Source organism: Jaculus jaculus, chromosome X (assembly GCF_020740685.1).
Source record: "Jaculus jaculus isolate mJacJac1 chromosome X, mJacJac1.mat.Y.cur, whole genome shotgun sequence".
NCBI lineage: Eukaryota > Metazoa > Chordata > Mammalia > Rodentia > Dipodidae > Jaculus > Jaculus jaculus.
In genome coordinates this window covers 143,775,970-143,920,148 of record NC_059125.1, presented here as the reverse complement: position 1 = coordinate 143,920,148, position 144,179 = coordinate 143,775,970, and positions in this window count along the sequence as shown.

Genomic DNA, 144,179 nt, shown 5'->3' with positions numbered 1-144,179 from the left:
TCCAGTACCATAGAAACCTTCCTCTTGGATAACAAACTAAAATATATAACCATTAATAAGAGTAGGGTGGGAGGTTGCCTGGGCAAAGGGTCCTTCAGGGGCTAGAGAAAGCTTTTTCCTGAAACCACTGGCTGGTAAATCCCAGTGCTAGAACTGTTTCTCTTTTTCTACCTTCATAACATACATTATTTATTTATATTTCTGACCCTGTTGCTCCCTGTTGGTAGTGCTAGTATTGCCTTCATGTTAGCATGTTTTGATTAGTAGGCTATGTATATTTTTAAATTTACTTTAAAGTCTTTATTTGGTCACTTTCCTTCATTATTGATATTTTCCATTGCTGTAGGAAAGAAAATCAGCATACAATGTCTGCCCTTTTTGACCAGCAAATAAACAAGCCCCCAAATGCTCACTTGAAATTCAATTTAATTTCAAACTAGCTCTTTGGATGAACAAAGATTTTCTAATAAAATTTCAAAGGGTGATTCCTTCCCCTAATGTTGCCTTAAGCCTCTTACTGAACATGCTGAAGTGGTTTTAAGAAACACATTATAAATATTCTACTCAATACAGTACTTAAGAACACCATCCAGTCATAATTACATTTAGGTTACCCACTCAAGACTCTAAATGAAGCATGTGATCATGGATGGGCTAGTCTGTGAATTTTATAAAAATTCCATTTAACAGGCACCTTTGGGCTGGAGAAATGGCTTAGTGGTTAAGCACTTGCCCGTGAAGCCTAAGGACCCCAGTTTGAGGCTTGATTCCCATTAGCCAAATGCACAAGGGGGCGCACGTGTCTGGAGTTCATTTGCAGTGGCTGGAAGCCCTGGCACGCCCATTCTTGCTCTCTCTCTATCTGCCTCTTCCTCTCTTTGTCACTGCCAAACAAATAAACAAATAAATCATGAACAAAAAATTGAAAAAAATTATCTAAAAGGCACCTTTGTGGGCATTTAATTTATTCTTCATATATTTACTGAGTCCTTGCAATAGGTCATGTACTGTTCTAGGTTCTAAGTATATTATTGGTGGTACAAGTATTAGGAAGGTTTCAGTGTGATGGTATGTGGTTAATGACCAAATGAATGGTAATGATAAGTGGTTCTTCAACTAACCCATGGGTTACTTTGAAAATAAGAGATAGACTGAGCAGTACAAGACAGAAAAATCCCCTGAAAATAGCCAGGAGACTGGGAAAATGAAGATACACCAACAAAGAAATGAAACAACAAACAGAGAGCAACATTATAAAATCAAGGATTTGTAGGTGTGAGTCTATGTGTGCTGTGCATGCATGTATGTATATATGCTTGTATATGTAATGGTGCATATGCACATGTATGTGCTTATATGCAGAGGTCAGACAATTACTTTAGATGCCACCCCCAGAACTATTGTTCATGTCTTTTTGAGACAGGGTCTTCTACTGGTCTGGAACTTGCCAAGTAGTACAAATTTGTTGGCTAGTGAAGCCCAGAAATGTCACTGTGTCAGCCTCTGCGAGGATGGAATTACAAGCATGCATTATTAGGTCCCTACTTTTAACATTGATTCTAGAGAGAAAACTTAGCTCCTCATTTTACTGAGTGAGCTATCTCTCCAATCCCCATGAATATTTAGAAGTAATTTTCAGATATATAGAGAGCTTTGAAAGGTCTGGGAAGGGGTAAAGGGTAGCACTGGATTAGGAGAATGGAGGCCATCATTGTCTATGGCAGGCACCATGACAGAGCAATAGTATATTTAGAGGTGGATTTTGGAGGCTTGAAGAGAGGAAAGAGGGTGATGAGAGGCAATAAGCAATATATAGTCACCATTTTAGATAAGTAACACTGTCAAGAGTGACACAGAGATGGGCTAATTGCTTTAAGCTATGTGAAATATGAAGGGACTTTTGATTATTATTTCAAGATAATGATACACATATTGATGGAAGGCTGTAATTGAGGATGGTAGAGAGGCAAGACGAATTTTAGAACAGAATTCTCTCTGTAGGTAGAAAGTAATTAGTTAATCCATTGTGCCAAGGGAAGTAAAAAACTGAGGGTTGGCATAGTTCAGTAAATTTGATAGCAGGAAACAGGAATTTCTCATGATTTCACCTCTTGTTTTTTTTTGCATTTTTAAAACTCAGGACATGTTTATATTGTGCTAATTTCAACACAGGCACAAAATCAGCAATGAAACTTACAAACATATCCAAACAGACATATGTATATGTATGTAAAATATATTTACTAATCTTTTTCAATTATGCAAAATAATTCAGAAATGTCACATCTTACACAATTCTTCCATGATATTATGATCAATAAATATAATATTAATGACATCCATTAACCTTGCTGAGATTTCACAAGTTGTACATGTACTTGTGTGTGTGTATGTATGCATTTCCTTTTGGGAAATTTTGTGACATGTGTAAATTTAATGCTATATTTTCTTGACAATGCAAAACTCTCAGATTATCCTTTTATAGCCATAAATGCAACCACTTCTTCCTTGCTATCTTGTTCCAATACCCTTCAAAATCCTTGAAACCAATCTCTCCTTTTATGATTCTACATTTTCAAGGATACTATATATTTCTAATCTTGTATTATGTAACATCAAGTAATTGTATATTTGGACTCAGTGTTATTTTGAGAAGATTGCTGCAGGTTGTAGTCCATTAGTTCACTCCTTTCTCTTGCTAAGTACAAGTCCATGGTTCTTCTGTACCATTTGCTCTACTCCACACATATGTTAAAAATATTAGATTGTTTCTAGTTCCTGGTTCTTAAAAATAAACTATAGCTCTTTCTCGTGCATGAGCATAAGTTTTCCCTTCTGTAATATTCCATTCTTAGGATTTTAGCTGCTAGTTTGTGTTATAGGTGCATTATTATTTTTAAAATAAACTGAAAAGGAATTTTCCAGAGTGGTTATATCAATTCCCTCCAGAAATTTGCAAATAATCTAGTTTTTCTACATCTTAATTACTATTTAATGTCACAATTCTTTTTGTTTTTATTTTAACCATTCTGATAGGTATATATTAGTATCTGATTGTGGTTTTAATTTGAATTTTCCTAAATGCCCTGCAATGTATCATGTGCAAATCCTCCTTGATGAAATAGTCTTCCATTATTTTGCCTATTTTTACTTGAGTTGTTGGCTTTTCTACTCTTCACTTTGGGCAGTTCTTATATTCTAAACACTAGTCTTCCTTCACAATGCTGGTCTTCATTTTTAGGCTTCTTTACATCATACTGATAGTCATAGAGCAAGTTTTAAATTTTAATGAAGTTCAGTGTATCAATCTTGAGTAATTCATTAATCTTTCTATAAGTACCATCCTACGTAATCTACTCTAGTACCCTCTCAGATACTTATGTGTACTGCCTTCAACCACCCCTATCTCATTTGACATACTATCCATTGGTTAGAATCTTGAATTATAGTCTATAAAAGCCTCTTCCAGCCAACCTCCTCTGATCATTCTGTGTGATTCCTCTTATGATTTTCTTTACCAGTCAGAATGAAATGCTAAGGCTTTACCATATACAGCGACTTCAAGTATCATTTCTTCATTTAAAAAAAATAGTAATAATGGCCTGGGGAAATTATTAAGTGGTTAATGTGCTTGCTTGCAAAGACTGATAACCTGAGTTTGATTCCCCACTACCAACGTAAAGCCAGATGCACAAGGTGCCACATTTGTCTTGAGTTCGTTTGCAGTGGTTAGAGGCACTGATGTGCTCGTTCTCCCTCTCTCTCTCTCTCTCTCTCTCTCTCTCTCTCTCTCTCTCTCTCTCTCAATCTCTCTTTCTTTATGTCTCTTTGTTTACAAACAAACAAATGAATAAATAATTTTTAAAAATAGTAATCAATCATATTTACCTAGTAGGAGCTGAAAGAAAAGATGATGGCATAGTGAATATATCAGGTATTATTCTTACAAAGAAGTTATATGAATCATGATTTATTGCTGCCTCAATGAAAGGTTTACAGTAACATGACATGGGAAAGAAATACAGAAGGTAGAACAAGGGATGTAAGAAGGATCGAATCCTGATGGAATTAGATGATTTATTTTTCTTTATGAGATAGAGACAGAAATTATTAAGAAAGTTATCTAAGAGAATATTAAACTTCAATACAATCCCAAGTAGAGGTCAGAATCCCAGAGGTTTGAACTCTCCTGCTCTAAGCAAGAAATATTGGGAATGATATTTCAAGTCTGTCAAAGATTGTAGTGGCTGCACTGCCCCTGTAGAAACAGTTTATATTTAAGGAATGAATAGACACACACACACAAGCTCAGGAACATTCATCTTCTTACTTGTAGTGCAAGATGTATTAACAGATCTACTTGTCAGGGGTGAGTGAACAGTGCTGGCACTTTCAGGTATCAAAGATTATATGAAGAATAAGAGAGCTATTTGCAGAAGTCCTGACTTATGGAGGAACAGTCACTAGTACCACATACATTACAACACATCTATATGCTACCAATCCTAGATCTTTGGGTTTATTTATTTATTGATATGACAGATACTATCACAAAGCATTTTATTTTTCTACATGAATTGTTTCCATGCATTGCAAGTTGGGCTCCTATTGTGCCTTGTTTTAGACAGTAACAATTGCCAGGGTAGATCTTTATTGAGACTGACAGATCTATGTACTATAATTTAAAAAACGCTGATTTCTTCTATCAATAAATACAGCAACAGGCATAGTTACAGAATTTAGAACATGTTATGCAACACAATATCAAAATGTTCATTTTAAATTTCCCCTTTTAAAAATGTTCAAATAATTAAATATGGACAGGAGAGAGGCTCCACAACTGTCAACTGTCCACTCTGTTTTGCCCTTGGAAACAGCATGTTACTAACACTCTTGCTTTAACAATGCTAAAAGTAACCATCAGAATCCTTTTCAAGAGTAGTAAAGAAAAAAATATATTAGCTAGATTATGTTTAATCAATTTTTGAAAGGGAATAAAGAAGTAATTAGGAGTTGTCATGGATGAGACACAGGTCTTTTGTTGTGTCTTATTTCATAAAGACCAACAATATCTCTATATACTTAATTTTAGGGGTGTTGGTTTTATAAAGCCAGATTGGCATAATGCTGAAACAACTGTTATCTTTTGTCACATTAAAGAATGTATTAATTTGTTTACCAGAGTATAGCTATAAAATTCTAACCTCTTACTCATATTCCAAAACTATCAAATGCTTATTTGAATAAAGTTTTCTCTGGTTTAAAGGAGGTACAGTTCACTCAAATGCCACAACTAATATTTTTAAATTAACTAATTCAAAACTATCTAGTACTTCTTCAGTGCTGAGAAATCTTCTAAATTGCAAAGGCTTAACTATAAAGGAGTTGAGGTTTTTATCCTTAAAAAACTTAGAATATAGCCCTTAAGCTACAGTGTACTGTTTCACTCTAACACAGACTATATTTGTGAGGAAACCAGATCAGTGTCTGTTCCTCCATGCCCTCCAGTGTTGTATGTATACATTCATGGTGCTGGTATTAGTTACTTTACTCCTGTTGTGATCAGATAACAAGCAAGAAATAGCTTAGAGAAGGAAGAATTCATTTTTGTTTATACTTCCAGGGAGTATAGTCTCCATAGCAGGAATGATATGGTAGAAGGAGTGGGAAACTAGTTGGTAACACTGCATCCATAGTCAGGAAGAGGGATAACAGGAAGTGGGCCAGACCTACAAAATCACAAGCCCCACCCTCGTTGACCCACTTCCTCTACTAAAGGTTTGCCTGCTAAAAGTTTTACTATCTTTCAAGCAGCACAAACCAGCTAGTGATTAAAGATTCAAACACATGGACCTATGTGGGACAGTTCACAATAGAGCTTTTTACCATGGGATTTTGAGTTGTCTATTAGGAATACCCAGAGGCTATGAACAAATTGAGAGAAACTGTGGTACTAGCTAAAGAGAATCCTGTTTTGGTCAAGATTTTAAGGAGGTAAATCCCTATACTTGATCATCTGCACCACACCTCACATCTAGAATGCAACTAAGAAAGGCTAGACTTAGATGCACAAGGGAGCACACCCATCTGGAGTTCCTTTACAGTGGCTGGAAACCTTGGTGCGCCCATTCTCTCTCTCACTATTTGTCTCTTTTTCTCTGTCTTTCACTCTCAAATACATAAATAAAAATAAACAAAAAAAGAAAAAAAAAAGAAAGGCTAGAATTGTTCATGATTTAACCACCAGCCCCTAATACAGTATCTCAAATATGACAGACACCTAAGAATATCTATAGAATTAATAAATTAATAAATCAAAAATTTTAAATTTAAAAAATATTCATTTATTTATTTATTTGAGAGTGACGCAGATATGTATATAGAACGAATGGGCATGCCAGAGCCTTTGCCAACTGCAAACAAACTCCAGATGCATGCCCCATTTTATGCATCTGGCTTATGTGTGTACTGGGGAATTGAACCTGGGTCTGTAGGTTTCGCAGGCAAGTACCTTAATTACTAAGACATTTCTCCAGCCCCAACAAACCATTTTTTTTTTTTAATTTCTAGGTTCCAGATCTTCCCAGGGCAACATACTATGTCTTGCCTTCAACCACTGTGGTTTTTTATTTCACTGGGCTTGAGACAAATTCCAAGAAGGGAAGACACTTGTATTTTATGCCAGAACTTTGGCACCAATGAAGTTTGTAAAAGTGGATTTTATGTTGGCACATCTACTCACGACTATTATTCTAGCTGTTTCAAACCTTTGCAGCTGGCACCCAGCAGGAAAGAGCTTCCAGCCCTTGTGTTCTGTTTATGACTAAAGTCCTTGACCCCTTTTTCTTGATTCCACTGTTTCCTTCCTTGATTCTCTTTGCTCCTGGATTTTTTTCCTTCTTACATTAATATTACTCCTCATTATGGAACCCCACAATTGGTTCTGCCTGTTTGAAGCCTCCATAGCAGTGCTAAAAAGTATTCTGTAGTCTTCCCTGACTTGACTGTTTGCTCCCAGCAAGTGCATTTCTTTTAATGCTATCAAGAGTCAGTATCCACTTCAAGGTTGGCTGTCATGGCTAGTACTCACCTATACATATATATATATATATTTAATTTGGCCCCCTGAGGAGAAATAGATATAATAGACATTCAGCAAGTTCATTTGAACTCATTCATAGTAATAGTAAAAATATGGTGAAGTCATTGACTGCCTTTTACCAAACCCCTCAGAGTCCATTTTTCTGCTCTGTCATTTCCTTGTATAAACATTCTTCTGCCCCTAAGTGCATAGTTCAATGGAATTAACTATTTTCTTACATGGCATACATCTGTAGTTATAATTTGTGACAAACGGAATTAAAACCTAGCCAAACATAAATAAAGCATATAGCCTATGTTAATTCATATTCCCTGACTAGAAGCAGTACTATGGGACTAAAACCTTGTGCATAGAACCCAGTACCATGTAGCTGACTGCTTATATAATTCTTTCTTCACTAAAATAAGGAGTGACAATCTCTTCAATTCATTTTGATACTGCTGTCTCTAAGTATAAAGTACATGTACCCATATGTGTTAATTTCTCTTTCTGCCTTTCCTAATGAGAATTATTATTGATATTCTTTCTGTGTTAAGACTATTATCTACTGGTCATCTTGTGGGTAATTACAGTTATCATTCAATCATAGGGTGTATGATTATAAGGAATATATTTAACTTAGTCAAGAACAGGTATCATTTCAAGAAGCTAAGCATGGTGGTGAAGGGTGTGAATGTCTAACTCTATGCTATGTCTCATAGGGGAGGCTTAGAGAGGAGTAATTGTTGTATGTGGGAAAACAGAATTATTCTTAACTCTGAAGGTAATGATAGGTGGGAACATTTTACAAGCTTATTATTTAAAGAAGCACTGTGCCTGCTAGACAGTAAAGGGGTAAGAAAAACTTTAAATAAATTGGCTTGGCTATCTGGCGTCTAATGATTCCCTTAATTATAAAATCGATGCCATTACTCTTCTTTTGAAAAAAAGCCTGCCTCTTCCTGTTCTCCAAACATGACCTCATGTTCTAATTGGGTGTTTTGTCATTCTTACTAAGCCAGTCACAGTGAACATATTCCAGTTGGGGAGAGAGAAAATGTCCTAAGCTAGTATATTCAGAAGAAACATTTTTCTCTGATTTTATTTCCTTAATTAATGTGGAGACCATATCTCTACCTTCATATAGAGGGAAGTCAAGATTCAGAAGCAAAGGTGAGAGATAACCGCAGAGATGGGTACATAGATGAGTAGATGAAAGCTAGTTAGGTACATATAAAGATACATAGATACATGTGTGACAGAAAAAGAGACATAGAGAAGTTTCTGTTTCTAATTACACAGTATTCTGGTTACTGCCTTATAGAAGTATAGCTGTTAATTTCTTCTTTATTTTTCTATCAATACTTCATAGACTGCAAACAAATCTCCATTTAGCTAGGCTACCTCACATTAGTTTCCTCTTAATTTTCAGCTATGACAAATTCAACACAATATATTATACCAATTTATAAATCATGATTATTTTGTGATGAAATGAAAATTAATCAGAAATAGGAAATAGAATATTTTAGTGCATAATATGAAGAACAAGGACTGGTTGGCTGTTTTTGATTCATTTGTGATTGTATGTGTATGTATGCGCACACACACAAAACTAGGTCACCAACCAGTAGGTTATGCTCCAAAAAGTTTAAAGCCATAGCACCTGAATCAGTGGCTCAGTGGGGGCACTTTAAGAGTGTAGAAAATCAGCCTACATGGCTTCAGTGTAATAGGCACCACGGGTATGTAGGAGGAGAAGCAAACAAGGATAAAGGCTGAGTCATTGAAGAACTGTCTCTATACTTGCAATAAAATACTCTCTATAAAGTGACACTGTGTGGAATAACTCATGTGCAAGAATTTGGTGAAACCTATAAACCAAGAAATCAGAAAGAAATTCCTTTCCATAGCTGCAGCATTGTAAGTTGCAGAATAGTTCAAATTACCCAGGAAGTTGGCTTAGTGTTAAATTTACATATTATGTAAAATTGGAGAAAGCATCACAGGAAGTTATAAGAATCATAGAAGTGAGGATTGCACAATCATATCAGAATAATAGTGGGGTTACTGCTAATGTTGCTGTATGGGCAAACTTTAAAAAATAGCAGTGGGCCAGGCAAAGTCTAGATATACATGGAGAGAACAATCTTACTTGAACACAGAGATCATTACCATTCTCCATCCAATTACTAGGTCTCAAATTATCATATTCATAATAGAGACCCAAACAATAGATGACTTATAGGTGTGCATGAGGGATAAGGACCAACTAGTGGTTCAGAACATAGTGCAGTACTTACTTTCTAACTGAGTGATCCCAGTTCTGTGCTACTCAACACAGTAGCCTCTAATTATATCTCACTGTTGACTTCTTTAAATAACACTAATATAACTAAGGATCTGTATTTTGAGTTTTCATTTTTTAAATTATTTTTATTTATTTATTCGAAAGTGACAGAGAGATAAAGAGGCAGATAGAGACAGAGAGAATGGGCGCGCCAGGGCTTCCAGCCTCTGCAAACGAACTCCAGACGTGTGCACCCCCTTGTGCATCTGGCTAACATAGGTCCTGGGGAATCAAGCTTCAAAACTGGGTCCTTAGGCTTCACAAGCAAGCGCTTAACCGCTAAACCATCTCTCCAGCCCAAGTTTTCATTTTTTAAATTCATTTAAATTCAAGTTTCAATAACCACATGATAACAGAATGTACTATGGTGTGGAATTCACAAAAGAACCCAGACAATGAGAATGTCTAGCAGCTCAGGAAACAAGATTGGTGGAATGGCCATGATAGAAAACTTGGAAAACACAGAAAGTAAAAGTTGTCTGTGGGTCAACACTCACTCCTTTCATTTTTCACACTTCTTTTCCCTGATTTCTCTTCTATATTCAGTGAATTTCCTTGGAATTCTCTCTCTAGTCTGACTTGTGTTTGAGGGATTCATAGGAAGGACTTTGCCTATAGGTAAACTAAGGTATTAAAAAGACAACAGTGAGGTAAGAGGATCACTATGAGTTCGAGGCCACCCTGAGACTACATAGTGAATTCCAGGTCAGCCCAGGCAAGAGTGAAACCCTACATCAATAAAAGGGGGTCAAGATGGTGACCATCTAACCACGCCATACCTCCACGGAAAGGAAGGGCAAGGCATTAAGGGTTCACTGGGTATTTTAGGGGAGAGGAATCTCTAATAGATCTCCAGCATGAGTGTGCAGAGGGGAAAAATGGGAATCGGCTAATTCTCTTACTCTTGGGTAGCCCACCAGCCCCCCAACCCCCAAGCAGTGGCCCTAGCCATAGTCCCAGCCTCAGGATACTCCCGGGCTTACTGTTGGAAAGGGGGCTCAGGCCAGCATAGTTCCACTTGCCTTACAGGGCAATTGCCCTGCTGCCCCCACCCACGATTGAACTCGGACAGGCTCCGCCCATTGGCTAGAGCCAGCTCAGGCTCCATCCTTCCATCTGCCTGTGTAAGCAGAAAAGGCCTTTGACAAAAGACACCATCACTTCATGACCAAAACATTGGAGACAATTGGCATTTTCAGTTCCTATCTTAACAAAATAAAGGCTATATACTAGCTCCTAAAGCCCAAATAATACTTAATGGAGAGAGACTGGAGAAATTCCCACTGAGATCAGGAACAAGACAGGGGTGTCCACCCTTACCAGTGCTCTTCAATATAGTACTGGAAGTCCCAGCTCAAGCAATAAGACAGGAGAGGGAAATAAAAGGGATACAATTTGGAAAGGAAGAAGTTAAGTTAGCTCTATTCACAGATGACATGATTCTATATGTAATATACCCGAAAGACTCTATCCCAAAACTCTTGAAGGTGATTAATTCCTTCAAAAAATTATCAGGGGGGCTGGAGAGATGGCTTGGCAGTTAAGTGCTTGCCTGTGAAGCCTAAGGACCCTGGTTCAAGGCTCGATTCCCCAGTACCCCCATTATCCAGATGCACAAGTGGGTGCGCATATCTGGAGTTCATTTGCAATGGCTGCAAGCCCTGGCACACCCATTTTCAATCTCTCTCTCTCTCACTCTCTGCCTCTTTCTCTGTCACTCTCACATAAATAAATAAAAATAAACAAAAAAAATTAGCAGGATACAAAATGAATGCACAAAAATCAGTAGACTTTATATGCAAATGCCAAAGATACAGAGAAAGAAATAAGGAACATGGTCCCATTTTCAATAACAAAAATAACAACAAAAAACAACAACCTTGGAATAATGTTAACCAAGGAAATGAAATATATATACAATGAAAACATAAAAACACTCAAAAAAGAAATTGAAGAGGACTTAAGAAAATGGAAAGACCTCCCATGTTCCTGGATAGGCAGAATTAACATTGTGAAAATGGCAATCCTACCAAAGGCAATATACATATTTAATGCAATTCCAACTAAAATCACAACATTGTTCTTCACAGAAATAGAAAAAGTGGTGTCAAAATTCATATGGAAAGGCAGAAGGCCTCGGATATCCAAGCATGTCCTCAGCAAAAGATATACCTCTGGAGGCATAACCATACACAATCTAAAGCTATATTACAAAGCCATAGTAATAAAAAGCATGGTGCTGGCATAAAAACAGGAATATAGACCAATGGAATAGACTTGAGGGCCTGGAGTTTGGTCAAGCAACTATAGCTGCTTTATATTTGATAAAAGCCCTAATAATATAAGCTGGAAAAAAGACAGCATCTTCAACAAATGGTGCTGGACAAACTGGATAACCACATGCAGGAAACTAAAACTTGATCCACACACGTCACCATGTACAACATTCAAGTCCAAATGGATCAAAGACCTCAACATAAGACCAAAAACTTAGTTACTACTGGAAGAAATATAGAAGGAACTTTCCATGATATACAAATAGAAACAGACTACCTGAATAAAACCCCAGTATCACAGAATCTTAAACAGTCATTCAACCAATGGGATCACATGAAACTGAAGAGTTTCTTCACAGACAAATGTACAATAAGCAAAGCCAAGAGATTACCAACAGAATGGCAGAAAATATTTGCTAAATATCCAACTGACAGAGGCGTAATCTCTAGAATCTACAAAGAACTCAAAAACCTAAACACTAACAAGTCAAAAAACCCACTCACAAAATGAGGCAAATAGCCGGACAGGCAGTTCACAGAGGAAGAAATACAAATGGCAAACACAGAGTTACGAAAATGTTCATCATCCCTAATCATCAGAGAAATGAAAATTAAAACAAATATGAGACTCCACCTTACCTCAGTAAGGATAGCAAACATCAGAAAATCAAATAAAAATAAATGTTGGTGAGGATGTGGAGAAATAAGAACCTTCATCCACTGTTGGTGGGAATGTAAGATGGTATAACCACTTTGGAAAGTAATATGGAGACTCCTGAAAAAGCTGACTATAGAGTTACCAACAGACCCAGTTATTCCCTTACTAGGCATATACCCTAAAACATTGAAACCTCAGTCCAGAGATATTTGCTCAACCATGTTTATGGTACCTCATTTCATAATAGCTAAGAGTTGAAATCAACCCAGATGTCCATCACTAGACAAATGGATAACTAAGATTTGTTATATCTACATGATGGAATTCTACACAGCAGTAAGAAAAAAACACAATGAAATTTGAAGAAAATTAGTTGAACCTGGAACAGATCATCCTCAGTGAACTTATCCAATCACAGAAAGATAATCACTGCAGAGTCTCACTCATCTACAGCACCTAACCTCAATCTACCCAAGACGCCAACATACCCAGCATCTCAAGGACCAGACAATAGTGTAGGTGGGGAGGGAGAGGAGGGCAAGGGAGGCAGTGGGGGACTCAAATTGGACCCAGATGGCAATGGTACTATAAAATTCTACATCCTAAAAAGAAGAACAAATGATTGAACCTTCACCAGGCCCTTAGAGGGAACACTTGAGTCACAAGGCACTGGAAAGGGTATGATGAAGACTGACCCTAATCTTCTACTGCTTCTCTCTCTCTCCTTCTCTCTAACTCTTTTATCTTACTTATCTTTTTCTTCCTTCTCTTAGTGGGCACAGACTTGTAACTCCAAGTAACAGCAGGTATCTATCATCCATAATGAACTTTTGATCAGAAAGACCTACCAGGTTTCCTAAAAGAATGACAGATTTCTGTCAGAGTACTTGTTGACCCACCAAAGGTTAATTGTAAGACCCTACTGCTGAAGACACTGTATGCAGTTGACACGTAACATGGAGTGATAGGCTGGAGGCTGGAAGAGAGTCAGTCTCCAGACAATCAGTGTGTCTAGTGCCAGAAGGTACTACATGGACAACTCGAGGAAAATGACCAATATCTGTCCAAGCAACTCATGGCCTAACCTACTTAGCAGCAAATAACCTGTTGTGATGCTCATACAAGTGAAATAGTGGTATACAGCCATGGTGAGAAACCAACTGCTCTTGATTTGGCTAACTGATCCACTCAATGGAACAGAAGCCATAGCTGGAGCTGGGAAACAAGTCAGAACCATATCCACAAATAAGACTGCTCTCCATTATCAAGCTACTACCAATTGTGGGCTACCTATTAAATTCTCTCTAAAAAAATAATGGTTATCCCATTTATGTGGTGTTAATTTTACTCTCTGCTTCTCTTTTTCAGATAGATGCAGATCCTAATGAAAGAACCACCCCTTCATACCTCAAAAGGGTCCCAGCTAAAACTAAGTATAATTGGTGAAACAAGCATGGATGCTGACTTCTTGGTGAACCTGGTACCAGCACAAGGGTGAAGGATATCTACACAGAGAACACTCAACTCCTACCAAGCCAGATATCCAGAGACACAGAGGCTCCCAAGACCTCATCACTGAAGCAGACCAAAAATGAACCCAACATGGCTCAGAGAAATTTGATGAAGAGGGGTGGAAAGAATATTAGAGCCACACGTTAGGTCATGATACACAGAGACATTTCCTCCTACCCATAGCTGAGGGCTAACCCCACAATGCACCACCCATATACCTCAACAAGGAGGGGTGGGGGGAGGGGGTAGGACATGGAGGAGGCTAACAATGATACCAACTTGACTGTATTCACTGAGTACAAAACTAATTAATAAAAACAAGACAAAAGACAACAGTGCATGGGTGAAGGTTCTTACACGTGATATTTGCAGAGGGAATTAAAATAGGTCTTTCACTCTAAGGTATATAAAAACTGTCAAAATCATTGAAACAGTCAGAAAAGCTTCTCTTTGTGTTATATCCATAATAAAGAAACAAAACTAGTAAGTTTGAATTGTATATTTGAAGACACATAAATGGATCTAAAATGTTTTCCCAGCAGAGACTTTCACTGGTGTCAGTTCACATACTAGTGGACTTGCTTACTTAGTCTAGGGAAATGTTTATATGTTCCCTACAATAATCTTGTTAGTGTCCTCCCATGAGTCATAGACAAAGAAGACTTTTAAAAATGTCTCTTTTTGCTTTATAGTGCATGAAAGACATGCTTTGCGATATTGCATGCATTACTTTTCCAGCATAAAAAGTATAAAATTCAAGTAAGTAAATAGTAGAAAAACTTACTATTAACTCTGCCACTAACTATAAAGGTTGTTATACATAATGTTTCAGAAGTTTTTGTTCCCCATTATTTACTAAGGTCCTGTCTACCTAAATGCAATCATATATTAAAATAAAATCACATATCTTGTAAACCTTTCCCACTCTATTGTGAAATAAAGTTCCCAGAAAGAAGCCACTTCTACATTGAACATTCATGGCTGATTAGAACTACAGTGATTATGGAAAGTTGTAAGATACAGGAAAAGTGCTAATTTTATTTTTAAAGTTTCATTTAATTTTTTCAGACACACACACACACACTCATACACACACACACACACACACACACACACACACACACACACACAGAGAGAGAGAGAGAGAGAGAGAGAGAGAGAAGTAGAGAGGGAAAGTAAGAGTATAGGCACCAGGTCCACTTGCTGTGGCAAACAAACTCAAAATGCATGTGCCACTTTGTGTTTCTGGCTTTATGTGGTTACTGGGAAATCAAATTTTGGCTGGGCAGGCTTTGCAAGCAAGACTGCCTAACAATTTAGTGATCTATCGAGCTCTCCAGATATAATTATCTCAGGGTATCTAGCCCTCAAGTGGCCATAAATTGTCCACCTCTGTCTGACCTAACATCCTGTGATCCTTTGGAATGTTAAAATAGATTCCCAGCATCCACTAACCAACAAGCTAATAATGTTCTCAGGTAACAACCGAGGTCAATAGCAAAGATTTCCCCATTTGGCTGTAACTGATGTTTCCACCAATGTATCTTAGAAGTGTTTTCATTCATGACTTTCTGTTCTGTTACTATGAAAACTTCACAAGCCCCTATCATGTTGAAAGAGGAAATTTAGTGTAACTAATCTGTGTTCTCAGGCCAGGGTTACTCATATTTGACTTCAGAATAAACAGCTTTGATCCCATTTGAGAAGAGAGCTGTGTTTTTCTTTACATTACCACCATGTAAATCAGTATATATTTGAAGATATTTTGTTCACTTTGTATGTGAGTCAAAATCGGCTTCGCCAGTCCCTGTTATTGTACACTTTCTTGTCCCCACAATTATAAAACATATTCTGTTAACTGTTATAATTTTCATATGTATATAATGCTTTATTAAGACCCTATATTGATTGGAAATGTTTTGAACTAAATTATGATAGTCTCGGTCTTTTCAAAAAAATATTATTTATTTATTTATTTACTTGAGAGAGAGAAAGAGGTAGAGAAGGAGAGAAAGAATAGGCACACCAGGGCATCCATTACAAAGCAACTCCAGATGCATGCACCCCTGTGCATCTGGTTTACATGGGTCCTGGAGAATTGAACTGGGATCCTTTGGCTTTACAGGAAAATGCCTTAACTGTTAAGCTATCTCTCAGCCCACTCTCTGTCTTTTTCATTAATAATAATAGCTTAAATTAATAAGAATCTTATGTGTGCTAAAGGTTATTTTAATTGCCTTTCACAAATATACTCAATTCTAATAAGAAAAAATACAACTCCAGTTTATAGACTGCAAAACTCAGTTACAGGCGAGTTAATTCACTTGCCAAGGTCATCTAGATTGTAAGGCAAAACCACGATTTATCTTCAGATCTTCCAACTCTTGTCTTTGTCCTCCAGCAGAATCTTGAATATGTTCCTTCTCTATGACTATTGTTGTGGGGACTCACATTAGCAAATATTTTAAGTATGACTTCTCGTATAAAGGACTGCTTCTCAGGATTTTGTTGTTCTGGACACATTGGAAAATATACCACCACTTCAGTATCACAGATTTTACTATTAACAAAAATTTGCCTTTGGTTTAGAGTAATCCCAATTTCAGGTAGAAAAGGGTAAATGTCCTGCATCAGTAGCAAGGACGATTTCATCCGTTTAGTTTCTACACTGAAATCAGCATGGTAGACATTATTTTCCTTGCATTCAGGTAGTACTGTTTGTATTGGGATTTCACATGTCACAATGATTTTTTTTTCTCATTGAATTGCATGAAAAGAGGGATGATAGTCTGTATCTTAGTTTTTCTATTATCTATCACCAAGTTTAGTGTGCTGAAATCCAAATATGATAAATATATTTGATCCTAGGACCTTATGTGGCTATAATCTACCATCACCAACCCTATAGCTTCAAGTAACTTAATGTTTCTTATGTGATCACTGATTGATAAGAGAAAGATATTGCCACATTATGTGTGTATATTTAAAGGCGATCTCATACAAAAGTTTTTTTGAGGAGCTTAGATGATTCTTTTCATATCATATCTTATGTTCTTGCTTATAATTAAAAATCAACAACGTAGGGCTGTAGAGATGGCTTAGGGGTTACGCGCTTGCCTGTGAAGCCTACGGACCTGGGTTCAAGGCTCGATTCCCCAGGACCCAAGTTAGCCAGATGCACAAGTGGGTGCACACTTCTGAAGTTCATTTGCAGTGGCTAGAGGCCCTGGCATGCACATTCTCTCTCTCTCACACTCTCTCTCTCTGTATCTGTATCTTCCTCTGTCTGTCATCTCAAATAAATAAATAAAAATAAAACAAAAAATTTTAAAAATCAACAATCTGAAATTTATGCATGGCTCCATTGAGTCAAGACATTATATTAGTACTATCACTGTAAATGCTTACAGACATTTTAGCATTTAAATATTACAAGAAGAATTCAAAAAACCATATGGCCATAGAGACATGAATAAGCATGTCCCCTATCCAGACCTCTTCCTATGAAGTTTTTCTCATTTTAATTAGCAATAGATTTAAATACCAAAGTGTGTAGAGCACCAGTTGAAGCTGCATTTTCATTTGGAAATACAGGCATGTAAGTTGAGAAATCTCAGGTGTGACAATGCAATCAGGATTTCAGAAAAGCATAGCCAAGTGCAATTTATACCAGCACTCAGACAGAATTGATTGTGATATTATTTATATCATTTTCTCTGCATTCATTTCTCCAGGCATGCATATAAAAATGTAACTTTCTAATTAATGGACTACAGACATAACAGATTGTATAAAATTGGTCAGACATTTAAGATTTTAGAAACTTTGAAGAAAATAAAAATGTACCACATAGTGATGCACCTTAAATAAAAAATACCCATATGAATAGAATTTATGTCCTTTGTGTTTCTCTAGGGAGGAATCAGACTAGCATGAAATATTGTTGTATGCCAGTATGGTGGGAAGTCACCCATGGCAGCAGCAGCCTTTATCGGAACTAAGTTACATCTGAAAACTGCATTGTGTTTGACAAGAATCCTCTTCTCTTTCTGATTGTATATATCTCATTTCTTTAAATATTGCCAAAGTGTCATAGAACAGGATCATGACCAATACCTGAGAAGGGGCTTCAAAGGCAAATGCCAGTCTTACAAGGGATTATAGTGATTCTCTTAACACAAATGGTAAATCCTCATAAATTCACATGCTCAAACATGATCTCTTTTGGTCAAAAAGTCCTCATTGTTGCATAGATAAATGGAGTATTAAAGAACCAGCTATAAGAATTTAATACTAAATATGCTAATATATAAAAACTAAACTATGTTAAAATAGAACTAATAAATTAAGAAAAGTTATAGGCCGCTCCTTTATGTGAGACAACATTGGGTCCCAAGAAGAAAAAGCTTCTTTCCTTCTTCCTTCCTCCTTTCATTCTTTTACTTTCTTTTCTCATTGAATAACTTAGTAAAACACAATTCACTAACAATAAAACTTATTTATTTAAAATGTTCAACTTAAGAAAATATGTATCTCACAATTAACAAAAAGCACATGGATATATTAAATAGAATAAAATACATAAAGTGGCAGGTAAATTCAGAGCCTGAGGACAAGGTAGATGAATTAAAACATTTAAAAATGACAAAAAAGAAAAATAATATGAAAGTATGAACAGAATATAACATTTATTGGATACCATTGAAAGATAAAATCCAGGAATTCAGGGTATAGAAGAGGGAGAATAAATTCACGATAAAGGCAGAGAACTCATATTCAACAAAATCATACTAGACGACTATTTAATCCAAGGAAAGAGATAGCTATATAGATACAGGAGGCATTTATGATTCCAAAAAGACAAGACCAAGAGAAGTCTACCCCATACTTTGGTTCATCAGATCCAATCAAGTTGTCAACCAAAATGCACAATCATGTAGATTAAATGGACTTAATAGAGATCAACAGAATATTCCATCAAAACTCTGTATATTACATATTCTTTTCAGCATCTCATATAATTTTCTCTAAAGCAACATTTTTTTGAGGTAGGGTCTTACTCTAGCCCAAGCCGACCTCCCAATCACTGTGCATTCCCAGGCTGTCCTCGAACTAACAGTGATCCTCCTACTTCTGCCTCCCAAGAACAGGGATTGAAGGCATGTGCCACAATGCCAGGCTAAATCAATTTGAAAGGAATACTGACTATCTTGTTTTGGTTGCACAGTGATTTTGTCAGGTTTTGACTTCAACATCAAAATCCCAGACTTAGAGAGGATTCAAAATTGCTAACTAAAAATGCTTACCCCAAAGAGAGATAATTGCATGCACACTTATAACTGGGTATTGGTATCTCAGAGAGTGCAACAAGGACTATAACAACAAGCTTTAGACAAATTTGAGCCTTTAAGAAAGAGTGAGGCCATTGGGAAATTCTGAAGTTAGCAGGAAGAAATGCTTCAGTGAGCTAGAAGGTTAGGTGAGAGTCAATAAACTGTGGGCTGTAACAGACAGTTTAGACATTATTAAAATATGACCAAGGGAAAAGGCAGTTATACAACAAAATTCATGAATATAGAAAACAAACCATTCATTACAACTGAGGTGGATTTACCCTAGAAATGCATAGATAATACACCCTTAAAACATTTATATTGTAATAACTTAAACATATTTTTTAAAGTATTGTCAAAGTGACTATTTAATCTTGTTTTACTAGTAAAAAATAAAAGTAGATGAATCTAATCCCAAAAGAAAGGAAAGGAAAATTTCACTACTTCTTTGGATTTGTCCAAACTCTCCTATGGTTCTTTTGTCTTTAAAAATGGCTAATTTTAATGTTTTGTGTTCCTGGATCCATTTGACAACTGTACTCTCACCACTGATAGTTCATGTGTGAAGTTCAGAGGATCTTAGAAAGAACACATGGAATGAATATTATATTTTCATACTTAAAAATTACCATGATTCTAATTTATCAACATAAACCTCTTTTCATAAGCACTTATCCACATTAAGGTGAATTTAAAAGCAAACAGAAAGCAGCACTGAGAAAATTTTCACTGAGATTTATAATTTTTTTTCTGAAAATGAAATATGTATTATTAAAACAGTATTATTTATAAGAATCATTATCATTAATGCAACATATTTTTGTATATTGAGAATGGAAAAATACAAGATTTCTAATAGGGACTGTAAATTTCCTGAAAATTCAAAGTCAAAATACATGATTAACAGAGGCTGTTTGTCATAGTACTAAAGGACATATGTTCCATCTGAATCACACAGTTTCAGAATGTTCCTAGGCCTTGAAACAAGAAGACATTATTTTTCTCTTTATCATTTATTTACTGAGAAACACATAGGTGCTTTTTTCAATATTAATTTATTGACATCACCCATGTTTATTTATTTAGATAACTTGACCTTTAAAATGGCAGATATAAATGAAGCAATGCTTCTTTTAGCAGGGGTGTGGCATCACTGTCGATAGCCTTACAAAGCAGAGTCCTTACAATGTGATGCACAATATTTATAAATATCAAAGAGGAAAAAGAATGAGCTTCTATAAGTTAAAATAAGTACTATTTCAGGATATTTTTTAAAACCAGAAATACCTTTCTATGCAATATCATGGCCCACTACTCTTAAAACCTAAAGGAATTTGGAGTCCATAGTTTCAAGAAGTAAACACACAAACAAATATTGTAAATATCTTAAATTATGTTTGTCATCCAGTAATTTTCTTTTCCAATATTGTTGCCTAGCAGAACTAGATTAAATAATTCATATATACATATATTTCTTGTTTTACATTAGTTTTTTTAATTTTTTTTTGTTTATTTGAGAGAGAGAGAGAGAGAGAGAGAGAGAGAGAGAGAGAGAGAGAGAAGGTGTGCCAAGCTCCAGATACGTGTGCCACGTTGTGCATTTGGCTGGGTCCTTTGGCTTTGCAGACAAGTACCTTAACTGCTATGCTATCTCTCTAGCCCATACATTAGTTCTAATTTAGATACCACTGAATGAAAGTGTATTAAGGTGAAAACCAGCAGTGAGAGAATATTTAGACTATTCTACATATAGAGTGAACATTAAGCCAAACAGAAGACCAAGGTGAATTTATAGAAACTAAACTTGCTTTTGGAAACATGAAGAAAACATTAAGTTAAATACACAGACCTTTCTTTCTTTTTTTACAAATGTCATAGAATATATGAAATATGTGATTTTCCATAACAGAACTGGACTATACTTTTGTCCACTTTTTCATCAGGTGTGTAAACTTGAGAAAGTTGGGTCACACATCTTAATTTCACTGTTTCTATCATAGGGATTGGAAAAACACTCCTAATGTCAAAACTGTGTGCTCAATAAAATAGTGACTATGAGGTATCTGGCATAAAGTAGGTTCTCAATGTTACTTGTCACTGTTGAAGTGGTTGATAGAGTTGATGGTTGTCATTTTTATTATTGCTGGAGGACTCGAGACCTGAGCAGTACCCTTAGAGGAAAGGATTGAGGAATACGTTTCAAGGTAAGTATTTCAAAAGACAATCAAAGGCTTGTTGATTACAACAGTACCTAAGGGCAAAGGAAAATAGGATTCTTTTGTCCAATTCATCTTGGCAGATGCAATGCCACCATGTTGTTTGACTGTTTTTGAGAACATAGGCATTTGATAACAGAGATTGTTCTATGAGTCAGCTTCCTGTCACTGTAGCAGAATATGTGAAATCAATAACTTTTCAATAGAAAATATGTTTGGACTCAGAGTTCTAGAAGTTCCAGTCAAATATCAAGTGATTTTGACAAAACAGCACAATACGGTGGGAATATATGGTAGTACAAAGTGTTTCTATCATGAGGGGATTGCCAAGGGCTGCATGATCCCCTTTGGGGAAGTGTTTAGTGATCTAAGGACTTTTCCAAACAATTCCCTTTAACTTCTGAGTAATCTCCCCAGCCCACTAAGGATTTCTCATAAGCTAAAGGGCCAGAAATCCTACAGGTAGTGTGACCTTTGATGACAAATTTTTAGCACCTGAGGCGTCCTTGGTGCTTAGTCAGCATCTACACCTTCCTCTGCTTCTAGGTCTTAATCTGTTCTATTTTAGTCATTGGGACAAGGAAAACAGTACTTTGACTTTTCCAAAGCATCCCAAAGTTTTCTAATAGGCTTTTGATCATCTTAAGTCTTACACAGTGGCTAAATTGCCAAATTCAAGATGGCCTTTCAATGGTTAGTCTATGCACCATGCAATCTATGTATGTATGCTATTTGAAGAAACGAATATTCACCTTTGCTGAATTTTTGCCACATATTTTCCTGGTTCCTAATTTTCTTCATGTGTTATATCCTACATATTATTGGAAGAGCTTGTATCAACTTGAAATATAGAGTCACAATGAAAGAGTGATTACTAAAATAAAGCATACAAATAAATATGGAATCCTTATTTTAAAATGATATATTAGCAACTTGAGGTAATTCCAATTTCCTATTTTGTCATCAGTGGACTTCCTAGTTATCACAGAGATAAGGTATACTGTCTGAGAATGTCTCTTCTGTGCTAGATTGTCTACCAGTGGGTACTGTCTAAGGTTTGGTCTTATCTATAGACTTTTCTCCACTTTTATGTTTCACTATTCATCATTTCAAATACCACCACAGTGTTCTGTATCTGTGTCTACATTATTTATTCTAACTAATATTACTACAACTCAATTTTTGATCTCCAAAAACTAATAAAGCTAAGGCAAGAAGGAAAAGTAAATAAAATAGTTTAAATTGTGTAACTTCTCCAGTTGCTTGAAAAGTCTCAATACATTCCCAGCTACAGAAAAAAGTAAGTTTTTTCCTCATCCTTTGCCATCACTGTTCATTCATCAAGTAAACTTTTTTTTTTATTTTCTCATTGCTACCTTGTTCTTTTCTTCCACTTGCATCCATTTTATTTAATAACTTCCACACTTTTTGCTTTTCTTTCTTCCACTCAGTCCTATAAATTGGGCTCAAATCATTTTCCCCAAAATTTTCACATTACTTCTCTTATTATAGTATTATCTAAATCCTTCATACTATATCTTCCTTTTACAGAATGAAACTGAATGTTCATTATTATGGCATGCAAGGCCCCTCATCATCTGACCCTTAAAATTTATTTTGGGCTTAGATCCTAGATATTTCCTATAGAAAAGTCCAGATCTAGCTAAACTTACACTTGTAATTTGCTGATATGAACATTACCATATGTCATCCTAGCAGATTCTTCCTCCTCCTCTCCTCTGGCCATACAGTTCCTTTGAGATCAGATACCATTTTGATCTCTACATTATAAATGTTTATCTTGATGCTATGGGCACAGTGACCTTGATATTTGTTACTTAATTTTATATGTATCCATATATCTCTTCTCTATTCCTATATCTTCAGGTCTTGAAGGGCAGATTCTATGTCTTATTATCCATGCAGTGTAGGATAAACAGCACCAAGTGTACTGGATATTTTTTTAATATTTTCCTAGGTATTTATAGTTTTATAAGTATAATTATTTATACAAATATTTCCCTTTCAATTATAATTTTATGGAATTGCTCACACATTAAGGAAATAAAAATGAAAAAGAAAACATTAAAGTAACATTGTTATATTGCAAATAAAAAAGTCACACCAATCCCTGACCTTTGTATCAAAATAGATCTTGCTGTTCTAATGTCTATAGCAGCATATGTTCCAGCCAGCAGTTGGAATCTATCAAGAAGACAGGAACTACCACAAACTGTTATTCCGTAAGTATGAAATGTCATCCCTGCCATTGCGCTAACTCCAGGGAAGGTCGAACTTCACAGTTAAAATGAGGCTCTATATGAGCAGCCATGGGCCAGAAAAGCTGAGGTTTGTGAAGGCTAGTACAATATGAACAATTATTTCCTTATGGTGAGATGTCTCCTGGAGGAAATAAGAATAGCAATGGCTGCTATTTCTTGCTCTCACACTGTGTACCAAGCACTATACTAAATACTTAACATAAATTATATCATTTATTTCTCACTACCAGCTTAGAATATATAGACACTATTATCTTACTTGTCTTGCAAAAGAGAAAATTAAACCATTATGAATAAGTTGGCCAAAGCCACACAGCTAAGAAATGACTGATTAGGGATTTGAATTGAAGCTTTCTAGCAAGCAAGTTTGTAGTATTCTTTTACCAAAGTATTTTTGTTGCATTTTGATTTCTGCTATCACTGCAACTCAATAATCTGGGTATAAATTTATTTTGATTATATGCTTGTATTATTTTAGGAGATGTTTTAACAAATATTTTATTTCAAAATACTGATGTTCATAAAAGTTTTGAAAATTTTGATAAATTTAACTTAGGCTCAAGTTCAAAACAATCATCACACAAACCAAACTTCACATGTTCAAACTTGTATGTATAGATGCAGATTAAAAAGTACACTACTGCTAAGAACAACCTTAACACATTCTGCGAACCTCAGAAGATGAGGTCTATGTTCTTATAGTAGTTTGTCAATGAGCACAACTTTTTTTTTGTGGGGGGTTGAGGTATTGTCTTCTTGCTCTATCTCAGGTTGACCTGGAATTCACTCTGCATTCTCAGGGTGGCCTCAAACTCATATCGATCCTCTTACTTCTGCCTCCTGAGTGCAGGGATTAAAGGTGTGTGCCACTATGTCTGGCAATGAGCACATCTTTTTTTCATCTTGTTACAACAGCAACATTATATATTATTTCCTCATGCTTGAATCCATTTATGTACATGTTATGAAATATCAGAGCACTAGTAGAGTTTTTTTTAGAGAGAGTGAGTAAGAGAGAATAGGTGTGCCAAGGCCTCAGCCGGTGCAAAAAAACTCCAGACACTTGTGCCACCTACTGGGCATGTGCAACCTTGTACTTGCCTCACCTTTGTGTGTCTGGCTTTCATGGGATCTGGAGAGAAATCAAACATGGGTCCTTAGGCTTTCCAGGCAAACACCTTAACCTCTAAGCTATTTCTCCAGCCTCTAGTGGAGATATTAAAAAAAAAAAAAACAATTTGTAAACTAGCATTTCTGCTTTGATTTTTCAAATTCCCCACAGGTTATTGGTATTTAAGCAGAGTTTCTTGAAATGTGTATCTTGCCATGAACATTCTTTCATATAATACTGTAAATATATGATTGTTGAGCTAATAGAGTTTTCCCCTAGAAATTGTTCTGGATTCTTTAAGTAGATATATGACATGTAATCAAGAACAAAACACATCTTGAGTGAATGTGGCCTAAAATGTACTTTTACTACTCAGCCAACACTCTCATGCTGCTATAGACTCCAGGATTTTATAGGTATGGAGTGCAGAATTTTGAATGAAGAAAGTGTACTGTGAACAAATGTGTTCAGTTGCTGAGTCAAGTCCATTATACATTGATCCCAGTCATGACAGTATGGTACTAAGTGGATAGGAACACAGCTCTATATCTTGACACAATATTCAATAGTTAGGAAAGTTGGGTTTTGTTGTCTGTGCTGAGGATGCCACACACTGTCAAAAAATACAATTTAGGGCTGGAGAGATGGCTTAGCGGTTAAGCGCTTGCCTGTGAAGCCTAAAGATCCTTGTTTGAGGCTCAATTCCCCAGGACCCACGTTAGCCAGATGCACAAGGGGTCGCACATGTCTGGAATTCCTTTGCAGTGGCTGGAAGCCCTGGCGCGCCCATTCTCTCTCTCTCTCTGCTTCTTTCTCTCTCTCTCTGTTGCTCTCAAATAAATAAATAAAATAAACAAAAATAAAAATAAAAATAAGGGCTGGAGAGATGGCTTAGCGGTTAAGCGCTTGCCTGTGAAGCCTAAGGACCCCGGTTCGAGGCTCGGTTCCCCAGGTCCCACGTTAGCCAGATGCACAAGGGGGCCCACGCGTCTGGAGTTCGTTTGCAGAGGCTGGAAGCCCTGGCGCGCCCATTCTCTCTCTCTCCCTCTACCTGTCTTTCTCTCTGTGTCTGTAGCTCTCAAATAAATAAATAAAAAATATTAAAAAAATAAAAATAAATACAATTTAGCTGGGCATGGTGGCACACACCATTAATCCCAGCACTTGGGAGGCAGAGGTAGGAGAATCACTGTGAGTTCAAGGTCACCCTGAGAATACATAGTGAATTCCAGGTCATCTTTGGCTAGAGAGAGACCCTACCTTGAAAAACAAAAATAATAACAATAGCAAAAATGAACAATTTAATTCTATTTTTAAAATTAAAATCTGATACAAGAAATGTCCATACAACAAATTTCATTTGTAGTTTCTCTTTTGTAAACTTCTAGCAAAACATATTATTGTGTTGTTTAAAATCTTGATAAAAGACACTCATGAGTATTTCTTGTTAGCAGTCACAGAGAAAATGAATCAAATCTTGAATATCCTTTATCTTAATTCATGTATATTATGTTTTCTCACTACCCTGTGGCTTTACCTATTTTCAATCTATTTAGACCACATCTCTTACTAACTTTCCATGGGATTTTTATCTTTAACATACTTAATTCTCTGTTTTCAACTTGTGTGTGTGGTGTGGTGTGTGATGCATTTTTGTGTGGTGTGTTAGCATATGCACATGTCTGTGCCCATGTGGTATTCCATCTGTTCAACTGCAGCAGGTTTTATTCACCTGCTGTGGCTTGAATAGAACATCAGATGTATAGCTCCATGGTTCTGCCCATTCTTATTTGAGCTGGAGTCACTTACTGATACTGGAGGTTGTTTTTTGTCCCCAAAGCTCTGGTAATTTTCTGGTCTCTGCTCATCTGTGGGACTGGATGTAGAGATAGAACTGGCCAGGCCCAACTGTTTATGTCAGCCCTTGGGATAAAACTAAATCTCTCATGGCCTTTGTAGGCCTCATACTTGAAAAGGAAGTGAAGGCTTAACTGCTGAGCCATATCTCTTAAAACTTTTTTTTTTTTTTGGTGGTACTTGGAATATGGCTTCAGGTACAGTACAGAAGCTCATTATAACTATAAACCTTTAAGTTTTTAATTGAAAAAATTTCATAAATGTGCATTGTGTATTTGGATCATAATTCCTTCCATTTACCGTAATTTGTCTGCTCACCCCATGAACCTATTCACTGAATCACTTCTACTTTGTGACTAATCTTTTTTTTCCCCCTATTTGTTATGTTTCTTTTATTTCCCTCCTCTGTCATCAATGTTGAAACATTGATGGGCCCAATATTGTATAGACTAGGTAAAACTAATGTTAGTTGCTGTGAAAGTCATGGAGTGAGGTCACTTCATATCCAGAAAATAACATTCAGAGGCACTCTTTTCCATCCTCTGGCTCCTCCTTTCTTTTGCTTCCTTTTCAGGAATGCTCTCTGAGTCACACAGGGCATGACAGAGGTATCTCACTTAGAACTGAGTACTCAACATCCACTTATTCTCAGTACTTTGATAAGCTTTGAGTCTCTCCTGATATTCACCATCATCTACAAAAAAAGCATCTATGATCAAATTGGAGAATATCACTAATCTATGGACATAAACATAGATATTTATAGGAAAATTTGATGGGCACAACATATCCATTTAGCCAAAGGACAATAGTAGCTTCCTCAGGAATTATGACCTTTCTTTCCAAAGGCTTTTGACTAGGATTTTTTTAAAAGTTTTTTTGTTCATTTTTTTTATATATTTTGTTCATTTTTTATTTATTTATTTGAGAGCGACAGACAGAGAGAAAGACAGATATAGGGAGAGAGAGAATGGGCGTGCCAGGGCTTCCAGCCACTGCAAATGAACTCCAGACGCGTGTGCCCCCTTGTGCATCTGGCTAACGTGGGTCCTGGGGAATTGATCCTCCAACCGGGGTCCTTAGGCCTGCGCTTAACCACTAAGCCATCTCTCAAGCCCTTGACTAGGTTTTTAGTCATGAATTCTCTCCCGTGGAATGGACTTCAAATCCGATTAGAGAGGAATTATTTACTTCTGTAAGTAACATGCCACTTTTGCAAACTATGGTCACATCTTGCCTGGTAGGCCAGTTATGTCACTTTTAGGTTCCACTGCTAGTTAAGACTGTTGATATCTGCTCTCCTTTGTGGTGGTTTGAGTATAATAGGTTCCCATATCCTCAAATATATTTGATTAAGCTCCTATTTGACTCCAGCTGGTAGAGCCTTTGGGAAGAAAAGCCTTGCTGGAGGGCTGTGTTGCTGGGGACAAACCTTGGGGTTAATTAATCTAGCTACTTGGTATTCAAATCCAGTTTACATGTCTCTCTCTCAATTATATTTTTCATTAGGTAACAAAGAAGTAGGCTTACCCTAAGACTTTAGTTTTGGTTTACCCTCCCCCACCCTCTCCTGGACATCAAGATTTTCCCCCAGTGACATACTCTTCCTCAGCAGGGCTTTGCCCACTGGAGAGTCAAGATTCAAGCTTAAGTCTTTGGGACCACACATATAAACCACCACAGGTGAAATCTTAGTTTAGATCTGCATTTACCTGATGGCTAAGGATGTTGGACATTTTTTAATTGTTATGTTAGTAATTTTATGTCTTTTGAAAATTCTTCAGCTACAAAACCTGTTTTTTTCATTGGCTTGTTTATTTTCTTGATTTAGGTTTTTTTTTTTTTTGAGATGTTTGAGTATTTTAGATATTAATCTTCTGTCACATGTACAGGTAGCAAATATTTGCCCTCATTCCATAGGTTGCCTCATGACTCAATGATGGTTTCCTTTGCTGTACAAAAGCTTTTCAATTATTTGAGGTCCTATTTATTGTTTTCTTGTGTTATTTATTCTCCTTACATTTCTTCTGGCTGTTTCTATGTTTCAGATCATTGATTCAGTTGCACTTATTTTTTGTTAAGGGAGAGAGATAAAGGTATGGTTTCAATCTTTTACAGGCAGAGATATCCAGTCTCCAAGCACCAATTGTGTTCTTTCTTCTCCAGTGTGTATCTTTGGCATCTTTGTCTAAAGTCAGGTGACTATAGTTACATGGACATATATGTGGATCCCATAGTCCTTTACTTGTTCTAGTACCATACTGTTTCTATTATTATGGCTCTGCAATATAACTTGAAATCAGATATAGTGTATGACTATTAGAATTCTTTTCTGCTAAGGATAGTTTTAACTATTCATGGACTTTTGCGTTTCCATATGAATGATAACATTATTTTTCTATTCTGTGAAGAATGGCATTAGAATTTTATTCAAGAATGCATTGAACCTGCATATTACTTTGGTAGGATGACAATTTTTTCATATTATTTCTTCCAGTCTAAGACAAAGTTAAGTATAAGAATAAATATAATTTAATAATTATTACCTTCTAATTTTCCCAGTTAATCACAACTGGATATATGCTTCCACACTGGTATTCCAGGTACTCCTTGACTACAAAAATATTTCAGTGGTGTCCCATTCATGATGATCCAAATCAGGAAATGATATACCTCTCTCAGTTTCCCTGTCTAGGAGCATCACATCCGTATTGATCAAGACTTACCCTATTCATCCTATCTGTTTGGACTCAAACACTAAATAAAATAGGGATAACAACAATAAAACTTCTCATGTCTCAAGTTGTACCATTCTCCCCCTACCCATCAAATCCTTTAATTCTCCATTGTTATTCCCCTACAATGTCTAATCTAACATCTGGTATAGTATAGTTTTCATTGATGACATTGTAATGTCCATCTTAGAAAAGGTAATTTTTTCCTTATTTTTCAATTTTTGTTAACAACTGCCATGATTGTAAACAATATCCCATGGTAATGCCCTCCCTCCCCCAACATTCCCCTTTGTAACCCTACTTTCCATCATATCCCCTCCCCCTCTTAATCAGTCTCTCTTTTATTTTGATGTCATCATCTTTTCCTCCTATTATGATGATCTTGTGTAGGTAGTGCCAGGCACTGTGAGGCCATGGATATCCAGGCCATGTTATGTCTGGAGGGGGAACGTTGTAAGGAGTCCTACCCTTCCTTTGGCTCTTACAATATTTCTGCCACCTCTTCCGCAATAGACCTTAAGCTTTGGAAGATGTGATTCTACTTAACATTTGGAACATACAAAGTACACTTATACCTATTTTAATGTATTTGTTTTCTATTTCTAACATTTGTGTTGTTTTTCAATAATTGATTATTTTCCTAATTGGAGATCATTTTTTCCTATGTATGTTCATGTATAATAATTTATGCTGTTTGATAGATATTATAAAGTTCATGTTCTTGGGTTCAGGATATTCGCATCCTCTTAAAATTCTTGAACTTTTTATTTATTTATTTTTTCAAAGTAGGGTTTCACCTTAGTTCAGGCTGTTCTGGAATTCACTGTGGAGTCTCAGGGTAGCCTCAAACTCGTGGCAATCCTCCTACCTCTGCCTCCCAAGTGCTGGGATCAAAGGTGTGTGCCACCAATGCCCGGCAAATTCTTGAACATTTTTTTCTGAAATGGGAACTATGATTCATAATTGAGATTTGTTATCCAGAAACCAGTTGTATGACAGAGCATTATTCCTTTTGTTATTTACATATCTTTTCTATTCACAATACTCAATTCATTCTATGTTATTCTTCAATAATTATAAGCATTGTCTACTTTATATTTTATTGCTATAGAGTTTTTTAATTATTTTCCTTAGTAAGTGATGTTAAGTTGCATTCCCATCTTCTCATCCCTTTGATGCTTCCTTATTTTAATTTCAATATCTCTGTGACCTGTGATAAGTTCCCATCCTTGAATCTTAATTTTGCTTTGTTTTAGGTTTTGCCTTTTATCTCATATGAATTTTATTAGCCATCCATCCATTTTTTTCTAGTGTTTCCCTATTTTACCTAGGCTGGCTCCAAATTATTGAGTTCAAGTGTTTCTCCTGCCTTTTCTTGTTGAGTTTTGGGACTATATGAATGAACCATTGTCCTGAATTTATCAATTTATAAGTTAATCTTTACAAAGAACCAATGCCAACTTTTTTCTTTTTTTAAACATTTTATTTATTTGTTTATAGAAATAAGCAGGCAGAGAGAGAGAGAGAGAATGGGCATGCCAGATCCCCCAACCTCTGCAAATGAACTCTAGATGTGTTTGCCCCCTTGCACATCTGGCTTACGTCTGTCCTGGGGAATGGAACCTAGGTCCTTTGGCTTTGCAGGCAAGCACCTTAACTGCTAAGCCACTTCTCCAGCCCCAATGTCAATTTTGTAAAATATTAATTGTGTCATAAGTTACTTCCTTTGAGGTCAATTTTCTTACCTTTTACTAAGCTCCTCAAGGTAGAAACTTACATTTTTAAAATTGAAACTTTTATGTGTTTCATAATATGTATATTTAGAACTCCATTTTCTCTCTAATCACTTTAGCTACATTGTATAAATTGTGATATATTGTATTTTAATTATCACTTTTGTTCAGATTTTTAAAAATAAGCTCCCTGGTGATTTCTTCTGTGACCAGTATAGGACGGGAAATCGCTCAACTCTGATTACATTACAACTCTAAGATAACTCTCAATGCACCTAATCTAGAACATTCCTGCTATTTAACTAAATAAAATTTGATGAACAAAATAAAGAAGAAGTATGTTGCGCTAGTAATTTTTGTTGCTGTGATAAATATATGAACACAAAAACTTTAAAGAAATGGAAGATTTATTTTGGCTCATGGTATCAGAGGTTTTATTCCAAGAATGGCTGGTTCAATTGGTTTGGACCAAAGAGAAAACAGATGATCATGGTAACAGGAGTTTGTGGCAGATGCTGCTCCCCTAATAGCAGCCAGAAGACAGGGAGAATAAGAGAGGGCCAGGTCCAAGATGTACCTTTCAAAAGCATTATCGCAACTAAGACTCAGTATCCACAGTCCATTGTGTTGCAATAGCTGACTCGGATTTTTAATCCAACAAGGAATTATGCCATGGGTTAGTCAGAGACCTCATTATCTTATCCTCCCTGGAAATTCTTCACAGTTTGCTTCACTAATCTCTTTTGCACATCAAAATCCAATCAAGGGGCTGGAGAGATGGCTTAGCAGTTAAGTGCTTGCCTGTGAAGCCTAAGGACCCCGGTTTGAGGCTCAATTCCCCAGGACCCACGTTAGCCAGATGCACAAGGGGGCACACACGTTTGGAGTTCATTTGCAGTGGTTAGAAGCCCTGGTGTGCCCACTCTGCTCTCTCTCCCCCCCCCCTCTGCCTCTTTCTCTGTTGCTCTCAAATAAATAAATAATTTAAAAAATCCAATCAAGTTGATAATTGATATTAATAATTACAATTGTTTAACTACCAAATTCTAAGTTATTTCTTAACTTTCGTATTATATATGATTGTTAATTTAATTCCACTATAATAAAATATATTTTGAGTGATCTCAATATTAGTATATTGAAATTTGTTCTGTTCCCAGAAATGTATATTGTAATCCCAGCACTGGGAAGGTAGAGGTAGGAGCATCACCATGAGTTTGAGACCTCTGCCTACAAAAAAGAAAAATAATATACATTTAATGTTTACTAAATATCAGTTAGATCACATTGGTAGTCCAAATCTCCTAGATAAATTATTGATTTTTATTTAGATGTTTGATAAGTTACTAACAAATAAGCAAATATTAACTGTTTTTATGGGCTTGTCTCTTTCTCTCTTAATCAGTTCTTTTATAAACTGTATGTTATAATCCCAGGTATAATAATTCCCTATCAACTCTCAATGGGGCTGTACTCATAGAAACATGCTTCTCCTAAGAGTAAGGATTAATCACTCTAAGTTTGCTTCTTTTCCTCATGGATATATTTATATTTTATGCTCTGAGTTACAACATAAACAACTTATTGACTTCAAAAATGAATTTTCAGTCAGGCATGGTGGCATACGCCTTTAACCTCAGTACTCATGAGGCAGAGATAGGAGTAGCACTATGAGTTCAAGGCTACCTTGAGACTACATAGTGAATTACAGGTCAAGTTTGTCTGGAGAGAGACCCTAGCTTGAAAAAAACAAATGAAAATAATAATAAAAAAATCTTAAGCAGGGCATGGTGGTGCACGCATTTAGTCCTAGAACTTGGGAGGCAAAAATAGGAGGATCACCGTGAGTTTGCTGTCACCCTGAGATAACATAGTGAATTCCAGGTCAGCATGGGCTACAGTGAAACTCTACCTAAAAATATCTTATTTTCTAGAATATGTATGTTCTGCATTTTTTTTTTAAAGAGACCACAGACAGCCTTTTTCTTATGTGTGTAGTAGATAAGGTTGTGTTGAGCCCACTACATCTCATTGTTTATGAACATACTAATGGCAGTTGTTTTCTTGGACTCATGTGCTCAGATTGCAGTCAAATAACCAACTGAACTAATTGGCCCCTGCAATGAGCTTGTAGCCTTCAACTCACTGGCCCCCAAGTGCATTCAAGTTCCATTTAAAATTATCGGCTGGCTTGAGAGATGATTTTGTGGTTACTGTGCATGCCTGAAAAGCCTAAGAACCCAGGTTTGATTCTCTAGGTCCCACATAAGTCAGATGCATATGCATCTGGAGTTCATTCACAGTAGCTGAAAGGCTCTGGTGTGCCCATTCTCACATACTCTCTCTCCGTTTCTAATAATTATCTGTAAATTTTCCTCAGCGTAACATATTTCTAAGACACTGTTTATAGAACATGATTTTATGTGTAGAGATAATGGGCTAGCGTTCTTAACATGAACAGATAAAAACAAAGCAAAGTTTCCATTGCGTGAATCCAGGCCTGTAAAGTGCAAGCCCAAATAAGCAAGTTGTACAGCAAGACACCTTTTCTCTACGTAACTGAATTTCAGTTTTGAGCCTATGATTAGGGATAGAACTTAGCAAATGTCCATGTATAGTGAATGGCACTTATATATTACATTAGGAATAGTTTCCTTTTCATTTCTTCTCTTAAAACTGAATGGTAAGCATACTTCACATTTTTGTCACATGGAAGAAAAATGGTTTTTAACAATGGTTTTTGATTTGTACTTAGCCTTAAGAAAAGTAGGATTTCTTTTCTGAAGATAATAATTTTCTTAGGTTCAGAATTGTCAAGGACATTGTCACTATTGTATTGTCATCGACTACTCAATAGTGAATTTGAAGACCCTAGAAGGTATCCTTTGCATCAAATCAAATCTCCTATAAAGATATTACTAGCATGGATGGAAATGGAGACTAATGTCATTAATTATTTCTTCATTAGCACTTTATACCAAATGTAAAAATTCTGCTTTATAGTAAGTCTATGCTAATAGCAGCATTTTATTGACCACTTGTCAGTAATTTAGTCTATTGTTCTGAGTTTACTCTTGAGATATAGTATCGCTATTGACAAGGAAAATGAATTACCAAGGACAGAAACATATATTATTAAAGCAGTTCACTTCCTCATCAATACTTCATGTCTAGCTTGGGATAATTAGTGGGGTCGTGGAAGGAATTAGTGTTGTATTTGGGAATGTGAATACCAAGAGAATACACATACATTGAATTGGAAAAAATGTACCCATTTAAGAGGGGGGGCTGCGTAATATGAATGGAATCCACATAGAAACAGAACAGTGAGATCATTCACATGGTTTTCCAATTATGCCCCTACAAATGCCCCATTTATTGCTCTTTGTCTATAAGTCTGGCCTAAGGTCATAGTGTTTCTAATGATATACCATTGGCTACATTAGAGTTTAGTTTCTCATTCATCCATGATTGTTCTGCATAAACTGAAGAAAAAGACTTATTCCCTCTATAAAGCCTGAGGAAAAATTTTATCAGAATGAGTTCATTCCATTCACATTACCAAAATACGTACAGGAAAAGTTTGGAATTAAGGACTAAACAAAATATGCTGTCTATAGATTGTCCCAAGTTTCCAGATATTCTTTTGGAATGTCAGCCTTCCAGTATTCTGTCCCTGGTAGATGACTGTATCAGATTATGCTTCTACACAATTCCATCTTTAGATTATAGAGATTTACTGTAAGGTAGTATAGGACAATTCAAGCTTTGGCTTTTGATGTGGATATGAGGCAATCTATTGTCTTTTATATCTTCAGTGACATATGGTTTCTGATTTCTAAAATTATTGTAGTTTTCATTAGTATTCATGTATTAAGCAAAATATTCCTATTTGACTAAAAGGAATTAGTGAGACTTCTTTTTAATTTAATTTGTTTATTTGTGAGATCAAGAGAGGGAAAGAGGTAGACACACACAAAGGGAGAGAGAGAGGGAGAATGGGTGCACCAGAGCCTCCAGCCATTGCAAACAAACTGCAGATGCTTGTGTTACCTTGTACATCTGGATTATGTGGGTCCTGGGGAATTGATCCTGGGTCCTTTGACTTTGAAGGCCAATGCCTTAACTGCTAAGCCATCTCTCAAGCCCTGAATTATTGAGACTTCTGATACAAGTGGAATGTGATTAAGGGAAACATCAGTGGATGCTGAGGCACCTGGAGACTATTAAAATAGGAAGCCATGACCATGTAGTACTAAATGAAGAAAGAGAAGCCTCCCACTTTTCAGATATCACTGCTATACAACAGTAGAAACTGGGTGACCAAACAGCAGGAGATGTCATATACAGGGACACAGCTAAGAGCAGAGAAGCAATTTAGAAACAAGAAAAAGTTAGAAAAGAAAGCAAACTCTATGCTAATCTCTCCTCAGCTTCCAAAATCCTGATGGAGCAGAAATAAATTTAATCTTCCCAGCACATATCAGCCACCAAACACTTAACTGCCTAAATTCCATAGGAGTGCCTAGATAGTTGGACAAAAGTACACCCAGAAAACAGTCATAAAGGGAGCAAGATTAATCTCATGAGTGCAAGATAAAAATGTGGAATGTGGATATGTAGAGGGCAGAGTGTAGAACAGAGATGTTACCATCACCTTTTGGCTGGTCAACTCCATTTAAAAGTGAACCAGTTTCCTCTCACCCATATATGTCTTCATCTAATGAGAATACTGCTTCAGCCAGAAAAAAAATCAGTTCAAAGACACTTGATTGTTAAACCTTATCTTCCATTGTCCCTTCCCTTAACACATAGTTCAGTATATTACTATTTCTTTAAAAAAAAAAAAAAGAAACTGAGGGGCTGGAGAAGTAGCTTAGTGGTTAAAGAGCTTTGCTGCAAAAACTAAGGACCCAGGTTTGATTCCCCAGAACCTACGTAAGGCAGATACACAAGGTTGTGCATGCATTTGGAGTTTGTTTGTAGTGGCTAGGGGCCCTAGTGCACCCATTTATATTATTCTCTCTCCATATGTGTGTGTGTGTGTGTGTGTGTGTGTGTGTGTGTGTGTGTGTGTACATACATACTCACTTATATACATATGTGTGTGTGCTTGCCTCTTTCTCTCAAATAAATAAGTAAAAATAAAATTAAAAAAAAGAAACAAATCTTTACCAGTGCTTGTGTAGTATTCTATATGGTCAATCCCAGCCTGATTCTTCAAATACATCCTGTTCCATTTCTCTTCCTTATCAGACTCATTATTTTCTTCTTATCTGTGCTGTTTTGAATGTAATATGCCCCACCCCATAGGCTCATGTTTAAGTACACTTCATCCCTAGGAAAGTGGTACTATTTTGGAATGTTGCAGAATTTTTATGAGGTGAAGTCTCACTGGAGAACGAGTGTCACTGGGGGCAGACCTTGAGGTATAGCCTGGCTCACTCCACTTGATACTTCTCTCACAATCTTTCCTCTCTTTCTCTCAAACTCTCTTCTCTATTGCTCTCTCTGATTCCTCCTTGAAAATATGATGATATGACATGGAGTTTTTCTCAGACCTTCCATGCCTTCCCTGTCATGATATACACTACCTTTGACACTTTAAGCCAGATTAAACCATTTTCATTCCATATGAAGTTTCTGGTTGGATGTTTTGTCTCAACATGGAAAAAGTAACTGATGCTGAACATTGCCTCTGAGAGTGGGTGGTTGCTACATTAAATTTGACCATGTGATTCCTAGGCTTTATGAGCTGGTTTTCAGGAAGACTGTGTAAAAGATTAGAACTTTGAGCTAGCCTTTAATTATAGTAAGGAGATGTGAAATTTAGACTTTGAAAAGTATTAGGACTATTAATGACTATGTGTACTTTGAAAGTTGTACTAAATGCATTTTGCATCATGAGAAAGCTGAGTATGGGGGCCAAAGGTATAATGTGGTGGTTTGAATGTAATGCACCCTCATAGATTCATGTATTTGAACATGTATTCTCCAGCAATTGTTGCTATTTGAGAAGGTGGTGGAATGTATAGGATTTAGACCCTTGTTAGGAAAAGTGTGTTACTGGACGCAAGGCTTAAAGTGTTGCAGCCTGGCTCTGGTTCCATTTCTCTCTCTCTCTCTCTCTCTCTCTCTCTCTGTGTGTGTGTGTGTGTGTGTGTGTGTGTATGTCTGTCTGTCTCTCTGTCTCTTTGTGTGTGTCTTTGTCTCTCTGTCTCCCTATCTCTGTCTGTCTCTGCTTTCTACATGCTGATGTGATAGTGTGACACAGGTTTCCTGCACAGGCCAGTCATGCTTTCCCTGCTGTGATGAGCTCTACCCTCTGGAACTTTAAGCCAAATTAAGTCCCTTTCCTTCCATAAGCTGATTCTAGTTAGCTATTTTGTTCCAACATGAAGTAACTGATACGTTATTTGATTATAAATCTTTGAAGTATTCCACCATTCTAAAATGTTCTTCCTACTTTCCCCTCCTGTATGTTCTTATTTGTATTTTATATCTTCTCTTTCTCAGGGAAGCTTTCCCAGATCAGATCAGCTACCAGTATTTATATATTTGATTCACATCATGAGTTTCTTCTTTATTATATATTCTCAGTTCATTAACTTATACTTAAAATATGTGAGCTGTGCTTCCATTTCCTCTATTAGATAAGTTTTTCCAAACCCTGGACTTTAGTTCTGCTCTCTATTAGGACCTAATCTACCACCTGCTAGTGTGCTCGTGCTAGGCTTCCTACAGACACTCATAAATATGTGATAAGACATATTATGTCCTTCAGTTGTTCAAATGTTGATGTGGCATAATATGCATATATATATATATATATATATATATATATATATATATATATATATATATACTTTAAAAATGTGTGTGGCTTTTTTTTTGCTAGGTAGAATATCATTCTATCTCAAGGTGACCTGGAACTCACTGTGTAGTCCCAGGCTGGACTTGAACTCGCAGTGATACTCCTACCTTAGTCTCCCACTTGCTAGTATTAAAGGCATACACCACCAAGCCAGGCTGTGTGTAGCTATTTGATCAATTGTGAATTCATTTTTCAGATATCCATGTAAAATAATACTTAGTATCATACTCATAGTATATATTAGCTCTTCATGTGTTTTACATATAAAGTTATTTTGTTTAAATTTTAGAATTGAATCTTCAGGCATGTCCTTGAAATGTCTGAGCTAAAAATCATTGGTAGCATTATTTATGCCTCAAAGAAATGTGTTTATGTCTAAGAAATGGAAAACAATAGTTTTCTGAAAATTGTATTTAAAAACCACCCACTTACTATTTTGCACTTTCTTCCTATAAAATTCACATTTTATTTAGTATGAAAAAGAATGTGGTTGCCAAGAAGAAGGTGTGAGAATGAATGTGAAGTAGTTAAGATTATTCAAAGTAAATGTTCTTTTAGGTAGAAAATTGTTATATCAGGTGAAATACTGTCTGATTCCTTTGAGACTATTCTAAACAGATTATTATATAACACATTTGTGATGTGGCCTAAGAAGCTTTGCATGGCAGAATATTTTATATTTGGTCTAGACGTGTTCATAAAAACATGAGTTCAGTGCTATTGCCTAATCTCTTATTAAGGCTTATTCTACACAGAAAAAATGGGAATATGGGCTGGAGAGTTTGGCTTAGTGGTCAAGCACTTGCCTGTGAAGCCTAAGGACCCCAGTTCAAGGCTCAATTTCCCAGTACCCACGTTAGCCAGATGCACAAGGGGGCGTGCACATCTAGAGTTCGTTTGCAGTGGCTGGAGGCCCTGACACGCCCATTCTCTCTCTGTTTCTCTATCTCCCCCCCTCTTTCCATATATATATATATATATATATATATATATATATATATATATATATGTCACTCTCAAATAAATAAATACAAATGAACCAAAAAAAATTAAAAAAGGGGAATAATATATGTGGAGAAAAAACTTAAATTTTCTTTTGAATTCATTTAGTCAGAAACAGTTATTTTTGACATTTCAAGAAGCCAAGATACACCTATTGGAAGGGGTATGAATGGTAAGTATTCACATGAGAGAATATGTATCAGATATGCAGCATGGTGCAAATTCATATTTTGTTAAAAATCACACAATAAATACTCATAAATGTTAGTCTTTGTCACTCTGCACAGAAACACAAAAGTTTAGTCACAGTTGGAGAGACATTTTATATTAAATGCTACTGCATTTTTCTTATTTGTGTTCTTCCACAACTAACGTAAAAGATAGAAGGTAAAAAGAGTGAAGGTTCCAATTTAGAAAGCTCAATGGGGTATATGTGAAACTACGGGAGAAAAAATAGGAAGGTGAGTGTTGAAAAGACAAACAGTAACATCATAAATAAACACTGGTAGGGAGAGAAAAGTTAGAACTAAGAAGTTTTAATACTTGTTTTTAAGAAATGGCAACTTATTTTCCAGTGGAACCTTATTCCAGGACTCTAATACATTAAAAAGCAAGATAAGACACTGTGGCTCTTTGTAGCAGGAAAAGTTTCCACCCTTTCCTTTACATGCAGCTCCATCCCATCGTGAAACATTTGTGACTTGAAAGCATATAGCTTTTCTGTCTTACTGGGACTGGATTACGTCATTTAGGTTTATTTTGGTTTGCCGAGAAAAGGTCTCACTCTAGCTCAGGCTGACCCGGAATTCACTATGCAGTCTCAGGATGGTTGTGAACTCAAAGTGATCCTCCAACCTCTGCCTCCTGACATCTGGGATTAAAGGCATGTAGTATAATATTATCTAATCCCATCCATTCTTCTGAAAATTTCATAAGTTCATTTTTCCTATAAAACTGAATAAAATTCCATTGTGAATATGTACCATACTTTTGTTATTCATATTTCATTATATCATTTGATGGGCATCTATGTTGATTCTATTTCCTTGCTATTTTGAATAGAAGAGCAAGGAAAATGGATGCACAACTCAGTTCCATAATTGCTATGCTAATAACCCTGTAGGAACAGAGCCCAGGGTTTTAAAAAACTTTTTAGTGACAATTTAAATAAATTTATACACTATATCTTGAACATAACCTACTCATATTCCCTTCTCTTGTCCTTACTCTACCAGCCCCTTCCACCAAATACCTCCTTATTTTCAATTAGGCCCCCAGTTATTTTAAGGCCATGAATGTAATGGACAATTAATGTCCAAAAGATTGAATTCCAAAGCACTCCTCCCCACCCTCTGGCTCTTATACTCTTTCTGCCACCTCCTGTACAATGTTCCCTGAACCTTGGAGAGGGTATTATAGATATCTCATTTAGTGGTACACACTCAACAGTAATTTATTCTTGGAACTTTGATGAGATTGCCATCTTCATAAAGAATCTTCTCTGAACAAAGAAGAGAACTCTGCTAATGTAGATCATGAACATAAATATTGAGGAGGCATTTTTATGGGCACATTTAGTCATTAATTCCCTTCCATGGAGTAGGTCTCAGATCCAGTGAAAGAGCATTCGCGTGCCCCATAACATTCATGCCAATATTGCACAAATGAGTGTATCTTGCCTGGTTGAGTCAGTTGTATAAGTCATGGGGTCACTCTTGGTTAGGAATGTTGATGAGTTTTCTCCCTCAGAAGCCTTGCAAAGCACTTCCAGTCTATGGCAGCTTAGCAAGCACAGGGGAAGGAGGCTTTCAATTCAGTTTCAGCTTCATTTCTCAGTGTCTTGAAACCAGACCATACAATACAGTTAACAATAGGATCTTGCCATTTAGTTCTTATAGGCAATTAAGAGCATTTCTAATAGGCGAATGTTATAGTCAACTCCACAGTGTTGGGATGAACACAGTTAATGAGAGGAGGGAACTTATTTGAATCTTACAGATCCAGGAGAAGTTTCATTGATAAGAGATGAAGCTGGTCCCCTTTCACATGTCCAAGCAGAGAGACACAACTACAAGGCCAGTACCATAAGCAAGAGCAAAACTGACAACCAATTAGCAAGGAACTCTGGCAGAGCTCAAGGATTCTGCATACTTTTAGGCTAGAAATCAGATCCACCCCCAAGCACACCTTTGGACTGGACCACAATATCTGTCCCCAGTGACTCTTCTTCTAACCAGGTGGCTGGAAATCAAAGTTACAAGCTCTAATAAAATTCATGAGTCCATTTGGGGTCATAAATTCAAACTACCACAGTAAGCATTGTTTTAGCAGCCTCCCTGACCAATAACCCACTGGGAGGTATCTCACTACTGGCACTGACAACCCAGTGTTTAACTATAATAAATTGGCTAGTAGAAATTACTAAAGTCTCTGAGGAACATTGAGATCTTAGTTTCCAACTATATATATTTTTTTCAAGAGAGAGGGCGAGAGAGAATGGGCATACCAGCGTCTTTCAGCCACTGTTAATGAACTCCAGATGCATGCACCCCCTTGTGAGCATGTTTGGCATTGCATGTTTGTGTCACTGTTGTGCCTGGATATTAGTGGGATCTGGAAGACTTGAAAAGGTGTTCTTAGGCTTGGCAGGCAAGTGCCTTAAATGTTAAGCCACCTAGCCCTCCATGTGTAATTTTTAAAGAAAAGCTACTTAATTTGCATCCAGGAAGTTCATGATTTGAAATTATATTATTTGATAATTGTTATTTTCATAAATGGAATTCTAAAATTCTTATCTGTAAGTGATATGTAAGCAATTTGGTTGTATTTCATGGAATATTTTATTTTGTTGTAATAAGCCTGAGCCTTTTTCTGAATTATCTTATTCAGAAAACAAATAGATCTTAAACTTTCTGCATAGATGTAACTACCAAGGTTTAACATTCAAGAAGAAAGAAATGGTATGTATTGTAGGTAGTTACATTTACATATCAGGGATAAAGCATCCAACCAAAAGCAGCTGATGTGAAGAATATTTTTTTATTTGTTTTACAGTCTTGAGTGGGAGGGTCATAATGGCAGGGGGAACTATGACATGAACAGAGGCTGGACATCACTTCTGCCACAGAATGTGGAAAAGAGCAGCCAAGCCCACACAATCCACAGTCCTTTATACATTTAGATATTTCAAGATTGACCATAATTGCCAGTCAAACTCTGCCATAATCATTGCCAGACATCTTCTTATGCCAAGGTTTTAAATCTGTTCACGTTCCTCCCAAAATTTAGGCCCAAAATCTAGTATCAACAAACTCACTCTTGGTACAAATTTTCTATTGTAGTTACCTTTACAAGTAGTCAAATTTCTTGCTGATGGCAGGCTATATTGAGCATTTTGAGTGAGTATCACCCTATAGTTGCAAGATAGAAATGAATATAAAAATAATCAGAGAAGAAACATTTTGTTCCTTTAACACTAAATATTCCAATCTCTTATGATTACCTGTGTATATTTTTCCTATATTGCAATAAAACTGAAACTTGATTCTTTAATTATTTGGAATGTGTGCTAAGAACTAGCTATTGTAATATGACCTATAGGATAATAGGTCAAGCTAGTTAATAATCTGTGTACTTTCTCTACATACCTTTTATATATTATCACTATAAGTTATGGACTTGAAAGATACTGTCAAAAATGTTGTAATGAAACAAATAGCCACTTATTTGAGACTTAGACATTAATGTTATTGGGTAATAATGTAGGTCTATTTGTTATTTTCATATAGTGTTTAACATTCTAGCTTATGTTAGATAATAGAGATGGCCACAGGTTTTGTTTCTTGGTAGTGACACAAGTTCTGTGAAACACTATTTAGCATACTTAACTGTGCTGTTATTTATCTAATTTATCATATCCACACTTTCAACTCTGCACCATTTGTCTCTATGTTGATATACACCATACCATTTTCATCCAATAGTTCCAAGTCCCATCTGAGATTCAAGACTGTCTCTATACTGGGAGTCCTGTAAAAATCAAAAAAGTTACATACTTACAATGTATAATCACACAGAGTAAACATTTTCATTGCTATAAGCCATAGCAAAGCAATAATGAACCAATGTAAACTCAACAACCATTAGGCAAACATCCATAGTTCAAGAAAGATATTCATAATGATTGACCAGTGACAAGTCGCTGGATTTTCTAATACCGCCCCTCCAGCTGGGCTGAGTAGCCAGGGAAACCTTCCATCCTAAGCCAACAGTAGTCCATGGTATTGCTTGCACAGTCCTGGTGTACTATACAGTTTCAGATTGCTGGGATGATATCCCAAACCAGACACCGAAAGTTCATAATGGCAGAAGAAGCTGGCTCTCTTTCACAGATCCAAGCACAGAAAAATACCATCATCAGCACCATAAGCAAGCATATTCCCAGAACCCAAGGCAGAGCTTCACTGGCCTATTTTTATTAGGGTCATCAGGTCCGGCCCATATGCTAGTTCTCGGCTGTGGATCCTGGAACCATGTGTACTTCAGGGCTCACTCATGTATTTGTCATGATTCCAAAACAAATACCAAGTGTGCAGGAAACAGCCATATTGTTAATTCAGGGATAAAATAAATTGTGATCTTGAAGAGCATGCTCCTTTCTGTATCTCTTTTCAAATAGAAAAGTTTGTATTTCTATCATTTAATCTTTTCTCAGGCATCCTTTTCATTGTCTCAATGTAAAGTAGATGGGCCATTTTCCTTACAAATGCTGGACAACAGCAGTTTCAGTAACCTAAAACTCATCTCGTGGCCTGTAAATTTTAATTTTTTTTTTAAAATTTCTCCAATTTTTAATCGTCTATCTCTCAGTTACTTATTTTCAGCCACACACATCAGTCCATTACACATTTAACTTTGATCAAACTCTCTGGACATGGGCAGCAGAATGAAACCTGCATTTTTGCTAGTAGCCTAGTTCTAACAAAGTTCTGTGGTCTTTCCTTTCCCTTAGAGAGTTCTTAATCATAGCTTCCAAATATCTATTCAGCATTTTCAAACTCTCAACAAAATATTTCATCAATTTTGGCTTACCACACTGTGAGGCTTCTACAGTCACAGTTCCAAGTCCATACACATTCTTCTATCACATAAGTTCCAAAAGACCAAAATACACATGGTCAGATTCATCCCATAGCAACATCCCCCTCACTAGTACTTTTTTCTTTCCTTCTTCTTCTTTTTTTTTTTTTTGCAATACCAACAGGAATTGTTTATTCATAAAACAACTCAAAAGATCCTTACTCAGCATAGTTCATTCCCAGATTCTTTTTTAAATTTATTTTCATTTTTATTTATTTATTTCAGTGTGACAGAGAGAGAAAGAGACACACACAGAGAATGGGCATGACAGGGCTTCCAGCCACTGCTAACAAACACCAGATGTGTGCGCCCCCTTGTGCATCTGGCTAACATAGGTCCTAGGGAATCAAGCCTCGAACCGGGGTCCTTATGCATCACAGGCAAGCGCTTAACTGCTAAGCCATCTCTTCAGCCCTCATTCCCAGATTCTTGCTCCTCTTTTTAATTTTTACTTTTTTTATTAATGACTTTTGTATTCAGTAAATAGTCAGTTTGGTACCATTATTAGGCTCATCCATGACCTACCCCTCCCCTTGGCCCCCCTTGTTGAGGTGTATGGGTCATGCATTGTGGAGTTAGCCCATAGTTATGGGTAGGATAAATGTCTCTGCATATCATGACCCAACATGTGGCTCTGACATTCTTTCCGCCCCCTCTTATGCAAAATTTCCCTGGGCCGTGTTGGGTTCATTTTTGGTCTGCTTCAGTGATGAAGGGTTGGGGGCCTCTGAGGCTCTGACTCCCTGATTTGGTAGGAGTTGATTTTTCTCTGTGTTGATCTCCTTCACCCTTGTGTTGGTATCTGGTTTATCAGGAAAACAGCACCCTTGCTTGTTTTGCCAAATTATCTTCGTTTCAGCCGGGGCCCTTGTGAGGTATGATGGGATGGCTCTCTCCTTAGGATTTACATCTCTCTGAAAAAGAGAAGCAGATTCTCCAATGGAGAGAAATTTAGCGCCAGGCAAATGAGATAACCCTTACTTTCTAATAGAGAATTTAATAGGTGTAGGCCCTCTTGTAGCCCATGATTGATGGTAGCTTGATATTAGAGAGTGGGCTTATGTTTGGATATGGTTCTGACTTGTTTCCCAGTTCCAGCTATGGGTCCTGTACCACTGAGGGGATCAGTTAGCCAAATCAAGAGCAGCTGGATCCCCACCATGGCTGTGTGCCACTATTGCACTGGTGTGGGCATCACAACAGGTTATTTGCTGCTAAGTAGGTTAGACCATGAGTTGCTTGGACAGATATTGGTCATTTCCCCCCAGTCGCCCATGTAGCACCTTCTGGCACCTGATGCGCTGACCATCTGGGGACTGACTGTCTTCCAGCTTCCAGCCATGCCATTCCTTTTTAAGTGTCAACCACAAGATGTCTTATATAGCCAGCAAGCATCTCGTGGACTAGACAATAGAATGGGTGTGGAGGGAGGGGAGGACAAGGGAGGGGGTGGGAAACACAAATCTAGACCCAAACTACAATGGTACCATAAAATTCTACATCCTAAAAGGCAGACCAAATGGCCGAACCTTCACCAGGCCCTTATAGGGAACACCTGAGTCACAAGACACTGGAGAGGGTATGATGAAGACTAACCTTAATAGTCTACAGCTTCCCTCCCTGTCTCTCTCTCTCCTCTCTATCCCTTTTATATTAGTTATCTTTTTCTTCCTTTTCGTAGTGGGTTGCTGACCTGTAACTCCCAGTACCAGCAGGTTGCTATCATCCATAATGAGCTTTTGATCAGAGAGACCTACAAGGTAACCTAAAAGAAAAACAGATTTCTGTCAGAGTACTTGATGACCCACCAAAGATAGTGGTAAGACCACCTTATGTGGTTGACATGTAAAAAATAATGGCAAGGCTGGAAGTAATTATTTCTATTATAGTCAACTCCATGCTATGGGATGAACCTGAAAACCAGACATAGTTTATGGGAGGAAGGGATTTATTTAGGCTATAGATCCAGGGGAAGTTCCATAATGGTGGAAGAGGCTGGCCCCCTTTACCAAATCCACACAGAAAGAGAAGTAACTGCCACTAGCAAAACCAAAAGCAATCACCAAATCAACAGTAGGGAACATCAGGCAAAGCTTTAGCATTCTGCATACCACAGGCTGGAATTCAGATCTGTCCCCAGAAACACTATATGTCTGGACAGACAGATGCATTCCCAGTGACACTGCCTCCAGCTAAGTGGTTAGAAATTCAAGTTACCAGCTTTAATAAACTCATGAGTCTATTGGGGAACATAAATTGAAAGTACCACAAGCAGAATAAATAACAAATGTAATGTTTGCAGAGAATCCAGTGTTCTATTAAACAAAATTGATATTTCGTCTGATGGAAAACGTAAACTTAGAATTTGGATATAACTTAGTCTCTCTTTTATTTTGAAGTAATAATTTTTCCTCCTATTATGATGGTCTTGTGTAGGTAGTGTCAGGTACTGTGAGGTCATGGATAGCCAGACCATTTAGTTTCTGGAGGAGCACATTGTGAGGAGTCCTACCCTTCCTTTGGCTCTTACATTCTTTGTACCACCTCTTTTGCAATGGACCCTGAGCCATGGAAGATGTGATTGAGATATTTCAGTGCTGAGCACTCCTCTGTCACTTTTTCTGTGCACCATGGTGCCTCCTAAGTCACTCCACGGTCACTGCCAACTGAAAAGAGAAGTTTCTCTAACCAAATGTGAATGTAGCATTAATATATGGGTATGAATATTAAGAGAAGGTCTTACTGGGCAGTTTGGTGAGCATAGTATACACATGTTAACTCATTTCCCCACAGTAAACTTAAACCTTTTTCAGTTTAAGTTCTATAACCTTTTTCATCAATTTTCATACCCTTTATATTTTAATTATTTATTTATTTTTAAATCAGGTTTATTTTATTTATTTTACCATTTTGAGTGTGAGAGAGAGGCAGATAGAGAGAGAGGATGGACAAACCAGGTTCTCTAGCCACTGCAAATGATCTCCAGATGCATGCACCCCCTTGTGCATCTAGCTTACATAGGTCCTGTGGAATTGAACCTGGGTCCTTAGGTTGCATAGGCCAACGTCTTAACTGCTAAGCCATCACTCCAGCCCTATTTTAATTTTTATTAATGAGAGAGGGAGAGAGAGAATGTGCAAACCAGGGCCTCTAGCCACTGCAAACAAACTCTGGACACATGTGAGACCATGTGCATCTGGCTTATACGAGTTGGTTCTGGGAAGTGAAACCTGAGTCCTTAGGCTAGCAGACAATCTCTATAGTCTTCATATCCTTTTTACAACATGCCTTAATGATTTTAGAACAATCTTTTACCTTATAAATTCTTATTTGATCTAAAAAACATGTCCTTTTCTTTTAACCTTCTTAACCGAAACCACACTTTATAATTGTAATTATAATCCCCCCCCTTTTTTTATTTGAGAGCGACAGACACAGAGAGAAAGACAGATAGAGGGAGAGAGAGAGAATGGGCGCGCCAGGGCTTCCAGCCTCTGCAAACGAACTCCAGACACGTGCGCCCCCTTGTGCATCTGGCTAACGTGGGACCTGAGCCTCGAACCGGGGTTCTTAGGCTTCACAGGCAAGCGCTTAACCGCTAAGCCATCTCTCCAGCCCTATAATCCCTTTTTACTGGATTGTCTCTTACTGTAAAAGCAGAATTAAAACTTGTTATACAAACATGTCTTTTGTTGTAGTAAGTATGACCAAGCATATTTCCAAAAATACAGAAGTAAATTATATTAAATACATTGAAAATATGTTTCCAGTAACTCAGTATCATCTTAAAATGCATATATGTACTTCAGAACGCTTAATGACTATAAATTTAGTTGTACATAAGGACAAACTACATGAAACATATGAACACATGACAGTATAGTGAGTGGCTGGCCATCCTCAGACATATGACAAATATATGTAATACATATAATACTATTACAGGGAAGGAGATGTTTTTTCTTTAAAATTTTTTGTTGCATTTTTAATTGATGAATACTTAAGTTAATTTGATAATTTTTAATTTATATGAGTATTATTAGCCAATGTTCCCATATCAGCAATATATAAAATATGTATGTACTCTTAGCCATAAAGACTGCCACAAAGACAAAATGTATTTTGTAGCTTTTGAATTTGTCATTTGTGAGTTCCAGAGTCACTGTAACCTTGATTATTTTCTCTAAAGCACTAAGTATATTAATGGCAGGGCTCAGGTACTAATGATTTAAATTTAAAGCTAACACATATTTTTCTTTGCCTCCTACATTAACATGTGAGAAGTTCTGTATATCCTCCAAGAAGGTGTGGAGTTGATGAGCAGGCCTTTTACCTTGTGTTGTAGTCAGGTTCGCATTGCTGGCAGAAATCACCTGACCAAGTGCAGCTTTGGGGAAAAAAAAAAAAAGGTTTATTTTGGCTTATAGACTCGAAGGAAGCTTCATGATGGCAGGAAAAAAGGATGGCATGAGCAGAGGGTGGACATCACTTCCTGGCCAACATCAGATGGACAAGAGCAACAGGAAAGTATGTCAAACACTGGCAAGGGGACAGTGGCTATAACACCCATAAACCTTCCCACAACAATACACTGCCTCCAAGAGGTGTTAATTCCTAATTCTCCATCAGCTGGGAACCTAGCATTCAGAACACTAAAGTTTATGGGGACAACTGAATCAAAGTACCACATCTTGTACCACAAAAAAAAACCACAATTTATGTCGCCATTGTTTATAATTGGTAGATGTTTGCCCTTCAGAGAATGAGAGATTTTATGTAAAGAGGCTTAGGCTTAGATAGGAGAGAGAGTGGGGCCTTGAGGGGATGTAAGAGAACTAGCTTGAGAAAGGTAAATAGGGAGGTTGAAGAAAAGGGGGGCGGTATGTGGGTTTGGTAGAGGAAGAAAATATTTCTAAGGGAGTAGATGGAGAGTTCAATAGGGTGAGGGTTTGTCAGTTGGGTTTGGATCTAAGTAAGGCTCTTGTGAATTTTGTGGCAGGGTTTGAGCTAAAAGGTCTTGGTATGTGGAAACCAAGGAACACAGAGAGGAGTGGGAGCAAAAGTAAAAGAAAGCCTGGCTGGAAGGAACCTCTGATCATCTGCCACTTCTTGGAAGACTGTGAGGTACCAAAATCTGGCTGGCGGTTTTGGTTGTCTAGAATGTATTGAGTGGAAAGATGGATGAGACAAGGAGTCTTAAGGTCTGACTTTTAGCTCAATTTTTGAGACTTATTAGAATACAGGGTAAAGGGTTGTTTTGTGGAATGGAGCAAGAAGTACCCATTTGGGAGATTTTCAGGTGTGTCAGCTTCTGAGACTGAAAGGGTTACCTGGAATTCCTGAGAGTTTTTCTCAGGCCTACCTAATGACTGTCAGGACAGACCCTCCTGGTGCCCTAAAAACACCAGTAAGAGATGGGATAAGACCTCCTGGTGGCCTTAGAGGCTGTTAGGAGATGCAAAAATACCCCAGTGGTCTTGGAAATGAAACCAAAACCACTGAGAAATTGATGGAAGAACCCCTATCTAACTCCTAGGGCTGTGGTAGTGAGCAGATCCAGAAATAGCAAGGATAGACCTTTTCATCCCAGAGATTAAGAGAAATGAGGGAAAGCAGAGAGAGGGAGAGGATAAAAGGGAAGAAACACACACACACACACACACACACACACACACAGAGAGAGAGAGAGAGAGAGAGAGAGAGAGAGAGAGAGAGAGAGAGGGAACAGGGTGGAGGCCAATCACTACCTGAGGGTTCAGAGGCCATCCTGGGGTGAGTTGCCACTGCCTACTGCTCCCTGGATCAACGGTCCTTGCTCCAGTGCCTGTCCCTGGTTTCAGCACCAAAATATAAGAAAATATTCTGAGGCAAGTTTGGAAGAAAGAAATTACTATATATCAGGTTGCAAATGCACTATGACTCTGGAAACAAGGTGATGTGTGACTCGTCAGTTTTATTAGCCTTGGGATGGGGGAATAGGGACATTCTGGCTGTAAAATGAGAAATGGGGAAATGAGGATGTGGGAGCTTCTAGCTGCCTTAACTGTAAGCTTTTTGAACCATTATTTTAGTTTCCCAGGGTGGCAAGTCAGCAAGTGGCTTCTTGTGGCCTAAGATAGAGAGGGCGGCTGACTATCTCAGGGTAGACTGTGGCTAGTTTGTGTGTAAATCTGAAATGTCTAGGCAAATCCCCTGGCATCCGTCCAGGGTCTGTTTGCTAACTGCTTCACTGGTTTATGTTTTCGTCATGTATTTCCCAAATTTATTTTTATTTTTTTCATTGCTGACAACTTCCATAATTGTAAACAATATACCATGGTAATTCCCTCCCTCCCCCCACTTTCTCCTTTGAAACTCCACTCTCCATCATATCCCTTCCCCCTCTCAGTCAGTCTCTCTTTTATTTTGATGTCATGATCTTTTCCTCCTCTTATGATGGTCTTGTGTAGGTAGTGTCAGGAACTATGTGGTCATGGATATCAAGGCCATTTTATGTCTGGAGGGGCATGTTGTAAGGAGTCCTACCCTTCCTTTGGCTCTTACATTCTTACTGCCACTTCTGCAATGGACTCTGATCCTTGGAAGGTGTGATAGGGATATTTCAGTGCTGAGCACTCCTCTGTCACTTCTTCTCAGCACCATGCTGCCTTCTAAGTCACCCCAAGGTCACTGCCATCTGAAAAGAGAAGGTTCTCTAACCAAAAGTGAGAGTAGCATTAATATATGGGTATAAACATTAAGAGCCATGCTTATGGGACAGTTTGGTGAGCATAGTATGTACATTTAGCCACACAGCAGCAGATGTTACACCCCTAGGTCTCATGGCTACTCATGTTGTAGGTTTTCAGGATCAGGGATGTATTCCCTCCCATGGAGAAAGCCTCCAGTCAAATTGGAAAGCAGTTGTTTTTTCCCCCATAACAGAAGTGCCACTATTGCAACCATTGGGTCATTTGGCGTGGCTGGCCAAATATAAGGCCTGCACTGCCCACTGTTGGATATCTTCACTGGTGATTTCTCTCTCTCCCATTGAACTACATGCAGCATGGCTTTCCCAATCTTTATGTCAGCTGGACTACATGGAGGAGGTTTTCAGCTCAGCTCCAGCAGAATTTTTCAGTGACCCTGCAGCCCAAGTATGTCTTCAGTAATAGGGTCTTACCATTTATTCCTGGTGGGAAGCCAAGGGCCTCGACAATGGCCTGTAATGTTTTGGGGGCATATGGGACCTCCCTGGCCAGCAACTCACTGGAAGATATTTCATCCCTGGCACTGAAACATTTCTAGTAACACTCTTAGGCTTGCTTTTTACTGATATTTCTCAGAAGTAATAGCAAATGTTGCACAGTGATTATGAAAATAGACTGAGAAAAAAAAGTTCTTATAATTTAATTTACAAAGACAACCTTCCACCCAAAGGATACTATATCAAGGAAGGTACTACTGAAGAAACAGAATAAATAGAATAAGTAACTGTACATACATTTCTGAGGAGTTTTGCAACATATGCCACAAGTCAGACAGACTAAAACAACTGAATCCATTAGTTACCACTTCTGGAAGCAAGAAGTCCAATATAAGTTGTCATCAGGACCTGAAAACTTGGAAAAATTTAGAGAAGAATATTTCCTTGGTTGTTGTGGTTTCTGGTAGTCACTGAAAATCAGTATTCCATGGCTTGTGGCAGAAAAACTGGTTTTAGCTTTTGTTTTTTATGTGATTGTTTACTGTGTTTCTTCTGTGTCTTCAAATCTACTTTTCCAGGCTGAGGAGATAGCTCAATGGCTAAAGGTGCTTGCAAGTTTGATCCCAGAAAAACTCAGATGCAAAGTGAATTCCTATGTACCTACAACAATAGTAGGCAGAGCTAAAAGTTAAGGCTCATGAAATAAGCAAGGTTGAGAGCCTGACAAGTCTCAGCAAGCTCCTGGAACCTACAAGGTCATAAGACCTTTACTAAAGTTTATAGAAGAAACAAACCACTGCTGAGGGAGAGACTGTTATACCAGTCAAGCTGGCTACAGTGTTGTGTAGGGAGACACAGTGATAACAGCTTCCATGAGTCATTTCCTATGCTATCTTTGAGTCACTCATGCTTCTGTAAGCAACCCCTCACCTTTGACCAATACCATTTTTTTTAAATATTTATTTGAGAGAGAGAAAGAAAATGAGGTGAACCAGGGCCTCTAACCACTGTAAATGAACTGTGGATGCATATGCCACCTTGTGCATCTGGCATTACATGGGTATTGGGGAACTGAACTTAGCCCTTAGGCTTTGTGGGTAAGCACCTTAACTGCTGAGCCATCTGTCCAGCACACCAAAACCAATTTTGATGAATTGATGAGTTTATTGGTCCAATCATGCTTTGGTGTCCTATCTGGGGTAAATAGGCATGTGTTCATACCTCCCCAGGGAAAAACTTTTATGCAATACTTGATGCTTGAACATGGGGCACAACAGAGCTAAATATGACTTTAGGAGGAGAAATTTCATGGTCCTGATGAGTAGCAACATAATTTTCTTGAGCTAGGAAAGATTGTTAAGCAAGAATTGCGAGAAACTGAGGATCTGAAGAGACTTCTCAGTGGTTAAGGACTTTCCTGCAAAGCTAACAACTTGAGTTTGATTCCCCAGTACCCACGTAATGCTAGGTACACAAAGTGGCGAATGAAGCTGGAGTTCATTTGTGGTGGTTGGATGCCCTGGCATGCTCATTCTCTCTCTCTCTCTCTCTCTCTCTCTCTCTCTCTCTCTCTCTCTCTCTCTCTCTCTCTTTCTTTCTTTCTTTCTTTCTTTGTTTCTTTCTTTCTTTGTTTCTTCCTTCCTTCCTTCATTCCTTCCTTCCTTCCTTCCTTCCTTCCTTCCTTCCTTCCTTCCTTCCTTCCTTTCCCCTCTCTGCCTCTGCTTTCAAGTAATAAATAAAAAGAATTAAAAGAAACTGTTCCAGTCTGGTGGCAAGTGGGATAAGTAGGCAGTTGGAATCACTCTGAATTCTGTTGATGCTGAGAAAAAATAATATAACCACACATTCATTCTTGAGATAAAGGCTGCATAATCTTAGGCAATGTGGTGGATATCAGTCCCTGATTGAATGGCTTATAAGACTTGGTTGTTGCTAGATGAGCTAACCATGAATATCAGGGAATGTAAGACAATGGAGGCTTTACTAAAGGAGTAAAACATGTTTGATGCCCAGTTCTCAAGGTCACATAAGACTATGTTCACCAGAGGAGTTAAAAAAAGTTAATTCAGCAAAGACCATGGGAATGGTATGGGGTTATAGTGATTTTTCAAAGCCCCTTGGTTGGGATGTTATTTCTACATATTAGAAGAGGCTTTGCAAGATATCAGTCAGACCAGTATGTGAATCAAGTTTTAAAGTGCTAAAGCAATATACAGGTAAATGAGAGAAGGGCTAAGCAAACAAGAAGGGCTGTTTTGGTCACAGGAAGGAAAATGTGGCAATATTTGTGTTGAGTTTGAAGTTTCTAAGAAAAAAAAATTACATAAAGCCAAATACTATATGCCATAGTCAGCCTCATGTTGCTGGGATGAACCTCAACAGCACACACAGTTCATGGGCGGATGAGATTTATTTCTGTCTTATAGACCCAGGTAAAGTTCTCTAATGGTGGAAAAAACTGGCTCCCTTTTACTCAGAAAGCAAAACAAGAACAAGCACCACAAGAAAGAACCAAACCAATAGAAAAAAAAAAAAAATCAGGGACCTAGGTAGAGCACACTTTGCATACCTCAGGCTGGAATTCAGATCTGCCCTCAGCAACACATTAGGAGTGGACCCCAAGATCCACCCACAGTGACACCTCCCCCAGCTTGGTTGCTAGCAATCCAAATTATAAGCTTTATTAAAACATCTGAGTCTATTGGGAGCATCCATTCAAACTACCTCATTGTTCTAGAGAGCCTCTGGAAAGCTTTAAAGCAGAAGAATAGTTCTCAGAAAGCATAAATGGCAGTGTAATGCTGTAGAAGTACTAAACTTGTCCCAGGGGTGAGCAATTATGCCCCCAGAGTGAGTCATATATGTATCCTGCATAAAGGTATGCTGATTGTAGATATTGCTTGCCTATCCTAAGGCTCTCACAAGAGACATATGCAGCAGAAGGAGAGGCAATGGCCAACACAAGTACAGCCCTGGCTGCAGCCCCTCAGAGACTCTCAGATAGGGTAGAGACACTACAACCAGCCGAGATCATTGTATGCAGTGAGCTCCAGTGATGTGGCTTTCATGACTGATCACATATGTTGAACTGGGCCTTTCGGTGATACAGCTGCCCTTGAATCATCCATGATCCTGTAACCCCTCACCTTGCTCTGTAAGTCAACTCGTTGGTTCCCTAAATTAGATTTTGGATTTTTTTTTTTTTTTTTGGTCTGTCTGTTGCCTATGTCTCTTCTGGGGTGAATAGATGTGTCTGTATCTCCCTATGGACAAAGTTTTATGTAACACAGTGAGATACAGTCTCAAAAGAAGGTAGAAGGGGAGCACAAATACCCTGAGGTTTTCTTCTGATGTCCACATGTACTCTGTGACACTTGAACCCATACACACACTGTGGTGTTTAGAATTGTGTGTACCCCCAAAACTCATGTGTTCTGAATGATGAATCCCCAGATGGTGGAAATTTGGGAGGTGGAGCCTTGCTGGAGGAGATGTGTTATTTGAAGCAGGGATAAGTGTTGTAGCTATCTTTCCCTTGACAGTGTTTGGCTCAGTTTCTTGGTACTGTTTCCACATGCTGTGGCAGAGATGTATAGCTTCTGCTCATGCCACACCTTTCCCCTGTATTATACAGCTTCCCCTCAAGAGTGTAAGTCAAAGTAAACAACTTTACTCCCACCAGCAGCTTTTGATCTGGGGTTTTGTGCTAGCAAGAAGAGGGTAACTGCAGCATACACACATTATACTCAAACACACGTATACACAACATGAATAAATATTAAGACATCTCCATTTCCCATAAAGCTGTACTGAGCAAAGATACAAACGATATGGATTTTCTCTCACAGCCATTATATATTGGAATGCTTGTACTGTGGAGTCTTCACATGCCCTACCTTAGGGTGCAAATCCTGCTAGTTGGGAGCTGAAAGGCTGTGTTCATAGATCGGGAGGGTCCCTAGTAGTGTGGATAATTATCCTAGCAGAATATTTTTCTGTAGCCAGACCTCTTCGTATACCCACCTTTGTGCCGTGAGATGGAGCTTGTGATAAATCCCCAGTACACATTCAATTTCTAGTCACTCTGACTAACAAAGGTTAGCCTGCCTCTGCATTTTGACGATACTGTATGTATGTTTTGATATCTTAGGTGACATGTCTACATAAATACATTAAGACAGGAACAGCAAAGGTCATAACTTCCCTTATTACTGAACATAAAATTTAATGAGCTAGATCACAGGCTGCTTTATGAATGGCCTTGCCAGGGTAATGGGGCTCTGCTACTGAAGCCAATTACACTGGACACAATTACATCCTATTCAAATAGCTGTAAGTCAGGGTTCCACAAAGACTGTCTCTGGATAATTGCTAAGTAGAAGGCAGGTAAGGGAAAACTAAGAAAATTATTCCTGATAGTACAAGAGACACACTGAGAACACAGAGCTTCTAACTATTCCAGGTGTGTTGTGTACCTTCTGTGGCTATGACAGAGCTGGCTGCATGGTCAGAAAGACCTCTTCTTCCAGCACTGTTGGAAAGGATATGTGCTTTCAAAGGCACTCTTAGAAATGTAGCTGAAAAGTGAATAGCAAGAGAAGGATAGGTCAGAAAGCCCTTTACTATTGAGCATGTTTCCCTGATGCTTTAATAAGATTTAATAGGCTGACATTATTGATTCTTCTCCAACCTAATTGTAGGGGAGTGTTCCCAGAACCCAAAATGATATGATAAAATCTGAACAAACAAACCTCAAAGACCAACTTAATAAAAGACCTCCTCAAATTCTCAGTTATCCTCACTGGCTATTTACAGGTCCTTTACTATACATGGCTAAAGGAGGTCCACTGAAGAGCCTTCTGAGATTGAAGAGCTTTCATAATATACATGAAAATACTTTGAAATTTCAAAGTAACAGAATTTCCCTATGATCTCATGGATCAATTTGCACACTATTGATTTTTGAAAAGCCTTTGAGAAATCAACACATGTACTTTACCAAGTGAAACATATGGGTCCATGTTATCACTGAGTCAATATTTAAACATCCAGTGTGTGCAAAGGTTATGTTTTGCTAATGAAAACATCAGTGACATTTTATTGAAACTGTGAGAAAGTAACCACAAACAAGGGCAGCTTTATTTCTGCTATTTCTGAGTGATGCCTCTTTTTAGATTTATTATTGACACACAAATACACACACACACACACACACCATATATATATATTTGATGTTGTTCATAACATCTTCTGACTATCCTCTTTTCCTTTCCTCCATATTGAGCCCCTCTTTCTTCCCAGATAGTTCTTCTTCCACTTTTATGTTGTGGAATGTCTCTCTGTGTGAATGTGTGTGTGTGTGTGTGTGTGTGTGTGTGTGTGTGTATGTGTGTGTGTGTGTGTGTGTGTGTGTGTGTGTGTCCCACTCAGTTTTAAGTAGGGTTGCTTGTATAATATTGGTTGAGACAGGAGAGGGGTAATTTTAAAAACATATGCAACTTATCAGTGCCTACACTATTGTCTTAACTGCCAGTACTCCTCAGAAAAGTATGGAGCCCTTATGAGGCTTCCCACCATCCATGACAGAATATTGATAGGCCAAATATTGTACAGGTAATGACAGCCCCTGTAAGCCCAGTAATGCAATGATCATGTGTTATCCAGAAGACACAATTTCTTAGCACTTCTCCCCATATTCTGACTAGTAATTTTTTTCTGCCCCTCTCCAGTAGTATGTCCTGTGTCTTGAAAATGGTGATATAGATATCTCATGTAGTGCTGAGAACTGAGTGATTCATGTTGTATTTGAAATTTACAAGAAAATGAACATTAAATAAATGACACAGGAAATGTCACTTTATTAAAATGCTCTTTATTTCTAAGAGGTTAAAAATTACAAAGTCATCACCAATTGTTGTAGTTACCTTTGTGTTCCAAGGACAAAACAGCTGACCAAAAGCAGCTGATGGGAGGAAAAGTCTTTATTTTCAATTATAGGGTTGAGAGGAAGCTTCTAGGTTGCAAGGGAAAATATGGCATGAGCAAAGGCTGGACATCACTTCTGCCACAGCAGGTGGAAAATAGCAGCAGGAAAATGAGTCAAGCTCTGGCAAGGGGGAGCTGTCAATACATCCTAAGCCTACTCCCAGCAACACACCTCCTCTAGCACGGCTCCATCTCCAAAATTGTCACACCTGGGGTCCAAGCATCCAAAACACATAAGTTTATGGGGGAACATCTAATTCAAGCCACTACACTCTACCCAATAAACTGTTGAATATGCATGATATAAAATACAATGCATTCAATCCAACCTTAAAAGCCCCCATAGTTTTTATACATTCCAACACTGTTTAAGTTCTCTTAACTGTGACCCCTTACTACCAAAAATACATAATGGCACAGAGTAAACATACTGCAAAAGACAGAACCAATGCAAAATCTAAAACAATCAGGGAAAATGGCAAATCCTTTAGCTCTATGTCCATCTTGGACTCATAAGGAAGTTTCTGGGCTTACAATTCCACCCATACTTCTGGGTTGCCCACAGTCTGGGGAAAACACCTGAGCCAGGAGCTCTCCTTGGCAGGCATTGTAAGTCCTGGCATTTAAAAAATCTTGGGGTACCAACTGAAACCCATGGTTTATCCACAACAAATCCAAAGACACTTTCTTTACTGCAGTTGTTTTACTCCCATAATACCCAGTAGGCTACCAAATTTTGTAACTCAGGGGGGAGAAAAGCTAACTTTGAAGAAAAGAAAATGCCTTCAGCATTTGTGGTAGTTTGAATGGATGACCCCAAATCTACTAAGGAATTTATTAAAGCTTATAACTTAGATCTCCAGACACCTTGCTGGAAGAGGTGTCACTCTGGGCATAACCTAGGGTCCAGCTCTAAGGTGTGTTTGGGGGAGGATCTGCAATTCCACCCTAAGCTATGCTGAGAGCAGTATGAGTTCTTCCTGAGTTCCCTGCTGTTTGCTGCCAGGTTTTACTCAAACTTTTGGTAGTGAGTTTTCTCTATTTTTGCCATTATGGAACTTTCCCTGGATCTGTAAGCCTGAAATAAATCCCATTCCCCCTATAAACTGTGCCTTGTTTTGAAGTTCATCCCAGCAGCATGGAGTTGACTACCACAGCCTCCCTCAAGAATGTTCTTCGGTTAGCTGTAGTTTATTGTCTCCAATCAGCTATATTATTATTACTAAGTTTCACATGTTCTTAAAATATAGCCATCTTATTCTCACCAGAAACTTACTCATGCTGACCAGGTTAGGCCTCTAAATATCTGGAGAATAAAGAACAGATCAAAAGAATCCAACAAGCCGGTTGATTAGAAGATTCCTGATAACATCTGAGATTTTAATAACCATCTGTCAAGCTGCCAGCTTGAAGAACTTTGAGTCCCAGATGGAACAAAATAAGTGCTTCTCATTTCAAAAGCCTGATCATTTGTATATATTTTTTGACCAGTATAGTTCTGGTTTATTGTTTATAGAACTGCAATTGTTAGTACCTCATATGCTACTTTTTTTAAAGTATCTTGACTTGTGTGGTAAATGACATGGTCATTTATAAACTTACAATTCTGAATAGCCAAAGTGAAATAGACAAGTTCTCCCATTTCCTCATTTTCCCTAATTATCTCTTGAAAAAGTGACTTCTGACATTGAACCCTATGGTCACCCAGTGAGCTTGATGTTCCCTGTTGGCATTCAGTATCTTTGTATACCACCGACTATATTTCCTTCACTGCATATACTGGAGCCTGAGATTGCCTTGCTAGCTGAGGTCTACACAGATCTGAGATTCCATGGGAAGATAAATTAGCTTCAGATTCTAAAGAGAGATAGCATCCATTTTGTTTCTTCTTCTATATCTAGCAAGTACACAGAATGTGTAGTTTTTTTTTCTTTTACTATCCATTTCCAATTGGAGTTGGAGATAATAATAAAAATAAGTTAAGAATTTTTAAAAACTCAAAAGGAATTTTTTTGAAATATTTGGTTAAAGCTGTTAGAAACTAGAGAAATTTCTGGAAATCAGACAGAGAGACTGCTAGGTATCAGACAAAGGGAGTTTTCTACCCGCATACAGCCACGATTGACAGGCCTGGGGTTCACTATGCCAAAGTACAGCGGCTCCAGTTATCACTGTTTCCCATTTTTATTTGCTATCCTTGTATATTTTACATCCTGTAGGAAAAAACTCAGTAGATAACATGATATTGACTGACTAATAAAACATCGTGTTTGTTGACTGACTTCTAGACCTACAAAGTGGTTGGAGATATTTCAAAGATTTGAAGATCTAAGTCTCTTAAGAAGCTGTGGGCATGGGCTGGAGAGATGGCTTAGCGGTTAAGCGCTTGCCTATGAAGCCTAAGGACCCCAGTTCGAGGCTTGGTTCCCCAGGTCCCACGTTAGCCAGATGCACCAGGGGGCGCACGCGTCTGGAGTTCGTTTGCAGAGGCTGGAAGCCCTGGCGCGCCCATTCTCTCTCTCTCCCTCTATCTGTCTTTCTCTCTGTGTCTGTCGCTCTCAAATAAAACATAATAAAAAATAATTTAAAAAAAAGAAGCTGTGGGCAGCTGTACCTCTGTACGCCTCTGTGCGTGAAGATGAAAGGTAGTGGTAGTCAGCGCGCCTCTCATCCCTTTTATCACTTCCAGGGCTTTGTTTTAGATGTTCTTGTGTATGTTGTTGTTGGTTATTTTTTTCCTTTCTCGTTTTTAAATTAATTACGGACATCTGTAGTATGGATACATTATGTGTTGGTACCATCCTTGCCCTCATCCCTGCCCCCATTCTTCTGTGGACCGCCTCAGTGGGGTAGCAGGCCTTCCCCATGGAGTTGTAGGTTATGGATTATGGGAGCTGCGGTCAGTTACTGGGGAGATGTAGTGTCTCTGGGCATGATGCCTCAACTTTTGGCTTTAACAATCTTTGCGCCCCCTTTCAAGCAAAATTCCCCAGAACAACCAGGGGTCTAAGGTACTGAGAAGCAAATACCCTGACAAGATGTTGTTGCTATTTAAACACCATCATTGAGCTATAATTGACACAATTAACTGCATGTGTTTAAAATGCCACTTAGGATTCGCTCCCTTCTCTTAGCAACGATGAATGCCCTGGAAGCTAATGGTCTGCTTTCTGTCACTATACATTATTTTCCATTTCTAAGTTTCATATAAATGTCATCAGGCTTTATTTGCTCTTTTGGGTTCACTCAATTATGTTTTTCTGAGATTCATGGGTGTTGCTGCAATTGCCATTTATCAAGGATTTTCAGGGCTGGAGAGATTGCTTAGTGGTTAAGGCGCTTGCAAAGCCTAGGGACCTAGGTTCAATCCCCCAAAACCCACATATGCCAGATGTACAAGGTTGCTCATGTGTCTGGAGTTCATTTGCAGTGGCTAGAGGCCGTGGAACACCCCATTCTCTCTCTCTCTATCTGCCTCTGTCTCTCTCAAATAAATAAATAAATAAAAATTTAAAAAATAAAGACTTTTTACAGCTGTAACAGAAAGTCCAATAAGTAATAAATGATATATGTATTAATATTATTATATAATATTTTATTGTGTGACTACAAAACAAAGTGTTCACCCAAAATATGCAATTTCCAGGATGTAAATTGTACACATAAAACCACTATGAATATTGTCATATAAATCATTTTTTAGCAATGTTCTCATTTCCCTTAAACATGAGTGTGTATAATAGCTGAGTCATACAGAATTGTTTTTTTCACCTTCAGAAAATCTAACAATGCTGGGCATGGTGGTGCACTCGTTTAATCTGAGCACACGGGAGGCTGAGGTAGAAGGATTGCCCTGAGTTCGAGGTCAGCCTTGAGTTATAGAGTGAGTTCCAGGTCAGCCTAGACCTGGAACCCCCCCCCCCCCGTTGAAAAAAAGTAACAAGCAGTTTTCAAGACTAATTTCACGTATTTTATTTATTGCATTGTTATGTGTAAATTAAAGTTGCTTCACAACTATGACTTTTTTTTTTTCAATGTAGGTTCTCAATCTAGCCAAGGCTGATCTGGAAATCATTCTGTGGTCCCAGGCCGGCCTTGAACTACTACAGTCCTCCTAATTCTGCCTCCTGAGTGCTAGGATTTTAGGCATATGCCACCACACCCGACTGTCTGGCTTGCTTTCTGCCTGCCTTCCTTCCTTCCTTCCTTCCTTCCTTCCTTCCTTCCTTCCTTCCTTCCTTTTTCTTTCTTTTATAATTCAGCCATTCCAGTAGGAGAAAAGTTTAATGAGCTAGTCCTTCGTGATTATTTAAATATACCCATATTGATGTAAATATACTCATATTAGCTTTTAGGACATTGAGAAATAATGTTAGAGAACAGAATGTACCATGGTTCATTCCATGGTATGAGTGAGAATAAATAGTTTTGAGCCAGGAGAGATGAAGAGAGTTGGAAGTAAGTTTGAAAAAACTCATTTTACCTACGATGCTGACTTCTGAAATCACATGTGTAATTAGCTAAATATGTCTGAAAAATGAATGTTTGTAATTCCAGCTTGAATGAATTACAGTGAATCCTGGGAAGTATGTCTTCTAACCTAGAGAGTTTTTAAGATGGGGAAAGAAATATGGATGAAGAATTATGTCAAGGTAAATGAAGGGGTTGGGTTAGGTGTCAGCTCCTCAACTACCTGACAAGGTCAGTTGTAATTTCCATCAGGATTTACATTGTCCTCATTTGAAAATTCAGTGATGCAACATGCCTCCCTTCTCCTCCTTTAGTAGCCTTCCCAGTCCACAGGAGGATTTTATGAGACTTAAGAAAATGCAAAAGAAACCGTCAGTTGATAGAAGTTAAGAAAAATCTTTCAGAGGTACTAAGAACTCCCCCACACCTTTTACACTAATAGTATCTCTTTCTATCTAGAGTCTCCAGGGAGGTCATAAAAGTGGTACCTTCTTATGGCCTGCTCACTAGTTTCCACCCCCTTACTGATATCAGAAATGCGCTTTATGACGTCACCAGCTACTGATGCCACCATTGGCTGGAGAGCATCACTTGCTAACCAATAGAATTGAAAGATAGGGTCCTTCATTTTCCTGGGAAGGGATATCTGGGTGGGTTAGGAGCGCTGGAACAATCCGGTACTTGGCTTCATCATGACTAAGGTGACAAGAAGGTTACCGAAACATAGAAAGACCAAAATAAAACCAGGATCCAAAGGAATGAAGAAAAGAAAGGCACGTAATCATCAGAGGTGCCAAGAAAATTATAAGGTAAGATGATTTCAACCAAGTTTCCCCATTGACTTTGCCACCCAGAACTCTGCCTTGTCCTTGTCTTCAAGAAGTCTGCATTCCCATCTATTCATTAACATCTTTATGTAAAATAATATCATTCAGGGTTCCACTTTTTTCGCTTCTAGGTGCCCAAGACTAGAACAAAGGGAAGAAGATATCTTCTAAGGAGTACACGAAAAAAGTTTCAGAAAACCAGTGTACATCCAAGACGGCGTAAAAGACTAAGACCAACAATATATGTCTGCTGTCATATGCTCCGCAAGAAATGGAAACAAAGGAAGGAAAAGCAACAGAAGAAAACGTGCAGCCAATCTAAGAAAAGACATCAACCTAAGAAGAAATGTCAAAATAAGAAGCTGAGTAAAAACAGGAGCCGTGTTAAGCGATCCTCAGAACAAAAATACCCTAGGAAAATTCACCATTTCAAATAAAGATCAATGTCACCAGGAACTGTACGTAAAAGGCCAGAGATCTTGAAAGCATGTGTATAATCTCCAGGGACTTGGCCTGAAAAGTGACCAACCAAAAAATATAGCATATCAACAGGGCATATTGATGGTGACAAAAATAAAATCAAATTCTGAAAAGACAACATTTATGTGTTTGTAAATTCCATGATGGTGAGGAGGGATGGAGTGGAAAAGACAGGTGATAAGGGAGTAAGGCAAAATCTAGGGTGGTTTGTGGGGGGTGGGCTGATCTTTAGATATATGTTAGAGATACAATTACAAATTGTGTGCTAAAGATGCCTGTGTGGGGCTGGAGAAATGGCTCATGGGTTAAAAGCAGTTACTTGAAAAGCCTGACGCCTGGGTTTGATTCCCCTTGTAAATCCAGATGTACAAAGGGGCACAAGTGTCTGGAGTTCATCTGCAGCAGCAAGAGGCCCTGGTTGCACCTATCCTCTCTTACCACCTCTCTCTCTCTCTCTCTCTCTCTCTCTCTCTCTCTCTCTCTCACACACACACACACACACACACACACACACACACACATACATAAAGTTTTCAAACTATGCATTTTCTTCCATAACAATGCATATCAGATACATGAAGACAAGCATATGGTAGAGCTGCATGCGTGTGGGGTGAGATATGAAGTCAGAATTTATATTGCAGATGGAAAGAGTAATGGTGTGTCCAGAGAAATCGCTTTAAGACCACTTCCAGCGTGGACATAATTACTGTATATATGTTGTTAGTTAAAAGTGTTCAGAAGGCACAAAACACTGACCATCCTGAAAATCATTATCAGCACTCCCCAAGAACAAAAATAGTATTTGGAAGGCACAAATACAAAACAGACAATTCCAGTTTCATAGCAGGAAACTGTATGTAAAACCTTTTATTGGGCTGGAGAGATGGCTTAGCGGTTAAGCGCTTGCCTGTGAAGCCTAAGGACCCCGGTTCGAGGCTCAGTTCCCCAGGTCCCACGTTAGCCAGATGCACAAGGGGGCGCACGCGTCTGGAGTTTGTTTGCAGAGGCTGGAGGCCCTGGCGCACACATTCTCTCTCTCTCTCTCTCTATCTGTCTTTCTCTCTCTGTCACTCTCAAATAAATAAAAATTTAAAAAATATTAACAAAAAAAACCCCCTTTATTGGCCTAAATTTCTAAAAGTTTATTATTATTTGGGGATGCTTCCCTATTCTTTCTTTTCTTTTTTTGAGGTAGGGTTTCACTCTAGCCCAGTTTGACCTGCAATTCAGTCTCTAGTCTTAGGGTGGCTTCGAACTCCTGGCGATCCTCCTACCTCTCCTGGGGATTAATGGCAGGTGCCACCATCCCCATCTCCCCATCTTGATACTTCCCTAAGTGTGTGTGTGTGTGTGTGTGTGTGTGTGTGTGTGTGTGTGTGGTGTGTGTGTGTATATATATATATATACATATATATATATATATATATATATATATATATTTTTTTTTTTTTTATTAAGAATATACTTTGTATGGATACATCATGTGTTGGTGCCATCTTTTCCTTCCTACCTCCCATTATTCATGGGGCCTTTCTCAGTGGGGTTGCTGGTATTACTCATGGGGTTGTGGGTTATGTGTTGTGACAACAGCAGTTATTTTGGGGGAAAGACATCTGGGCATGATTTCACAACCTGTGGCTCCTACAATCTTTCTGCCTCCACTTCTGCAAAATTCCCTGAGCCTTGGTGGGTGTGTTTTAAGTCTACTTCAGTGATGAGCTCTTAGGAGCACTGAATTTCTGCTTTGGTATGTGTTAAGTATTCTCAGTGTCTGTCTCCCTCATTCTGGCACTGATTGTTAGCCTCCCGATGGAAGTAGCACTCTTGCTCATCTCCCCAGTTCCTTTGTGGTTCTTCCTGGGCCTTGACTGATATGTGAGGGGTGATTTATCTCCTCCAATCTCACTACATTCTGAAAAAGGAAAACAGATTCTCCAATGGAGAGTGAAGTCAGCATAGGTTAAATAGGATAAGCATTCTTAATTTAGGGATATTTTGATGGGAGTAGCCCCTCTTTTAGCCAAAAGCTAGAGGGAGCTTGACATTGGAGAACATAATTTTTGTGTCCATGGGGTTCTGACCTGGTTCCTAGTTCCACATATCAGTTCCTTTCCACTGGTGGATCTCTTCACCAATCAGAAAGTCACTGGTTACCTGCCAAGTCTGTGTGCCACCATTGCATTGGTGTGTACTTCTTGTCAGGGTGGTTGTTTCTAAGCAGCTTAGACCCATGCTGGCTCACACCGTTGTTGGTCACTTTGCCCCAGTAGCTCATGTAGCACTTTCCAGCACTAGGCAGACTGTCTTGGCACTGCAGAGGAAGTGGGGAAAGAGGAACCCTCATTCACTGTTGGTGGGAATGTAAACTTGTACAACCACTATAAGTATGAAAATTCTTAAGAAACATAAATATTGAACTACCAACAGACCCAGTTATTTCCTTACTGGGCATTTACCCTAAATGCTCCATGCTTCACTAAAAAGATATTTGCTTAACCGTGTTTCTAGCTGCTCAATTCATAATAGCTGAGAATTAGGACCAGCCCAGGTGCCCATCATTGAACAAATGGATAATGGAATTCTGCTCAACAGTAAGAAAAAAAAAAAAAAACAAAAAACAGTACAATTAAATTTGTACAAAAATGGATAGACTTAGAACAGATCATACTTAGTGAACACACACAATCACAGAAAGGCAAACACTGCATGTTCTCACTTATCTGTGGTTCCTAATCTGGATCAGCTTGAGTTGCTGGTATACTGGAGAGGCAACTTCAGGCTGAGACAATAGTGATGGAAGGGTTTGTGGGGAGGGGAAGGTAAGGGTTGGAGGAGTAAACACAAAACTGAACCCAAAATGAACTGGTACCATAGAAATTTTTCTCCTTGAAGGTAGACTAAAAGATATAACCCTCAACAGGAGTATAGGGGGAGCTCCCCAAAGGATGGATCCTGGAGAGGGTGGGATAAAGCCTAACCTTAAAAATCTTTGTCTCTGACCTGTACCTCCCAGTAACAGAAATAGGTGCTACCCACATTGAGCTGTTGACAGGTGTCTGTCAAAGCACTTGATTATCTGCTGAGGTAAAAGGGGCATAAGACACCCTATGCTGCTGACAGAGTACACAGAAAGCCCTGGCTGGAATCCCATTTATTTATTTATTTATTTATTTATTTATTTTTGATTTCCTAGGTAGGGTCTCACTCTAACTAAGGCTAACTTGGAATTCACTATGTAGTCTCAGAGTGACCTCAAACTCACAGCAATCCTACTACCTCTGCCTACCAAGTACTGGGATTAAAGACATGTACCACCATGCCCCAGCTGGAATCGATATTTGTAAATGAATATATAATAATGGATTTATTGTGACATCTGTATTAGACTACTCTAAAGGAACAGGACCAATGGAGTATTGCTATGGTGGTTTGAATATGGAATGCCTTCCATAGCCTTATGTGTTTGTGGTCAAGCCTCATACTTAATCCTGAGTTGGTGAAGATTGGAGAGATAGAGCCTTGCTGGAGGAAGTGTGTCACTGAGTATATGCTTTTTGATTTCACAATCCTGCCCCATATGCCAGTGCTTGTAGCTCAATCTTTCTGCTGCTTCCCTGCAAATATGTGATGAAGATGATGTGAGCCACATCCCTGCTTCTGATTTGCTTTCCCTGCCATGATGAAACTTCCCCTCAAGACTATATGCCAAAACCCTTTCCTTATATAAGATTAGATTAACATAGAGGTCATGGCCTGAATAGCCCACTGAATTTTAGTCCATATTGGAAAGCCAGTAAACCTGGATTTCAATGCCCAAAGTAGCAAGGCCATCCAGGCACAAGGCCCTCTCAAAGCTTCTTTCAATATAGCCTGCTCTCAGAATGGCCAGTCGCTTTTGCAGAAAAGTCTTCCCCCATTGATCCTGCCTAGAAACACTACACAAACTCCCCTGAGACATGTCTCTTACTTGATTCAAACTATTCTGTGTCTTCATTGTGGAAGAGCTGTCCAATTTCACTCTAGCAGTCAAGGTCAATTACCCCTGATAGCAGAATAGCTCCTTCCTTAGCTTATTGACAATAGGAAAAAGAATTTGAAAGAACTAAATTCAGAGAGAAGTGTGGGTGGTGAAGTCTTGACTTATGAGAATTCAGAGGGGTAAAAGGACTTTGTCAGGAACTAGGCTAGAAGCAGTTTGTGTGATGTTCTGGTAGAGACAACTTTGAATACCAGTGGTGAAGGAAATCTTCCCAATTGGAATAACATTGGGCAGTATATATGGCTGTGACTTTTGCTTGGAGGACTTCCAATTCTTTAGAAAGTTGGGGACCTGAAGGGAGATTGCTGAAGGCTTTCTCCATTCCTCAAATTTGTTTTTTTTTTGCTTTGGATTAATAAATTTGGCAGCATAGCCCACCTGGTTCTGGTTTTAGTTGAATTAAGATGTAGAAATTAGGGGATCATGAAGTGCACACAGTTATAGAGATGTCCCCTAAGCAATATGAAGTAGTGGTGAAATCCCTGCATTGTAGCAGAGACCCCAGGATGCTGGAGATGCCAGGACTTCAGGACAGCAACCAAGGCATGCTGCTCACTTGGGGTGTATTCTGCTCAGGACAGCGGTATGGGCAGAGTTACTCAAGCCTTTTAGAACCAAGAGAATTTCATTATGACTCCCAAGTACCAGACATGGAGCTCCAGTAATTAGTGTTTGGCATGCTAGTTTTCTCCCTTGCATTGGTCCAATGTTTCCTTGTCATGGCTCCATTCTCCATTATTGAGTGAGAATGCTTACTCTGTGCCATTTATGTGTTGGAACTCTGTAGTATGTGTTTTTATTTTTCAGGGCTCACAGTTAAGCCAACATCTTTAGTACCTGATGAGATTTTGGAGTTTGAATTTTGAACAGTTTCACTTTATGCCACATAGCTGATCCTTGGCTAGTAAAGCCTTTAGGAGTTAGAACTTTGCTGGAGGAGATGTGTCACTTTAATCAGGCCTTGCTAGTGCTAATTAAGTCACTCACTGCTTCTTCTCTGCTAATACAGGGTGATATGAGCCAGCTTCCTTTTCCTATGATGCTCTCACTGCCATGATGAAATTTCCTCTTGAGACATTGCCTCTCCTCCATAACTGACTGCTGCCCCCACAATACATGACTCACAATCCCCATGGGGTTGACCTGCATCCCCAACAAAGATGGCCTCTTCGGAAAAGGGACAGGGATGAGGGAACAATGGTACCAACACGTGTTGTTTACATACTAAGTATGTCCATATCTAATAAAAATAAATTTAAAAAGAAATTTCCTCTTGAAACTGTAAGGTGAAATAAAATAAACCCCTTTATTTCATAAAATGCTTTTGGTTGGGGAAAAAATGCAATGTAACAGGAACAATGACATAGCATTTGGGCCACTTCATTTAAATTCTTTGTGCCATAAGGACCTGCTTGGTCCAAGTCACATATATACCAGTTATATTTGATGATGGACTGCTGCTGTATCTATTCAATCTTATGGATTGGTGGATCAATTAACACCTAGCTCATGATGGGCAGGTCAGATTTCATAGCAACTTGGTGGCCCATCATCATATACTCAGTTTCTCAACATCAGGCCAAGAACTGGCTCCAAAAGGGAGAGTATTTGTCTGCAGATGATGACAGAGCCTGGATCAAAAATCCAAAAGCATCTGCTGTAATTCACCTATAAGGGCCTTCCAAAGATACCAAACAGCACCTACGTAGCTACTGAGCACTCAGTATGATCAACCATATGGTCCAAGTGAGAGCAACTTGAACCTATTGAAGAGCATTCTCCTATTTTGAACCCCTGCTCAAACCTCTCAACTTTCTGAATCACTTGGCTTGCTGACTAAAGTAACACACTTAAGTGAGGAATGCACAGTCTTCAAAATTTGAATAAACCCACTATGTGGTGTTCTTTCTTTGTGGTAGGCGGGGTCTGTGCAACAACTTAGCCTTCAACTTAGGGGAAATAGCTCTGCATGCCCTATACAACTGGACTCCTAGAAATTTTACTGATTGTTGCAGTCAGGTTCACATTGCTGGCAGAAATCACCTGACCAAGAACAGCTTGTGGGGGAAAAAAAAAAAAAAAAGGTTTACTTTGGCTTACAGACTCGAGGGGAATCTCCACAATGGCAGGGAAAAACGATGGCATGAGCAGAGGGTGTACATCAACCCTGGCCAATATATGGTGGACAATAGCAACAGGGCAGTGTGCCAAACACTAGCAGGGGGGAAATGGCTATAATACCCAGAATCCCACCCCCCAACAGTACACTCCCTCAAGGAGGCATTGATTCCCTAATCTCCATCAGCTGGGAACCTAGCATTCAGAACACCTGAGTTTATGGGACACCTGAATCAAACCATCACATTCTGCCCCTGGCCCCCATACTGGTAACCATCCATGTTATAAAATGCCATGTATTCAATCCAACTTTAAAAGTCCCCATAGTTTTTATACATCCCAACGATGTTCAAACATCCCCATAATCCAAGATCTTTTAACTGAGCCATAATACCACAAATAAAGAACAACAATAACAAAATAATGGCACAGAATAAACATTCACACTGCAAAGGATGGCATTGTGCACAGCAAAGAAATACTGAAGCAATAAAAGATTTAAACAGGGCAAACAACCTCTGTAGCTCCAAGTCCAGCAACTAGCCAGTGACAAGTCCCCAAGTCCAATAATTCTAACCAGCAAAAAGTCATTGGAGCTCCAATTCTGCCCTTTCAGCTAGACTATTTCAGTCCTGGAAAATTTCATTCAGGGCCAGTAGCTCTTATTACCAGCAATCTTGTGGTCCTGGCATCTCCACTGGGTCTCCACTGCAACCACGGTTCATTTTCACAGCTCCATCAGTTCTCCATGCAGGCATCCAGCAAACCTGCTTCACATAGCTCATGGCCATTTCCAAAGCACAAGACCATGTTGCAAGTTCAATGACTCTCTCTCTCTCTGTCTATTTTGACAGAGAATATTTGTGTAATATTTTGGTCCTTGATCACATGTCTTCTCTCAGTATTTATTTTAAGATCTCAAAATGCTTTGAAACACAAATTATTTTAAAATAATCAGTCATAAAGTCAAATATTTTGCTCTCTTCATTAGGGTGTAAGCTCTATGTGGTTATTTTTCCTTCCTTTTTATTCTAAATATTTAGAGTATAGGCTAGAATATTAATAGATTTTGCCCATGTTCAAGTTTTATTTAAATGAGTGAAAAGGGCTTTCACATTTTTTATTAGTTATGTACACAGTGTATAAAGTCATGCTTACCCTCATCCCTGTACTCCCTTCTCTGCAGGGACCCTTCTCACTGGGGAATGTGGGTCATGCACTGTGGGGTTAGCCATCAGTTATGGGGAAGAGGCACAATGTCCTAACATGTGGCTCTAACAATCTTTGTGCCCCCGCTTCCGCAAATTTCCCTGAGCCATGTTGGGTTCATTTTAGGTCTGCTTCAGTGATGAGGTCTTGGGAAGCCTCTGTGTCTCTGAATCTCTGGTTTGGTAGGAGTTGAGTGTTCTCTGTATAGATCTCCTTCACCCTTGTGCTGGTGCCAGGTTCACCAAGGAAGCAGCACTCTTGCACATTTCCCCAAATATACTTAGTTTTAGCTGGGGCCCTTTTGAGGTGTGATGGGCTGGTTCTCTCCCTAGAATCTGCATCCATCTGAAAAAGAGAAGCAAATTCTTTAATGGAGAGTGAATTCAGCACCAGATAAATGGGATAACCTTTGTTTTTAGAGAGAATTTAATAGGTGTAGGCCCTCTTGTAGGCCGTGAGTTGTGGGAGCTTGATAATGGAGAGTGGGCTCATTTTTTGGATATGGTTCTGACTTGATTCCCAGCTCCAGCTATGAGTTCAGTTCCACTGAGCAGATCTGTTAGCCAAATCAAGAGCAGTTGGTTTCCCATCATGGCTGTGCACCACTATTGCACTTGTGTGAGCATCACATCAGGTTGTTTGCTGCTGAGTACCTCCTACTGCTGAAGATACCACATGTTGTTCGTACATAACATGGAGTGACCTGGCTGGGATCTGGAAGAGGGTCAATGATCCTCTCTTTCCTGCATTTCTTATAGTCCATAATACTAGGTAGGGTGCCAATTTCTTAATCCATGGAGTGAATAAAGCAGACTTTGTAGAACAGGACACTCCTTCAGCATTCAGGCCCCTTCAAAAGACTGCATTATTTCTGTTACAGGTCATCCAGCCCAATCTTGAAGGTTGCAATCTTTCATATGATTGCAACTGAATGGGCAGACGTTTCAGTCCAAAGATTTCATTTCTGTATCATATCCCTCGGATCACACCAGTCCATTTCTATGCAAAGCAACCCTGCACAAGTTTTCAAACATGAGCATAACATCAAAGCCTCCCACAAAACTGCTTATAGCCTAGTCCAGGCAAAGCTCTTTCTCACCCTCGCAAGCCAAACCTCATGGTTCATAGTTCTTACTACATTCAGGATTTTCAACTTGGACAAGAATAGTCCATCAAGCTGTATTTACAGCACTGTGAGGCATCTAAGGCCATGATTTCAAATTTCTCCACATCTTCCTGCAAAGGAGTTCCAAAAGGCCAATGCCACAGAGTCAAGTTTCCCACAGCAACAATCACACTCATTGGTTCCAACTGTACTGCTGCAGTCAGGTTCACATTCCTGGCAGAAATCACGTGTCAAAGAGCAGCTTTTGGGGGGAAAAAAGTGTTTATTTTGGCTTACAGACTCAAGGGGACGCTCCAAGATGGCAGGGAAAACTATGGTATGAGCAAAGGGTGTATATCACTCCCTGGCTAACATCAGGTGGACAATAACAACAGGGGAGTGTGCCAAACACTGGCAAAGGGAAACTGGCTATAACACCCATAAGCCCACCCTCAACAATACACTCCCTCCAGGAGGCTTTAATTCCTAAATCTCTATCAGCTGGGAACCTAGCATTCAGAACACCTCAGTGTATGAGGAATACCTGAAGCAAACAACCACCTTGATATAGAAGGCTCTTGTAATTTAGTTTGATTTATTTCACATTCCCTGATGTAGAAATTGCCTCCAGTGGACATTATGGACAGGTGTAGAGAAGAAAGCATTTTCAAGATCAATACCAGGTAGCAGGATATATGCTAGTCTGCTCAAGAAAAGAAACCTCATCTGATGCAGCAGCTACAAATTGGTGTCACTACTCAGTTAAATTTCTTCCCCCCCCCCCTTTTTTTGAAGTAGGGTCTTGGTCTATCTCAGGCTGACCTAGACTTTACTATGCAGTCTCAGGATCATCTTGAACTCATGGCAATCCTCCTACCTCTGCCTCCTGGGTGCTGAGATTAAAGGTGTGTGCCACCACACCCAGTTCTACTTGATTAAATTTCTAATATTCAACTGTCATTCTCCATGATCCATCTTCTGAATAGGTAAAATAGGAAAGTTAGGAGATGTGGTGGGAACTACCACCCCTACATCTTTCAAGTCCCTTATGGTGGCACTAATCTCTGTAATCCTCCTAGGGATGCAATACTGTTTTGCATTCACTAATTTTCCCCATGGAGGCATCTCTATTGGCTTTCATTTGGCCTTTACAACAGCAGAGGTCCTCATTCTGCAGGTCAGGGAAACTATGTGGGGATTCTGCCAATTTCTAAATATATCTGTCTCAATCATGCATTTGGACACTCGGGAAATACCCTCAGAATGGTTTATTGACTGAAGTAACCCAGTTGTCCCATTGTGACCTGGATTTTGTCTATAACTGCATTGATCAGCTGACCTCCATATGTACCTACTTTAACCTGAGATCCACATTGTCAATTCAGAGCCAGTGTCAAGTAGGCCCTGGCAGGTCTGATTATTTCCTTTTCTCCATTGTACAGTTTCTCTAGTAAAAGTTCCTAAGACCCTTTGGGAAGGATGGGAGGAAGATTAATATTAAGACTTATCATAATTATATGAGGGTCTTTCCTCAAAGAGGTTCAGCCTCATCTTTATTCAAGGTCTTCTGGGCCCATAAACTGGCTGGAAATTAACCAAAGTTTCATAATTCTCTATGGCTATAATCCAAAGTAGCTTTGTTTTTGGAACTTTTCTGTTTATATAGTTTTGGTAAGAAGTTAGAAGGAATCCTATTTATTTAACTATTGGGAACATATTGATTAATTAGGCAGTACCAAAGGTCTACACAAGTCTACCCAACTGAACATTCCTTTCTCTCTGCTATCCATTCTAGTAAGTACACTTACCTTGCCTTTGCTGATTCAGTGCTGCTACTTGGTCCTTGTTCTTTAGGAATCAAGCTATACATATTGCATATAAATCATCTAATTCAACAACTCTGGCTCAGATTGTTAGGTCTGTATTACATAGAATAGCAATGGCTGAACTCTTCAAGTATATTAGTGCTCCTCCCATGATTGTTTCTTTTTTTTTGTTTTGTTTCATTTTGTTTTTCATGGTAAGGTCTCACTCTAGGCCAGGCTGACCTGGAATTCACTATGTAGTCTCAGGGTGGCCTTGAACTCAGGGTGATCTTCCTACCTCTGCCTCCTGAGGGCTGGGACTAAAGGTGTGAGCCACCATACCCAGCTACAAAACTGTGTCTTATATGTTCAGTGAAGAGTATGTCTTTTGTACCCTCACACTGTAAATGATAAAGTTTTGCATAGAAGATCTACTCTAGCATTCCAATTGCACTAAATCTTCTAATTCTTTCATCAAAAAGCCAAGGGATATGTGGAAGTTCTATCTCATTCACAGTAAGACATCTTTTGACCCATACTTAGGCCAACTAATTAATAAAATCTTGTTATGTATTATTTTTTTTTAACTGTGTGAGCTGCACTATTAAACCTTGACTCTCTGTTCAATGGACTCATATCAATAAAATCATTCTAATCTAGATTTATGTTCTTCTATCATCCCACATCCTTATAATCCATTCCTATGTGTATAACCCGATTTCTACTTGAATGAGTTTAAAAAAAAAAAAAAAACTTAGGAAGATCTTCAGGAGTATATTGCATCTCCTGATGGTATGGTGTCTAGCTCTCTCTTGTCAGCTCATGTGCAGGTAAACCATAACCACTGTGAGTTCATGAATGCAATGGCTATGACATGAACAGTTGATAAAGTGATAGACTTCTATAGCACTCTTTTCCATCCCATAACTTAAGATAAGACTTTGATATGTACATTTGTAACTCAGACTGGCCAGTAACTCACAGAATTCCTCCTGACTCAGCCTCTCAATTGCTAGGATTATTGGCATGCATATGCTGTTCAGTTTGTAGTATGACATCTTTTATGATTAGTGACTTTTTTTTGCTATTTCACTGTGCACAACATTTTTATACATGTTTAAAGATATTTTGTAAAATTTGTTTTTGAGAAATTGGTTATGTTGTGCTACAGCATACTTTTCTTGAAGTTTCCTCTTGTCAGGATTAATAGAACTGTATTTTTATTTCATGGGTCTCTGAGTAAAGCAAAATTTATTATCAAGTTCCAAGATAGACTAATAACAGAAACTTGTTATGTTATCAGTTATTCCACTGCTATGCTCAATGAAAATCCAGAAAGTTTTAAGGTGATTTTGCCTCTTTTTCATTTGATACATCATCCATTACCTGTTCTATACCTTCTACCTCTGGCATATAAAACTGTAGCACATTATGAATGACATTTCTCAGAGTGATGATGGAGATGGAGCAGCTGGTGCAAAAGTTCTGGAGCTTCAGCCACACCATGTCATCTTCAAAGCCTTTGTAGATCAAATCACCCTCTTTCTGCACAGTTGACCATATTCTAGTTTTCAACAATTCCTTAATCATTGCCTTAACTTTATCATCTTCTTCAGACTCTTTGTAATGGGGATGAAATCTGGTCCTAAGAATACACTTTTTACCCCTTCAATCCTAAATAGCAGCCTGTGTTATGCAAGGCTGCATGTGGTAGAAAAAGTGGTGTTCATACAAATTGGTGTAGAGGTGGTTTCTTACTACTATATAGATTCCTCACATGAAAGAATGGCCTGCACAGCCTGGCTTCAACAACTGAAGCTCCTCAGCCTATTTCATGGTTTTTAATGCTCACCAAAACTATTTTGATCTGGGGTTTGTTTACAGCAGCAAGAGGCCCTGACATGTCCATACTCTGTCTCTCTGCATATGCCTGTCTCTATTGTTCAAATAAATAAATAAAAATACTTAAAAAATGTTGTGTCATTATTTCACAAATTTTATTCTTTCCCTTTTCCTTTGAGGATTACAAATATATAAGTGGTTGTTTCAAATTGTTCCACAACTTACTTTTGTTCTGTAGTAATTAAGATATTTTTTTCTAAAGAACCAGTTATTAGATATTTACTACCATTCATGTAGGTAGATTTATGCTATAGAACATATGAGTAAAGATAAGAATAATGTAAAAAGTTAAATAATAGAAAACATGTACTTATATTTATATTAGCATTTATAGTATTTATTTTATGTGTAAAGGAAAGTTTTATTTATTTTTTTTTTTGAGGTAGGGTCTCTTTCCAGCCCAGGCTAGCCTGGTATTCACTATGTAGTCTCAGGATGGCCTCAAACTCATGATGATGCTCCTATCTCAGCTTCCTGCGTGCTGGGATTAAAGGTGCATGAAGGTTTTTAAGAACGGGATAACCTCTCAGAACCATGATCAGGGAGTTCCATAATTTGGTTGTTTCAATTTTCTACACAGCTCCATTTTTCTAGATTTATACAATGAAAGTGCCTGTGCTTTGATTAACATGTATATTACAGTTAATTGATAACATACCAAAATAATTTATAATACAGATATTATCATAAAAGAAGATAACCATAATAGAACTCATTTATTTCCTATTTTAAAAGATCAAATGTACATTGTGCTACAAAGTATTTAATCATGCAATCCCATTAAGTACTAGATAATTTGGATTTAATTGTTCTTAATTTGCTGAAGGATCAATTGCAGAAGTTATATTTTTTTCATGACCCAATGTGTAATATGTTTTTGAATGTTTGGTTTAAGCATCATTCCTCTCCTCATTACTGAACGAAGATTTGCATTTCCTTGTTTTGGAGTGGCTGATTTGCTATTTATATTCCAGAATACATAAGCTAATTGATGTGAGAAGAAAGCCAACTATTGTTATATTATGGGTGGACAGGGTGAGGCAGGGTAAACTTTGGAATGATGTTGCCATAGATCAATGAAAAGTGGAAGAGGTATTTAAGGGGATTTGAGAAGCAGAGCAAGGAGTTGTGGACAGGGAAGATTAAGTGAAAATAGGCATCACATACACAGTTTAGGACTATAATAGAATAAAGTTGTTAAACCCAGTAGATTCAAAATTATTTGTCTCAAAAATACAAATGACTTGACATATGAGTGATACTATTATTATAAACCAAAGTCATAATCCTGTATGTAGAGAGAATCATACAATACTTTATTATTATCTATATTAACAGTTTCATTATTACATGTATTTCATGTTTTTGAGTTTTTAACAGTGAAGCAAAACACTTGGCCTTTATATAGTTATATTGAATTATGCTATGTTAATTGGTCAGTGTTTAAGGATAAACAGCGGAGCATTACTTTGAGCCCCTCCCAGATACAAAAGAATAACAATGGATGGATAATTAGCTGAAGAGGAATTGGAGCAGTGGTTTGAAGATGGTAATTCCCCAAAGAAGGAAATTGCTTGAGTAGATCAATCAGCCTTTACATTCAATGAGTTTTATGGCTTGAGTATAAAATGTCCCACATATACACATGTGTTTGAATACTTGGTTCCTAGCTAGTGGTGCTATTTGGAAATGTGAAAAATGGAAAAAGTAGGGTCATGCTGGAAGAAATGGACCACTGGTTGAGGGACACTGGGGGAGGCCTTAAAGTTCTAGTCTAGCTTCACTTCTGTTCATGCTCTCTTCTTCCTGACTCCATGCAATGTGACCAGCTCACCTTCTGTTCCTGCTGTCAGACTAGTCTTGTCATGATGGAATCCCTTAAAGCTTTCAGCCAGAATAAACCTTTATTCCCTTAATGTGCTCTGGTCAGGTATTTGTTCATAGCAATAAATAGAATAACATAATGAGAAAAGGCTTTCTACTACCTCACAGAACCTATCTTTAGAAGTGTGACTTCACATGTCTGTGCTTTATCTTTCTCACATAAAACAATTCAAAATCTTTGTGTCAGAATTCAATGAATGTGCACCTAGTAAACAGTCAAGCATTAGAAAATTAGATAATGTCAAATACAGACTGAGTTGCTAAAACACAACATTGGTGATAAGAATGTCAATTGCCTGTAGATATAGCCATTGTGGGGAGTAATATGACAATAATTTGTTTGTTAATTTAGTATGTACATAGATTTAAATTCAATTCTGGTTGTGGACATTTATCTCAAAGAAATGTCATACAATTCCATACATTTTAGTATAATGTACACAATGTAAAAGGAAAATATCACTGTGCAAGAACAACAAATTATTGCTAAAGTTTGTACTTAAAAACATTTACAAATAACACTAGAAATCTCTTTCTAGTTTTACATTTAACTGCTTAACATGGTAAGATACTTCTGGCTCTTTTATTTATGTTTTTGGAAGCAGACTTTTTATAAATCATTTTAGACCATGACATATTCAGTTTGGGGTTGGCTTTCATCTCGAAATGCCTTTAAAAAGTTAGCAGACTATTCAGTCAAATAAACTGGAAACTTTCCCAGAACAGCTTCTCAGGGCCAGGACCTGTGCTAGGCTTTGCTGATAAGGAGATACATAAGGCAGAGTCACTAGCTTCAAGAAGACCTCATGTCCTTGTCAAAAATTTTAGAGACAACTAAAACAAAACATGTCTTTTATTTTTTTGCCTGTCATCAACAAGGGAGAAATTTTGTTCAGATTTTAAATCTGATACGGTTGGTATCTCTTATCTGGACTGCAACCCTTTAATTAAATATTTCTGGCATTTTAACTCCAGGGTAACCCACTTGATGATTCAAAGTCAGTCACTAAATGTGATTTAAAATCAATAAGAGTGAAAGACGCCCTGGGTGTACTGTCCTTTCAAAGGAAGTGGGAGCACTTTCATGCCTCGTTTGTAGAAAATCGATTATCTAAAGCAGCTACCAGGATGATGTGGACAGAGAGAGCTCATGTCCAAGTATAGACCAGTGCTATTATTCTTGCTCTGCATACATTAAAAGCATTTGCCACTCTTGCAATTTTATGCTTTTCTGTTGGAGCTACCACAGTATATTCAGTTTCAGGGAAGGGTCACATACTTTTATAACTATAGAGATGAGATTATTGCCTCCCCCCAAACCTACATATGTATTAAAATATGAAGAAATAAGGGCTATTGGAACTTTTTAAAGATCTAAGGATACCTAAGGTTATAAAATAAAATAAAAATGAATAAAAGGAGTTATGAATAGAGCAAATATATATCTTAATAGAACAACAGCAATACAATCAATACTAGACAAGTACAGCTCCTTCTGAAAAGTATATTATATTATGCTTGATGTCCATCACTTCTTGTTGCAAAGGCTGGTATTTGGTCTTCAGTATTTCCAAAAAAAAGTACAGACTGTTTATAGTTAGTTCCAGTGTCCTCCATAATCTCCAAATTACCTTTATTGCACACACAAAAGAACTCACATTCAAGTAACTTATGCTTCAGAAAAATTGATGACTTTAGTGCTGTTAGCTAAGACATTTCTTCTTTGCTTATATCTATATTGTTCTCTATGATCAAGAATATAACCGGCTTAAAAGGCTAAGTTAGAGCAACCCTCCCTAAGTCTTTCTCTCCATTATCCCATCAAGTATTCGTTTTTTCTATCCCTTCTACAGATTGATTTTGCAGTTTAGTGATGCAGCTTTTAAATTTTTTTTGTTCATTTTAATTTATTTATTTGAGAATGACAGAGACAGAAGGAGGCAGAGAGAGAGAGAGAGAGAGAGAGAGAGAGAGAGAGAGAGGGAGAGAGAGAGGGAGAGAGAGAGAGAATGCGAATGGGCCCGCCAGGGCTTCCAGCCACTGCAAACGAACTCCAGATGCGTGCACCCCCTTGTGCATCTGGCTAACATGGGTCCTGGAGAATCGAGCCTTGAACCGGGGTCCTTAGGCTTCACAGGCAAGCGCTTAACTGCTAAGCCATCTCTCCAGCCCAATGATGCAGCTTTTATAAGAATTATTTGAACATGTTACTCATCAGAAGCATATGCCGGAGGAGTAAGTCTGTTGAAAATCAACAGTGGGTTTTCAATATAGAGTATATTTTCAGTAGTAAAAATACATAGGGTTGTTGTGTAAGAGAACAACACTATTCTCTAAAAAACTAAAAACCTTTTTGGGAAACATTACAAGTAAACACCTGAAAAGATAAAAGGAAGAACGTATTTAAATCAGAGGCTTCTTTTATCAGAATTCTGGAGAATCTCCATGTCTTTCTATCAAGAGTATTCTTGCAAGGCATGGTGGTACATGCCTTCAATCTCAGCACTTGGGAGGCTGAGGTAGGAAAACTTCTGTGAGTTTGAGGCCAGCCTGAGTCTATATAGTGAGTTCCAGGTCAGACTCAGCTATAGCAAGACCCTACCTCAAAAAATAAAAGAGTATTCTTTAGCAGAATAACATACATACACCATAGGTGAAGAAGAAGACCACAAATCTACTGGCCCCGAGCCTTCCTTCAGCAGATGTGAGGAGGAATTTAAGTCCTGAAAGGTATTTGTAGGAGTCTACACATCCATGAGCCAGGGGCAAATGGGAGCCTCAGAATCCAGTGTGCTCCTGCCAGGGCCCTCCAATCCAGTGCCCTTTCTACATGTTTTTATCTCTCCCTATCCTAGGAATATAAATTTTAAGCTGGGTGTGGTGGTGCATGCCTTTAATCTCAGCACTCAGTAGGCAGGGGTAGGAGGATCATGGTAAGTTCAAGGCCAGCCTAAGACTACATAGTGAATTCCAGCAGATCCTGGGCTATCATGAGACCCTACCTTGTAAAACAAAACTAACTGAATAAATAAGAATGTAATTTTTGAATTTAATCCTGATTTCTTTACAACAAATATTGCTGAAGAAAGGAAATAATCACATGCAAAAGAAAGAAGTTTGACTCTTATTTTACATAATATATAAAAATAAATTCTAAAAGGGTTCAAGATTTATGTGCACTGCCCAAACCTACAGAACTAGAAAACAGCATTGAGGGAGAAGCTTCATGACACTGGGCTTGACAAGTATATCAAACACAGGCAATATAAACAAAACTATATAAGTGAGATTAACCTATAAACCTTCTACAAAACAGAGAATTAACAAAATAAAAAACATAGCCTATAGAATGGTAGAAATAATTTCAATACTTGCATCTATTACTGGGATAATTTTTAAATTGTATATAGGCCCCTATAACTCAAAAGCAAAAATAAAAAAAAGTAAATAACATAATTTTTAAATTAGGTGAACAACCTGAATGTATATCTCTCTACAGCAGATAAAAATGACCAACAGATAGGTAAAATGATATCTACAGTGTGGCCAGGGTTCTGGAAATCAAGAACACAAATAAATATCATGACTGTGCTAGGATGGTCATTAGTCATACAGACACTAACAAAGGTTGGAGAAGATTTGGGAAAGTTGTTTATACCTTCTTACTATTTTTCTTTATTTTTTTAGTTGATTTATATAGATTTAGGCATCAATCTGATGTTTTCAAAAACAATGTTTTAGTTGATTCTCATCCCCCACCCACTCTTTAGTCCTTCTCTCCCTCATTTCCCCTTTCCCCAACAAAATCTTCTTCCTTCTCTTTACATGTCACATGTTATTTCACTCTTCTCTCATTTCTCTTCCTATGCATTTCTTCATACTTTTTCTTGCCTACAAGTCTATCTACCTTTATATATTTTACCCACATATGTCTATAAATCATATATACATATTTGTTTCATTACATCATTGTTGACAATAACAACAGATAAAAACAACCTGAAATCCACCAATGGATAGATGAGTAAAGACAATGTAGTTCATAAAAGAAATGGAATATTATTAAAAAGAATTAAATATTGTTATATGCATATATGTATATATATATATATATATATATATATATATATATATATATATATATATATATATGGTTGAAAATGGAGGACAGTATGAAATGAACAAATCTCAGAAGTATAAATAACTTGTTTTTCACCTGTGTTGGTTTGACTCAGTGGTTTCCCATAAAATCATGTGTTTTGAATACTTGGTTCTCAGATGATGGAAATTTGGATGTGGAGACTTGCTGCAGGAGGTATATTGTTAGGGGTAGACTTTAGGGTATTATTGCCAGATCCTCCTCACTAGAGTTTGGCTCACTTTCTCACTGCTGTTTGCCAACTGCTTTAGCAGAAGTGATGCCCAGCCTTTGATCATATCACATTTTCCCTTGTCATCGTGAAGCTTTACGTGGAGACTGTAAGCCAAAATAAACCTTTCCTCCCATAATCTGCTTTTGTTCAAGTGCTTTATTGAAGCAAAGAGAAGGTAACTACAATACTACCTATATGAGGTAGCTCAGGGTATCTTAAGTAGTGAAATTCAGACAAGTAGAAAAGCAAAACTGGTATCCAGAGAAGTAGAACCAAGAAGGAATAGAAAATTGCTATTCAATAGGTATAAAATTTCAGACCTTTCTGGTGGTGAAAACATTTAACACACAGCTGTATGCCCCTTCTATGTTTTCAAGTCTGTGATGAAAATTACTCTTGAAGTTTCAAAGGATAAATAGGAACATTGTTGGGAAGAGGGCGAGAGGCAGTTAGTGTGATGTTTTGTCAAAGAGGCTGGCTAAGTTTTGCCTGTTCCCTAGGAAATTGTGCAAAGTTGAATTAAAAAGTAATGGATTGTTAGGTTTGTGGAAGATAATACAGAGCAGAAAGTTATGACAACTATATAGAGTTTGGTAAAGAAAGAAATGAAGGCACATTTCAAATCTCAGACCTAGAGACTGCAGTTGCTTCAGCTACAACTATTAAAGATACTACCACCATTGTGGATGGGCCAGCTGCTTTGCATTGGGACAAAGTCAGGCTTCATTACCCCTTGACTTGAAAAATAATTGCAGAGTTGCCTACCTGGTAGTGGTTTTGAAAGCATGACAGTGCAGGAAATAGGTCATGGAGTATACAGTATTTATGGAAATCTATTAAGGCTATGCAGTGTGAGACACTTTTAAGTCCTTGTAAGTTTCAAGACCTCTTTTGTGAAGCTGTGGTGGTGAAAAATGGGTTGCAGTGGAAGACTCTAGGATTTTGAAGATGCCAAGTATATAGGATGGCCACCAAGGACAGCTGATGGTTCAGTTTAGTTTCTGTACAGGAAGCAAGAAGCACAGTTGGAGGCCTGGAGTTACCCAAGCATTTTGGAGCCTGGAGGATTTCATCATGAGTCCTGGATGCTAGAATAATAGAATTGATGATTGCCCTGCTTGTTTTTGATAACTTGAGATGCAAAAGACATTTTGTCCAATTTTAAAATTCTCCATAGTCTTTAGCAGTCCCATCACTGTTCAAAAGTCCAAAGACTTATATGAAACTCTAAACAATGTCTTAATGGTGAGCCCTGTAAAATCAAATCGCAAGTGACACAGTGTAAACATTCTCATTTCCAAAATGGTGGAAAGAGAAAATAGCAAGATAGTCTATATTCTGTTGGAGTCAAGTTATCTGTTCATTGAGTAGATCAAGTCTCTGGGATATTGGAAAGAGGATCATTGTACTGAGGAGATAGAATGTCCCAGCATTGCTAAACCTAAACTTATTCCTGCTGGCATTCCCAGTCCTACCTCTGTCATCTCAAAGTCTCTCTTAAACTTGCTTGACTGATACACAGGAAAATTAAATGCCTGAGAGGAAAGAGCATAGGTAAGGGAAGGCATCTGGTATACCAAAGTGTAGGTGACTGAGCTGGAGAGATGGCTTAGTGTTTAAGGCACTTGCCTGCGAAGCCTAAAGACTCATGTGCAACTCTTCAGATCCCACATAAGCCAGATGCACAAGGTGATGCAAGAGCACAAGGTCACCCATGGACACATGGTGGCATATGTGCCTGCAGTTAGATTAAAGTGGCTGGAGGCCCTGGAGGATCGATTCTCTCTCTCTCTCTCTCTCTCTTTCAATCACTCTCACTCTTCTGCATAAAAAAGGTGAGTCTGTTTGGCTTGCCTCAAAAATAGTGAAGGTACCTGTTCAATTCATGAGAAGGCAAGTGTAAACACCATTTTCAAAGAAGAAAACTTACATCTGTGGAGCTAAGCAACAATGAACTGGTAGTTTTGCCTTTTGGGTTTTCTACTGTCAGACTGACCCATTGTTAGCTTTATATAGTGTCCTCTAATGTCCGAGACAAAAATGCAATATGTAAATGTTGCACTTTAGGGATGGAAGAATTTACAGTAGATTTTTCTACCAATATCCTCAAGGAAGGGAAATGGATAAGCCATTTTATTCTTATTTGGGTTTACAAGGACTTGGCAGTCCTTTTGTTGAAGTAGGGTCCTGTGATTCTTACTAGGGGAGACCATGTGGCACCTGGTAACCATACTGCATAAAATGAAGTTGTGGAACTGGTGACAGAACATTGGAACTGGAGAAATTCAGTTTGTAATGGGTTTGGGATTCCTTTATTTCTTCCTTCTGGGATTGCATGTTCTATGGATGTTCACTTTTCATCTGATGTTTTCTCATCCCTGGAGTTACTATGTGAGGCATCTCCTAGAATGGGGGCTGGTATTTTCTTGGAATTGTTTACAAATTAAGTGCCCCATTGGCATGCCTAGCCTCCAGGTCAAATTAATCCAAACATACTACAAGTCAAGGTTATAAAAGCATCCAGATGCCATTATCCCCATGAGTTGACAACTTTGATCAGTCTCAGTTAAAGCCACTATTCTTTTTAATTACTGCTCTATGAAGGGCATTGCATCTCCTTGAACTGGATATCTGATTTAACATTACCAGAGTGAATGAGATTTCCTCTAGTTGTAGCCCATTCCCCTGGGGTAGGGATGGCACTTCAATATCCAGAGATCACATGGGTGCCATGCAGCAGGTCTGAAGTCAGGCTGGGGGTGTATGGAGGGCTATGGCTGTTTAATTAATTAAGGTCTCTAGAGACTGTGATAAATCTTCCCAACATACTCCATTTTTCCAGCACTTTAGGACTTACCAAAGCACAAACTAGTACTATAAGAAACAGATAATTCCATCAATGTGCTTATTACAGCTCGGTAGAATATGGCAACCCTCTGTAATTGGTTCCACTAATTTGGAGCCATTGTCACCATATCTATGGAAAATACCAAGGTCAGCAGTACAAATCCTAGTGTAACAGGGTAACATCCCTGACCATGATTCCCAAGTCATGGTAGAATTCCTCAGGCTTCTACCACATGTTCACCAATAAGCTTCCAGGTTTGTGACTGGAGAACTGTGGACTCATCAGGCTTCTACCTATTATATGTTGACCACCAGATCCCACTGAGTGGTGGGAGCAGGGTCATCATCACTAGTCTACACTTCACAATGTAACTTCAACTTGATGGGTTAAGTCTGGATCTGGGGTACACTAGGTCTCCTGGGCTTCATGTGGCTGTGGTGGATCCAGGTTATCACTTTGGCTACCTTGACTGTTTGTGGGAATATAAAGAAAGGCAGTAAATGTGGGGGTTTGAATATATGGCCCCCAATATATTCAGTTGTTTATTTGTTTGTAGTTTGCATCTTTAGCCACCTGGCTGGAGGCAATGTCACTGGGTGGATCTTAAGGTGTGGTGGTGGGTTTCAGATTTCAATCTAAAGATATGCAAAGTGTGCCTAGCTGGAGTTCCTGAAGTGTGCTGTGCTGTGTGGCTTTTGGCTTGTGCTTCTCTCGCTCTCTGCGTGGTCCTATGCAAGCAGGCCAGCTTCTTCGGCCATTATGGAACTTCCCCTGGATCTGTAAACTTCAATAAACCCCTTCCTCCATAACTGTGCCTGGTCTGGAAGTTCATCTCAGTGAACCTGAAGCTGTCTGCTACAGTAAACGAGTCCTACCACAAGGGTTAGAGGGATTGAACAGTACATTCTTTTGCCCATACTTTATTCCTTTTCTTGTACCAATTTATGTAGGATGTCTAGTGTGGAAGCAAATGCCTGCATTTGTTGTTTGAAGCTTAAATTTCCAAATTCTTTCAAGTCTCCCTTGATTTCCTTGACTAGAGGTGGTGGCCTTCCATAACGAATTTTGTAAGGAGAAAATCCAGTTTCTTTATTAGGGCTTGACTTACAAAGCTATGGACAAAAGTTGGCCTCAGTGAAGGTGAGTCTCTTGGCATAATTTGGCCAGTTGAAGTTTAAAGGTCTGGTTCATACTTTGAACTTTTCTTAACTCTGAAGCCTATAGGCCATATGAAATTTCTAGTTTATTTGTTGGCCTTTGGCCATCTTCTATACTGCTTCAGCCACAAAGGCCTGGCCATTATTTGAACCTATTTGTGGTGGAATTCCAATCTGGGAAACAATCTCTTTTAGCAAAAAAAATTGTTTCCTCATCAGTACTCATTGGGAAGGCTTCTACCTAGCCAGAACAGGTGCAGACAAATGGCTTTAGTTCCAGCACTTGAGAGACAGAGGTAGGAGGATCACCATGAGTTCAAAGTCAGCCTAGGACTCCAGAGTGAGTTCCAGGTCAGCCTGGGGTAGACTGAGATCCTACCTTCAAAAACAAACAAACAAACAAACAAACAAACAAAAAGAAACCCACAATATTTATGGGCCTTAAGCCTTTTTTTAAAAAAAGGTATATATTTATTTGAGAATGAGAGAGAGACAGGGGAGAGAGGAAGGGAGAGGGGGAGAGAGAGAGGGAGAGAGAGAGGGGGAGAGAGAGGGAGGGAGAGAGAGAAAGAGAGAGGGAGAGAGAGAGAGAGAGAGAGAATGGACATGCCAGGGCCTCTAGTCCCTCCAGAGGAACTCCAGACCCATAAGCCACCTTGTGCATCTGGCTTACATGGGTACTGGGGAATTGAACCTCTGGTCCCTTAGGCTTCATACGTAAGTGCCTAACCAGCTAAGCCATCTCTGCAGCTCATGCAATTTCGACTTTTTATTAAGTATAAACTTTGGATATATCATGTGTTGATACCACCATTTCCCTCCTCTGTGACCCACTCCACTGAGGGCCATCCTTACTGTGATTACTGGTATTCAGCATGGGGTTGTAGAATTATGACTTGTGAGAAAAGCAGTCAGTCATTGTGTGTGGGCAGGGGGGCAATGAATGCCTGGGTATTCCCTCTTACCCTGTGGCTCTTACATTATTTTGTACCTCTTACACAAAATTCCCTGAGCCTTGGTGGGTGTGTTTTAAGTCTACTTTAGTGTTGAGCTCTCAGCGGCTTCTGGAGTTTTGCTTTGCTGTGTTTTGAGTATCCACAGTGTCTGTCTCCATCCATCACCCTGGTGCAAGTTGTCAGGCTCACTATGAAAGCAGCACTCTTCCTCATTTTGGCAATTCTTCTGTGGTTTTACTAGGGCTCTAGCTGCTGTGCAATGAAAGGTTCATCTCCTGCCAGGGAATCAGCCATTTATTCTTGTCTTGTTGATAGATTTTGCTTGTATTTTGTTCTAAGTGCCTTTTGAAAAAGAAAACCAGATCCTCCAATGGAGAGTAAGGTCAGGATAGGTTAAAGGTGATAAGCATTGCTAATGTAGAAAGGTTTTTTTTTTTTTTTTTTTTTTTTTTTTTTTACTTTTTTATGAGTGACAAAGTGAGAGAGAGAGAGTGAGTGAGTGAGAGAGAGAGAAACAGAGAGGGAGAGAGAGAATGGACATACCAGGGTTCTTAGCCACTGCAAATGAACTCCAGACAGACCTTGTGTGCCTGCACCATATGTGTGCATGTGTCACCTTGTATATCTGGCTTACAAGGGTTCTGGGTAGTCAAACCTGGGTATTTAGGCTTCACAAGCAAGTCCTTAACCACAAATCCATCTCTCCATCCCAGTTTACAGAGATTTTGATGAATGTAGCTTCACTTTTGGCCAATACCTAATGGGAGATTCTCACTGGAGGTCATAATCTTGGTCTCCATAGGATTCTAACTTGGTTCCCAGTTCCAGCTATGGGTTCCTTTCCAGTGAGTGATCTCTTAGCAAATCAAAGAGCCACTGGTTACCCACCTAACATGTGTGCCACTATTGCACAGGTGTGTACATCTTGACAGGCTGGTTGCTTTAATATAGGAGTGTTCCCTGATTGCTCAAAATGCTGTTGGCCATTTCTCCCCCAGCAGCTTATATAATACCTTTCAGCACTATGGGGGCTAAGCATCTGGGAACTGGCTTCCTTCCAGATTTAGCTAGATCTCTCCATGTTCTATGCTGTCAGCATGTGGTGCCTTTAGCAATAGGCTCTTAACTTTTACCTCAGGCTGGTACTCAAGTGCTTTGACAGAAGTCTGTCTTGTTTTGGGGACCTTGTATATCTCTCCAATCAACAGCTCAATGTGGGTTGTAACCTATTTCTTATACCAGGAGTTACCAGCCAGAGCCAAGAGTTTTAGGGTTAGGCTTCATCCCACCCTCTCCAGGGCCCTTCTTTTCAAGGTGATCCCTCCATGTTCCTATTGAGGGTTATATCATTTATTTTGCTATCCAGGAGGAAGCCAATTAATTTTGGATTTGGTTTTGTGTATATGTTCCCCATCTTCCTGTTCCCTTCCCCTCAAATACTTCTGTTCCTCTTATCTGTACCTCCAGTTGTCTGTCAGGTATACCTGCAACTCAAGCTGTTCCAGTTTAGGAACTATAGATGAGGGAGAACATGGAGAGTTTGTCTTTCTTTGCTTGTGTAAGTTTTCACAGTATGTTCTGTTCCAATTACATTCATTTTCCTACAGATTTTATTATAATATCATTTTTTTCTTACTGCTGAGTAGAATTTCATTGTGTGTATGTACCATCTTCATTATCCATTTTTTTAAACAATGGGCACCCCTCTTTACTGCAAAGATATTTGCTAAATCATGTTATTTTTTTTGAAGTAGTATCTTCCTCTAGTCCAGGATGACATAGAATTTACTGTGTAGTCTCAGGCTGGCCTCTAACTCACAAAAAATCTTTCTATCTCTATTTCCTGAGGGCTGGGATTAAAGGCATGTATTATCTTGCCTGGGAAAATGGCCATTCCAGGGCCTGTAGCCACTGTAAAGGAACTCCAGATGCATGAGCCACCTTGTGCATCTGGCTTTACATGGTTATTTGGGAATCAAATAGGGGTTGTTAGGCATTGCAGACATGCCTGTAACCACTGAGCAATCTCTCCAGTCCTGGCCTTTAAACCTTTTGACCAAGACATTTAAGTAAAGTGTACAATTAAATTTTCTGTAGGAGTTCCACTACATTCTGGATTCCAGGTGTTTGTCTAGGAACCTGGTGAGGGTTATTTTTGGCACAAGGTTCACATCACTGAAGATGGTTTGGGCTGTACTTGACAGCAGAGAGACGTAGAAGGATTTTTCTAACAGTTTCCCCATGGCTATTTGCCCTAGATGGGATATTTGGTAACATTCTTTGAGAAAGTTCACAGCTACCCCTTGAGGGGTTGCTATCTGTCCATCAGTAAGTTCCCATGAACTTTGGGGAATAAAAACCCTTTGAAGCAGTCTAACTCAGAGGCCGAATACCTGGGACCCCATTTGATTTGTGAACTTGGAAACAAGGCCATAGTCATGGTGGGTGGAGAAGCATCAGTATCATTCTTAGCTGCTATTTTAACTTCTAGGTTCCCAGTTTGACTTCTCTGAACACTGCTAATATTCCCTTCTGGTGTCTCCTGCAGTGAACTGCAAGAACCTCTGTTGGAGCCCACATGACCTCTAGCAGCTCTGAGATTTCAGTTCCACACTTAATATCCCTTTCCCCTCTAGTAAGCCTTCTTTCCTTATACAGTGTCCCATGTGCATGAAGAGTTGTAAAAACATACTTATCTTGAGTGTGGATATTGACTTGGACTTCAGCTCTACTTGGAGCACCAAGTAAGAGCAAATGATGCAGCCTCGTGAATAAGTTCCAACTGGGAGAGCAAGGGCCTCAATTATTGTGCCTAGAACGACCACCCAGTATCCAGTGTATGGCTTTCCTTCCTGGATGAAACTGTTTCCATTAGTACATTACTCTACCTTGGATTTTGCAATGGACGGTCACACAAGTCAGGCCTGCTGGAAAACACCTCATCTGTGACCTCTATACAGTCATACTTTTAGGGGGTGGGGTGAGTTTACAGAGATCAGAGTGTTTGAGTTAAGTGTTTTTATAATCTCTAGTCTTATACTTGGGTTTTGACACAGTAGGCCTTGGTAACATAACACATGAGCATTTATCAACCAATGGTATCCTTTATATTCCATTAGGGTTGAAACAGCAAGGGGCACATAGACAATACGTTCTTGTACCAGTGTTAGCTTATCTGCATCCAGGATCAGCACTTCTGTGCCTACCAGCACCCATAGTCATAGTGGCCATCCCAGTACCAAGGTATCCAGTTAATTTGACAGATATGCCACTGGGCAGAGTTACCTTCCCAAATGTCACCCCTGTCCTTTCATGCACATAGGGAAAAAGACTTTGTCAAATCTGACAACCCCAGTCAAAGTGTTTGGCTAAGGGATTTTTTATAGTTTTGAAGGCCTTTTGCTACAGTTATTCCCAGGTAAACACTTCCTTTTTACCTCCCTGCCATTGTAGCCTTGTAGAGGGTCTTAGCTCTCAATGAAGTTTGGATTCTAAATTCTGCAAAACTCAGCCTCATACAAGAACTTCCTGGCCTCCCTTAGGGTTGGTATAGAATGGATGGATGCAATTCTTTCTTTCCCTACTTAGAATTCTCCCTTTGAGAGATGGAATCCTAAATATTGGACTTTCTCTTGGAAAATTTGAGCTTTCTTTCAGGAGACCGTGTATCTTGCCTCCCATAACAACATCAATAACCTGTGTACTCCTTTCAGAGAGGCCTGTTTAGTCTCCCATGATAACAGTATATCATCTACATACTATAGTAGAATACAACTAAGATGCTTGTCTAGGTAGCTCCTCATGTTTGAGGCCAGTCTGGTGCCAAAAACTGTAGGGATGTTTTTAAATACGTGAAGCAGTCTGATCCAAGCTACTTGTCCTTTTTCCCCCTTCTGGGGGGTCTTCATACTGAAAAACAAAAATCGTTTGGCTCCGAGATGCCAATTGAATAAAAGAGATGGATTCCTTTAAGCTAAACATGTGAAGTAAATAGTCTCATCTGGAGTAAGTCCCAAAAAGGTGTAGGTGTTGAGCACCATTGAAGAGTAACTACTGTATGATTTACTGCCCAAAACCTTCTGTCCTAGGTTTTTTGACAGATAAAAGTGAAGTGTTCCAGGGAGACAAGCATACTTTTAATATTATATACTTAAGTAACTTGTCTAAATGATTTTGAATCCATAAAAGTGCTTGTCTTGGCAGGGCATATTGTTTCTTTTTTTTTAGTTCTACAACTACTAATTATATGTTTCTGGCTAGGCCTGGGAGATTACTCAGAGCCCAAAATCCTGGAACAGTGAAGCAATGTTCAGGTACTGGTGCGATGTGGTCCTTTACTATTAGATGTCTCCATTTCTCCTCCTTTGGTCAAGCATAGAAGTTTTCAGTTGGGTCCTTAGGGTGACATGGTAGCTTGGCCCTCACAGTCAAAAATAATTTGGGTTTGCAACTTTCCTAATGAATCTCTTTCTAGCAATGCCACAGGGAAGTTAGGGAGATATTGAAAGTCATACATGATCATGATAATATGTACACCTAGCCTGTATCTCTTGACTTGTGTGAAGTATTACCTAATTTTATCCCTAGTAACAGTAACAGTAGTTACTTGTTTGGTAGTGCCAAGTTTAAAATGCTAGGTGGGGAGGGAACTACACAAAAGTTAAGACAACATGAATCAGTTCCATAGAAATCCTCATTATGACTAACATTCCACAACAATCATCAACAGCATGAATAAGAAGGGAATCCTGTAGACTATGGAATCAATAAGATGGACAAGAAGTACACACTTGTGCAATAGTGACATGCAGCCTCTGTGGATAAACCAATTGTTCTTTGATTAGACATGAGTCCCACTCAATGGGAAAAAGTTCATACCGGGTACTGCAAACTACATCAGAATCCCATTCTCAAGAAACTCATACTTCAGAGAGAAGTGCCCACTACTTTCTGGAGAAGAGCAAGCTTGAACATTAAAAAACAATAAAAATCTCAAATAACTCTGCCTATGCCCTTTAACCCAATCTGCTCTCAATCTTGTTTGAAGAATCTGTTTTATCTTATAGATGGCAGATAAAACAGAGGAGACAGAAGATCCATCAGTAAGACAGGAATATTGCTCACTGCCCACTATGAGATGTGCCATTTCTATCAAGTCCCAGGAGAAATTGCAAAGGAAAAGGTGGCACGAATACTTCTCTTACTGCTAGCCTGATGACCAGCTCCAGGGTGATGGTGAAAGACACATTGATCAATCATAAAAGCAGAAAAACAGAGGATATAGAGAACTCAACAATAAATAACACTTCCAAGAGGCCTTCCATGGCTGAGGAAATATTGAGGAAGAGGGGGAGAAGAAATATTGTAAAAGCCACAGCATGTGTAATAGTACCCTGAGGCATAGACCCCCAATATGCCACAGGGACTGATTGAGGCCTTAATTACCCCACAGTGAATACTATAACTCCACAAAGGAGTGCCAGTAGGTTAGTGGGAGCAGGGGTGATGGGATAAAAAGGTATAACCTGCTATAATATATATGAAATCAAATAAAAAGCTATTAGAGAAATGCTGCTTGACTACTGAATGCTCACCACCTGTGTCCACCATAACTTGAATAGGTAGGCTCCCAATTGTCAATTTAGCCATAGGCTCCATGGGGAACAAGACAATGAAGCTCAGTCTGCCCTAATCTTGATCTGATTCTATTCCTGCCAGCCTTATGGAAAATTCTTCCTCCTCTCTAGAATTTTGGCAGCTGATAGAAACCCTCTGTCATTTGTCCAGTCTGTCTCAACTGACTCTCTCCTTGCACCTGGTATTTCCTTTTAAGTGCATCCTCACCTGAATGGGGCCACTCACTTTGCCAGTGCCCCACTTCTTAACATTGGGCACACAGGTATTTTCCTATGAGAGGGTGCATTTTTAAACTGGGTTTTGATCCCCCTTTTTGTTCCCATGGCCCATGGGCTTCTCTCCTCGTGGCTATTGCAATGAGATTGTGTTATCTGTGACCTTAGTTCTAATAGCATTTGATGAACTTGTGAGCCCACATGTTTGGTATATATATGTTTAGGATTGTAATGTCCTCCTGTTGGAATGTGTCTTTATCAATATCTTATCTTTCCTAACTAATCTTATCCTTATCTTTCCTAACTAATCTTATCCTTATCTTTCCTAACTAATGTTGGACTGAAGTCTACCTTGTCAGATATTACGACAGCAACCCTCGCTTGTTTTCTAGGCCCATTTTCTTGAAACACCATTTTCCAACCTTTCATCCTAAGATAGTGTCCATCCTTTGTAGAAAGGTGACTTTCTTGGAGGCAACAAATTGAAGGATCATACTTTTTAACCCGGTCTGAAATCTATGTCTTTTGGTTGGGGCACTGAGGCCACTGATATTAAAAGATATTATTGAAAGGTGTTGTTTTCCCTTTTTTGTAGTTCTTCTGGTTTTACCTTTGCTCTCTTATATTAACTAATATTTGAATATTTTTTTCAGGTACCTTATATGTGTGCTTTTCTTTCTCTTCAGCATGGAGGATTCTTTCAAGTATTTTCTGTAGAGCTGGCTTTGTCTTCAAATATTCCTTTAGCCTGCTTCTGTTGTGGAATGCCCTTATTTATCCATCTATTTGAATTGGTAGCTTTGCAGCATAAAGTAACCTTACTTGAGAGTTGTTATGTTTCAGAACTTGGAACACATCACTCCAAGCCCTTCTGGCTTTTAAAGTTTGTGGTGAGTAATCTGGTGTAACCCTAATGGGCTTGATTTTGTATGTAACTTGATTTTGCTCCCTAACTTCTTTCAATATATTTTCTTTGGTTTGTGTGTTTGATAGTTTAACTATAATATGGCAAGGAGAGGTTCTTTCCAGATTTTGTCTGGTTGGTGTTCTGAAGGATTCCTGTATCTGCACTGGCATTTCTTTCCCAATTTGGGGAAAGTTTTCATTTTGATTTTGTTGAAAATACCTACTATGCCTTTGGAGTGAAATTCTTCTCCTTTCGCTATACCCTGAATTCTTATGTTTGATCTTTTCATAGTACCTCAAATATCTTAAGTTCTCATTCTTACTTTCCTATTAATTTGTTTTCTCTTTGTTGGACTGTATTTGATCTCCCACCTGGTCTTCTAGTTTAGATATTCTGTCCTTTCCTTCATCCATTCTACTGGTGAGATTTTCTACTGAGTTTTTTATTCCATTGACTGTGTTCTTCATTGCTAGTAATTCTGACTATTTTTTCTTTATTATTTCTATTTCCTTATTTATATATTGTATTGACCTCTTTATTTCATTAAATTGGTTTCCTTTGTCTTCTTTGATTACTTTGATTTCCTCTTTAATTCCTTTGATTTGTTCTTTGACTTCTTTGAACATATTTATAGTCATTCATTTGAAATCTTTCTCAGGCATTTCCTCTAAATCATTCTCACTGGAGGTCATTTCTGATGCCTTAATACTTTTTGGTGGATTTATATTTTCTTGAATTTTGGTGATTTTATGTTATAATGTATGAATTTTGGACTCTTGGATTAATTTAATGCTTAGATTTTCTTATTAGCTGCAGTATTATTTGATGTATCTACCAATCAGATGTTATATATCTTCAGAGTAGGAGCTTAAGGTGCTATCTGTGGCTCTTAAGACTCTCAGAGTATCTACAAAAGTGACCCTTTATGTTGGGTTTGCCTGGCATGAGAGCATTCAAGTAGGCTGAGTGGAACAAAATGCAGGAAGATTCTAAAATTTGACTAAACAATGTACACATTCAATGAAAAACAGCACAGAGTATTTATGCAAGAGTATGTATTATGACAACCAGATCCTCTAACAAATTTACAGTCCCTTAGGATGTGTGTTGTACCACACCCTTAAACCTTTCAACTAAGAGGCTAAAATTTCTGGTCTGTTGAGGGTTCCAAGTCAGCTTATGACCAAGTGAGCCCCTTCCCTAATGAACAACAGAAGAGGAAGCATAGCCACTATAAATCAAGAAGCAACAAATGACAAGCCCAAAATATAGCATATTTAAGAATGGCAAATCCGACCGTCCATCAGATTTAACATATTATTTATCCTGACATGAAAGGTACAATTAGTAATTCCAATCCAAGCCTATATACCAGGCTTATTTGGTGGGTACTGACCTGGTGTAATCCTAGTTACCTTTTGGAATGATTTTGGTCTTAGTTATGCTGTGCTCCTGCTTGATTCCCTGTTTGTTGTGTTGTGGGTTCAGGCAGGCTAGCTGGGTCACTGGATCACTGCTGCGGTTGCCAGTGTTGGGTGCTGTGTGTTCCCTTCCCCAAGTCTCTGATGTTTGCTGGTGCTTGAACTGGCAGTGGGGGAAGGGAGGCTGTGGATGATGGCTCTAGTTCTCCCACGGGTCCACATGATCCTCTACCTCGTGATCTGCTCCTCCATTGCTTGCTGCAGTCTGCCTTTCATGTTTCTTGAGTTTGTGAGGAGCTCCACTGTGAGTGGATAATCCATTCACCTTGCTTTTCCTGCAGCTCAAGCTGAGCCTTGCAGCTGCAGCCCCACCGACCTGGTGCCTTGGCTGCTGGAGCTGCTTCTGCCTGCCTGTGTGGGTTCCAAACACTCTTGATCTCTTCTACTTCTCTGCAGAATTTGGTAATTTTCTATACACCTCACTTTTTAGTAGAAGAGTGTATTTTTCTTTTTGTTGTTGTTGTCTTTTTCTCCTCCGTTCTGTTTTGGTGTGGTTCCTACACCACCATCTTAACTGGAAGTCACATCTCCTTTCTTGCAAGTCTCTCTTGTGTTAATCTTTTCTCTTCTGTACCTCTGGACTCTGGTATTCATTTAGTCCATCATTACCCTACATTTTTTATCATAACATTTTATGCAGCCATGATAGATATTTTTCAGCCACATCTAGCCAGATACCAATGCATGAATATTGGTCCAGGTGCCCTTTTGGAAATGGCTTAGTCACTGTTTTGTTGTTGTTGTTTTTTTGAGGTACGGTCTCACTTTAGGTCAGGCTGACCTGGAATTCTCTATATAGTCTCAGGATAGCCTCAAACTCATGATGATTCTCCTAACTCTGCCTCCCAAGTGCTGGGATTAAAGGTGTGCACCACCATGTCCAGCACATTCAGTCACTATTGTTAATATCTTCTCAATCAATCTTAAATCTAGAGATCCTGTACTGGGTCATTTTACCTCACAGAAGACCTTCACCCCCCTCAAATTTCATTTCAACCCCAAATTGCTCCCTAGAGCTCAGGAATCCCCTTTTAAAGTTCCTTAACATACATTCTAATGGTGTCACTTTACTGCATGATCCACCCATATCATTCCTCCTAACAGACACCACTCATTGCACACGAAAAGGAAATGGGTGAAAGGTAAGGGTTATGAAACAGGATTGCACAATTACTTCTTCCATCTCTGGCCACCCTTCTTGCAGAGATTTTAAGGTCCCTTTTAATATTGGCAGGCTCAGCTCATGACTTAAAATTGTGAAGTCCTAATGCTTCCCTAAGCTATATATGAAACTCTGTGGAACTGCAGATTGGGACTCCACACTCCATTGAGACTGTCTCACTTGGGCAAAGCCTCCTTGTTGTCTTTCATACATAATCACACCAAGCAAACTCCAACTTTGCCACCTTGTGCCTGGAGCTATGGTTTAAACTACCTACAGGTGAGTACTCAGGTTGCTAAATAGTTGATTAGACTTTCCTTCTATCCCCTAGGGTGAGATCACACCTTGGACCCAGATCCTACCTTGTCCTGAAAGGTGCTGTTCTGGGCTGGCGCTTGTGTATCCTCAGGTTCTGTTGTGCTATTGAGGAAGGAAGGACAGGGGCACCACAAAACACCTCACTCTCTCAAGGCTAAAATGGGTTGTGAGGTGTGCCTTAGAGTGGACCTGTTCTGGAAAAAAAGCTACCTAAATCCTCCTCAGTTCTGTCAGAGTCATGAGAAATGGATTAGGAGAATAAAATCCAGTGCACAAAATTACAAGAAAATAGCTTTATTAGCTGGCTAAGACTTAAACATCATAACCTCCAAAGAACCTGAGCACCAAGAAAAGGTCTTATAATCTTTTTATAATAAACAATAATGCACAGTAACACTGACTTTATTAGGAAATACTCAATTGATTACTTCTATCTCTAGGCAGAATAGAGAGGGGTATTTTGAAAAATGAGAAAATTGCATGTTGTGGGGAAGAGTACTAATTTTTAAGAAAAATAAACATACTATGGACCTGACTTGAGAGATATAAAACATCCTTGGAAGTTTTATAACCCTGTCTTTTGGCCTACCACATAACCACTTAGATGAATAATAGAAACTCCAACTTAACATGCACAACAACTGAGCTCTTGACATTCTTTTCTCAAATGGCTTTTCTCTTAATTTCTACCTTATCAATAGTGGTTGTGTCATTCTACCAATTTTTTAAGGTCAAATCTTTGGAGTCCTTCTTGGCTTCACTTTGAAATCCCATATTGAATTCAAGGATAGATGTTGTATGTTTATTCTTAAAATGCATCTGTATTCTACATCATTTCACTGCCTTCATTCCTATCTCCTTAGTTCAAGTCAACATTATCTACCATGTATTTGTTACCTGAAACTTCTAGCTAGTCTCTTTTCTCATTTATATTCTATTGCCACAAAAAAAGAAAGTCAGATTCTGACTTTTATCTAATCAGATTCATCTCAATTAAAAAGGAAGCAAAAGTCCTTGGATAAGTGTTGTGAAGGCCAGCAATGATTGTCTATAGGCTGGAGAATCAGAATATGTGGTAGTTACTCAATACAGGTTTGGATGCCTCACCAGTCCCAATTGGGCATGGAAGGCCTGGGGGACTTATAGAGAACTACCTGTATTCAGTCCATGTTAGAATGCTGGAGAAGCTGATTCCCAATGTTCTAGAATAGTAGCAGAAACAGGGTAGGTAGATGCACACACCAGCAATTAGCAAAATAATACTGTAGTCTGCTAGAGCACAATATACATATATATATTCCACAACTAGAAAGGCTGCCCACACTGGTGGAAGGTCTTCCTAACTCAAATTAGTCTTTTCTGAAAGTACCCTCGGACTTCATCTGATCAAGTTGGCAATATTATTTAACTATTAGAATGAGAAAATATTTTTGTTATTCTTATATTGAGCTCTGTCTTTGTGTCACCCAGTTGAAGATTTCCACCTAGCAGTTAGAAATATGGTCTCAGATGGCAGAAGAAAATTCTCAGTTGCTGAAACATAATAGAAGCTAAATCCATATAGTGAAGAAAATAACTGAAAGTAAGAAGTACAAAACAGAGAGAAGAGGCAGAGAAAGAGACCTGCTGTAGAGATATTTTACCCTTTTTCAATATTTATGGTTGTTCTTGTATTGTTCTTCTCAAATGTGACAAATTATATACATAATTTGTCATATATATACATATACATATGTATATATATAATTTGCCTCTAATTGAAAAAAAACTAATTATAAAATAAAATTACAGTCCTTATTTTTACAGTCCTTATTTGAAATTTTCAAATGCTTAAATTTTATTTATCCATTTGCAGAGAGAAAGTGAGAGAGAGAGTGAGAGAGGCAGATAGAGACACACAGATAGAGAGAGATAGAGAATGGGCACACCAGGGCATCCAGCTACTGCAAACAAACTCCAGATATGCATCTGGTTTATGTGGGTACTTAGGAACTGAACCTGTGACCTTAGGCTTCACAGGCAAATGCCTTAACTGTTAAGCCATATCTCTAGCCCCATACATTTGTTTTTTGATGGTACTATGGCCTGTCATGTCAAGAATATACAGTACTTTATTTCATTTTTTCCTTAAAGGATAAGATTCATGATAAGCATTTATATATTTATATTAGAATTTCTCTTAATTGAAGTGTTTTCCCAAATATTGGATCTATGTCTTTTAACTATTCTAATTCCCACACAAACTCCAGCATCTGTTTGATGGAAGAAAGGGAGACACAGAAATCAATGAATGCCCATTAAGTCCTAAACAATTTAACAGGTAAAGATAGGGCTCAGTAGCCAAGCTTGGTCATTTTCCAATTTGCTTTCAGTAACATTTCTGACTCAAATACAGCGTCATCATTCCTGTAACAAGAGCAACGCCATTTCCTGAAGTTATTCTGAAAGGCAAGGGCAAAATTGGGTTATAAAGTTGGCCCAGATTTTTTATCAGCTATGTGATGTTTATAAGTAACTTGACATTTCTATGAGTATCTCCTTATATGTAACTGTCTTAAGAATACTGAATATAATTATCAAGAGGATTAATAAAACACTGTTGTGTAGCATTTGGTATGTTCATCCTTTCTAATGTAGTTCATGAAAACTGGGCATTTTTCATTCTTATTGTGCTCATTGATGTATGTACTCAGCAGAATACCTGTTACAATGTCAGTATGCAACAGATACTTCTGAATAACTTGATTTGATCTTTTCTGATTTTACATCAAAACATTTTGGGATAAATAAAAGTCAAAAAGAAGATGTCCAGAAAAACATATATGTCAATAAACACAGATCTACAAGATGTTTATAAGCAAATCTAGTCGTTTTGAATGGAAAACATCACAGAAAGAAAACCTTGACAGATAAATGAGGAAACCTTTAGTGTTGTACACTCTATTCATTTTGACTTTAAAATGTCCTTAGGAAAAGGCACTAAATTACAATACTACAAAATTTAACAGGGAATAGGATTTGAAGAATTGTCCAATGCATTCTTACCTTTATTCTGAAGCTTTCTACTTGAAATTTCAGTTACTTTCCCAAGTTAACATAATGCTTTCTCTTATCCTCGATTGTTCTACCTGTGATTATTTCACAGCAGATCTTTTTAATTTTTGGGTTTAGACACTCAGGGAATTTTTCATGAATGAATGTTACAAATCAACCTATTTTGGATTATATTGAAAAAGATGATACATGTTTCCTTCTTGTTTTTGCTACAATACTAACTGAATATTTTGAAGGGTTTTTGTGTCATAGTGAATCAGTTTTTCTCAAAATTCATTTTAACTTATCCTTATCCATTGTAATAACATACAATTTCTCAATAGCATTTTTATAGACAACATGTAATTTAGGCTTATGTATTTTTGTAATTCAGCATGATGTTATTTGGTCTATTTAGACCTTTAATCGTTAGGTAATTATTATTATATTCTTATATATACATATATTCTTGTAATTATTATTATTATTATACTTGATGTACTATCTACCATTTGGGGCTATTTTTTACTAGAAGCTATATGTGTTCTTTGTTTCTTTCCCCTTCTTGTTTTGTCTTCTTTGATTTTAATTCTTTACTTCTATCCCATTTTTCTTTCATCTTAACATAAAGATTATACATCTCTCAAAATTCTTTTAGTGCTTGCTCTAGCATTTTCAATACAAGCTTACAACTGTGTTTATAAACCAAAATTCAAATGGAATTACATCACTTCAGTGGGAGTAAAGGTCATTTATAAAAGAATTTTACAAATTTGTTCTCTACTGGCCTTTCTAACATTGCTATCATTCATTTCAATTATCCATATGCTATAATACTAAATGTGTTATTATTGCTGCTCATTGAATAGGTATCTAACAGATTAAGAATGACAAACATAAATTATTTTACCTAAATTTATTCATTTTTTGATGGTCTTCATTCTTTGTGTAGCTCTTAATTTTTGGCACATGTGAGTTTTCTTTTATCCTGAAAAATTTCACCCATTTCCTAGAGGGCAGTTCTGCCAGTGGTGAATTCTTTTATTTATATTTTTCTGAGATTCTTTATATTTTTCATTCTATTTCAAAGGCAAATTTTTCTGTGTATAGAATACTACACTTGTGTTTATCTTTCAACAATTTAGTACTTTACTCCTGTTTCTATTTTGCTTTAAATCTTATCCTTGTCCCCATTATGCAAAATATATTTTTTCCCCTTTTCATTGTTTTCAAAATTTTCTCCGCCTTTAGTTTCCATTAGTTTGAATGATGTTTAGGTATGCAGTCTTTTCCTAGTTTTCTACTTAATGTTCTCTGAATGGCTTATATCTGAAGTTTGGTGTTTCTATTAATTTTGAAAGTTTTATAATCATTATTTCTTCAAAATTCCTTCTGATCCCTTTTGTATTTTTCTTTCTAATGTGTTACAGTATTTATATATGTGTATACTATGGATTTTGTCACAAATTGATTGTTTTGTTTTATTCATTTTATTCCTGATTTTTCAGTGTTCATTTTGTTGATGAACCCACAAGAAGCGTTCTTCATTTCTGTCAGTGTTTTTAATTTTTATTATATCATTCTTTTCTTTATAGTTTTGTGTCTCTCTGCTTTTATTGCCCAATATTTCTTGTACATTTTTCCTTTATTTTCTTGCTTTTACACTTGACACTTTTTGTGTTGAAATCCATATGTGATATATCTGGTATTTGTAAGTTAGGTAAATAAGCCTTTGATTTGAGGTTTATCAGATAACACGTCAAGACTTGAGTAATGTGTTATTATTTGAAAAGATTAGCTCACAAGAAGTTTACATGTCTTCTAATCATTCAGAATGAAATTTTATATTATGGTGAGGAGCTTATACAAAAGTTCTCTGAGGAATATGTATCTACATTAAAAATACAACAGACTAAGGTAGGTGTGGTTATCTACAATTGTAATTTCTATGCTCAGGAGCTTGAGGTAAGAAGATCATGAGTTTGGGGTCAAAATAATCAAAACAACATAAAAAGGTCCTTCAAACTGTTTAATGTTGCCTAAGAAGAACTTTAACTGTTCTAGAGATGAAATGTTTTAGGTCAAGATCTAAAGTTTATTTTTATTTTTTTGAGCTACCTTGAGCTTCTTTAAAAGGCCATTTATTATCTTCCATTGTATATGAACTAGCATTCACTTGAATTTTCCATAAAATCTTTGAAATGTATGGCATAGCTTGACACCCTTTTAGCTTCCACCAATCCTAAAACGAATAATATGATAAAGGCTTTGCTGTCATGTATCTGCCTGATGACCTGTGACTCATAAGTTTTCTTTCTGTGACCATAAAGGTCCATGTAGCCCTTTTTTTATGGTGGAACATATCATTCAGGGTAGCTTGATTTCCTGTTTATGGATCAAAGTCCCTCATATTTGGTTCAGAATACACTATTTCCCTATTAATTTATATTGGTAGAGTCATTGAGGCTAATAAGAACTTATTATGGAGAAGTATGATGAATCAGTATGTTTATAAGATGTTCACACTTAGTAAATTTGATTTGCATAAGGAGTCAGAAATTCCTTGCCCTTTAGCCCGTCAATTTTCAAGAGAGAGCACTAAGGAAGGTGCTCTAGATCCTTGGCTTGGGAATTAATGCATTATTTTTCCCTGCAGAATTCAGAATTAAAGTGCAGGAAATGCAATAAAGCCAGAACATTTTATTCAGCAAAGGTGAACATAAGCAAATATTTTCTTTGAGATAGGGAAGAAACCCTGGGCAAGTTGACCACTGATCTCTCTCTGTCCAGCCAATTCTTGTTTAAACTTAAGGCTAAGTCAAACTTCAGGGCCCTGTGGAAAATAGAGAAGCTTAACTAAGTTTTCTCAAGTCAAGATAACTGACATTTTGTTGTCATTAATCAGTGGGAACAAATATTTCAGATAATTGATTACACAACAATGAATATGAATTTGGGGGGGGTCTAAAACTATTTTTGTTGTAAGTAAGCAAGCAAGTTAGCTGTAGGTAGTAATTAAATCTCATGGGGATAGGTGATTCTTTGAAGTAAGGTAATTTCCAGAACACCGTACATAGTAGGATTTTTTTTTTTTAAAGTAATGGTTCCAAGTTCCCTTACTTAAGTTTTCAATATTGCAGGTTTTGCATTAGTCTAGCTGGCAGCTGAGCTTGTTTAATATCTCTACAACATCAAGGTACTTTAGACTTTAACTGTTTTTAGTATTTGTTATTGTCTCAAAATAACTTTTATACACTACATTGCATGATAAAATTTGATTCCTGATGTGATGATATTGAGTGTTTATGAAGTGGTGTTTGGGTCTTGAAGATGGAGTCTTCATGTATGTGTTAATGCCTTTCTCATGTGACTGCTTTAGCTCTTTTCTGCCTATAATCCACTGGCCTAATTTGCACCATGAGTTAAAACATTAGGGGACCCTTACCAGAAACTGTTGTCATGGTTTGGATTTTCCAGCCTCTACAATCATGAACCCAAATAAGCTTCTTTCTTTAGAAATTATCTAATGTCAGACATATTTTCATAGTATCTTTGTTTTCATCACTGTTCTTACTTCTTGGTCCCCCCCCAAGAACAATTCATTAAGTAGTCTGTGGCTTATTTCTCTTTCAGCTATAATGCACTTTGTTATACTGGATCACTGTCAATTTGGAAATAAAGAATTTGGGAGGAGGTATTCTCTTATTAAGTTTCAGTCTTATGGAAGAAGAACTGAGACTATTTGGAAAAGGAAGAGGACCAGTGGAAGTAGAAAAAGGAAACATCTTGTAATATGGACTCCTCTGCACATATCATGATGCCATCTTGGAGTATACAATGCCTTGGCCTAGCAGCTAAGGCAATCTAACTGAGCAGAGTAATATAGTGATCACCATATCTATAGTATCAGTAATGGAGTCACTGACATTCCTTAGTAGAAGGAGGATTTATGGGTGACAGGACCTTCACCTGGGATGCACCAATCCTGTCCTGTCAGCTAGAGTGTAAAGAAAATAGTAGGTTTAGTGAAAGAGAGGTGTCATGATGTAGCTTCCACAAAGTTATTATCCATGATGTGGTGGGACTTTCCAGTGATAAAGCTGGTTTTGGATCACCAACTTTCATGTAAGTGACCCATTTCCCCTATTAGGTAAGTAACCCCAATAATTTCATTGGTTTGCCAAGTTACACACTGGTGGAAACATACTTTGATCTGTCTTTATACCTTTTATAGGTTGGATAGACATTTGTTTGCATCTCCCCAGGAAAAGTTAACAAAACAGGATGAAAAAAGATAATGCAGGCAAATATTAGTGTATCTCGGGGATGTAGTCTTCAGAAGTGTCTCATCATTGGGTGAGAGATCAGAAGGCTAGAGTGAGATAGAGTTGAAGAATTTCTCTTTCTCTGGGTCTGATCAGTATGATAAAATCATTAATCCTTAAGATCAGGTCTTAGAGACCTATGATAATTATGTGTCACCTTTTTTTTGGTCATTGGCTTCCCAGATATTTCATACAACATTATTCCAGGTATGGCTGTGAGGGCTATGAGTAATATTTGAGTCATATTTTTCTACCTAATGAAAGTAGGTCTCATGCATTATGAGCTTCATGCTGTCATAGAAGAAAAATGATGAGTAAGAGAGAAGTCCTGCCTGACTGTCTTTGAGCTTAACTATGGTCTTTTGTTGCCTTTGATTAGGAACTGGACCAGCAACTCTTTCTGAGTCTTGAACCTAGCAGCCTACAACTGAAACTATGATAATTAGTACTCCTGGTTTTCAGGCCTTTATACCTATAGTGGAATCACACCATTAGCTCACTATTAGATCTCCAGATCATTGACTGCAGATCATGACACCTCCATTTTATGAAATAAGCCTATAAAATAAATCTTCCACTATTTAGATACCCTGTTGGCTATCTTTCTCTTCCTAATCTTAATACAATAAGGTTTTGCTGCCAGATACACAAGGAATTTTTCATTTTGGTTTTTGCTGTGAGACTGTTGTGCCATAGAAACCTCCTCACGCTTAGGCTCTCTTTCCTTGTTCCTATTCCATACCCAGTCTCTAAGAATTCAGTAGCATTACTAGGTTAAGTCTACCTATTAGCAGTTCCAGTCTCTGCTGGTTTATGAATGCTGAGCTCAGTTATGAATCTCTAGGTTTGCCTATTTCTCATGCAATTTATTTTTTAAATATTTATTTTTATTTATTTATTTGAGAGAGAAAGAGGGTGGGAGGAGAGAGAGAGAGGGAGAGAATGAGCATGCCAGGGCCTCCAGCCACGGCAAATGAACTCCAAACATGTGCACACCCTTGTGTATCTGGCTAAAGTGGGTCCTGAGGAATTGAACCTGAGTCCTTTGGCTTTGCAGGCAAATACCTTAACTGCTAAGTAATCCCTCCAGCCCAAATTTCAATTTTTGATGGACCCACGAAATGCAATTTATTTTCAGTTTGTTCAGAAACTTTTTCTTGCTTTAATTATGAGAATTATAACATCCAAGCTTTGCACATGACAGAGCTGAAATCATATGTCCTTGAAGTCATTTTTATAGTTAAGAATCACTTTACATAGTTTAAATTCTAGAAAATCAAATGCAATTATTAAAATTTTCTTCTATTTTAATCTTTGTTTTTATTTATCTCTGCACATGATTTTTGGTTTCCACTTATATGGGTATCATGAAAATATTCATTCACACAATAAAAATGGAAGTAAATTCTAAGGTTTTTCATTTGCAGATTAAATGAACACTTATCTCCCACATAATTTTGTTGACAAATAATTTTCCGTCTTGTATACACCTGTGTTTTTTGAAGCCTAGACATGCACAGAAAATTGTTTATTTAAAAATTAAAATTCAACAGCTCATTTCAAAATGATGTTTAAGATAGTGTTTAATTGTGGAAGAATTTCCCAAAATAGCCCCAATATATTTTTTTACAGAATTAAAATTTGTCAAACTAAATACTACACAGAAACAGTATTCTATTTCTGCATAACTATACAAGTATATCTCAAAGGAAGTTTCAAATATATAATGGGTAAAATAAATTAAAATTCATAGAATTTGAAAAAGGATGTATTTATGCAGAACATTTAGCTTAGGAAATAGTTATAAAGACTGAAAACTAAAATATGTATTTAGCATGTGTAGATCAATAGTGTGAAATGGTAACTTGGGAGATTCGCCATCAACTGGGCTGCTAGTTGGACACAGCATTATTTTTTTTATTTACAAGAAAATATAATAGATTTAACATTATGTAAAGTATCATGAACAAAGACAAATTACAGATTAAAAACTGGAAAATTATATGACTGTGACATGTAATAGTCAGGTGGTTTTGTGTTGGGATTGCCAAAAGAAAATATCACACACATGAACCATTATTTTTAAGACAGAATCACTCTATTCCAAATTTTTCTGGAACTCACTCTGTAGACCCAGGCTGACCTCCTACCTCAGTCTCCTGAGTATTGGGATTATAGGCATGCATAGCCTTACCTCACTTCAAATACTTTTTAATTCTATTTTCTCAGGTGGGTAGATTTTCTGCATGATTATATAAGAACTTGGTTCATTGTGGGTTTTGTTTGCTTGTTGGTTTGTTTTTTAAGGTAGGTTCTCACTCTGGCCCAGGCTGACCTGAAAGTAACTGTGTAGTTTTAGGATGGCTTTGAACTCATGGTGATTCTCCTACCTCTGCCTCCTGTGTGCTGGGATTAAAGGCATGCACCACCATGCCTGGCAATTCATTGTGGTTTTTATGATTCAATACTTTTTACAGTGTTGGCTCTTTCTCAGTTTGTCTTGCTTCATTTTTCTTTGCTTCTTTCTGTTTTCTTTTTGGTTTGGGTTTTCAAGGTAGGGTCTCTAGCTCAGGCTGACCTGGAATTTACTATGTAGTCTCAGAGTGGCCTCAAACTCACGACCATCCTCCTACCTCTGCTTCCTGAGCCTGGCTTGCTTCCTTTCTCATAAGATGGTTATGATGGTTAATTTTGCATGTTAGCTTAGCTGAATCACAGGCTACCCCAGATATTTGGTCCAAATTATTCTGAGTGTGTTGGGGGTTAACAATCAGATTGGTAGATGGTACAGTACATATTGTCATACTTCATGTGAGTAGACCTAACAAAATCCGCTAAAGACCTGAATAGGTCAAATGATAAAAGCAAGAGTCACTTTTTGTTGTCTGACTAAGAAAGGGGTTATTATGTTGTTGTGGAACACTGTCCATCGAGCATGACATGCCTTCTTGAACTCTTAGCAGCTGTGATTACTTACACAAAGTCCCATACCTTGTTGAATATGTATAGACAGTTTAGGTTTTCTTGGAGGTACACTCATGAGACCCTGTTCATCTCTGAGGATCTTTAGGTGGTTAAGAGTGCCTAGTAGGGAGGGAGAGAGGCTCATCAGTCTTAACTCCTTCTGTGTAGTATATGATTTATTATTTTGTTGATAATGTTCAACTTTCATTTTCTTAGACTACAATGAAATCCCCATAAAAAGATCCCCAATGTCTCCCAAGTTCATATAACAGTACCTCAAACAAAGTAAGGATTTTATTAAAGTCCATTAAGTGGGAAATGGATATTATAGAAATGATTCTTTGCTAATTTTTATTGGCAAATAATTACAAATCAAGAGTGAATTTATTTGAAATAAGTATGGCAAATGGGAGTATGCTGAACATAACCACTACAAATATCTCAAAATTCAACACAAAATACATTTCATTGGGAGAGACAGGAAGTGAGAATAGGAACTTTACAAGGAGTATTATTATGCATTTTACTTATTTTGTGCTGCTATATGTTAGGTTTCATGCAAACTGCCTCTGCCCTTTCCTATAGCTGTGACAGTTACCCCCAAACATACCCATGTCTGTGATTTTGTAATTCTCACAGCTAAGTCCCACTGCCCCAGGACTATGTTTAAGGAATGTTACCTCTTTGTAGCCAGAAGAACAAAGGACCTGGGTGGGAAATTGACATTCCAGGCCTCACTCTCCTTAACGAGTTTAATAGGCACTCCAGATCACTAGACTGAGTCACAGATACCCAGATCCCTCCCCTCAGTCCCATGCAAGGCCCTTCCCATATAGTATAATATTTCCCCTCCTTCCCCAGGAAGACTTAACAATGCCAGCCTTTCCTTTCACTTTAGAACTCCCTATTCTCTTGTTATGTAATTAAATAAATTCCAGGGCTCCAAGAGACAGTTCATATTCAAGTCCTCTGTTCTTAAACCCAAATTTTACTCTATAATATTGATGTTGTTAGTAGTTTGGGTAAGAATATCTACGGTTTTGTCAATTCCTTAGCAGAGCATAAAAATGAGGGGATTTCGGTGAATTTTATTAGTCCATATGTCAGCTACTACAGACACAAAGGTTAGCTGTACCTGAACTGTTCTGGTAGTCATTTTCATATTTGCTCTCAGTATCATGACCTGTTGTTTCATGATTTCTCAAGAATATGGTAAAAAAAAAAATGGAAGTTACAGCTTCCTTCTGAAGTGGAGGGTCTGCCTCTTCTCTTGCAGGTGTGATACAGTTTAGTAGACCTTTTTCTTATTCAGTGTCTGAAAAATTCAAACCTCTATAAACAGTGTTTAAGGTCAAAAAACAAGAAGACACTATTGGTAAAGATTTGATAAGGGGAAATGAGAGTGCCTCTTTGATAGAGATGTAATCATATCTACCTTTGAAGAGGAAAGTACTCATGTGGTTATTATACAGGACAGACATTCACAAAGTAGTGTGAACAGATGGCAAGGAGGACTATGTAAGAGCCCTTTTAATGTCACAGAAGGTTAGTGCTGTTGGTTCAAGTCAATTGGGTCTCAAGGTCTTGGCTATGGATTAGTTTTAATGGAAGGATTAGAAGAAAACAAAAAAGAAAACCACATCTGAGAAGAAACAAAGTATGTTTACCACACAGAGCTTGCCCATGATATCTGTGGTGGTTATATAGCATCATTTTGCAGGTTACTCCTGACTCCAGAGCCCTTGGAAACAAATTCACGTGCAAGTAATTACCTTAATGAAATTTCCATTTCGTTGAGAAAATAAAAGGAAACAGCACAAGTAAACAAAACTCAAAAAATGATTCAAGTAAACTTTAACCCATGTACTTCATGTGTGCCCCAACTATCACACCACTGAAGCATCATCTGCCACATTTTTTCACATTGACTCACTACTGCATGATAGATTTGGCATGTCAGGCTCCTATAAACATCAACCAACAAAATAGGAAACAAACAACAAAGTATAAACCAACCAAAATAAAAATAAAATCCAGCATCAACATTAGCATCCCATTATAAATTTATTTGATGACCCTAGCTATATTAAAACTTTTGTGATCCACTTACAAAATATGATTGTAATGGATTGAATGTAAAATGTCCCTCATAGACTCCTGTTTGAATAATAACAAATTGGTAACAATGTTTGGGAAGGTTGTCAAAGCTTTAAGATGTGGAACTATGCTGGAGGAAGTGTGGCTCTGGGCTTCTTACTCCTGCCATGATTTTACTGGCATGATAGGCTCTACCCTCTAAAACTGGAAGCCACATTAAACCATTTTCTTCCATTAACTACTCTGGTTGGGTATTTTGTCCCAGAAATGGAAAAGTAACTGATACAGTGTCCTCTCTGTACAGTTGTATTAGATTCCTCTTCTTGAGGTAGTCAAAAGCATGAGACAGAAAATTTACATATTTTTCATATTACTACAGATGGGTACTTATCAGAAAAAAGCAACAACCAAACTTCTTGTCCCTTGATTTTCAGACTATAATTATTCCCTCAGATCATGAGACTCTAGTGTAAGTACTGGAAACACAAAGAGATGAAGTCACAAAAAGAATGTATATCAACACACTAGTCTAAACTTTACTAAAGGCAGAAAATGTACTTGGTTTACCAAAGGTACAAACATTTTACAAAGTACTCAAGAAATTAGCACTTGAGAGGTTGAACCAGGTGATCACGAGCTTAAGACTAGCTTAAATTGCATAGCAAGAGAGTTTTTCTGTTCCACCTTCCAAGTAAATTAATAGGTCATAAAAACAATGTAAAAATTTTAGGTTGGAACATAAAACTAAAATCAACTCATACGTTTTTCCAAAATGCCATGTCCACAAGGAGGAAGATTCTGCCAAATTGTCTGTACTCGGCTGCTTCATAGGCCAGAACACACTTAGGTCTATTTCACAAATGCAAAATTTCATTAATTCTCAGGGAAGGTACAATAATGGTCCCTAATGGTAATAAAACTTGAGGGAAACCATGGCACTAAAACATTACCAAATAAAACAAATCTAGACAGGTGATAAAGGACTTTGTTAGAAAAGACAATTAAAATAGGAAGATGACTGACTACATGATTGGCACATGTTTTTCATAGAGTGTTTCAGTGAGGGGAATAACAAGCATGAGCTTACATCATGATTGGAGGAAGTTTAACTGAAAATGTTTCTCTGTGTTCATTTAGGAAAGAGATGCTCTTGCTGTCTACTTAAACTTGGAATGATCTATCATTAAGGGGACTGAAGAGATAGAAGTCTACTGAAACATGGCCAAATCAATGAGTTAACTGATGAGTAAGCACTTGACCATTGTCATTCTGGAAACTCTTTCTAAATCTCCACATTTCCACTTGCTTCAGCATTCTTGAGAATGAAAATTAAAGTCTTCAGGATAGTCAAGTTTCCAGTGTAACTATGTCCTCAGCTTCTTATCCTTCAAGGTTCTCTACTCTAACTTCAATGAGATTATCAACTTCAACACGTTCCTGAGATATATTGACTCAGAGCCTTTTCCTCTACTATTTTAGAATAAATTTATAGACATTTGCAATAGTTTAGTTACAGGCATCTGATGACTTTTTTATGTTACAGAGAGTGAGAGAGAGAGAGACAGAGAGACAGAGAGAATTGGGAGACCAGAGCCTCAGCCACTGAAATTGAACTCCAAACACTTATGCCACCTAATGGGCAAGTGCGATCTTGCACTTGCCTCAGCTTTGTGTGTCTGGCTTATGTGGGTTCTAGAAAGCCAAACATGGGTCCTTAGGCTTCGCAGGCCAGCGCCTTAACTACTAAGCCATTTCTCCACACCTCATACTTTTTTGATATAATATCTACCCTTTATACATCAAGTATCAGCGAAATTACAGGTGAAATCATAATCACATCTCAAACTAAGATGAGATAATGATGTCCCAAACTAAGACAAGATAGAACAATATGCTGACCTGGGAAGAAGGGCATAGGCTCTGTCCCTGAGATCTAATTTACTTTCATTGCTGAGAACATAGGACTTTTGTCTCCAAATGGCCCACCATGATAATATCTTGAAGCATTAACATCCCTCTCACATTTCTAGGCCTGGAACAGTACTGGACAGTACTTTTTTTTTTTTTTTTTTTTTTTTTTTTTTTAGTAAAAAATCTTAACTTTTAATTTTGATGCAAAGTGCACTCTGTTTTTTTGTTTTGTTTTGTTTTGTTTTTACTTACTGATCTAAGAGAGAGAGAAAAAATAGACAGAGGGAGAGAGAGAAAGAGAATGGATATGCCAGGGCCTCCAGACACTGCAGACGAACTCATGCCACTTTGTACATCTGGCTTATGTGGGTCATGGGAAATCAAACCTGTGTTCTTTGGCTTTTCAGGAAAGTGCCTTTACTGGTAAGCTATCTCTCCATCCCAGGTACACTCTTTGAAACATGTTGAAAAGAAGGAGTGTTTTCTGAAAACCTTCGGAGATATAACTGGAGTGCCACTAAAATGGTATATATGGTCAATTTTAAGACAATCAAGTGTCATCCTCCCTTGAAGAGACCAAACCCACTTGGGTAAGTCTTTGTTCTTTTCCTTGATGACTCTAACTTTGGAGAAGCACATACCTGTTTTATTACATTTTCTCTCTTCTTTCCAGGAGTACTTTTTTTTCTGCTTTTAATGAAGTCTCCAACTTGGCTTCAATTGACTCTTCTTAGAATTCATTCTAGCATTGAAACTCCCCAGCCTGCTGAGAGGACCCTGAACTATGATCTGAGTTCTGCTCTTTACATGGGACAATGATTATAGAGTTTAGATGACTACTTCCTTCCTTCCATTGTGTTAACTGTAACTGTTGTCACCACCAAATGACTTTGTAGGTCACGTTTTCACCCAGTCAGTCCTAAAAATTGAGAATATCTCAGGATATGAAGCCAGAACTGTGTGAATAAACAAGTGGTAAGTTGGGCATAAGGAACTCAGATCCTGCCTTTGCAATCATCTTTTGTAACTTATAATGACTGACAGAGCATGAGTAAGTTTGTAACAGGCTGTTTCAATTAATGACTATGTCTTGCTCTTGCCTCTTTCCATTGTCATTTACAGTATATATACTAAAATCTACATTCCAGTCATCTTGCTTTATTTTTTTTTTGTGAACTGATTCCAGAAACCAGCTGTTGATAATGAAATTGACTCAAAATGGAACGTCCTGTTCTTAAGATTAAGCAATGTCATCATAAGAAAGTTTTCACCTCTAATGGGAGACAAAACAACTTACTGCCTGACTCAAGCTCTGTGTAACTGATTTCTGCACACTGTCAAAATCCAAAAGCCTTTTTGTTGTTGAAATGTGGTAAAATGCAGGGAGCAAAGGAACATGCCAAGTTTGTTTATTTCATCTTCCTTGTTTCAAAAATTACTATATGTTTAATCATTAAGTTACAATAAAAACTGATAAATATATAATGTTGTAATTGCTTAAAAGACAGGAAAGTGGGCTGGAGAAATGGCTTAGTGGGTAATGGCTTATCAGTTAAGGTGCTTTCCTGAAAAGCCAAAGGACCTCAGTTTGATTCCTCAGGACCATATAAGCCTAAGGACCATATAAGCATAAGGTGGCACATACATCTGGACTTTGTTTGCAGTGGCTGGAGGCCCTGGCATGCATATTCTCTCTCTCCTTCTCTCTCTCTGTCCCTCCCTCTCTCTCAAATAAAATTAAATATAAAAAGGTTTTTTTTTTTTAAAAAAAAAGACATGAAATCCACTTACATTTTCAAAAAAGCACTACATTATACATTGCACGAAAACAATATTGATTTTGTGGACAATAAAGGCTGATATTTAGTATTAGGAATATATAAAAGCATTTGATTCCAACAATAGCTCCGTAACATGGGTTCCATTGTCATACACATTTGACAGGTTAAAATAATAAGTCACAGAGAGTTGGATCTTTCTGAAATTTCCAGGAGTGGGCTGGGGAGATGGCTCAGTGCATAAAGAAGCATGAGTGCAACTGAGTTTAGATTCCCAGAACCCATGTAAACCCCCAGTATTTTAGCACTAGTGATTATAATTCTAGTATGCTTATAGTGACAAAAAAAGGTAGAGAGAAGAGAATTTTCTAGAAGCACTCAGGCCAACTAGCCTGGCAAATGGAGGAATGAACAATGAGAGACCCTGCTTAAAATGAGGTGGAAGGTGAAGATTGACAATGAAGGTTGTCCTCCAACTTCCACACACATGCTATGTGTGACTGTCTGAATTCACTCAAAAACATGCACACACATATGCATATCATACATATAAACTCACCAAATTTTATTTTGAAAAGAAATCTCAAGCCAGTGATATTTCTTTAATGTCCCAATTATCAAACACTCCCTTGCACATGGTTAGAAATTGTCTTTGTATGTCTTCTTATTTGTGTCCTTGGGGTCATTTTTTTGGATGTCAGTGGTTCTAGTTCTCATACTTTACCAGAATTTAGTGCTACCTCAAAGCTGGTAAGTCCAAATGACATGATGATATGTTGATGAGGTCAAGATGTGATGATATTGAGCTATTGGACATTAGGTTGGACTATATCACATATTTACACCTGGTTCTGACAACCATGATAAGAGAGAGAAAGGAACCAAAAGTGTAGATGCACTTCTGGATCTTGAAAAATCAAGATGACTAGTGGTGTTTCGAAGTAGGGTTTCACCTTAGCTCAGGCTGACCTGGAATTCACTGTGTAGTGTCTCAGCGTGGCCCTGAACTCATGGAGATCCTCCCACCTCTGTCTTCCGAGTACTGGTAGTAAAGGCATGCACCACCATGCTTGGCACATTATTTTCTTATATATAAAATACTTTAAGCTCTAACTTCCAATCAGATCTGAAAGAAGTTAGTTGGGTTCTCCTCAAGTGTTGAACCATACAGCCTTTAAAAATATGTTCAAGGGCTGGAGAGATGGCTTAGCGGTTATGCACTTGCCTGTGAAGCCTAAGGACCACAGTTCGAGGCTTGATTCCCCAGGACCCATGTTAGCCAGATGCACAAGTGGGCACACGCATCTGGAGTTAGTTTGCAGTGGCTGGAAGCCCTGGCGTGCCCATTCTCTGTCTCTCTCTGCCTCTTTCTCTCTCTGTCAATCTCAAATAAATAAATAAAAATTAAAAAAAATATTTTTAAAAAAAGAATATGTTCAAACCTAGCTGTATTTTATAAACACTCTCACTGTGCTCTTTTGAAAAAAAAATCAATAAATATTAAATGGAGAAAAGGGGTACTTTTCTGTAATACTGTAAAACTTTTAGTCACCACCTAAGAGGCTACTTGTTGCGTCAGGTAGTCAAAACATTTGTGCTTTAACAAACTGTTCCACAGTCTCTGTGAGGAGACATCTCTGTGTCATCTTTTCCTAACCCAATTAGGGCTTAGAAATAATACCTCAACAGCCGGGAGTGGTGGTGCACGCCTTTAATCTTGGCACTCGGGAGGCAGAGGTAGGAGGATCACCAAGAGTTCGAGGCCACCCTGAGAATACGTATACGTAGTGAATTCCAGGTCAGCCTGAGCTAGAGTGAGACTCTACCTTAGAAAGAATGTCAGAGTCACATGTTGGGTCATGATTTGCAGAGACATTTATCATACCAATAACTGGGGACTAACTCCACAATGCACGACCCATTTTCATTAACAAGGAGGGTCTAATGGGAGGGGGTAGATCACAGATGAACCTAAATAATGGTACCAAACTGCCTGTATTTACTGAAAAGAAAACTAATAAATTAAATTAAAAAAAAAAGAAAACCCCCCAAAAAAATAATACCTCAAAGATGGTTGCTTTAATATAGAAGACATCTGTCTTAAAACTGCCACAGAATCAAGGTCACTCTGAACTTGTCATGTGCAGCCCTTCTTATCCCTCTGTAATCACAAGGAAGGGGGCATCTCTGGAATTCCCTTGTCTGCATTAAGAGCAAACCTGCAAAAGGGAACACAGTGGCCTTCAATTCTCACTGTGAAATTGCCTGAAAACAGATCAGGATTGTAATCATACCTGTACACTTTGTTAGAAGAAAATGTCTTTTTCTCAAGCATATTCAAATTCCAAAGAGAATTATTTTATAAGTGAATTTCTGTCACCAATACCATTTATTTGACTAGAAAACATAGATTCTCTAAATTGTCACATTTTTCATCTCCCTCTCTCCTATAATGGTGGATGTATAAGTGTCTTGACCTCATGGGCTACTGAACAATCACTCCCATGATTCTCTTTCATGACTACTGATAAATTTGCATGGCTTTTTCCTGTTTACCTATGGGCAATTTATTCCTGTGAACCTTCTTTGAGGAAGCCCTTTGTGATGATTATAATGGTGATATGAATAATAAGACTGCTAACCATAGTAGCCTTTATGTATTAAATGACATGTACCAAGATATTTTGTTGTGTAAACACTGTTCTAAGGAGAGGCAAATGAGTGCTTTCTTTACCAGGCAGAGCACCCCTGACAAATTAAAGGGTGATTCCACCAAAGATTATCTTGATGCACAGATCAGTTTATTAAGCTTTCTGGGAGAGCATGGGCAAAGGGTTACAGGTGACCTGAAGCAGCCACATTGAAAGGTTTCACCCCAACATGGATAGCAACCTCATGCGTTCATTACATACAGTTGGTACAGGGTTTACAAACTGAGCACCCAGGTAAAGTTCTCACTGCCTTTCTTCATCCATCTAATTTTGTGGAGCAATATCAGCAGGACAAATCTGATAATATTCACATCAGGTTACACACTTTGTAAAATTTATTTATTTACTTATCAATCATTTGTTTTAGAGAGAAAGAGAGAGTATGGATGTACTTCTTGACATTGAAAACAAACTCTAAATGCATGTCCACTTTGTGCATCTGGCTTTATATAGGTACTAGAGACTCAAACTCAGGCCTGAAGGCTGTGCATTCAAGCATCTTTAAGCCCTGAGCCATCTCCTCAGTTCTGGGTTATACAGTTATATCCCCTCTGTCCTGCCTCCATTTCACTGAGGGGCCTAGTCAGTTGAGTTATTGGTATTCACTGTGGGGTCATGAATGCGTAAGTCAGTCTCTGCAGGTGGGGGGGGTCAATGCCTCATGTTACTCCTTCCCACCTTATAGCTCTTATAATGTTTCAGCCCCTCTTCTACAATGTTCCCTGAGGCTTGGTGGGTGTATTTTTCTTCTCCTTTAGTGTTAAGCTGTCTGCAACCTCTGAATTTCTGATTTGATGAGTTTTCAGTGTTCTTGGTGTCCATATCACCTTCTTTAAGATAAGTGGGAGTAGTTTTCTACTGTAATCACTATTGTATTAGAGTCTTGGTTCTCAAGCTGGGTGAGTATCTAAATCTTTTGGAGAACCTTTAAAGGCAGTGGATTTGGGCCATACCATCATAATTGTGGATTCACTGTCTGGTTGGAAGTTTCAACAAATTTCCAAAGGAAGTCTGGTGCTGGAGCCCTTCATCTAGGGACTATAATTTGGAAACTACTGAATTATAGGCGTTCTTACTAAAATAAGGTCAACTCGGGCTGGAGAAATGGCTTAGTGGTTAAGTGCTTGCCTGTGAAGCCTAAAGACCCTGGTTGGAGGCTCGATTCCCCAGGACCCAAGTTAGCCAGATGCACAAGGGGGTGCTTGCAAGCATCTGGAGTTCCTTTGCAGTGGCTGGAGGCCCTGGTGTGCACATTTCTCCCTTTCTCTCTCTCTCTTTCTCTCTCTGTCTGTAACTCTCAAATAAATAAAAATAAACAAAAATATTTTAAAGTAAAGTCAACTCTAACTTCTCATCATACCTAAGAGAAGGTTTTACAGTTCATAAAGGGAGATATAATTTCCCCTTGTTAATCATATAAATCAGACCTGAAGGTTTTGAGGTGAGGAGCCACTCAACCAAGGTTCATGCAGTCTGGAAAGGGGTGTGTCTTATCTTAAAGAATTGACCAACAGAAGTCTCCTGGGGCCTCTGCTCCAGAACACCTGTGATGGGAGAATTGTCCCATGAAGCAATGGAAATCTCAGTATATGATCTTTGAGAGTAGAAGCCAGGTCTCCAGTCAAAGAGCTGAAGAACAACCACTTTATAGCACACTTTAAGGTTTACTGCCACAGAGAAATATTTAAAGCCCTAAATAAAAAATGGATTTAGGGCAAGAATGATTCAGAATTCCCATATGCAGAAGAGAAAAAGGCACATTATGTGTCCTTTGCAAAGGTAATCTGCATTCCTAGAGAAAATCTAGCCCTCAGGCTTTCCTAGCCTCACTTTTACCTAGAAGAGGACTGGGAAAGGGAAGGAAACCTTGTGAACCAAGTTGATGTGGGTAAGAATTGTATTTTCAGAATTTCTGGTCTGCTAGGGCAACCACTTCCCTTAGAACGCTGTAAAATCCAACAAGGGCACTGAAGTTTTCTTGGCAGTTGCTATGTTTTGGCAAGTGAAGCCACTGACTTATTATGGATAGTAATGAATGGAATTTATTATGGAAAATAGTACCTTAGATTTGAAGTATGAAATGATTTCATTTAAAAATTTAGTGTATGTATGTGTGTATTCATATATTTATGATGTGTATATGTGTAACACATGTGAATGTCTGAGAACAAACTAGGGTATTTATTCTGCCCTTTCACCTTCTTTTGGAGACAAGGATTCTCATTGCCAAGTTGGCCCATGGGCTTCCAGATTCTCCTGCCCTGGCCTCCCCCTTGTTGTAGTTGTTTTAGGATCAATGTTTCATGTACCATTTTAAGTCTAGCTTTATAAGGGTTCTGGTGACCTGAACTCAGGTTGGTAGGCTTGTAAGCAAGTGCCTTTAACCATGGAGCAATCTCTCCAGCCCTTTATATTACAACTTTTAGTTAGGGATAATGTATAAGAGCATTTTGTCTCTTTGCATTTAAATAAATCACAGACCATGGTTACTTTGTAGACAACCTGTTTACTCATATTGCTCTCAGGATTTGCCTCCCCCCCCCTTTATTGACAACTTCCATAATTGTAAACACTATCCCATGGTAATTCCTTCCCTCTTCCCACTTTCCCCTTGGAAACTCCACTCCCCCTTATATACCCTCCCCCTTTCAATCAGTCTCTCTTTCATTTTGATGTCGTGATCTTTTACTAATATGATGGTCTTGTGTAGGTAGTGCCAGGCACTGTGAGGCCATGGATATCCAGGCCATTTTGTGTCTGGAGAGGCATATTGTAAGGACTCCTACCCTAGGATTTGCCTTTTTATTTTCATTTGTTATCCACTTAGTTTAATCCCTCAGTCCAGTCCATGTCAGTCTTGCCTTATTTTTTCCTCCTCTAGAAAACCTTCCTTGGTTGTCCCATAGTTACCCTTGATCTATTTGATCTCATAATCACCCTTATTTTGTTGTTTTCAGAACTACTATAGTCTTCTGGCAGCTTCTTATTAAGTTCCTCACTCAGGCCTAGTTCTGTATTGAGTCTATTGAGAGAAAGAGATTTAGGGTAAATATACATACATACATATATATATATATATATATATATATATATATGTGTGTGTGTGTGTGTGTGTGTGTGTGTGTGTGTGTGTGTGTGTTTGTGTTTGTATTTATATTTATATTTATGTTTATACTTATTATACCTATATTTATATATATATATTTATCCTATAACTAACACCAAAACTCTTGACTGTCCTGGGAGACACTGTGTCCTTCCATTCTATTTTTGTTCACAGCCTCAGCCATATTGACCTGAACATTCCAAGCTCTTCCAAGATTTTTCCTGTGGAGTTTCTTCTGACTAAGATACTGTCCCCAGATCTGTCCTTGACTGCCCTTTTACATTGTACCAGGCTCTGCTAAAATATCATATCTTTGGATAGGCTTTTCCTGGCAGTTCTAGCTAAAATAGCCCCTGTCTGTACCTGCCCTTGTTTTGGCATTTTTGTACAGAAAATTTGGCACAATGACAAGATTTGGGTTGCATTGGTATTTTCCAAGTTGCTAGAACATTAAATAGCAAAGAAAGTAACTTAAGAATACAACCATTATGGCTGGCTTTTGCTGAGCTCCTAATACAATGGGGGGACAACTACTACATTTGACCCTATTTGACTTTCACTTCCTTAGAAATATATTCTTTTAGTATCCTTGCTTTATTGAAGAGGAACCTGAGGCTTAGAGAGATACAGATACATTGCCAATGTCACACAGCTCTTAAATAGGAAAAAAAAACCCACCAAATTTCATAGTTAATTACCAGAGCCTCAATTGTTCATTATATTTAATGTGATTTGGGTATAACTATGTGGTAAGATGTAAAGTCAATTTGTCAGGATGGACTGATTCATCTTGGTACACAGGCTTAGGAAAAGTGAAGGCATACAAGAAATTCCAGGCAGAAGGAATCACATGAACCAAGATCAAGGTTATAGGTTGCTAAAGATGGGAGGATCATTTTCAGGATTTCCATCACACCTTCTCTGTGGCACTAAAGAAGAAAGGTATTGTACACATAGGCCCTCAACCAGAGGAATTGGCCTTCTCTGTTCATTATATATGCAGTATTAGGTGACATGTTGGAATCTCTTTGTGCCTGAGTTCACACACTGTTTACCTCACAGGCTGTGAGGAGGTTACTGAAAGTAGCAAAATCCCACCAAGCATGTGTGCGTGCCAGGCGTTCCATTGCTTGCCTTACAAACAGCTTCACTTTTAGTCTCACAACCCAGTGAAGTGGAAACTATTATTGTTATTGTCACAGGAATTGCAGCTTAGAGAAATGAAGTGACTTTCCCCAAGACTGCACAGCTGGCATGGGCTGAATACAAAGCTGGGTGTCTTGCTTCAGACCTGGGGATATATAAACACCTTAATGTGACATATAAAGTGCTTAGACTGGAGCTAGTTACATAGTGAAAACCAGGATGACTTGGCATCTATTGCTGAGGTAAGCATCACTTGTATTATTATTGTTGTTGTTACCATTGCTTTGTCTTTTTTCTGATAAAGATACTTCTACCATGTGGTTCACACTAACACAACTGAATTCTGTTTAAAGAGAGCATCCATCTTCCCCTTGAACCCAGCACAGAGCTTTACCCACAAAAGGTACAAAATGATTCAGATATTGGGTTCTTCTAGGTCTTTTTTTAATGCCACATATGTATTTTAATGATTTATTCTCTTGACTGACATGCACTCATTTTGCTATAGGATGAGTCTATATCTGTGAGAATTGAAGTTTACTATTTTTAAAAGTTTCAACACACACATATATATATTTGGTCTTTTGATGCAACTGGTAGACTTTAACTTCATCCTATATCCATAAGGTCAACATTTCTTTTTCTCTTCCAAAATCTAGAAGTCAATGACAAATCACAATGTATTAATGACCTTTATCCAGACAACCTAGCTTAAAAGCATGCATACTAGGGGCTTATAGTATAGAACTGTTAGACTTGATCTTTTTCTTTAATATTTTTTGTTGTTTTAGATTTTATTTTTAGAGAGAGTGAGAATGAGATAGAGAGAGACAGAGAGAATTGGCCTAGGGCCTCAGGCACTGAAATTGAACTCCAGATTCTTATGCCACCTAGTGGCTATGTGTGACCATGTGCTTGCCTCATCTTGGTGCATCTAACTTACATGGGATATGGAGAGTTGAACATGGGTCCTTAGGCTTTGCAGGTATGCACCTTAACCACTAAGCAATCTCTTCAGCCCAGGACTTGATCTTTTTTTTTTTTTTTTTTTTTTGGTTTTTCAAGGTAGGGTCTCACTCTAGCCCAGGCTGACCTGGAATTCACTATGTAGTCTCAGGGTGGCCTCGAACTCATGGCAATCCTCCTACCTCTGCCTCCCAAGTGCTGGGATTAAAGGCGTGCACCACCACGCCCGGCAGACTTGATCTTTTAAATTGCCTTCTCACCCCTGCTTACTTAGGAAATCCACAGGTCATATTAATTCTGCTCTATTACTTCTGGCTTATCTAGTCCAGGAAGCATAAAAAGGTCTTCTTTCCTAAGAACTTAATTGACTATTTTGTGGGGTTTATAGACTTTTCAGTGGTTCATAATTTTTCAGGGACTCTCCAAGTTAGCCACTCTCACTTGCAACTGTTCTCCAAGTCATAAATTCCCCCACTTTCATCTTTTCATGTTCACCATGGCTGTTGGACCCATTCTCAATTCTGAGGCATTTCCTCCTTGGTAGAGCACTTAGAAGCCTGAGCTCTAGAGCAACATTGCCTAGCTATAAATATGTGTTACTCATGTGTTCTGAGTCCCTGTACAAGTTACTTAATATGTCTCCTTTTCAGGAGGATTCTGTGAAAGCTCCCTGGGCTCCTACAATTCCAAGTTCATTAGTGATGAGAGAAGTATGCTCTCTATGCATGGAAGGCCTCTCCAAAGTGTTCCCTGTTTTATCCTTTAAAACAAAAATAAAAAACCCAAGCAAACAATGAAAACGATCCTCTAGCATTCTGGACTACTTACCCCCTGAGATGTTGACAGGGAGAACAAACACTGGGCAAATGGGTTTCACATGCACTGAGGTGCTAGGCTTGTGCTATATGATCATAGCTGGGAATCTGTCCTTCAAGAACACTCCAGAGTGAACCCAGTTTCTTCCACAAGAATGATGGGTATGACCTGCAACATTTACGGGGAAGATACTCTCTATTGGTGGCTTAGTTTTAGCTGTCTGGGTATGACCAGAGGAAAATTATATATGCTCATAATCAAGAGACTGAAAGGCATTCAGGGAATAGGGAGACATTGGTAGGGTAAGAACTCACAAACTTGTTCCTTTCTTTCTCAAGGCTCTGAACAACAATTTCTTCTCCTGGCAATGGCTTTCTGAGGCTAGGACCTGATCAACAAATTGCACACATGTATGTCTAAGTGAAATTATCCCTGTTTTGGGTTCAGAATGTCATGATGTTCCAGTTCACTTCAGGAAGTGGCTACTCCCTGGACTCTATCCTATCCTTTCAGGTCTTTGAAGGGAGCTTTTGGCTATTGCTGTCGTCAGTTAGAACTACTGCTTGTATAGGAAAATTTTCTCCTATGAGGGTTAGAGGGAGGTGTTCAGTTTCTCTTTACTGCCCACCTTAATACCACATTGTATATTCACTACCAAAACCAAAGCAATCATATATTAGTTATTGGAATTTCTTCTGTAGTTGAAAAATATGTTAATATTAGTCATGATAAACTCCTTTATGGCTAGTATTTCCAGTTTTCCAAGTCAGTATTTATCCTTAAAACACGGGAACTGGATTTTGTGCAGTCCTTTGTCTCTTCCTCTACCGTGTGCTTTCTCAAGGCCCCAGGAGATGCTGGCCAAGGTCAGGTTGGCTTGTCATTCTACACTCAATCATGACAAAAGCCTTAGGCTGACACTTGTCTTTTCTATTGTCCTTCTTAATTTCTCTCTATTTTTCCTATTTACTCTCCCACAGACACAGGAAACACTGCATCCTCTGACATTGTTAGGCTCCATTTAATCCCGTCCTTATTAGAAATGCTCAGCTTCATTCCTTTGCAGACATTACCAGAGACATGCTCAATACTCTTTACCCATTATGTAGACTCTGATTGCTCCTCCCATATTCATGTCACCCTCACCTTAAGTATCTACTTGGGTGACCATATCTAAGCTTTATACCACCAATTTTGTGAAGACTTGAATAATAATGATGCTTCCTTTCCTCCCCTGCAATAACACAGTACACATTGAACTTGTGTGTGATATACACATCTCCAAAACAACCTTCTTTTATCACCCATTCTTACCTATCCATAAAGTCAACCACCTCCCCCACAATCTCCATTTTTTGATTTCTTAGATTTTTCAGTGTTATTCTCAGTTTTGGTTACCTCTTTCCTTATGTCAACCTTAGATTCTATGTCCACTATTGCAAACTCTGTTGTTTAAATAGAAGATACATATGTCTGCTTAGTACTTGAAATGTTCCTAGTATGTAAAGAATCAGGCTGTTACTCTAGGGGCAGAGGAAGAACTTTTCATTCATAAATTAAAATTAATTTAAAAAATATAATTGATTGATTTGGAAATTGGAAAAGGTTTATATGTGTTTGAGACAATTTGGTTATGTACATTTTTTTCTGAACAACAAATTTATGTAATATATATGCAGATCAAGTATTTATAATGGAAACTTAGAATCTGAATTGAGTTTTTCTGTTAAACAGTTTGAGGTACAGATCAAATTTGAGTTTTGTGAAGTTTTATTTTGTTTTCAATTTATATATAATAGTTGCACATATTTATTGGGCAACAGGAGATGTTTTGATACCTGAATGCATTATGTAATGACCCATTCAGGGAAATTAGCATTCATAATGCCTTCAACATTTATCATTTCAAAAACTGACCTCAATAGAATAATGTAAAATATCTCAATGATTTTTATATCGGATACATGTGGGAAATAATGTTTGGGTTATGGTCATAAGTATCAGAGCGATTCCTAACAGTGTTTCATACATAGGCAAGTACTCCCTAACATATTTGTAGAGATTTCTGAGATAATCCTTAGATATCTTTTACTCTCCCTCCCTCTCTCTCTCTTTCTCTCTCTGTTCATATATTTCCTCTTCATCTTTTATGCCTCACTTATATTCAAGGGATTTCCTAACAAGAAAGAATTTGGCACTTCTTCTTTAGGTACTTTCTTACTTGTCTTTTCAAAGAATATGTGCATGTGGTTAATAACCCTCTCTCTTTGTGTCACCCATTTTGTTTTATTGCTTTATTGGGTATTCCCTAAGCACTGAAATGTGTTTAATTATCTTTTCCACCAAAAATAAATGAACAAAAATGGGTTCCACTCATGGCCCAGCATTTCATTGAACTAGTATGGAACTTCTCAATTCCTTTACAGCAACAACATTGCTAGTAAGACAATGTCCTCACTAACTGGTTCTCCTTTACTAACTCTCCAGGCAGAGTTGCAGCCTTCAGTAACAGAGTTTTAGTTAGGGCTACAATGTTAACAAATCCAGTGGTCAGTTGCATTTATTTTTAGTAGTTTTCACAAATTCATCAGTTGCTAAGAATGCTAGTGAATATTTTTTGTCTAATATTCATTCATATTATTTTATATCTTAATATAAAATTAATGCATCTTAATTCTCCTCACTTTTATCATTGATTCCATCACAAACAGCATTGCTAAAGAGATTATGCATAATTTTCAGCAAAAATACCAGGAACTGGAATTTCCCTTTATAACTTGTTGGTCATGGGATAAATCCATTATAGTCCCCGAAGAAATGAAACAGTCATTTTATTTAATCTGATTTATAATAATATTTTCTTTCTTTTTGATCATCTTCAAATCTGCATCTACTATATATGTTACAATGATCTTTTATGTTTTTTTTCTGTATTTTGTTTTTCTAGTGCTACATTTATATAAAAATCAATTAAATATTTTTCCATTTTAGAAAGCAACTGCAGAAAATTGAGTCATGGGGCTGGAGAGACAGGTCAATGGTTAAAGGTCCTTGCTTGAAAAGCTTGCTGGCTCATGTTAAATTGCACTCATGTAAAGCCAGGTGTAAAAGTGACACATACATGTGGAGTTTGTTTGCAGTGGCAGGAGGCCCTGGCAAGCCCATGCTCACCACATATGTGTGTGTGTGTGTGTGTGTGTGTGTGCATGCACATGCACACACACACACACACACACACATGCAGAGATAAATAAATAAATAAAATTTAGTGAATTAGTTTTCAAAAATATTGTGTGTTATCCTATATATTTATTTATCATCAATATTATTTGATGAACTCAGCTGTGAACTTATAAAGGTTTCAAATATTGCTTTAATCCCCATACTTGTATAAAAGGAAAAAAAAAGAAAAAAATACAGATAGAATGATAGCCAAAAAGACAGAAGGAAGATCTGATTAGAAAAAAAAAAAAAGCATGGGCTAGAGAGATGGTTTAGTGGTTAAGGTGCTTGTCTGCAAAGCCTAATGACCCAAGTTCAATTCCCCAGGACCCAGGTAACCCAGATGCACAAGGGGGCACATGTTTCTGGAGTTAGTTTACAGTGGCTAGAGGCCCTGGCACACCTATTTTCCCTCTCTCTCTGCCTCACACTATACATATCAATTAAATAAATAAAAATAAAATATTTAATAAAACATAAAAACAGGAAGATAGAAAAGATGGGAACTAACTCACTGGGCACTTTCAGAGTTCATGGCTTATTAACATGATTTTTAGATTTTGTTAATATAGTCCCACAAGATACCCATTCACAATGATCTGTTATTTAGCTCACAATCAGAGGTTTCCAATCCTGTCAGTAAGCAAGGAAGTGTGAGGGAAACATGAGATCAACCTGTGGACACAAAAGATAAGAATGTGGTTGAACAATGACTGAGATCCTTCTAAAGCCCTTCCTCTAATGCTAGAAACTATCCAGGATGATATCAAAGTTCATGGAATTTCAGCCAAAGATCTAGTTGCAAGACCCAGGCAAATGTGAAAGAAGGAGGCCTCAGGCTTTTTCCCCAGTAAGTTGTTGGGGCCACTGAACACTGAAATATTTCCAACCCTCTGAGACACTGAAGAGAGTTCTGGAATGCTCACCAGTGCTCTCTCAACTTAGGCATATACTTTGCTGCTCCAAATAATATAAACCACATGTTCACTTAGGGAACACTTTTCACAAACTAGTGATGGGGTTAAAAATGTTATAACATCTAGCAACTGATCCAAGGATAAAGAGGGGTCAAAACCTGATTTAAGGGTAGTTGTGACCTGCTCTCTTAGTACCAGCTTCCAAACTCTCACATCCTATCTCTTGTCTTTGACAATAGCTTGCATTATAGTCATGTAAGTTCAACATGCCATCATGTTAAAAACTCAATTGGAAACCACTTTCTGGGCCATGAAGTGAATGCTAAAATGGGAAATCCAAAGCAAACTTTATCTGAGTTCTATGATCCTACAAGAGTGTGATAGAGATGGCACATTTAATTCTGAGCTCTTGAGACTCTCTATTCTTGGCACTTAGGTGAGTTACTTAAAATATATTTCTTTATTTGTTTGAGAGATTGAGGGGGAGGGCGAAAGAGAGAGAGAGAGAGAGAGAGAGAGAGAGAGAGAGAGAGAGAGAGAGAGAGAGAGAGAGAGGAGAGAATAGGCACTTCAGGACCTCCATCCACTGCAAATGAACTCTAGACATATGCATCACCTTGTGTATCTGGCTTACATGGGACCTAGGAAATCAAACCTGGGTTCTATGGGTTTGTAGGCAAGTATCTTAACTGCTAAGCCACCTCTCCAGGCTACTGATGAGTCTTTTAACTTTTATTATTGCCAACTTGCATACATATACACAATGTACCTTGAACCATCTCCTTTTATCATCAGTCGCACCCCACTGAACCCTCTTTTCTTTCCAGCTATTTCCTCTTCTATTTTTGTCATTTTCTTTCATTTTGACCTTCTCCATCATCCATGACAATATGTTGATGGGTCCAGTAGGTTATTGATGAATGCATGGCCCAATTTTTATCTAGAAGGCAGCATTCCAAAGTGCTTCTCCCCATCATTTGGCTTTTATATTCTTTTCATCACCTTTCAGCAATGGTCCCTGAACCTTGAAGGGTCTGATATTAATATCTCATTTAGTGCTGAAAATTCAACTGTTACTTCTCAGCACTTTGCATGAATTTTGATTCCCCACAGTAGTCATCACCATCTGATAAAAGAAACTTCTCTAACCAAAAGTTAGAGCAGCACTAATATGTGGCCATAAACATAAATATTTAGAGGACAATTTGGTGGGTGCACTCTATCCAAACAGTAGTAATGCCTTCCCACCCAGGGCTTGTGAAATTGCCATTGAAAGACTTTTTCCTAGGTTTTCAGTATCAGTAATGAATTTCTTCCAATGAAGTTGGTTTCAAATTCAACCAGATAGCAGTTGTTTTTCCCCAATAACAGACATTCCACTATTTCATTAGTGGTCATATCTTGCCTGGCTGGCAAGATGTAACTTTCAGGATCTACTGATGTTTAAGAGTGTTGAACAATTTTCTTCCCATGCCGGTTTTATAGCACTTTCCAGTACTGTGAAAACTATTCAAGAAAGAGGAAGCTTCCAACTCAGTTCTACCTTGATTTCCTAGTATCTTGCAAATTAAATATGTGGTTTCTTCAGCAATAGGGTGGGTCTTACAATTTAGTTCTGGAGAAATATCTTAGTGTTTAAGGAACCTGCCTGCGAAGCCTAAGACCCATGTTCGACTCTCCAGATCCCATGTAAGCCAGACACATAAAAGTGAGGCAAGTGCAAGGTTGCACATGCCCACTAGGTGACCCAAAAATCTGGGGTTCGATTGCAGTGGCTGAGTCCCTGGCATGCCCTTTCTTTCTATCTCTCTCTGTAAAATAAATAAAATAAAATTAGCACTGAATAAAACTTTGTGTGTATATTTACCATATATTTCTTAACCATTTATCAGTTTACGTGTATCTATGCATATTCTTTTTCATTGATATCGTGAATGGAGACACCATAAACATGGATGAGCAAGTATCTCTGTAATAAAATGTAGAGTCCTTAAGGTCTATGCCCAGGAGTGGTATAGCTGTCTCGGAAACATAAATATCAATTTCCATAACGGCTGCTCCAGTTTATATTTCCATCAACAATAGGCTTACCTCTTTCCCATATCATCATTAGTGATCATTATCATTAAATTTCTTGATCATATTCATTCTGCCTGGAGGGAGATAAAATATAAAAGTAGTTTCAATTTTCATTTCCATGATGGATAAAATGTATTGACCGATTTTTTAAAACATTTTATTTATTTATTAGAGAGAGAGAGAATGGGTATGTCAAAGCCTCTAGCCACTGTAAACAAACTCCAGACATGTGCACCACCTTGTACATTTGGCTTTATGTTGGTACTGGGGAATCTAACCCAGGTCTTTAGGCTTTGTAGGTAAGTGCCTTAACCACTGAGCAATTTCTCCTTTCCCCTGACTAATATTTTTATTGGCCAGTTTTATTTATTCTTGTGACAATTCTCTATTCAGATCTAATGATTATTTTGTGATTGATTAATATGATTTATTATTATTTGGATTGTTGAGTTCTTTTTGTATACTATATATTAATCAGCAGATGAATAGTAGCAAAGATTTTTCTCCCATTATGTAAGCTACCACTTTACCCAGTTAATAGTGTTCTTTTACTGTACAAAAACTTTTTTTAAATTTTCTGATGTCCTTTTGGTTGATTGATCTCTTATTTCTTGGGCAATTGGAGATCTGTTAGAGAATAATTTCCTATGTTCATATGTTGAGTTGTTTCTCTTAGTTATTTTTTTATCATACTTTTATTGTTTGTGGTCTTAGGTTAAGGTCTTTAATCCATTTGGCATTGATTCTTGTGCATGTGGAGATATAAGGATCTAAGTTCATTCTTATACAGAAAGATATGAAGTTTTCCCAACACCATTTGTTGAAGAAGTTGTATTTTTTCCAATGAATATTTTTAGCATTTGTTTTTGTCTGGGGATATATTAGTATTCTCTCCTGTTTTCTATTGCTCTACATGTCTGTTTTGTGCTGTATTTACAATATATCTTAAAATCCTAGCCTTACTGTTATGCATCAGAATTATTTTGGTTATCCATGGTCTTTTGTTTTCCCAAATGAATTTTAGCATTATTATTTTCTATTTCACTAATGAATGGCATTCAAATTTTGATGGGGATTGCATGAAATCTGTAGGTTATTCTTAGTCACATAGCCATTTACCCAAAATTGATTCTTCCAGTCCATGAACATAGGATATCTTTTCATTTCCTAGTGACTTCATCAATTTCTCTCTTGGGTGTTTTAAAGTTTTCATTGTGGAAGTCTTTTTTGCTTCCTTGCTTAGGTTTATTTCAAGGTGTTTTTTGAGGAAATTGCAAATTTGTTATTATTATATGGGATGGCTGCTGATTGCTGTTAGTTTTTTTTAATCTTTTGACATCGTTGAATACGTTTACCAGCTATTACAGTTTTCTGGTAAAGTCTATTTTAAAAGATTTTACTTTTATTTATTTATTATAGTCAGAGGGGGAAGAGTGAGAGAAAAATAATGGGCATACCAGGGCTTCTAGCCACTGCATATGAACTCCAGACACATGCCCCCCTATATGCATCTGGCTTACATGGGACCTGGAGAATCAAACTTGGGTCCTTAGGCTTTGCAAGCATGTGCCTTAACTGCTAAGCCACCTCTCCATCCCTCTGGTAGAGTCTTTATGGTCTCTTTTGTATAGAATCTTATGGTCTACAAATAAAGATAATTTGATTTCTTCCTTTCTTATAGTTATTGCTTTTATATGAGAGTCTTGCCATAGTGCTTTAGCTAAGACTTCTGGTAATATATTCACTAAGAGTTGAAAAAATGTGCACTATTCTTCCTTGTTTTAGTGGAAATGCTTTCATTTTTCCTTTATTTAGCATAATGTTGTTACAAGTTTGTCATATGAAACCTTTATTGTATTAATCCATGTTCCCTCTATTCCAAATTTCTTCAGTACTTTTATTATGAAAGGTTGTTACATTTTATCAAATGTACTTTTTTTTGCAACTATTCAGATGGTAATGTGTTTTTGTCCTTGAGTCGATTTATAATATATATTACATTTATCGATTTCCATATATTTAGCCAACACTGAATATCTGGAATAAAACCCACTTTATTAGAATGATCTTTTTGATGTGCTCCTGTATTCTTCTTTCAAATATTTTATTGGGAAATTTTATATGTATTTTTTGAGAGAGATTGGTCTGTAATTTTCTCTTTTTGTTATGTATTTACCTGGATTTAGTATCACAGTAATAGTGGCTTCATAAAGTCTTATAGTATTCTTTCCTTTTTTTATTTTATGAAATAGTTTGAGAATCATTAGTGTTAGTTCTATTTAAAAGCTCTTGTAAAATTCGCCAAGGAATCCATCTGTATTTGGACTTTTATATTTGGGATATTGCTTTTTTACTAACTGTTTTGATCTCATTCCTTGTTTAAAAGTCTGTTTAAATGGTTTATCTCATCTTGGTTTAAATTTTGTAGTTCATATATATATATCTACATTTTCATCCATGTATTTAAGATTTTCCAATTTAGTGGAGTATATGTTTTTAAGGGATGGTTTTATGATTTTCTAAGTTTTATTGGTATCTTTTATAATAGTTCAATTTAATCTTTGCATTTATTGATTTGGGGCTTCTATTCTTTTAAGTTAGTTTTGCTAAGGGTTTATAAATCTTGCTCACCATTTCAGAAAAAAACAACACTTTTTAGTATTATCTTTGTTTTTATTTAATTAAGTTTTGCCCTGATCTTCATTACTTCTGTCAACTAATTTTTGGCTTATTATTATTTTTCTAAGGCATTAAGTTATTTATTAAGTTATCCTTAAGTTATTTATTTGTGATCCCTCTAACTTTTCTATTTTAATTAGGATCTTTCATGTATTAATAAACCACATATGAGTTGTATTCCCATCTGGTTATACTCTTATATCCACTCTATCCTATCCTCAATGTAAGGAATTATTTCTGTTTTTTTTTAATTTCATAATATTTTCATTGTGTCCTTACATATGATAGAGTAAGATCCATTCACTGCTGAATAGAATCTGTATCCTTCAACATTTGGTTGGAATGTTTTGTAAATGTCTGTTATGCCCATTTGTTCTATATGTCATTAAGTGCCCATGCTACCCTCTTTTATTGTGACATGACCTGCTACTTGGTAAGAGTAGGACACTATACTTGAATTAATCTGTGACCTTAAACTGAGTAGTGTTTATTTAATGAAATTGGGGACGTCTGTTTTTGGTACATGTATGTTTAGAATTGCAATGCCCTCCTGTTGGCTCCTTTCCTTAATCAGTATAAAGTTTCCTTATTTATCTCTTCTGCCTAATGTTGACTTGAATTCTATACTTTCAGATATTTCAACAGCAATATCTTCTTGTGTTTCTTGGAGGCAACAACAGAGGAAGTCTGCATATTAATTCATTTTGCTAGCTTGCATCTTATCATTGGGAAATTGAGTAGTTTAATATTCAGAGTTATTATTTCAAGGTATGCATTAATTTATGTCATTATTATTGATTTTGTAGTGCTTGGTTTTGTCTATGCCTTTCATGCATTAACTATTATTCAAGTATTATTTATTCCTTTTCTGACATTATGTTTGTCATTTTTCTTCTCTTAAGTCAAAAGGTTTTCTTCAGGTATTTTCTATAGAGATAGCTAACTGGACCTATATTGATTTAGCCTGTTTTTATCATGGAAAATTCTTTTTTTCCTTCAATTATGAGTGATAGCTTTGGGGATATAGTAGTCTGGATTATCAGTTATCTTTCAGAATTTGAAACACATAATTCTATGCTTTTCTGGCTTGTAAAGTTTCTGTTGAGAAATCTGTCGTGAATTTGATGTGATCACATTTTTAGGTGACTAGATGCTTATCTCTTGCTGCTTTCAATATATTTTCTTTCATCTGTGTATTTAGTACTTTAATTATAATATGATAAGAAGAGGTTCTTTTCTATTCTTGTCTTCTTGGTATTCTAAATGTCTCCTGTATAGGTATTGACATCTCCTTCTAGTTTTGGGAAAATTTTCGATTTTATTGAAAATACCATGTCTTTTAGGTTGAAATTTTCTATACCAAGAATTCTTAGACTTGATCTTTTCAGACTGTCCTGAATATTTTGAAATTCCTGCTCATAGCTTCTTATTAAGTTACCTTTGTCCTTATTGGAAAGCTACAAATCCTCTACCTTGTCTTCAAGGTGACATATTTTGTCCTCTCTTTGATCTATTCTTTTTTTCTATGGAGATTTTTCTATGGAGATTTACTGTGACTTTCATTTTCACTATTTCAGATTGATATTTCTGCAGTATTTTTATTTCCTTACTCATATCTTATACCAACTTCTTTATTTAATTTATCTGACTTTCTGTGTTCTCTTGTGATATCTTAAGAAGTTTTATTCCTTGATTCCTTTGTACATATTTATAATCATTATTTTAAATTCATTTTTTAGGATTTTGCCTAATTCCATCTCACTGGAGGTAATTACTGTGAGACATACATATTGGAAGAGTTATGTTGCCTTAAATTTCTATATTTATTATATTGCTGTGTTGGGATATTTGCATTTCAGAGTATTTCATTGTTTTCATGTAATTTTTTTTTTTTTTAGATAAAGAAAGAGAGAATTGAGTTGCCAGGGCCTCAGCCCCTGAAATTGAACTTCAGACACTTGTACCACCTAGTGGGCATGTGCAACCTTGTGCTTGCCTCACCTTTGTACATTTGGCTTAGGTGGGACCTGGAGAGTTGAACATGGGTCCTTAGGCTTTGCAGTCATGTGCCTTAACTGCTAAGCCATCTCCTCAGACCTATTTCTTTTTTTAAAATCTGATATATTCTTAGTTATGTTTTGTCAGAAGTTATATATTCAGAGTAAGAGCTGAAGTTGTCAAGCATGGCTTCTATCTTGTCCCAAGAGTAGAATACTAGTAGTAGGAGTGACTCAAACTGGTCTGTTATGAAATTATCCTAGTAGCAAATTAACAACAATGATCATTTTGACTTCAATAATTCCTGGCGGGTAAATAAGAAAGGCTACTATGAAGAAGGATGATAAGATTTTAGTTATTTTAATGGAGGGAATGTAGAATGTTATAGACTGAGTACTAGAGTTAACTTTGGAACAGATGGAGGTGGTTCAAGGATCTGGGTGAGGAAAATTGAGGTGATGTTAGGCTCCATAGGTTTTATAGGTCATTGCAGCTATGGAAAGTTATAGTTATATTATGGAGAATAAAAAGGATAGAATAAAAGGAAAAGAATGTAGAAAATAGGTTCAAGAGATAGGTAAAATTTACAAGCTGTGCTTAGAGATAATAATAGAAATATCCTAATAGTAGACTGGATACACAAAAATACAGAACACTTCTAAAATACAACTGAACATAAAAACAGAGCATAATATATATGCATGATTTGAGATTTTACAAAAAAAAAACAAAACAAAACACTAGACCAGCCATTAATGTGGCTCATACCTTTAATCTCAGAACTCCAGAAGGTGAGGTAGGAGGAGTTCTTTGAGTTTAAGGCAAGCCCTGGCTACACAGTGAATCTCAGTGAAACCTGGGCTAGAGTGAATACCTGCTCTCAAAAAGGTATCAAAAGATAAAAATATGTAAAATATGACAACAATTCATTCTAACATACAAATTATTTAAAAAGTTAAAGTATACTAAATGTACATCAGAACAAGTCACTATTTCTATTTTGCTGGGAGGTGTTTTAAATTATTTTCTCCCTGGGATGTTACTTTAGAAATCTGCCCTCATATGAAAGGTGCAATTAGCACTTCCATTTTAAAACAACTCAGATGTGTGGTATGTATTTCCACAATGTACACCAGCCCAGTTACCTTTCAGAATGAGAGTATATCTCACTATGTTGAGTAGCGAAGCCAGTTCCCTCTTTGGTGCACTATGGGCTTATGTCAGCTGGCTTAGTCAGTCAGAGATTCAGATCAGCTGAACTGGATACGGTGCAGGAGAGGAGTGAAAGGGATCCATTGGCTTCCTCCAAACTCTGGTGATGCTCTTGTGCTGGCATGTGGGGAAGGGGTATGTTGTAGTTACCTTCATATTGCTAGAACAAAACATATGACCAAAAGCAGATGATGGGAGAAAAGAGTTTATTTTGGCTTACAGTCTCAAAGGAGCTTCAGATGCCAGAAAAAGATGGTAGTGCAGAGGCTTGACAACACTCCTTATCACAGAAGGTTGAAAATTCAGTAAGAATGAGCTGAGCAAGTGTGAGATGAGTTCTAACAAGGGGTGTGGCTATTACACCCCAAAACCTGTCTCCAGTAACATAACTCCTTCCTTAAGACTCTGCCTTCCAAACTGCCATCAGCTTGATACCAAACATTCAAAACACATAAGTTTATGAGATACTTCTGATTCAAATCATGTCTGGGAGGTTGTGGAATGCTGTGTGTATGTATTCTCCACATTATCCTCTCCCACAAATTGTTTTGGCTTTTCAGGGATGGTATGAGTTAAGGAAAACTTTCCAGTAGTTTACAAAGCTCTACTGGTGACTACTGGATGCAGCCCAGTCAAAACTGCTTAACAGCAACTCCCTCCAGATTCTTCAAGGGACTTGGCTTAAAAAATCCCTTACAGATCTTGACATTTGCATATAAGAATGAAAAGTAGTGTATTTGGAATTATCTTGTCTCCTTTTTTTCTGCCAGGTTTCTTTGGTGAGACTCTTATCTGTAGCAATGCATGGCTCCATAAGGTGCTGGAAGGGGTAACATAGAGTTATACTTTCCAATTAAAACTCTGACATAGTTGCAATTTTTTTCCAGACTTTGTAAAATTTTCTGAATTATTTTCAGAGCATATTGAATCATCTATAAAATTGTATCATTGGAAACATATCTAACAGAAATAAGCATCATGGAATAGTGATTAATTACTTATTTTTCCAGTTTCCTTATATGTGTGCTTTTCCTTTTCTTCAACACTGAAGATTCTATCAAGTATTTTCTGTAGAGCTGGTTTTGTCTTCAAATACTCCTTTAGCCTGTTTTTGTCATGGAATGTCCTTATTTCCACGTCTATTTGAATGGATAGCTTTGCAGGATAAAGTAACCTTGGTTGACAGTTGTTATCTTTCAGAACGTTGAATACATCACTCCAAGACCTTCTGGATTTTAAAGCTTGTGTTGAATAATCTGCTGTAATCCTGATGGGCTTGCCTTTGTAGGTTACTTGATTTTTCTCTCTAACTGCTTTCAATATTTTTTCTTTGGTTTGTGTGTTTGGTAGTTTGATTACAGTACAGCGAGGAGAGGTTCTTTCCAGGTTTTGTCTGGCTGGGGTTCTAAAGGCTTCCTATATATGCATTGGTACCTCTTTCCCAATTTGTGGGAAGTTTTCTTCTATGATTTTGTTGAAGATGCTCACTATGCCTTTGGAGTGGAATTCTTCTCCTTTTACTATGCCCTGAATTCTTATATTTGATCTTTTCATAGTGTCCTGGATATCTTGAAGTTCCCACTCATACTTTTCTATAAGTTTGTCTTTCTCTTTGTTGGACTGTATTAGATCTGCCACCTGGTCTTCTAGCTCAGATACTCTGTCCTCTCCTTCATCCATTCTACTGGTGAGATTTTCTACAGAGTTTTTTATTTCATTAACTGCGTGCTTCATTGCTAGTAATTCTGACTGGTTTTTCTTTAGTATATCCATTCCTTATTTATGTCTTGTATTGCCTTCTTTATTTCATTAAATTGGTGTCCTGCATCTTCTTTGATTTCCTCTTTGATTCCTTTGATTTGTTCTTTGACTTCTTTGAACATATTTACAATCATTCTTTTGAAATCATTCTCAGGCATTTCCTCTAACTCGTTCTCACTGAAGGTCATTTCTGATGCATTAATACTTTTAGGTGGATTTATATTGTCTTGCTTTTTAGTGTTTCTTGTATTATAATGTATATATTTTTGCATCTTGGGTTAAGTTAATGCTTGGATTTTCTAGCTAGCTGGGTATTTTTAGCTGTATCAATTGATTTGATGTGATATATCTTCAGGGTAGGAGCTGACGGTGTTAGGTGTGGTTCTTAACACTCTCAGAGTATCTACAAAGGTGTTCCTAGGGGTTGAGTTTCCCTACTATGGGAGTATTCAAGTAGGCTGAGTGGAATAAAATACAGGTAGATTCTAAAATTTAACTAGACACTGTACACATTCAATCAAACGCTGCACTGAGTATTTATGCAAGAGTAGTTATTGTAACAACCAGATCCTCTATAAACAAAGAGGTTAAGATTTCTGGTCTTTTGAGGGATCCAAGTCAGCTTGTGACCAAGTGAGACCCTTCCCTGGTGCAATCTCAGTTACCTTTTTGGATGGTTTTTAGTCTCAGTCAAGTTGCTGGCTGGGTCATTGGGCTGCTGTTCTGATTTCTGGACCTGGGCACTGGCTTTTCCTGCAGGGCAAACCAAGCCTGGCAACTGTGGCCCTGCAGATTGGCATCCCTGCTGCTGGAACCGCTACTGCTGCTGCTGAAGCTGCGGCTGTTGGATCTGTTGCCACTGCTGCTAATGTTGCCGCTGGTGGGTCTGTCACCGCTGCTGCTGAAGCTGCTGCTCCTGGATCTACTGCTGCTGCTGCCACTGGTGATGCTGCTGTAGCTCCACTGCTGGATCTTTCACTGCTGCCTCTGAAGCTGCCATTGCTAGAGCTGCCACTGCTGCTGCTGAAGCTGTTGCCACTGGATCTGCCACTGCTGCCACTGAAGCTGCAGCTACTGGATCCACTGCTGCTGGGGCCTCTGTTGCTGATGCTGGAGCTGCTGATGTTGCTGCCAGACTCTGCTCCTACTTGGGTCCTGCTGTCGGCTCAAGTTGGGAAGTCATCAATATTCCTATTTTAAAAGGGAGTAATGCAAAAATTGAGATGGAAAGTAGCAGGGAAACATCAAATCCTATAGCTCCATGAAAGCTGTCTGGTATTAACAATGAAAGTAGTTGATCTCTAAACTATAAGCCATGCATGGTGGTATACACTTGTATTTCCAGCACTCAGGAGGCAGAGGTAGGAGGATTGCTGTGAGTTGGAGGCCAGCCAGAGACTCCAGAGTGAATTCCAGGTCAACCTGGACTAGACAAAGACCTACCTTATAAAATAAAATAAGTAATAAGGCTTAGTTGACTCCACCTCTCAAGCTGTGCTTTCCATAGCCTTTCCTTTCTGTGAGATCCTCCCAGAGCCTGCAGATTTTCTTGGCATATGACCCACAATTCTGGCATCTTTGATATCCTGGGGTCTCCATTACAACTTATGGTTTATCATCGGAGCTTCATGCAGGGAATTTGACCATGTTTCACAATGCTTGCCCTGAGTAGCTATCTGTAACTCTGGTGTAATCCATGACTTCCAATTTATATCTTTCATTCTTTCAGAGCCACTACTACGTGGATGACATTGCCATGTTCTACTAGCAGACAAGGACAAAGGTGGCCTTAGGACTCAGTTATAATGGCCTCTGCATGCTTATCTTGGGGAACAGAGATATCTCCTTTATCTATCCCCCTTTAAGCATTTTCCGTTCAAAAGAATAAATATCCTTTTAGAAAATAGCTATTTGATGAAAAACATTGCCTCTTCCAAGTTCAAAGTATTGCATGCAAATTCATAGATCTTCCCTAACTTATCCACTCACAAGATCCCAGAGATAAGGAGAACACAGAGAGAAAGAATGAGAAAAAGAAAGAGAGAGAGAGAGAATATACTAACAAAATTATTTCTTAAGAAGACAGTAATACCTTGCCTTAGGAGACCTGTTCTTAGGAGGTTTGCATTTTTTACATTTGAACTATATTTTTTTCACAGAAAATTATCAATATACATGAGAACTGAATCTATTCTTGCAAAAGTTTTAGATTATTTTAAGAATAAAGACAGAGTTAGAAGCAGTGTTATACTTAGGAAAGACAGTTGTTATATTATGCATTTGTCAGAGTAAATGGAGACAAGAAGGATTAGCAAAGACAGTGTGAAATTACCCTTCATTACTTAGGTTTATTGAATCATCCATTAGATCATAATCAAATATCTAAATATTATTTTTAAACATCAACTCTAATAAAATTTATTTTGATATTTTATATTAAAATGTAAAACACATGATTGAGTAAAAAATACATAAAATATATACAATGCATTCTATCTCATAATTGGATAACCATGGAAACCAAGATTTAAACTGTCTTCTATAGTGTTCAGTTTCCTTCTTGCTACTGGACAAAACACCAACAAAAATCAGTGTATTGGAGAAAAAGATTAATTTTGATTTATAATATTGAGGGGAAGCTCAATGATGGCACTGGAAAGCATAGCATGAAAAGATGCTGAACATCACCTCTGCCATCTCAGGTGGAAAATAGCAGTAGGAGAGCAAGCTGAACTCTGGCAAAGGGAAGGTGGTTATAACTACCCTAAACTGGCCCCTAATACCACATTCCCTCCAGCAAGGCTCCATCTCCTAAATTATCACAAGCTAGAGACCAAACATTCAAAACACACGAGTTTATGGAAAATATGTTATTCAAACCACCACACTTAGCAACATATTATTGATCTCAGAGCCTCAATCCCTGATTACCATCCCAGTCCATAAACAATTTAAAATTAATTTCTTAAAGAATAAATCCTTCACCAAGGCACTGCAATGTATCATAGAGTATGATCTACTTATGGTCTATAAAAATGAATGCAATACTCATGTTGTTGCTTCCTCTGTATTTTCTTCTGGACCCTGGTAAATGTGGTAGATGTGGTAAATCTTTTGTGGGGAAATTTGCTGTCTGGTTGAATTGGTGGATCTTGGATCCTCACAGCATTCTCTGCAATGTCTACAACAAAACAAATTCTAAAAGCAAAGTTAATAGCAGCTTTGATTAAGGGGGATATGCATATAATTTTGAGAGACAATTTGATGAGGATATCTACTCAACTTGTCCAGAAAACAATGGGGGCTTCTCTCAGGGGGTGTGAATTTCCTGCCTGTGGAGTGTTGACTTGGTTCCCAATACCGGTTATGAGTTATTTCCCACTGAGCAGGTCCCATGTCTAATCATAGGGCATTTGGTTACCCACATGAGCTGTGTACCCCTATTGTACAAGTTCTGTGCTTCTTGTCCATCTGGTGGGTTGTGTAGTCTATAGGGTCTCCTGCTTATTTGTGCTGTTGTTGACCATTATCACATTGTAACAACCATAGCACTTTACAGCAACATTGGGGATTTCCAGGAGAGGGCTGTCTTTCCTCTCAGCTCCTAGGTGGTCTCTTGGTATCCTTAGATGGCAGTCTGTGGTGTCTTCAGCAATGAGGTCTTAACTTTTAGCTTTAGCAACCAAGATATTGACAGTGCTTACATCATATTATGGACCTTATGGATTTCCATGGCCAACAGTTCATTGTGGAAGTAACTCAGTTATGGTCCTGAGATTCAATAAGCAGTTCCTGTGTTTTTAGGATTAAGCTTTATTCTATTGGACATATTGGTCTAGTACATCCAGCTTCCTTATTTGAGGGTCACATATTGTATACTGGTAACCTAGAGGATGGTTCCAAATGTAGTAACTACTTTAGTCTTTAGTTTTGTGTAGTTCCTCTCCTTACTCTTCTTCCCCCACCCCCAACCTCCCATCCCCAATAATCTTTCTTCCTCTGTTTGTGTGGTATCCCACTCCCCCTCCATCTATGTTTTCATGGCTTCCAAATATCTAATGATTAATGAATTTTATCCTCCTATTCAGCTGGGCCTTTTGTGGAGCCACATATGAGAGAAAACATGCAGCATATGCCTTTCATAGACTCCATGACCTCACTAGTGATATTTTCCAAGTTCAATTATTTTCCTACAAGTTTCATTATTTTACTTTTTCTTGCTACTGATCAGAAATCTATTGCATATAAGTACCTCATATTCTTTATCCATTCATCTGTTGATGGTCATGTGGGTTGATTTCAATTCCTAGCTATTATGATGAGAGTGGCAATAAGCATGGTTGAGAAAATATATCTAAAGTAAAGGTGGGAGTCTTTAGGGTAAATGGAATGGAATAGAATAGATGGATCATATGGCATATTGATTTTCATCTTTTTCAGGGGTCTCCATGCTATTTCTATAGTGGTGTATACATTTTCATTCCAACCAGCAGTGAATGAGGGTTCCTCTTTCCCCACATCTTTGCCAATATTTGTTGTCATTTAATTTTTTGATGATTCCTACCTTGACTGGAATAAGGTGGAATCTCATAGTTGTTCTTTGATGAGAGTGAGAGATAGTGTATGTGAGGGGATTGGCATGCCAGTACCTTAGCTACTGCAAATGAACTCCAGACATGTGCACCACCTTGTACACATGTGCCAGCTGTGTTCATACATCATCTTCTGCATTGGGCTTACATAGGTTCTGAAGTGTTGAATCTTAGACTTTGCAGGCAAGAGTCTTAACATCTAAGCTATCTCTCCAGCCCTCATAGTTGTTTTAATTTGCATTCCATGATGGTTAAGGATGTTGAACTTTTATTTTTTGAGTAGTAGCTATTTATATTTCTTCCTGTAAGAATTCTCTTTTCAGTTCTCTGGTCCATCTTTTCAGTGGAATACCTGACTTTTTGTTGCTTAGTTTTTAATATATTTTATTTATTTATTTATTTGAGACAGAGACAAAGAGCGAGAGAGAGAGATAGGCATGTACATAGAGGGAGAGAGTGGTACCCCAGGGTCTCCAGCCACCGCAAAGGAACTCCAGATGTGTGTGCCCCCTTGTGCATCTGGCTTATGTGGGTCTTGGGGAGTTAAACCTGTGTCCTTTGGCTTTGCAAGCAAGTGTCTTAACTTCTAAGCCATCTCTCCAGCCCTCATTGCTTGGTTTTATTTTTTGAATTTTTTTGTAGATTATAGATATTAGGCCTATGTTGGAGGTATGGCTGATGAAGATAGTCTCCCATTCTGTGAGCTGTCTGTTGGCTCTGTTTATGGTATGTCTGCCTGTACAAACACTTTTCAGTTTCATGAGACACTGATTGATTGTTTAATTTCCTGAGCTACTGGGATCTTATTTAAGAAGCCTTTCCCCACTCCTATATCTTGGAGTGTTCTTCCTGTTATTTCTTCCAGTTTGTTTAGTGTTTCAGGTCCTATATTAGTATCCTTAATCCATTTGAAGTTGATTTCTGTGCATGATGAGAGAAGTAGATCTAGTTTGATCTTTCTAGAAAAATGAAAGTGAAAGTGAAATTAATTGAAAATTCTGTCTTTTTTTCCAGTGTGATTTGTAAATAGTGCTTTGAACTAAAGTCTGGACCTTCTAGTCTGTTCCATTGATCTATATGTCTGTTTATATTCCAGTATCATGCTGTTTTCATCACTATAGCTTTGAAGTATGGGTATGGTGATACCTCCATGGTGTTTCTTTTTGCTGAGGAGAATTATGAATATACAAGGCTTTCTATAGTTCCATATGAATTTTAGACTCTTTTTTTCATCTCTGTGAAGTACGATACTAGAAATTTTATTGGCATTACATCAAGTCTGTATATTTCTATTGGTAGAATGGCCATTTTCACAGTATTAATTCTACATTTTGTGGGCATGGGAGGTCTTTCCATCTTCTCTTATTCTCCTCAACTTTTTCTTCAGTGGTTTTATGTTTTAATTGAATATGTTTTTTGCTCCATTGATTAGAGATATTCCAAGATATTTATTTTTGTGGCTATTGAAAATAGGACAGCCTCTGTTATCTTTCTCCATGTGTTTGTCTTTGGTACATAGAAAAGGTGTGGATTTTTGTGTGTTGATTTTGTATCTTGCCACTTTAATGAAAGAATTTATCATCTGTAGAAGTTTTTGGCAGCGATTTTTAAGTTTAATGTATAGGATCATGTCATCTGCGAATAGGGCTGGTTTGATTTATTCATGTCCAATTTGTATCACTTGTATTTCTTTTTCTGGTCTTTTTGCTCAGGCTCTGCTTCTAAAACTTTGTTGAAAAGCAGTGGTGAGAGGAGGAACCCCTGCCTTATTCTTGATCTCAATGGGTATGTTTCAAGTATTGCCCCATTTATTATGATTTGGGCATTAGGTTCTATATAAATAAATACCCTTTATTATTTTGAGATATGTTCTTTCCATTCCTAGTCTCTTGGAGCTATGGCTGACTACATGTCTGTGGCCTTGGGCTGATAGCTTTTTCCTAAGCTCACAGGTATGGTCTTTGCTCACTCTACCAATGCCTGTGTGGAGATTAGGGAGAACTTGAGCCTTTTGTCCCCAGCTGTGCCACACATGTGGAGGTCAGGGAAAAAGTCCACCTGGTTGCATGGAGAAAAGGCTACCAGCCAGTGTCCAGGAACCCAGATCCATAGTTGTTCCCAACCCAAAGAGATAATGGAGATATATTGAACATATGCCTGTGGCCCTGGGCTGATTGGTTCTTCCAAAGTCTAAAGGTATGGTCCCAGATGACTGTGCCTGTCACACTCCATGCACATGCTATATGGATGTTTGGGAGACTTTCAGAGCACTTGCACTCCAGCCATGTCCTGTCTGTGAAAGTCAGGGGAACAAATCACATATGCATGAGTGGAGCTCTGGCCACTTGCCTATGTGTGTACATAGTATGGTAGTGTATAATTCAGCCAGTTTTCCCCAGCTATAATACCTGTAGTTCCTGGTCCCCAGATGTAGAGTAACTTTTTCCACCCATGTGCATATTCCTGCTCTGTGGGCTGATCCTCCATCTAAAAGTGTGGGGGTGGGTGCAGAAGATGGATGATCACCCACCTACTCTACTGGCCAGTAGCCAGCTGGGGTGCCTCGCCATACTGGAGAGTTCAAAGCATGTAGGAGTCTATCACCCCAGTACCTGCCAAATGGGGGTCTAGAAAGTCCTCTCTAATAGTGGAGTCTCAAAACCTTGCCTCCTTTGTCTTCTGAAGTTCTAGTGTGGTTATGAGTCTACCATCTTGATCAGAAGCACTGATGAAAGTTTTTAATGTGTGGGTTGATTTTTAAAGTAACAAAGTTAAAAGACTATGTTGATTCTGAAATGAGACTGAACTTTCAAATGATTTTGGCTCTGGTAAAAATATGGAAATACTTAAAATTTTTATGGATTTATTTTGCATTATGAGTCTATGGGATCCAGGCGTAGAATTTGGTGGCTTGAATATAAAATGTCCCCCATAGGATCATGCAATTGAAAATTTAATATTCAATTGGTGGTGTTATTCAGGAAGGTTGTAGAACATTTAAGTAGTGGTGGCTTGCTTATGGAATTTTCTTCACTGGTGAAGGAGTGGGCATTGAGATGTTACCAACTAGGCCCTCTTCATTTCTACTTCTTCCCTGTTGATGTGAAGATGTTACACCACCTGCCTGCTCCTGTCATTCCTTCCCAACAATCATGGGCTTCTTCTCCATACTTTAAGTCAAACATAAAACATTTACATCCTCAAGTTGCTTCTTCCTGGCTATTTGGACCCATAAATAGGGCCATAACCGATATATCACATTTGAAGTCCAGCATTTGTATTATCTATCTGATATTGTCTTGTCTGTTTCACCTTTGTTAGTGAATGCCCACATCAGGATCTCAAACTTAGGATTTCATTAGCAAGGCAAGCCAAACCAGAAAGTCACCGATGTTCTGAAATTAGAGCATAAGTAAAATATAACTTTGGAATGTTGTATTCTTGCCCTTTGTCTTTGTGAAGTAGAAATCTTTGTCTGGAAATTCAAGTAAGGACTTCTGTATAATTGGTATAATCTTTCTAGTAGGGTTTGGTTGCCTTTTCTGTACTGAAATACCAAAAATGTATAGATGCTATACTAGAATACATATAGGCACCACATGTTTAAAATGCAGAGAGTCTTGTCCCCAAATTCTATTTTATTGTATTTTTTTGTTCATTTTTATTTATTTATTTGAGTGTGACAGAGACAGAAAGAGACAGAGAGAGAGAGAGAGAGAGAGAGAGAGAGAGAGAGAGAGAGAGAGAATGTGTGTGCCAGGGATTCCAGCCACTGCAAACAAACTCCAGACATGTGTGCTCCCTTGTGCATCTGGCTAACGTGGGTCCTGGGGAATTGAGCCTCGAACCGGGGTCCTTAGGCTTCACAGGCAAGCACTTAACTGCTAAGCCATCTCTCCAGCCCCCCAAATTCTATTTTAGTATATATATTCTGGGTTATTTGGGAATCTGTTTTTGTTTAACAAGCATTTTATATGACTTGATATAGGTTATGCTTAGACTACATTTTCAGAAACATTGACATAGGTAGGCTCCTTCTTGAAATCTGAAGGAGTAAGATGATGCTAATAATAGAACTCAACTGGGTACATACACACACACACACACACACACACACAAACTCAGAGAGAAAGAGAGAGAGAAAGGGAGAGAGAGAAACGGAGAGAGAAATATTGGATGAGATTTAAACAATTTTTTGAATGTATAACTGAGTTCCTGAGAAAGAAGTGGAAGAACCCTTGTACCAGAAGTAGAAGTAGAAAAATTATGTATTCTTTTCACATAAATAACTTAATTTTGCATTTAAATTAATTCTTATAACTAATCGTCAAGGGGCAACCACTGAGATTTTGCATGCCAGGTGCATATACCATAATGGAACTGAGATACACAGAGATGAGATGACCTATGACTAAATTAATACCATAAATTTTATTGCTATGCATAACTACAAATTCAGAATTCCTGAGCATTCCTAGCATTTTTCATAAAAAGCAATATATATCTATTATTAGGAATCACAAGGGGGCTGGAGAGATAGCTTAGTGGTTAAGGCACTTGCCTGTGAATCCAAAGGACCAAGGTTCAATTCCCCAGTAGCCACATAAACCAGATGTACATGGTGATGCAGTGGCTAGAGA